This window comes from Phyllobates terribilis, unplaced genomic scaffold (genome assembly GCF_046119375.1).
Source record: "Phyllobates terribilis strain yellow unplaced genomic scaffold, ASM4611937v1 Scaffold_11__3_contigs__length_659146591, whole genome shotgun sequence".
NCBI classification, from domain to species: domain Eukaryota; kingdom Metazoa; phylum Chordata; class Amphibia; order Anura; family Dendrobatidae; genus Phyllobates; species Phyllobates terribilis.
Window position 1 is genome coordinate 596,460,404 of NW_027362771.1, and position 144,179 is coordinate 596,604,582.

Sequence of the window (144,179 nt, forward strand, 5' to 3'; positions counted from 1 at the left end):
CTTTGCTGCCTGATCCCTCCATGTCCGTGTAGATTCGGGCGCACGGGTGGCTTCCGCACTCGCCGTGCCCCTGGGACCCTCTCTGTTCTTGGAGCCTTTCCTCTGCTCCCGTCCTCTTCCAGCCTGTCCTCCTGGGCCTCTCAATTTAGGCCCGCTCCTCTCTCCTCTGAGCAGCGCTCCTACAGAGCTCCTGCTCCCACTCCTTATCCTCTCAGACTGAACTGTCTCTACCCACACTCTCTTCATCCAAGATGGTTCCCTCTTTATACTCCTACTCAAGTGATCCCCTAAACTACTTCCTCCACCCACACCCGCTACATGGTTCCCCCTCTCTCGGTTCCCCCCACTTCCAACCAGGGACAGGGCTCAGCATAAGCCAGTGCATCTTGCCCCTCCTGCTGGTCTGGAATGGTGTAGTGTTGGATGCAGGTGTTAGGGTCCTGGGCAGTACTCCCTCCTTACCTGAGAGTGGGGTACCACACCTCTGGGTGAGATGCAGTACCTCTGTGGCGACTAAACCCGCAGGGGCGCCACATAAGCATCCCTGGTGGTCTAGGTCAGGTACTGAAGTAAACATCCCTGGTGGTCTAGTATGGTCTAGGTCGGGTTTTGATGTAAGCATCCCTGGTGGTCTAGTATGGTCTAGGTCAGGTACTGAGGTAAGCATCCCTGGTGGTCTAGTATGGTCTAGGTCGGGTTTTGATGTAAGCATCCCTGGTGGTCTAGTATGGTCTAGGTCAGGTACTGAGGTAAGCATCCCTGGTGGTCTAGTATGTCCTAGGTCAGGTATAGAGGTAAGCATCTGACGCGCCCCTGGGCCTGCTGTGTCGTGCGGCATCGCGCGCACGGGGGCTTACCCGGAGCCGGATCAGATGGGGGTAGTAGTCTCGTGGCGGTGACCCGGTCCGTGCCCAGGGAGTCAAACTGAGCGGCTTAGTATAGCAGTAGATGTTAGAATGTTCGACTACGCCACCCGTTGAATGCGGCTATGAAGCCGCCGCTGCAGGACAGTCCGCTGAGGCCGGTGGTACGGATGTGCAGCGTGGATGGTATAACCCCCAACGGGAGGGGTATGGCCTCAGGGCAGCAGATGTGGATGATAGTGGTAGTGATGGTGCAGCAAGGAAGCTCAGAGACGTGTGGTGCAGTTTCAAGGCTTTTACTCACAGGTGTTGCTCCGGTCACTTTGGCCAGCAGTGACCACCCGAGCCGTGCTGCGTCCACCAGATGCGGGACTCGGCCAACCCCCAGGCAGTTCCAGAGCGTGGTCCCGAGCTCCCCTCTATTCCTTCCTACGGGCCGTCCTCACCAGGGACCCACCTTTGTCCGGCTCCCTCGGGTCTTTTGGTGGCGAAACCTTTCCCGGCTTCCCTGACCCTATGCGTGGTTTGCCTTCCTGGTGGATATGGTGAGGGGTCGCGCCAAAACTTGTCCATGACCTCCGGTTCCTGGCTAAGGATGATTAGCCTCTGCCAGTTTGGGATCCGGTACCCTTTTCTGCCAACCCTTCACCCGTCTTAGTTCACTTGTGGGATCTCAGGGTTCCCTCTGCTTGTGTCTCTGGCCTTTCTTGGTGTTCCTTTTCTCTTCTTCCTCTTTCTCTGCGCTTCAGGCCTGGCCCTGGAGCTGGGCCCAGCCGGAGCCACAGCTCCCTGTCAGCCCTCTCTGGCTGAACTCTCCCTCAGAACAGACCCTGTCTTAAGATGGTGCCCACCTCTTATACTCCCTCTGACACCTGAGCCCAGATGACTAGCACCCAATGGGCTCCTTCCTATGCCCAGAGTCCCTCCCCTGTCTGCTCCTACACTACTGGGATGTTCCTCCCCCCCTCCCACTCCAGCCAGGGACAGACGCTGTCGTACCTGCACATCTACCTAGTGGGAGTACCGTTGTTCTGTCCCCCGGAAATGGGATGAGTGTAGTGCATGCAGCTACTGAGCTCGGTCCCACAGTCCAACCTTACCCGGGAGTGGAATACCACACCTCTGGTTCGAGGTGCAATACCCCTGTAGCAGCCGAGTCCTCGGGGTGCTACATTCCCCCCTGGTAAACCACAGCACGTCCTCGGGCTGGAAAAGAGTAAAACATACCAAAACATACAAACTTTTTAAAACATACACTAACAGGTAAAACATCATAAACATTATCAGCAAATATAACATGACAGGTAACTTCTTATATATTATAATCTTAGCAGCATAAACTTTCAATATAAAACTCCTTCATATAAAACGTTCTTGTTCTTCCGGCCACGGTGCAACTTGTGACCGGGTAAAGTGCAACAGTCACTAGAGAAAAACAGTTCTTTATAAAACCAGAAGGGGGCGCTTTAGGAAGCGCAACTATTTACAGGGTATGGCCGCTCTCAGTCCTCGGCCAGTGGGGATAGGGGAATGGCTGCTCACAGTCCTCAGCCTGGTAAGGGATAGGGGCACACAGGAAACAGTCCCTTTAAACAGTTCCACACTAGTCCCAACGGGGACCATACTCTGATTAGCAGCATGTCAAGTACCCTTACGGGTAACTATTTACAGTACTTTATTTGGGCTACTTCCCTTCAGTAGCGGTGTCTTCTCCTTGGCTCCTCCTGAGGATAGTCTTCAGACCCGTCCGGGTCCTCTTGATCTTCCCCATACTGCAACTCCTCCTCCGTCAACCACTGCACGTGAAGGGCGTATGGTCCTTTGGCACACTGGTGCCGGGTGAAGGTGACCTCGTCACCCAGGTAAAGGTCACGACCACGGTGTCCCTCCGGCAGATGAGACTCGACATCCCTGCGGGTGACAAAGACGTCGCCGGGGGTTCTGTGATCCCTGATAAAGCCCCAACCGTGCTCCAGTTGGAACTTGATGACAGTCCCGGTGGCGCGGGGACCGTGGGCCGCACGGCGGTCTCGCCGGGTCCGGCTTTTCTGCTCCGCGCTCTGGACCTGCAGCCGCTCCTCGCGGATCCGCCTCTCTCGCCGTTCCCTCTGAAAGACCTCCAGCTGCTGACGGCAGCACTCCGCACGCTGGGCTGCGGCCGCCCGGGTCTCTTGGGTGAACCCCATGAGGTTTTCGCCGGTGGGGTCCCATTCGAACTGCGCCTCCTCCAACGGGAGTGGGGTTATCTTGGCGGGCGCCGGAGCCGGGATCAGGGGCTCACATAGGGGTCTTTCCTTCCGGAGTCGGAGATTGAGGTACTCCGGTGGCCACTCAAAGGGCTGCCCATCCGGGCAAGTATGTTGCGTGAACAGGTCTTCACCCAAGGGTAGCACAGTGGAGGTTGAGGGCGCGGTGGTGGTAGCGGCGCCCGGATGCACCAGGCCTTGCGACCAGGCCGGTGGCACCCTAAAGGTGAAGGGCACTGTGGAGACGGCGGCGCCCGGGGGTACTCGGCCTTGCGACCAGGCCGGTGGCGTTTCCTGCTTGGCCGCGCTCAGGGTCCAGGCGTGTGACGTCACAGGGGGCGTGGCCGAGTCCTCGGGGTGCTACACATCCCTGGTGGTCTAGTATGGTCTAGGTCAGGTACTGAGGTAAGTATCCCTGGTGGTCTAGTATGGTCTAGGTCAGGTACTGAAGTAAACATTCCTGGTGGTCTAGTATGGTCTGGGTCAGGTTTTGATGTAAGCATCACTGGTGGTCTAGTATGGTCTAGGTCAGGTACTGAGGTAAGCATCCCTGGTGGACTAGTGTGGCCTAGGTCAGGTATTGAGGTAAAAATCCCCGGTGGTCTAGTATGGTCTAGGTCAGGTTCTTTTGATGTAAGTGTGGCGCCCCTGAGGGTTCGGTCGCCACAGAGTTATTGCATCTCACCCAGATGTGTGGTATCTCACTCTCAGGTAAGGAAGGAGTATGGCTCAGGACCCTAGCACTACATCCACTACACCACATTTCCGGGGGACAGGGCGATAATGCTCCTACGGAAGAGCACAAGTGTCCCTGATCCCTGGCTGGAGTGGGGAGGAGCCACCTAGAGAGGGGGAACTATGTAGTGGATGGGTGGAGGACGTAGATCCTGGGAGCACTGTGTAGGAGGTATAAAAGGTAGGAACCATCTTGGTTCAGGAGTAGAGAGTGTGGAGACTGAGGTGAAGACAGGGAGCAGTGGCTCTGTATGAGCTCTGCTCCACAGGCGGGTCTAGTTAGGAGGCCTCAGCCTGGAAGGAGAAGAGAGGAGAGGGAGCAGGAAGGCTCCAGGAACCGAAGGGACCCCAGGGGTACGGGCCGTGCAGCAAGCCACCGGTACGCCCGCCGCTACTAGAAGAGTAGGGGGGTCAGGCCAGAGAAGGGGAACCGGGTCCCCCAACCAGCAGAGACTACAGGGCTCAACTGGGAACCGGAGGCTGCAGCACTTCAGGTACAGCAGGCCGCCGACACCAGCCACTAGGAAAGTAGCCACATAGGACCCAGGGGACGGAACACACGTCGCCCGCCAAGGCCCGAGGACACTGGACAGAAGTGCCACTAGGTGTGAGGTACAAGGAGAGAAGGCCAGAGAGGACCCACAGAAGGGGGTCCTGATAAATACTCTGGAGATACCTGAGGGTCGACTGAACCCCTCACTGCATGAACACAGGACGCCGTGGGTCTTGCACTGGCGCCTGTAACTGGAACTGCTTTGACTGTGAGTAAAGGATCTGGGACTGCACCATCTTGTCTCCGTGTTCCTTGTGACGCCAGCACTCACAGTACTAGAACGCCCTGCACAATCACCACCATCATCCAGTCACGCTGCCCTGAAGCTACACTCCTCCTGTGGGGAGTCACATCACCTTGCTGCACATACCACCAGCTTCAGCGGACTGCTCCGCAGCGGCGGTTATCAATAACCGCACTCCACAGGTGGCGTAGTCGGATATTAACATTTGTACACATAGACTACCCCTTTGGTTTGACCGCCCTGGGTCACGGACCGGGTCGCCGCCACGGTGACTACAACCCCCAGCGTCAACAAGGCCCGGCTCCGGGTACCCCCCACGGCCCAGGGGGCGCGTCATAAGCATCCCTGGTGGTCTAATTTGGTCTAGGTCAGGTACTGAAGTAAGTATCCTTGGTAGTCTAATATGGTCTATGTGACGATACAGCCTATAATCTTAATAAGCCAGACGTTTAGATTTGTTAATCCAAGAGAAATACACTATTATCTTTGTGTTGACTTGTAAATGTATGTGTATTTATGTGGCTGGTCAAGAAGAACAGACCAGTATTTGTATAACCCTGATTGTTGTCTCCTCTTTGATTCTGAAGCAATGATGTTGATTTAAAGATCCCCCTACTATACCAACTATGTAAATAGATTAGCTATTAGCTCAAACAATGAGCCCTGTGAGTAATGCCCTCCCTAACCCCTTACCTGTGAATGTGTACTTGCAAGGACAACTGTAACAATTTTAAGGGTCATGTGCTTCTGTAGCAGTCAGACTTGAGACAGAGATTGAAATTACAAGGAGAAGCTAAGTTCAGACTCTCTCTGACCATCAGCTTGGAAGGATGGCTTTAACCAAAGAGACACAGATTTCTACATGATTCCAGCCTAAGGGTATATGGCCCTGACTGGAAAGATACGGGTCTGCTCCATTGACCATCAGAGAGCCCATGGATACATTTGGGGAGACCAGGTTGGGACGATGAAGTCACCTGGCCCCATGGATATGTTGTTTGGAGTTGCCAGGAGGGACTGTCTGGTCGCCTGGAACCCATGGAGACATTTGGAGAAGCCAGATTGGGACCAACCGGTCATCTGGCCCCATGGAAACTCTCGCAGAGGCCAGGGCGGGATCCACGGGTCCCCTGGTCTTGTACCTCGATGGACTGCTAGCTTCCTAAGCTTGCCGCTACCTTCTCTCTGCGGGGGCCCACCAGAAGCGGTGGGCCACTGGTTGCCCCTGTGCTACGCTAAGTCTTTCCCACACCTGGCGTGACAGCTAGCTTTTTAAGTTTGCTGCTACCTTCTCTCTGTGGGGGCCCGCCAGAAGCGGGGGGCCACTGTTTCAGGTAGTTGGCCCTGGAAGTCCCAAAGTCGCAGCTGTTCTATCCCATGTGGGCCAGCGGAAGGGTGAGGACTGTGTAATGTGGCACCATCTTGGGTATTTGCTGGGACTGTTCTATCTGTTGATTGTCCATTTTTTGGTTCAATAAAGTATTGCCACACTGTTTTACCCTCACTCTGTGATGTCTGACTAGTATTATGCCTACGGAAGATCCCGGGTCTTCACAGTCTACGTCAGGTTTTATGTAAGCATTCCTGATGATCTAGTATGGTCTAGGTCAGGTTTTATGTAAGCAACTCTGGTGATCTAGTATGGTCTAGGTCAGGTTTTATGTAAGCATTCCTGGTGATCTAGTATGGTCTAGGTCAGGTTTTATGTAAGCAACTCTGGTGATCTAGTATGGTCTAGGTCAGGTTTTATGTAAGCATTCCTGGTGATCTAGTATGGTCTAGGTCAGGTTTTATGTAAGCAACTCTGGTGATCTAGTATGGTCTAGGTCAGGTTTTATGTAAGCATCCCTGGTGATCTAGTATGGTCTAGGTCAGGTACTGAGGTAAGCATCCCTGGTGATCTAGTATGGTCTAGGTCAGGTACTGAGGTAAGCATCCCTGGTGGTCTAGTATGGTCTAGGTCAGGTTTTATGTAAGTATCCCTGGCGGTCTAGTATGGTCTAGGTCAGGTTTTATGTAAGCATCCCTGGTGATCTAGTATGGTCTAGGTCAGGTTTTATGTAAGCATCCCTGGTGATCTAGTATGGTCTAGGTCAGGTACTGAGGTAAGCATCCCTGGTGATCTAGTATGGTCTAGGTCAGGTACTGAGGTAAACATCCCTGGTGGTCTAGAGCAACAAAGATTTAATTTCAGATTGGTTGGTAGTCCAGGGTGAGGAAATTGTTACTTTATCAAAGGTGGTCTAGAGCAGAGTAGGGCTCTTGTACATCATCCATGGTGTTCAAGAGCAGGAACTTGGGCTAGAAGGAGGGATGTACTGCCCCCTTCTGGTGACATTCATCAGGCCACCTGGTCAGCCACCCTATCTAACCCTGTTCAGTGGTAAGGTCAATGTGGCTCAGTAGAAATACACAAGGTCCAAATGTTGAGGCCATCACAGTAATAAACCTGCCTAAGGGCTTGTTCACACGCCGCTTTTTTTTCCGTTCATGTTTTTTCATGCGGAAAAAAAGACGCATCATTTCACAATAGCAGCAAAATAAATGAGATTTCCAAAATAAAAAATGTCCTTGCGTGTCTTGAGCTTCGGTATGTTTTTCTTTAACGGCAGCATGTCAATTCTTTCGGCGTTTTTACAGTGTTATTCACCCAATTAAATCACGGTATAAAGAATGCAACAAAAACACAAAAAAAAAAAAAGGATTGTGCTGAACGCTGTCAACAGACGCGCAGAAAAAATGCAGTAAAAAACACAACGTATGAACGTACCCTAAAGATGGGATTTTACATGCAAGGTTTTTTTTATCTTTCGCGGTTGCACTACAAAGGTCGGCTTGGATGGCAAATGAAGGATTGATCTTTGCCGTGACTTGTCAGTGTGTACCTCTGGACAGACACTTCTCTGCTACATTGCTGGACTCTTCTCTATAGCCAGGGACATTGCTAGCTCTGCTCTGCTCTTCACTGGGCTCTACTATCTTTCCACGACAAGCCTTCTGACATACACAACTCTGCTACTGCTACATCTCTGGACTCTGCTACATTCCTACAGTATTCTTCTAACCTACCCGACTTTGCTATATCACTGGACTCTGCCTCTCAACAGGGAGAAATAACTTATTTGATCCCTCTAGAAAAAAAAAATAATCTTCTGTTACTTATTATCATCTTCTCCCAATAAACATCACAATCTCTCAGCCTTTAGCCTTAGATGTGTCCTCACCTTTGCTCCCTTATCAAACCTCACCCTTTATCAATGTTGACCTTTAATCTTGGCTGATCCTTAGCTTCTTATCCACCACCAGTCCTTCTTAAAGACCTTGAGATCTTTCTTTGACTTGTTTATAAAGCTTTTCTCCTTTTACTACAATGTTTTCTTCCAAGTCTTAGAACAAAGATCGTACAAATTCAATAAAGATAGACTTGGTTCAGTCCTACAGATCCATTATTTTGCTGATCTTTTCTTTTTGACAACCTGTGGGCGGGACCTAAAACAAACCTGTATTACAGAGAGAGGCAGTCTATTTTATAGCAGAACCTCCTGTGATCATGTTAGAACATTATAGGTAAATGGTGTTCACCAAGCTTTAAAGGGAAGTGTATGCAGAAGAGAATGGGTTGGTATCTTCGTGGTTTGTTGACTAAAGTTGACTTAGCTACCAAACCAAGTTAGAAGTACAGTACAGACCAAAAGTTTGGACACACCTTCTCATTTAAAGATTTTTCTGTATTTTCATGACTTTGAAAATTGTACATTCACACTGAAGGCATCAAAACTATGAATTAACACATGTGGAATTATATACTTAACAAAAAAGTATGAAACAACTGAGACTATGTCTTATATTCTAGGTTCTTCAAAGTAGCCACCTTTTGCTTTGATGATTGCTTTGCACACTCTTTGCATTCTCTTGATGAGCTTCAAGAGGTAGTCACCGGAAATGGTTTTCACTTCACAGTTGTGCCCTGTCAGGTTTAATAAGTGGGATTTATTGCCTTATAAATGGGGTTGGGACCATCAGTTGTGTTGTGCAGAAGTCAGGTGGATACACAGCTGATAGTCCTACTGAATAGACTGTTAGAATTTGTATTATGGCAAGAAAAAAGCTAAGAAAAGAAAAACGAGTGGCCATCATTACTTTAAGAAATGAAGGTCAGTCAGTCCGAAAAATTGGGCATACTTTGAAAGTGTCCCCAAGTGCAGTTGCAAAAACCATCAAGCACTACAAAGAAACTGGCTCACATGAGGACCGCCCCAGGAAAGGAAGACCAAGAGTCACCTCTGCTTCTGAGGATAAGTTTGTCCGAGTCACCAGCCTCAGAAATTGCAGGTTAACAGCAGCTCAGATTAGAGACCAGTTCAATGCCACACAGAGTTCTAGCAGCAGACACATCTCTACAACAACTGTTAAGAGGAGACTTTGTGCAGCAGGCCTTCATGGTAAAATAGCTGCTAGGAAACCACTGCTAAGGACAGGCAACAAGCAGAAGAGACTTGTTTGGGCTAAAGAACACAAGGAATGGACATTAGACCAGTGGAAATCTGTGCTTTGGTCTGATGAGTCCAAATTTGAGATCTTTGGTTCCAACCACCGTGTCTTTGAGCGACGCAGAAAAGGTGAACGGATGGCTTCTACATGCCTGGTTCCCACCGTGAAGCATGGAGGAGGAGGTGTGATGGTGTGGGGGTGCTTTGCTGGTGACACTGTTGGGGATTTATTAAAAATTGAAGGCATACTGAACCAGCATGGCTATCACAGCATCTTGCAGCGGCATGCTATTCCATCCGGTTTGCGTTTAGTTGGACCATCATTTATTTTTCAACAGGACAATGACCCCAAACACACCTCCAGGCTGTGTAAGGGCTATTTGACCAAGAAGGAGAGTGATTGGGTGCTACGCCAGATGACCTGGCCTCCACAGTCACCAGACCTGAACCCAATCGAGATGGTTTGGGGTGAGCTGGACCGCAGAGTGAAGGCAAAAGGGCCAACAAGTGCTAAGCATCACTGGGAACTCCTTCAAGATTGTTGGAAGACCATTTCCGGTGACTACCTCTTGAAGTTCATCAAGAGAATGCCAAGAGTGTGCAAAGCAGTCATCAAAGCAAAAGGTGGCTACTTTGAAGAACCTAGAATATAAGACATATTTTCAGTTGTTTCACACTTTTTTGTTAAGTATATAATTCCACATGTGGTAATTCATAGTTTTGATGCCTTCAGTGTGAATGTACAATTTTCAAAGTCATGAAAATACAGAAAAATCTTTAAATGAGAAGGTGTGTCCAAACTTTTGGTCTGTACTGTAGGTCTTGACCAGGCCTCTGTCGTGTAATCATGTTGAAGAGCAAAATTGACTACCTCCTCTCTGTTTTTGGTGATTGAAGTCTTGAGATGTTTGGACTGGACCTTCAGCATGTTCCAGTCAAGGTTTGGTAAGAGCCCTACTTGTCTCAACTTAAAGCAACCTGAACTAACAAAACTGAGGTCCTCTAAGCTACCTCCAACATGACATGTCCCACTTCCATCTAATGACTCAAGAGGGTTAAAACTTTAGGAAGAGGAATTAGTTAGTAATCCAGAATCATAAAGATCATGTTATTCCCTTTTCCATGCATAGTGACTAAATCTTGAAGGAATGGAAATGAGAATAATATGATCTGGAAGAACCTTCTTAGGTTCATGTCATATATTTAGAGACTCCCTTGAGACAGAAGACTAACTGTTGACTGAAATTAATGGACCACATCTTCTGTAAATCCAATACTAATCTTGATTCTTCCATCTACCATGACTTATAAATGTAACCATTTGTGCTAAGGTTTCAGAAGAAGAGGAGCATATGCAGGAAAGAATGGATTGATATCTTTGAAGTTCATTAACCAAAGTTGACTTGGCCACCAATACTACCTGCCTTAACTTCAGGTAACCTGAACTAACAAAACTGAGGTCTTCTAAGCTACCTCCAACATGACATGTCCCATGTTCATCTGATAACTCATAAGGGTTCAAGGTTTAGGAAGAGGAGTTAGTTTGTAATCCAGAGTCATAAAGACCATGTTATTCCCTTTTCCATGCATAGTAACTAAATCTGGAAGGAACATAAATGAGAATAATATGATCTGGAAGAACCTTTTTAGATTCATAGCTTACATTTTGAGACTTCCTTTAGAAAGAAGACCAACTGTCGACGGAAATTAATGGACCACATGGTATATTTCAAATAGAGCCTGTGTATACATGTAACAGTAGCGAGCAGTGACTGGTGGTTATCAGTGGGAAGCTCAAAGTTGAGTGTGGTCCTTTTTTCTCATCATCTTAGTTTCTGACTACAGACTCGACTGAATTGCGCTGGTGGCAGACTGTGGCAAAATAATCTTCCAAGACCAAAACTGAGCTTATCGATGTCATTCCCCAGCCCTCTTCTGTAAAAACCAACCCTAATCTTCATTTTTCCATCTAATATGACTTAAAAATTTAACCATTTGTGAAAAGGTTTCAGAAGAAGAGTAGTATATGCAGGAAAGAATGGGTTGGTATCTTTGGGGTCCATTAACCAAAGTTGACTTGGCCAACAAAACCCAAAGTAGATGTAGGACTCCGAGGCTTATATGCTTTTATGTTGTGAATTCACGTTGAAAAAAAGTTGACTACCTCCTCTATGTTTTTGGTGCTAGGTGTGTAGAGGTGTCAGGACTTGACCAGCAGCATGTTCCAGTTAAAGTATGTAAAGAACAATGCCAACCTCAACTTCAATCATTGAACTGAAGCCAACTATTTTATGCACTATTAACATTTCACTAGTGATGTTCATTTATAAGCTTTTGAACACATTTTTATTGAAGATCTTGCAGTCTTGTGATGCCACCATAAAAAAGCCAGAGCAGAATTTAGTTTACATCAAGCCTTCTCCAAAAATGTAGGTCCAGGAACCCAACAATAGTCAAGGACAATTCCATCCTCCATCCAGGAACTTCTACTCAGCCCATAGCCACCGTCCTGTGTCTATATCTTATAACCATATTGGCTTGTCCTACCACTGATAAAATTAGGGCAGATAGTGCCTCAAAGTCCAAAACTCATAAAAAGAATTTCAACCAAAACGATAGTTTGTTGGGGGAAAAGTAACAAACGATTAACTTGGCCGACCAATGACAAAATCATTGCTTGGAGACCAGGTGGTGGTTTTTGACATTTCGATCCACCAAAGATTTTTCCTTTTTAAGAAGGTTCCCACATAGATCGTTGGTCCTTCGTTAGATGTCATTGAACATGTATGGATGGAATGGACGACAGTATTGGTCGATATCAACTGCAATCATCATGTGATCATTCGACGGATGTTTAATCATCACTCTACTTCATAAAGTGTACGGCCCTTTTTAAGCCACAAATAGACAATCCATAGAAGAGTGATAGTATTGGTTAATGATCACTAGCTATGACCTTACTGATACCAAAAAAGGTCATCTTTGTCTTGAGTGAGAGGTGACCACCTATGAGTAGACACTTTTTATTAAAATCAGATGAGGAAACAGTGACCCTCATGATACACCAAAAAGTTTTAGGTGGAAAACACCTTTTAAAGGGGCCGAGTCACAGGTTCAAAAGTGACTATTTTTCACTCTTAATGTATTCCCGCTGATCCCCTGAGTAATCCACTTTTTATATTTTCTAAATCCATCATACGGTTCCAGAAATATAGGCTTTTTTTATTCAGTGCTAATTTTTTGTGATATTTAAAAGGGGGTGTGGCTCACAGGGTAAAAATAAAGCACTGCCTAAAGACACGCCTCCAGAGAATCGGGGGAGCCACACCCCCTTACCATAAAAAGTAGCACGGAAAAAAAAGGCCCATATCTCTGGAACCGTATGGTGGATTTAGAAATAACAAAAAACAGAATACTCAGAAGAACAGCAGCAATAAAATAGGATAAAAACCGAATCACTTTTCACCTGATGACGAATCTTCCTTGAAGACTTACGAAAGATGGTTCTTGTCTACATTCACCATTACAAATTTTGGTTAGACGGGAAAATGACCATTAAAAAAATTATCCTTCATCATTTTTAAGATCGATAAACCTATCAAAATAGAAAACCAGATCTACATTATGCTAATTTAAAGGAATTCTCCACAAAATTAGGAAGAATTAGAATTCTCAAAGAAGCTCTCAACTGGATCACTTGAGATATTTTTGATAAACTCCTTCTTGGGATAAGAGGGTTCTAAAAAATGTTTGGCAATTAATTCCTTCAGAATGTATTGGGTCCACGAGACGGATGGGGCAAACTTTAAGGAAAAGTGATGTATAGACCTAAAATATTCCTGGCAGGAGCATTCATAGAATTGTACTTCTTCCCGGGCTTCATTTCTTACTAAGATTAGGAACGGTCTCGGACTCAATCACTCACTTTTTTGTACGGTTTTACGCTTACAAGAAAATACAGTAAAATCTCCCAGCTTGGTAGAAAGTCTATAAGAAGCTTGATTAATACCCTTATTTCTTAACCTACAGCACTGGTACAAGAAGTCTTCCTCATCTCTGTCTTTACAGTTCATCTCCATTTTAGGATTTTTCATTATTTTCTTTCGATCCAAAAAACTGAAGCGTCAGATGATTTTTAGACTGTCAGATGCGGAAAGTCCACAAGAGACCTTGTACTCGTTAAACAAATCCTTCAGTCCCTCTATGTACAGTGCGTGATACTGCTCCACTTCACTCTCTGACGGGACCGGACAGTGCGGTACTCGGATCGGTTTTCCGACTGTAGTGAAGGTGACAGGGTTAAAAAAACACAAGGGTTAATTCAAGTATATATTCTACAATATAAGAGGCAGTATTATAGTAGTTATATTCTTGTACATAGGAGCAGTATTATAGTAGTTATATTCTTGTACATACGAGTAGTATTATAGGAGTTATATTCTTGTACATAGGGGCAGTATTATAGTAGTTATATTCTTGTACATAGGGGGCAGTATTATAGTAGTTATATTCTTGTACATAGGGGCAGTATTATAGTAGTTATATCCTTGTACAAAGGGAGCAGTATTATAGTAGTTATATTCTTGTACATAGGAGCAGTATTATAGTAGTTATATTCTTGTACATAGGAGCAGTATTATAGTAGTTATATTCTTGTACATAGGGGCAGTATTATAGTAGTTATATTCTTGTACATACGAGTAGTATTATAGGAGTTATATTCTTGTACATAGGGGCAGTATTATAGTAGTTATATTCTTGTACATAGGGGGCAGTATTATAGTAGTTATATTCTTGTACATAGGGGCAGTATTATAGTAGTTATATCCTTGTACAAAGGGAGTAGTATTATAGGAGTTATATTCTTGTACATAGGGGCAGTATTATAGTAGTTATATTCTTGTACATAGGGGGCAGTATTATAGTAGTTATATTCTTGTACATAGGGGCAGTATTATAGTAGTTATATCCTTGTACAAAGGGAGCAGTATTATAGTAGTTATATTCTTGTACATAGGAGCAGTATTATAGTAGTTATATTCTTGTACATAGGGGGCAGTATTATAGTAGTTATATCCTTGTACAAAGGGAGCAGTATTATAGTCGTTATATTCTTGTACATAGGAGCAGTATTATAGTAGTTATATTCTTGTTCATAGGGGCAGTATTATAGTAGTTATATTCTTGTACATAGGAGCAGTATTATAGTAGTTATATTCTTGTACATACGAGTAGTATTATAGGAGTTATATTCTTGTACATAGGGGCAGTATTATAGTAGTTATATTCTTGTACATAGGGGGCAGTATTATAGTAGTTATATTCTTGTACATAGGGGCAGTATTATAGTAGTTATATCCTTGTACAAAGGGAGCAGTATTATAGTAGTTATATTCTTGTACATAGGAGCAGTATTATAGTAGTTATATTCTTGTACATAGGAGCAGTATTATAGTAGTTATATTCTTGTACATAGGGGCAGTATTATAGTAGTTATATTCTTGTACATACGAGTAGTATTATAGGAGTTATATTCTTGTACATAGGGGCAGTATTATAGTAGTTATATTCTTGTACATAGGGGGCAGTATTATAGTAGTTATATTCTTGTACATAGGGGCAGTATTATAGTAGTTATATCCTTGTACAAAGGGAGTAGTATTATAGGAGTTATATTCTTGTACATAGGGGCAGTATTATAGTAGTTATATTCTTGTACATAGGGGGCAGTATTATAGTAGTTATATTCTTGTACATAGGGGCAGTATTATAGTAGTTATATCCTTGTACAAAGGGAGCAGTATTATAGTAGTTATATTCTTGTACATAGGAGCAGTATTATAGTAGTTATATTCTTGTACATAGGGGGCAGTATTATAGTAGTTATATCCTTGTACAAAGGGAGCAGTATTATAGTCGTTATATTCTTGTACATAGGAGCAGTATTATAGTAGTTATATTCTTGTTCATAGGGGCAGTATTATAGTAGTTATATTCTTGTACATAGGAGCAGTATTATAGTAGTTATATTCTTGTACATAGGGGGCAGTATTATAGTAGTTATATTCTTGCACATAGGAGCAGTATTATAGTAGTTATATTCTTGTACATAAGAGTAGTATTATAGGAGTTATATTCTTGTACATAGGGGCAGTATTATAGTAGTTATATTCTTGTACATAGGGGGCAGTATTATAGTAGTTATATTCTTGTACATAGGGGCAGTATTATAGTAGTTATATCCTTGTACAAAGGGAGCAGTATTATAGTAGTTATATTCTTGTACATAGGAGTAAGTATTATAGTAGTTATATTCTTGTACATAGGGGGCAGTATTATAGTAGATATATTCTTGCACATAGGAGCAGTATTATAGTAGTTATATTCTTGTACATAGGGGGCAGTATACATAGTTACATAGTTACATAGTTACATAGTTTGTAAAGCCGAATAAAGACTTGCGTCCATCAAGTTCGACCTGTTAGTTCTGTAATTGCTAAAGTTGATCCAGAGGAGGGCAAAAACCCCAAATGATTTGGCCAATCTTCACCTGAGGAAAAATTCCCTCCCGACTCTGAAACCAGCAGTCAGAATAAATCCCTGTATCAACCTACTATTTTATTTTATTTTTAAGTATATGCTGAAATCTGCCTGGTATCTAGAAAAGCATCCAGTCCCCGCTTGAACTTGTTTAGTGAATCCGACATTACCGTCTCCTCACTCAGTGAATTCCATATTCTCACTGCTCTTACCGTAAAGAACCCCTTCCTATGCTGGTGCTGAAACCTTTTCTCTTCCAGTCTTAGTGAGTGCCCTCTTGTTACCGTAATATCCCTCCTTTTGAACAAATCCCGGGCAAGGTCTCTATACTGTCCCCTAACATATTTGTACACATTTATAATGTCCCCCCTCAACCTTCTCTTTTCCAGGCTGAATAGTCCTAGTTTTGCCAGCCTCTCTGGGTATTGCAGTCCCTCCATTCCCTTTATTAATTTTGTTGCCCTCCTTTGTACCTTTTCAAGCTCATTTATATCCTTTCTATATATTGGGGCCCATAACTGAGCACAGTATTCCAAGTGTGGTCTGACCAGAGCTTTGTACAGTGGAAGAACAATGTTCTCATTATAGTAGTTATATTCTTATACATAGGGGGCAGTATTATAGTAGTTATATTCTTGTACATAGAGGCAGTATTATAGTAGTTATATTCTTGTACATAGGGGGCAGTATTATAGTAGTTATATTCTTGTACATAGGGAGCAGTATTATAGTAGGTATATTCTTGTACATAGGGGGCAGTATTATAGTAGTTGTATTCTTGTACATAGGAGGCAGTATTATAGTAGTTATATTCTTGTACATAGGGGGCAGTATTATAGTAGTTATATTCTTGTACATAGGAGCAGTATTGTAGTAGTTATATTCTTGTACATAGGGAGCAGTATTATAGTAGTTATATTCTTGTACATAGGGGGCAGTATTATAGTAGTTATATTCTTGTACACAGGGGGCAGTATTATAGTACTTATATTCTTCTACATAGGAGGCAGTATTATAGTAATTATATTCTTGTACATAGGAGCAGTATTATAGTAGTTATATTCTTGTACATAGGAGCAGTATTATAGTAGTTATATTCTTGTACAGAGGGGGCAGTATTATAGTAGTTATATTCTTGTACATAGGGAGCAGTATTATAGTAGTTCTATTCTTGCACATAGGGGGCAGTATTATAGTAGTTATATTCTTGTACATAGGGGGCAGTATTATAGTAGTTATATTCTTGTACATAGGGGGCAGAATTATAGTTGTTATATTCTGGTACATAGGGGCCAATATTATAGTAGTTATATTCTTGTACATAGGGGGCAGTATTATAGTAGTTATATTCTTGTACATAGGAGCAGTATTATAGTAGTTATATTCTTGTACATAGGGGGCAGTATTATAGTAGTTATATTCTTGTACATAGGAGCAGTATTATAGTAGTTATATTCTTGTACATAGGAGCAGTATTATAGTAGTTATATTCTTGTACATAGGGGGCAATATTATAGTAGTTATATTCTTGTACATAGGGAGCAGTATTATAGTAGTTATATTCTTGTACATAGGGGCAGTATTATAGTAGTTATATTCTTGTACATAGGGGCAGTATTATAGTAGTTGTATTCTTGCACATAGGGAGCAGTATTATAGTAGTTATATTCTTGTACACAGGGGGCAGTATTATAGTACTTATATTCTTCTACATAGGAGGCAGTATTATAGTAATTATATTCTTGTACATAGGAGCAGTATTATAGTAGTTATATTCTTGTACATAGGAGCAGTATTATAGTAGTTATATTCTTGTACATAGGGGGCAGTATTAAAGTAGTTATATTCTTGTACATAGGGGGCAGCATTATAGTTGTTATATTCTGGTACATAGGGGCCAATATTATAGTAGTTATATTCTTGTACATAGGGGGCAGTATTATAGTAGTTATATTCTTGTACATAGGGGCAGTATTATAGTAGTTATATCCTTGTACAAAGGGAGCAGTATTATAGTAGTTATATTCTTGTACATAGGAGTAAGTATTATAGTAGTTATATTCTTGTACATAGGGGGCAGTATTATAGTAGATATATTCTTGCACATAGGAGCAGTATTATAGTAGTTATATTCTTGTACATAGGGGGCAGTATACATAGTTACATAGTTACATAGTTACATAGTTTGTAAAGCCGAATAAAGACTTGCGTCCATCAAGTTCGACCTGTTAGTTCTGTAATTGCTAAAGTTGATCCAGAGGAGGGCAAAAACCCCAAATGATTTGGCCAATCTTCACCTGAGGAAAAATTCCCTCCCGACTCTGAAACCAGCAGTCAGAATAAATCCCTGTATCAACCTACTATTTTATTTTATTTTTAAGTATATGCTGAAATCTGCCTGGTATCTAGAAAAGCATCCAGTCCCCGCTTGAACTTGTTTAGTGAATCCGACATTACCGTCTCCTCACTCAGTGAATTCCATATTCTCACTGCTCTTACCGTAAAGAACCCCTTCCTATGCTGGTGCTGAAACCTTTTCTCTTCCAGTCTTAGTGAGTGCCCTCTTGTTACCGTAATATCCCTCCTTTTGAACAAATCCCGGGCAAGGTCTCTATACTGTCCCCTAACATATTTGTACACATTTATAATGTCCCCCCTCAACCTTCTCTTTTCCAGGCTGAATAGTCCTAGTTTTGCCAGCCTCTCTGGGTATTGCAGTCCCTCCATTCCCTTTATTAATTTTGTTGCCCTCCTTTGTACCTTTTCAAGCTCATTTATATCCTTTCTATATATTGGGGCCCATAACTGAGCACAGTATTCCAAGTGTGGTCTGACCAGAGCTTTGTACAGTGGAAGAACAATGTTCTCATTATAGTAGTTATATTCTTATACATAGGGGGCAGTATTATAGTAGTTATATTCTTGTACATAGAGGCAGTATTATAGTAGTTATATTCTTGTACATAGGGGGCAGTATTATAGTAGTTATATTCTTGTACATAGGGAGCAGTATTATAGTAGGTATATTCTTGTACATAGGGGGCAGTATTATAGTAGTTGTATTCTTGTACATAGGAGGCAGTATTATAGTAGTTATATTCTTGTACATAGGGGGCAGTATTATAGTAGTTATATTCTTGTACATAGGAGCAGTATTGTAGTAGTTATATTCTTGTACATAGGGAGCAGTATTATAGTAGTTATATTCTTGTACATAGGGGGCAGTATTATAGTAGTTATATTCTTGTACACAGGGGGCAGTATTATAGTACTTATATTCTTCTACATAGGAGGCAGTATTATAGTAATTATATTCTTGTACATAGGAGCAGTATTATAGTAGTTATATTCTTGTACATAGGAGCAGTATTATAGTAGTTATATTCTTGTACAGAGGGGGCAGTATTATAGTAGTTATATTCTTGTACATAGGGAGCAGTATTATAGTAGTTCTATTCTTGCACATAGGGGGCAGTATTATAGTAGTTATATTCTTGTACATAGGGGGCAGTATTATAGTAGTTATATTCTTGTACATAGGGGGCAGAATTATAGTTGTTATATTCTGGTACATAGGGGCCAATATTATAGTAGTTATATTCTTGTACATAGGGGGCAGTATTATAGTAGTTATATTCTTGTACATAGGAGCAGTATTATAGTAGTTATATTCTTGTACATAGGGGGCAGTATTATAGTAGTTATATTCTTGTACATAGGAGCAGTATTATAGTAGTTATATTCTTGTACATAGGAGCAGTATTATAGTAGTTATATTCTTGTACATAGGGGGCAATATTATAGTAGTTATATTCTTGTACATAGGGAGCAGTATTATAGTAGTTATATTCTTGTACATAGGGGCAGTATTATAGTAGTTATATTCTTGTACATAGGGGCAGTATTATAGTAGTTGTATTCTTGCACATAGGGAGCAGTATTATAGTAGTTATATTCTTGTACACAGGGGGCAGTATTATAGTACTTATATTCTTCTACATAGGAGGCAGTATTATAGTAATTATATTCTTGTACATAGGAGCAGTATTATAGTAGTTATATTCTTGTACATAGGAGCAGTATTATAGTAGTTATATTCTTGTACATAGGGGGCAGTATTAAAGTAGTTATATTCTTGTACATAGGGGGCAGCATTATAGTTGTTATATTCTGGTACATAGGGGCCAATATTATAGTAGTTATATTCTTGTACATAGGGGGCAGTATTATAGTAGTTATATTCTTGTACATAGGGGGCAGAATTATAGTTGTTATATTCTGGTACATAGGGGCCAATATTATAGTAGTTATATTCTTGTACATAGGGGGCAGTATTATAGTAGTTATATTCTTGTACATAGGAGCAGTATTATAGTAGTTATATTCTTGTACATAGGGGGCAGTATTATAGTAGTTATATTCTTGTACATAGGAGCAGTATTATAGTAGTTATATTCTTGTACATAGGAGCAGTATTATAGTAGTTATATTCTTGTACATAGGGGGCAATATTATAGTAGTTATATTCTTGTACATAGGGAGCAGTATTATAGTAGTTATATTCTTGTACATAGGGGCAGTATTATAGTAGTTATATTCTTGTACATAGGGGCAGTATTATAGTAGTTGTATTCTTGCACATAGGGAGCAGTATTATAGTAGTTATATTCTTGTACACAGGGGGCAGTATTATAGTACTTATATTCTTCTACATAGGAGGCAGTATTATAGTAATTATATTCTTGTACATAGGAGCAGTATTATAGTAGTTATATTCTTGTACATAGGAGCAGTATTATAGTAGTTATATTCTTGTACATAGGGGGCAGTATTAAAGTAGTTATATTCTTGTACATAGGGGGCAGCATTATAGTTGTTATATTCTGGTACATAGGGGCCAATATTATAGTAGTTATATTCTTGTACATAGGGGGCAGTATTATAGTAGTTATATTCTTGTACATAGGAGCAGTATTATAGTAGTTATATTCTGGTACATAGGGAGTATTATTATAGTAGTTATATTCTTGTACATAGGGAGCAGTATTATAGTAGTTATATTCTGGTACATAGGGAGTATTATTATAGTAGTTATATTCTTGTACATAGGAGGCAGTATTATAGTAGTTATATTCTTGTACATAGGGGGCAGTATTATAGTAGTTATATTCTTGTACATAGGGAGCAGTATTATAGTAGTTATATTCTTGTACATAGGGGGCAGTATTATAGTAGTTATATTCTTGTACATAGGGGGCAGTATTATAGTAGTTATATTCTTGTACGTAGGGGGCAGAATTATAGTAGTTATAATCTTGTACATAGGGGGCAGTATTATAGTAGTTATATTCTTGTACATAGGGGCACTATTATAATAGTTATATTCTTGTACATAGGAGCAGTATTACAGTAGTTATATTCTTGTACATAGGGCCAGTATTACAGTAGTTATAATCTTGTACATAGGGGGCAGTATTATAGTAGTTACATTCTTGTACATAGGGGCAGTATTATAATAGTTATATTCTTGTACATAGGAGCAGTATTACAGTAGTTATAATCTTGTACATAGGGGCAGTATTATAGTAATTATATTCTTGTACATAGGAGCAGTATTATAGTAGTTATATTCTTGTACATAGAGGCAGCATTATAGTACTTATATTCTTGTACATAGGAGCAGTATTATAGCAGTTATATTCTTGTACATAGGAGCAGTATTATAGTAGTTATATTCTTGTACATAGGGGGCAGTATTATAGTAGTTATATTCTTGTACATAGGGAGCAGTATTATAGTAGTTATATTCTTGTACATAGGGGCAGTATTATAGTAGTTATATTCTTGTACATAGAGCAGTATTATAGTAGATATATTCTTGTACATACTGTAGGAGCAGTATTATAGTAGTTATATTCTTGTACATAGGGAGCAGTATTATAGTAGTTATATTCTTGTACATAGGGGCAGTATTATAGTAGTTATATTCCTGTACATAGGGTCAGTATAGTAGTTATATTCTTGCACATAGGAGCAGTATTATAGTAGTTATATTCTTGTACATAGGAGGCAGTATTATAGTAGTTATATTCTTGTACATAGGAACAGTATTATAGTAGTTATATTCTTGTACATAGAGCAGTATTATAGTAGTTATATTCTTGTACATAGGAGCAGTATTATAGCAGTTATATTCTTGTACATAGGAGCAGTATTCTAGTAGTTATATTCTTGTACATAGAGCAGTATTATAGTAGTTACATTCTTGTACATAGGGGCAGTATTATAATAGTTATATTCTTGTACATAGGAGCAGTATTACAGTAGTTATATTCTTGTACATAGGAGCAGTATTATAGTAATTATATTCTTGTACATAGGAGCAGTATTATAGTAGTTATATTCTTGTACATAGAGGCAGCATTATAGTACTTATATTCTTGTACATAGGAGCAGTATTATAGTAGTTATATTCTTGTACATAGGAGCAGTATTATAGTAGTTATATTCTTGTACATAGAGGCAGCATTATAGTAGTTATATTCTTGTACATAGGGAGCAGTGTTATAGTAATATTCTTGTACATAGGAGCAGTATTATAGTAGTAATATTCTTGTACATAGGGGCAGTATTATAGTAGTTATATTCTTGTACATAGGGGGCAGTATTATAGTAGTTATATTCTTGTACATAGGAGCAGTATTATAGTAGTTATATTCTTGTACATAGGAGCAGTATTATAGTAGTTATATTCTTGTACATAGGGGCAGTATTATAGTAGTTATATTCTTGCACATAGTGGGCAGTATTATAGTAGTTATATTCTTGTACATAGGAGCAGTATTATAGTAGTTATATTCTTGTACATAGGAGCAGTATTATAGTAGTTATATTCTTGTACATAGAGCAGTATTATAGTAGTTATATTCTTGTACATAGGAGCAGTATTATAGCAGTTATATTCTTGTACATAGGAGCAGTATTATAGTAGTTATATTCTTGTACATAGGGGGCAGTATTATAGTAGTTATATTCTTGTACATAGGGAGCAGTATTATAGTAGTTATATTCTTTTACATAGGGGCAGTATTATAGTAGTTATATTCTTCCACATAGGAGCAGTATTATAGTAGTTATATTCTTGTACATAGGAGCAGTATTATAGTAGTTATATTCTTGTACATAGAGCAGTATTATAGTAGTTATATTCTTGTACATAGGAGCAGTATTATAGCAGTTATATTCTTGTACATAGGAGCAGTATTATAGTAGTTATATTCTTGTACATAGGGGGCAGTATTATAGTAGTTATATTCTTGTACATAGGGAGCAGTATTATAGTAGTTATATTCTTGTACATAGGGGCAGTATTATAGTAGTTATATTCTTGTACATAGAGCAGTATTATAGTAGATATATTCTTGTACATACTGTAGGAGCAGTATTATAGTAGTTATATTCTTGTACATAGGGAGCAGTGTTATAGTAGTTATATTCTTGTACATAGGGGCAGTATTATAGTAGTTATATTCCTGTACATAGGGTCAGTATAGTAGTTATATTCTTGCACATAGGAGCAGTATTATAGTAGTTATATTCTTGTACTTAGGAGGCAGTATTATAGTAGTTATATTCTTGTACATAGGAACAGTATTATAGTAGTTATATTCTTGTACATAGAGCAGTATTATAGTAGTTATATTCTTGTACATAGGAGCAGTATTATAGCAGTTATATTCTTGTACATAGGAGCAGTATTATAGTAGTTATATTCTTGTACATAGAGCAGTATTATAGTAGTTACATTCTTGTACATAGGGGCAGTATTATAATAGTTATATTCCTGTACATAGGAGCAGTATTACAGTAGTTATATTCTTGTACATAGGAGCAGTATTATAGTAGTTATATTCCTGTCCATAGGGGCAGTATTATAGTAATTATATTCTTGTACATAGGAGCAGTATTATAGTAGTTATATTCCTGTACATAGGGGCAGTATTATAGTAGTTATATTCTTGTACATAGGAGCAGTATTATAGTAGTTATATTCTTGTACATAGGGGCAGTATTATAGTAGTTATATTCTTGTACATAGGAGCAGTATTATAGTAGTTATATTCCTGTACATAGGGGCAGTATTATAGTAGTTATATTCTTGTACATAGGAGCAGTATTATAGTAGTTATATTCCTGTACATAGGGGCAGTATTATAGTAGTTATATTCTTGTACATAGGAGCAGTATTATAGTAGTTATATTCTTGTACATAGGGGGCAGTATTATAGTAGTTATATTCCTGTACATAGGGGCAGTATTATAGTAGTTATATTCTTGTACATAGGAGCAGTATTATAGTAGTTATATTCTTGTACATAGGGGCAGTATTATAGTAGTTATATTCTTGTACATAAGGGGCAGTATTATAGTAGTTATATTCTTGTACATAGGGGCAGTATTATAGTAGTTATATTCTTGTACATAGGGGCAGTATTATAGTAGTTATATTCTTATACATAGGAGCAGTATTATAGTAGTTATATTCTTGTACATAGGGGCAGTATTATAGTAGTTATATTCTTGTACATAGGGGCAGTATTATAGTAGTTATATTCTTATACATAGGAGCAGTATTATAGTAGTTATATTCTTGTACATAGGGAGCAGTATTATAGTAGTTATATTCCTGTACATAGGGGGCAGTATTATAGTAGTTATATTCTTGTACATAAGGGGCAGTATTATAGTAGTTATATTCTTGTACATAGGGGGAAGTGTTATAGTAGTTATATTCCTGTACATAGGGGCAGTATTATAGTAGTTATATTCTTGTACATAGGGGGCAGTATTATAGTAGTTACATTCTTGTACATAAGGGGCAGTATTATAGTAGTTATATTCTTGTACATAGGGGCAGTATTATAGTAGTTATATTCTTGTACATAGGGGGCAGTATTATAGTAGTTATATTCCTGTACATAGGGGCAGTATTATAGTAGTTATATTCTTGTACATAGGAGCAGTATTATAGTAGTTATATTCTTGTACATAGGGGCAGTATTATAGTAGTTATATTCTTGTACATAAGGGCAGTATTATAGTAGTTATATTCTTGTACATAGGGGGCAGTATTATAGTAGTTATATTCTTGTACATAGGGGCAGTATTATAGTAGTTATATTCTTGTACATAGGGGCAGTATTATAGTAGTTATATTCTTATACATAGGAGCAGTATTATACTAGTTATATTCTTGTACATAGGGGCAGTATTATAGTAGTTATATTCTTGTACATAGGGGCAGTATTATAGTAGTTATATTCTTATACATAGGAGCAGTATTATAGTAGTTATATTCTTGTACATAGGGGCAGTATTATAGTAGTTATATTCTTGTACATAAGGGGCAGTATTATAGTAGTTATATTCTTGTACATAGGGGGAAGTATTATAGTAGTTATATTCCTGTACATAGGGGCAGTATTATAGTAGTTATATTCTTGTACATAGGGGGCAGTATTATAGTAGTTACATTCTTGTACATAGGGGGCAGTATTATAGTAGTTATATTCTTGTACATAAGGGGCAGTATTATAGTAGTTATATTCTTGTACATAGGGGCAGTATTATAGTAGTTATATTCTTGTACATAAGGGCAGTATTATAGTAGTTATATTCTTGTACATAGGGGCAGTATTATAGTAGTTATATTCTTGTACATAGGGGCAGTATTATAGTAGTTACATTCTTGTACATAGGGGGCAGTATTATAGTAGTTAGATTCTTGTACATAGGGGGCAGTATTATAGTAGTTACATTCTTGTACATAGGGGGCAGTATTATAGTAGTTATATTCTTGTACATAAGGGGCAGTATTATAGTAGTTATATTCTTGTACATAAGGGCAGTATTATAGTAGTTATATTCTTGTACATAGGGGGCAGTATTATAGTAGTTATATTCTTGTACATAGGGTGAAGTATTATAGTAGTTATATTCCTGTACATAGGGGCAGTATTATAGTAGCTATATTCTTGTACATAGGGGGCAGTATTATAGTAGTTACATTCTTGTACATAGGGGGCAGTATTATAGTAGTTATATTCTTGTACATAAGGGGCAGTATTATAGTAGTTATATTCTTGTACATAAGGGCAGTATTATAGTAGTTATATTCTTGTACATAGGGGGCAGTATTATAGTAGTTATATTCTTGTACATAGGGGCAGTATTATAGTAGTTATATTCTTGTACATAGGGGCAGTATTATAGTAGTTATATTCTTATACATAGGAGCAGTATTATACTAGTTATATTCTTGTACATAGGGGCAGTATTATAGTAGTTATATTCTTGTACATAGGGGCAGTATTATAGTAGTTATATTCTTATACATAGGAGCAGTATTATAGTAGTTATATTCTTGTACATAGGGGCAGTATTATAGTAGTTATATTCTTGTACATAAGGGGCAGTATTATAGTAGTTATATTCTTGTACATAGGGGGAAGTATTATAGTAGTTATATTCCTGTACATAGGGGCAGTATTATAGTAGTTATATTCTTGTACATAGGGGGCAGTATTATAGTAGTTACATTCTTGTACATAAGGGGCAGTATTATAGTAGTTATATTCTTGTACATAGGGGCAGTATTATAGTAGTTATATTCTTGTACATAAGGGCAGTATTATAGTAGTTATATTCTTGTACATAGGGGCAGTATTATAGTAGTTATATTCTTGTACATAGGGGCAGTATTATAGTAGTTACATTCTTGTACATAGGGGGCAGTATTATAGTAGTTAGATTCTTGTACATAGGGGGCAGTATTATAGTAGTTACATTCTTGTACATAGGGGGCAGTATTATAGTAGTTATATTCTTGTACATAAGGGGCAGTATTATAGTAGTTATATTCTTGTACATAAGGGCAGTATTATAGTAGTTATATTCTTGTACATAGGGGGCAGTATTATAGTAGTTATATTCTTGTACATAGGGTGAAGTATTATAGTAGTTATATTCCTGTACATAGGGGCAGTATTATAGTAGCTATATTCTTGTACATAGGGGGCAGTATTATAGTAGTTACATTCTTGTACATAGGGGGCAGTATTATAGTAGTTATATTCTTGTACATAAGGGGCAGTATTATAGTAGTTATATTCTTGTACATAAGGGCAGTATTATAGTAGTTATATTCTTGTACATAGGGGGCAGTATTATAGTAGTTATATTCTTGTACATAGGGGCAGTATTATAGTAGTTATATTCTTGTACATAGGGGCAGTATTATAGTAGTTATATTCTTATACATAGGAGCAGTATTATACTAGTTATATTCTTGTACATAGGGGCAGTATTATAGTAGTTATATTCTTGTACATAGGGGCAGTATTATAGTAGTTATATTCTTATACATAGGAGCAGTATTATAGTAGTTATATTCTTGTACATAGGGGCAGTATTATAGTAGTTATATTCTTGTACATAAGGGGCAGTATTATAGTAGTTATATTCTTGTACATAGGGGGAAGTATTATAGTAGTTATATTCCTGTACATAGGGGCAGTATTATAGTAGTTATATTCTTGTACATAGGGGGCAGTATTATAGTAGTTACATTCTTGTACATAGGGGGCAGTATTATAGTAGTTATATTCTTGTACATAAGGGGCAGTATTATAGTAGTTATATTCTTGTACATAGGGGGAAGTATTATAGTAGTTATATTCCTGTACATAGGAGCAGTATTATAGTAGTTATATTCTTGTACATAGGAGCAGTATTATACTAGTTATATTCTTGTACATAGGGGGCAGTATTATAGTAGTTATAATCTTGTACATAAGGGGCAGTATTATAGTAGTTATATTCTTGTACATAGGGGGCAGTATTATAGTAGTTATATTCTTGTACACAGGGAGCAGTATTATAGTAGTTATATTCTTGTACATAGGAGCAGTATTATAGTAGTTATATTCTTGTATATAAGGGCAGTATTATAGTAGTTATATTCTTGTACATAGGAGCAGTATTATAGCAGTTATATTCTTGTACATAGGAGCAGTATTATAGTATTTATATTCTTGTATATAAGGGCAGTATTATTGTAGTTTTAATTTTCCACATGCTCAAGGATATTAGTAAATAAGTAAAACTGATAGAATTAGTATGCATTGCTTTAAGATCATTTCGGGTAATCCCATGCCCCGCTTGCCCCCCACCTCACATATAGATCACACTCCCACTCCCTATTCATTGTGGACCCTCATTATTATGAACATGTTCTGTCCCTTTTCTCCGGTGTCTGTATATTCCATCTGTCCCCCTCTCATTATAACAGATTTTCTCCCCCCTCCGTCTCTCGCTGCCCCCTCCTTTTCCTCGGAGCCTCATCCTCTGTGTCCTCTGTGCCGTTCTCTTTGTGTTCTTCCCTTTTCTTCCCCCTTTTCTTCCTGTGCCCTCTCCTCTCCGGGCTGTGGTGCGCCCTCTCTACCCTCCTGGGTTCGGTGCCCTCTCTCCTCTCGCTCTGCCCTCTCCCCGCTCTCTGTCTCTGTCCTCTATATACAGTATCTCTGTGTTCTCAGTATCTCTGTAACCAGATGACACAGAATCTGCATCTAATGTTACCATAACCTAGAATTACACCCACTGCAGAGCGTCTCACCCAGACATAATCTACATCGGCCCACTGCAGAGCGTCTCACCCAGACATAATCTACATCGGCCCACTGCAGAGCATCTCACCCAGACATAATGTACACCGACCCACTGCAGAGCATCTCACCCAGACATAATGTACACCGACCCACTGCAGAGCATCTCACCCAAACATAATGTACACCAGTCCACTGCAGAGTATCTCACCCGGACATAATGTACACAGGCCCACTGCAGAGCATCTCACCCAGACATAATGTACATCAGTCCACTGCAGAGCATCTCACCCAGTCATAATGTACACCAGTCCACTGCAGAGCATCTCACCCAGACATAATGTACACCGGCCCACTGCAGAGCATCTCACCCAGGCATAATGTACAACTGCCCACTGCAGAGCATCTCACCCAGACATAATGTACACCGGCCCACTGCAGAGCATCTCACCCAGACATAATGTACACCGGCCCACTGCAGAGCATCTCACCCAGGCATAATGTACAACTGCCCACTGCAGAGCATCTCACCCAGACATAATGTACACCGGCCCACTGCAGAGCATCTCACCCAGGCATAATGTACAGCTGCCCACAGCAGAGCATCTCACCCAGACATAATGTACACCGGCCCACTGCAGAGCATCTCACCCAGACATAATGTACACCGGCCCACTGCAGAGCATCTCACCCAGACATAATGTACACCGGCCCACTGCAGAGCATCTCACCCAGACATAATGTACACCGGCCCACTGCAGAGCATCTCACCCAGGCATAATGTACAACTGCCCACTGCAGAGCATCTCACCCAGACATAATGTACACCGGCCCACTGCAGAGCATCTCACCCAGGCATAATGTACAACTGCCCACTGCAGAGCATCTCACCCAGACATAATGTACACCGGCCCACTGCAGAGCATCTCACCCAGGCATAATGTACAACTGCCCACAGCAGAGCATCTCACCCAGACATAATGTACACCGGCCCTCTGCAGAGCATCTCACCCAGGCATAATGTACAACTGCCCACTGCAGAGCATCTCACCCAGACAAAATGTACACCAGTCCACTGCAGAGTATCTCACCCGGACATAATGTACACCGGCCCACTGCAGAGCATCTCACCCAGACATAATGTACACCGGCCCACTGCAGAGCATCTCACCCAGGCATAATGTACAACTGCCCACTGCAGAGCATCTCACCCAGACAAAATGTACACCAGTCCACTGCAGAGTATCTCACCCGGACATAATGTACACCGGCCCACTGCAGAGCATCTCGCCCAGACATAATGTACACCAGTCCACTGCAGAGTATCTCACCCGGACATAATGTACACCGCCCCACTGCAGAGCATCTCACCCAGACATAATGTACACCGGCCCACTGCAGAGCATCTCACCCAGACATAATGTACACCAGTCCACTGCAGAGTATCTCACCCGGACATAATATACACAGGCCCACTGCAGAGCATCTCACCCAGACATAATGTACACCGGCCCACTGCAGAGCATCTCACCCAGACATAATGTACACCAGTCCACTGCAGAGTATCTCACCCGGACATAATATGCACAGGCCCAATGCAGAGCATCTCACCCAGACATAATGTACACCGGCCCACTGCAGAGCATCTCACCCACACATAATGTACACCAGTCCACTGCAGAGTATCTCACCCGGACATAATATACACAGGCCCACTGCAGAGCATCTCACCCAGACATAATGTACACCGGCCCACTGCAGAGCATCTCACCCAGACATAATGTACACCAGTCCACTGCAGAGTATCTCACCCGGACATAATATGCACAGGCCCAATGCAGAGCATCTCACCCAGACATAATGTACATCAGTCCACTGCAGAGCATCTCACCCAGTCATAATATACACCTGTCCACTGCAGAGTATCTCACCCAGACATAATGTACACCGGCCCCCTGCAGAGCATCTCACCCAGACATGTTGTACACCGGCCCACTGCAGAGCATCTCACCCAGACATAATGTACACCGGCCTACTGCAGAGCATCTCACCCAGACATAATGTACACCGGCCCACTGCAGAGCATCTCACCCAGACATTATGTACACCGGCCCACTGCAGAGCATCTCACCCAGACATGATGTACACCGGCCCTCTGCAGAGCATCTCACCCAGACATAATGTACACCGGCCCACTGCAGAGCATCTCACCAAGACATACTGTACACTGGCCCACTGCAGAGCATCTCACCCAGACATAATGTACACCGGCCCACTGCAGAGCATCTCACCCAGACATAATGTACACCGGCCCACTGCAGAGCATCTCACCCAGACATAATGTACACCGGCCCACTGCAGAGCATCTCACCCACACCTAATGTACACCAGTCCACTGCAGAGTATCTCACCCTGACATAATATACACAGGCCCAATGCAGAGCATCTCACCCAGACATAATGTACAACGGCCCACTGCAGAGCATCTCACCCAGACATAATATACACCAGTCCACTGCAGAGTATCTCACCCGGACATAATATACACAGGCCCAATGCAGAGCATCTCACCCAGACATAATGCACATCAGTCCACTGCAGAGCATCTCACCCAGTCATAATGTGCACCTGCTTACTGCAGAGCATCTCACCCAGACATAATGTACACTGGCCCACTGCAGAGCATCTCACCCAGACATGATGTACACCGGCCCACTGCAGAGCATCTCACCCAGACATAATGTACACCGGCCCACTGCAGAGCATCTCGCCCAGACATAATGTACACCGGCCCACTGCAGAGCATCTCGCCCAGACATAATGTACACCGGCCCACTGCAGAGCATCTCGCCCAGACATAATGTACACCGGCCCACTGCAGAGCATCTCACCCATACATAACATGCACTATAGCAGCTACATTGTGCAGATTATCTCCCCCATAGTCTGACCTGCTGCAGATTATCTCTCCTTGGCACTGGTGGATGATCTTTTCAGTGCTGATCGGAGAGATCTCTCCCAGACAGGGGTGAGGACATTATTGGGGGGGTGTTAGGAGTGTGCTAGTGTCAGGCAGCTCCTGAAAGGGGCTTCATATTTATCGTTGTCATGTTCTCCAATCACAGGCTGTTACTTACCCACAGAGGTCAGAGGGCGCGGGAACGGATTGAGACCCCAGCTAGCCTCCCCAAACACTGCTGTGCCTTTAAAAAGACAGGGGGCAAACCCCACATGTTTCTGGAATAGGAGCTGAAGTTTCCAACCCCAGGAACCTGGGGACAAACGCACTTGTTCATAGAGATCATTCTCACCGAAGGAATAGACAGGTACCAGGTCCGCCCTGAAAACAAGCAGAGGCATCATCAGGTGGGATCACCCATCTGCAGAAAGCAGCATCTCATCATATTAAGGGGGCTGCCCACTCCTGGGGACATTTGGGGGTTTTATTTACTGCGTGTATTTGGGACAAATAAATCATTTTTGCATTTGTGTTTCATTAAAAATCTTGCACCATTTTGCTTTTACAGACTGTTTTGTTTCCCTGCACATTCTACTTAGATGTGGCCTTATATCAGCTGAAAGGAGCCCAGAAAAAGACAGATAACAGAGTTATAAACTCACTGACGGATCCTCAGTTAACTCATTCCGCAGCCATCAGTAGAGACTATAGAAGGCAATCGTTTCATGAAACTCAATTTCTAACTTTTTAGAAAAAAAACTAAGAAAAAAATGTGGTTAGTTCTCCAAGATGTTTGGAACAACTTCCTGCCTCTAAAAACTGTGTGCAAGTGACAAGTACCGAGAAGAAGTGAGGTCTAAGGGGTAAGGTCTCTCCTTGCCCGACATGCCAGTGTAAGGAGACTTATAGGAGAGACGTTACCCCTTAGACCCCAGTCAGAGGACTCTCATACAGCCAAATCAGACCTCTTGGTTTTCACTGATGAGGGGCAAACACCCCGAAACAGGTGTCTGCAAATAGAGATTCTGATTTGACATTTATCCAAAAGTCATATGGCGAGGCTGGTTAAAGGGTCGTTATTGACTTTTAGGATTGCTATCTTCCAAAAGTTGGTGTCAGAGTTCAAGTCCTCTTCCTCTTTGCAGAGGCTATTGGCATAATGTAATTTCCCAGAGGAGCTGTCACGCACAGTGTAGGAAAGGCAAAGTGCGACACAAAGAGATGAGGGGAAGGGAGCCCAGACACTAGGGAAAGGGGGAAGTGGAGACCACCTACACTGATCTGCAATCACCCTGTCTACCCCTACTGTCCCTATATTGGTTCCTCACCAATCGCCGCACAAGAACCTATCACTGTATTTCCCTAACGCTTGGCCATAGATAGGTAAGGGGGGATGAGCGCTAGTCAATCCCCGCTGACAACTAAAGACAGCAAGGGGAGACAGACACGGGGGAAGTAGCTTAGCTAGAGTCAACTTCAGAGAGATGGCACACACATCCTCTTAGCACCAGAGAGGAAGTAAGAACTGCACTTGCTCCAAGCCGTCACAAGGGGTCATGTGAATATCCCCGGCACCTCCCTATTGCAGACTGTAAGTATTTATAAACCCAGGCAAGGGTGTTAATTAGCAAGAGGAAGGTAGCCGCTGGGTCCTAGAGTGAGACAGATCTAAGAAGGTGTCTGTAATGCCAAACGAAGAGATCTCCTGCAACCCACTGCAGATCGACTGTCTGTCACATCTGACACACCCGTGACAGGAGCATTGCATGGTCTATAGATCTACTTACACTAGCATGTCACTCTTCAAAAGGACAGACATTACCCCTTAGATCCCAGTCAGAGGCCTCTCGTATAGCCAAATCAGATCTCTTTCTTTGCACTGATAAGGGGCAAATGCCCCAAAACACATGTCTGCAAATAAAGATTCTGGTTTGGCTTTTACCTTAAGTCATGTGACAAGGCTCGTTAAAGGGTCGATATTGACTTTTAAGATTGCTACTTCAAAGAGGTGGCACTAGAGTTCAAGACCACTTCCTATTTGAAGAGGCTATTTGCATAATTTAAATTTCCAGAGGAGCATTGCATGGCCTATGAGTCTCCTTGCCCTAGCATGTCACTCTCCACAAGGAGAGACATTACCCCTTAGACCCCAGTCAGAGGTCTGTCATACAGCCAAATCAGATCTCTTTCTTTGCACTGATGAGCGGCAAATGCCCCAAAACACTTGTCTGCAAATAAAGATTCTGGTTTAGCTTTTATCCTAAGTCATATGACAAGGCTTGTTAAAGAGTCGATATTGACTTTTAATATTAGGATTGCTACTTCCAGAAGGTGGCACTAGAGTTCAACTCCTTTTCCTTTTTGAAGAGGCTATTTGCATAATTTAATTTCCCAGAGAAGCATTCTATAGCCTATAAGTCTCCTTACACTAGTATATCATGCTCGACAAAGAGAGACACTCAGAGACCTGTCATACAGCCAAATCAGGCCTCTTGCTTTGCACTGATGAAAGGTAAACACCCCGAAACATGTGTCTGCAAATTGAGATTCTGGTTTGGCTTTTACCCTAATCATGGGGCACGGCTCGTTAAAGGGTCAATATTGCTGCTTCCAGAAGGTGGTGTTAGAAGAGGCAATTTGCATATTGAATTTCCCAGAGGAGCACTACATGGCCTATAAGTCTCCTTACACTGGCATATCATCTATGTCACTCCCCACAAGGAGAAATGTTACTTGCCTAACATGCCAGAAGCTTTTTTATTTGCAGCATCTTTTCCAAACTTTTTCACAGTACCATATAAAAGAGTTGATAAAAAGAGGGATCTCGATTTGTGATCTACCGAGAATGGTTACAAAACTCTTTTCTTGCAAATTGAACAGTGTATTTCGCTCTGGAGGACCTGGCAAACTGTGTAATACTTTATTTCTCCATTGGTGGTGCTGTAGGGGAATCGAACACTTGCTGCCTGCTTTCTCCATTGCTGGAGGTCCCTGCAGCGGGAAACCATGTGATCAGTTGATCATTGAGGAATCCTGCAGACAAAAAGGGATTTCCAAAGGGGTCTACCCCTTTAATGATATTATATGTTTTTATCTATTAATTAAATTGGTGTTATTTTGGTATTTTTGGCTGTCCGCTACCCAAAACTGCATGCACTGGAATCCTTCTTCGGACCTACCCATTTTCCAAGGCGAGTCTCACGAAGCCCTTCCTGTTGCTCAGAGTCACTGTATGCTCCCCTGGACTGCTCTGCAGGGACTCGGCCGCCCCTCCGACCACGATGAAGACCGCATTTCCGGTGCCACAGCGGGACAGCAGGTATTGAAGGCTGTCTTTACTTACAGGGATAGTTCCTAGATAAGAAAAGAGAGGCGGAAGATGGAGAGTGATGGAGCCTAGAAGAGACCAAACTACTTATCAAATAACGAATGACATAGACTATAAAGTACAGTATAATGTCCACTGTGGTATATGCCAGCAGAGCCTAGAATAGTGCACAAATTACACCATGCAGCAATAGAATGGGAAAGCTCTAGATCGCCATCTGGTGTTCATTCATGGTATTATTAAGCAATTTGTCTTTTCCTGGACTGAGGTCTATGGCCCCACTATCAGTATTTGGTCAGTATTTGGTCAGTATTTTTTCTTAGGAGTGGGAGCCAAAACCAGGAGTGGGTGATAAATGCAGAATTGGTGACTTGTTTCTATTAAACCTTCTCTCTGATTGTTACTCACCTGGTTTTGGCTCTCACTCCTAAGAAAAAACTACTGACCGAATACTGATAGTGAGGCTGTGGCCTAAGGTTGTAGACCTCAGTCCAATGTCCAGGAAAAGACAAATTGCTTAATAGTACCATGAATGAACACTAGATGGCGATCTAGAGCTTTCCCATTTTATTGCTGCATGGTGTAATTTGTGCACTATTCTAGGCACTGCTGGCATATACCACAGTGGACATTATACTGTACTGATAGTGGGGTTGTGGCCTTAAAGAGTGAAGAGTGATCACCATAAGAATTCAGATTTTATTCACATAAATAAAAATACAAGTGCTCAGCACAATTCAATTAATCATGAAACACTTAATAACCCAAGAATCCCATAATGGGTAAATGCCCGACCATAAACTCCATGAAATGCTAATGTCCCCAGGCACACGATGATGGACATTTTAGGGACACCTGGATTCAGGTGAATGTATCTGCAAGACCAATGCATATAGTCCTGCCCTATATACTCTCTGAGGCTAATAATTGACGTTTTAGACACAGGCCTTGATTAGTGACTTCGGGTTATGTGCAATTTATATATTTCTTTATGACACTTTAGATTGATAAGTATATAAGTATTGGCTCTCGTTTATAATATATTAACCATAGCTTATTTGTGCAGAGTCCTAATTTTGGACACAGAGGGCGCTATTGGTCCTGTGTTTGTATTGACCATCAGAAAATGTGTGGCACATCATCGTGTGCCTGGGGACGTTAGCATTTCATGGAGTTTATGGTCGGGCATTTACCCATTATGGGATTCTTGGAATGAAATATGAATAAAATCTGAATTCTTATGGTGATCACTGCATATTAGCAGGTTTCTGTTTCTTTGGTTTGCTGTGTAATATACTGACATGCTGCAGAGAGAACCCATTTTCTGGATGGTGTCCTCCATGTTTGTGGTGTTAACTTTCAGAAAAATGCCTTGTTTGCCTTTAGCTTTTCATTCCTCTCTGTCTGTCTCTGCCTCTAGCTCCTTTCTCTCTGTGTCTGTCTCTGTCTCTAGCTCCTTTCTCTATATGTCTGTCTCTGCCTCTAGCTCCTTTCTCTCTGTGTCTGTCTCTGTCTCTAGCTCCTTTCTCTCTGTGTCTGTCTCTGCCTCTAGCTCCTTTCGCTCTCTGTCTGTCTCTGTCTCTAGCTCCTCCCCCTCTATGTCTGTCTCTGCCTCTAGCTCCTTTCTCTCTGTGTCCGTCTCTGCCTCTAGCTCCTTTCTCTCTGTCTGTCTCTGCCTCTAGCTCCTCCCTCTATGTCTGTGTCTGCCTCTAGCTCCTCCCCTCTATGTCTGTATCTGCCTCTAGCTCCTCCCCTCTATGTCTGTGTCTGCCTCTAGCTCCTCCCTCTATGTCTGTGTCTGCCTCTAGCTCCTCCCCTCTATGTCTGTATCTGCCTCTAGCTCCTCCCTCTATGTCTGTGTCTGCCTCTAGCTCCTCCCCTCTATGTCTGTGTCTGCCTCTAGCTCCTCCCCTCTATGTCTGTATCTGCCTCTAGCTCCTCCCTCTATGTCTGTGTCTGCCTCTAGCTCCTCCCCTCTATGTCTGTGTCTGCCTCTAGCTCCTCCCCTCTATGTCTGTGTCTGCCTCTAGCTCCTCCCCTCTATGTCTGTGTCTGCCTCTAGCTCCTCCCCTCTATGTCTGTATCTGCTTCTATCTCCTCCCCTCTATGCCTGTATCTGCCTCTAGCTCCTCCACCACTGTGTCCATTGGCCTCTAACTCCTTCCCCTCTATGTCTGTGTCTGTCTCTAGCCCCTCCCCCTCTGGCTCCTCTCTTCTATATATCCACCTCTAGCTCCGCCCCCTCTATGTCTGTGTCTGCCTCTAGCTCCTCCCCCTCCGGCTCCTCTCTTCTATATATCCACCTCTAGCTCCGCCCCCTCTATGTCTGTGTCTGCCTCTAGCTCCTCCCCTCTATGTCTGTGTCTGCCTCTAGCTCCTCCCCTCTATGTCTGTGTCTGCCTCTAGCTCCTCCCCTCTATGTCTGTGTCTGCCTCTAGCTCCTCCCCTCTATGTCTGTGTCTGCCTCTAGCTCCTCCCCTCTATGTCTGTATCTGCTTCTATCTCCTCCCCTCTATGCCTGTATCTGCCTCTAGCTCCTCCACCACTGTGTCCGTTGGCCTCTAACTCCTTCCCCTCTATGTCTGTGTCTGCCTCTAGCTCCTCCCCCCTCTGGCTCCTCTCTTCTATATATCCACCTCTAGCTCCGCCCCCTCTATGTCTGTGTCTGCCTCTAGCTCCTCCCCCTCCGGCTCCTCTCTTCTATATATCCACCTCTAGCTCCGCCCCCTCTATGTCTGTGTCTGCCTCTAGCTCCTCCCCCTCCGGCTCCTCTCTTCTATGTATCCACCTCTAGCTCCGCCCCCTCTATGTCTGTGTCTGCCTCTAGCTCCTCCCCTCTATGTCTGTGTCTGCCTCTAGCTCCTCCCCTCTATGTCTGTCTCTGCCTCTAGCTCCTCCCCTCTATGTCTGTGTCTGCCTCTAGCTCCTCCCCTCTGTCTGTATCTGACTCTAGCTCCTCCCCTCTATGTCTGTATCTGCCTCTAGCTCCTCCCTCTATGTCTGTGTCTGCCTCTAGCTCCTCCCCTCTATGTCTGTGTCTGCCTCTAGCTCCTCCCCTCTATGTCTGTGTCTGCCTCTAGCTCCTCCCCTCTATGTCTGTGTCTGCCTCTAGCTCCTCCCCTCTATGTCTGTATCTGCTTCTATCTCCTCCCCTCTATGCCTGTATCTGCCTCTAGCTCCTTCCCCTCTATGTCTGTGTCTGTCTCTAGCCCCTCCCCCTCTGGCTCCTCTCTTCTATATATCCACCTCTAGCTCCGCCCCCTCTATGTCTGTGTCTGCCTCTAGCTCCTCCCCCTCCGGCTCCTCTCTTCTATGTATCCACCTCTAGCTCCGCCCCCCTCTATGTCTGTGTCTGCCTCTAGCTCCTCCCCCTCCGGCTCCTCTCTTCTATGTATCCACCTCTAGCCCCGTCCCCTCTATGTCTGTATCTGCCTCTGGCCCCTCCCCCTTTGTGTCTGTGTCTGTCTCTAGCTCCTCCCCCTCTGTCTGTATCCACCTCTAGCTCCTCCCCCTACACAATTTTAATAACCTCACCTGTCCTCTCCTATCTCTTCACTGAACACAGACTTTTTATGAATTGTAAGTGAAAGCTCAGTCCTTGTGGAGAGAGGAGCGGATCTCGCTGATGAGACATATTACAGAGCTTCTCATCTACATGTGCTCTACTGATTTATGTAATAAAAATTAAAACATCGGATCCACTTTAAGAGCAAAAAAACCGTTGAAAATGCTACAAATCAGGCGGCAAAGACCAACCGGAGCCAAACAGGGCTGATAGATCGAGTTCTTGTCACCTCCAGTCTTCTCACCTGCCGACATGATATAGTCACGGTATATAGGCAACCTGAAGACCCCTGCCAGAACAGCCAGCCATGGGCGGACCCCCGGATACATCTCAGAGAAATCGGTGGCCTCTGTAGCAAAGTTACAGAAGGACGAAGCTGAGAAGATTCCATGGGGGTGACACCCCAGCACGTAGTTCCTGTCGGGACTGAGCGGAGCCGCCTGAACCAGCTGTTAGGGTACAAAACCACAAAGCGCCATAAAAGCATAAATGAGCCGATAAGTTAAAACAAAACATACTAGAAACTGCTGCCTAATCACAGGGGTGAAACCAGTGTTGGATGGGTGGATGAAGGGGTGGCCAATTTGCTCAGCCATGCCTTTGCCTAATATTGCCAGAATTGATTGGATCAAGTGTTGACTTGGGTCAACAAATTTCCCAATATATTCTGGTGTACTAGCAGAAGTGTCATGATGACCCCACCCTACATAAGAACATATGGGCAACACAGAGGGACTTCCCTGCTCAAAACCCCTTCTAGGAGTGAAGACATACTAAGAATGAGGGTCTCCATCGTTGGAGGACTCCTGACAACCATGCGTGTGTGGTCATCCATTCTATTCTCTGGTCAATGCACAAAAAATAGTGGCTGTCCATATCGGCCTTCTCTGCCATCATTGACCTGTTGGCACCAGGTCTGTATTAAGTAAAGACATTTTTACCCTCGGAAAAGTTTCAAGAATCAAGATCAAGAAACAGGAGGAATAAAAACTTAAAACTGTAAAAATGAAGACGGACGTCGTTGAATGTAGCTCAAAACACATACGGACAGAATGAAGTTCGATCTTGATTTTGGACCAACAAGAAGACCCAACTCATTGAGAAAGATAATCCTGATCAGAAGAGATGAAGGCGCAAGTGAAAGAGGAAGATCCCCAACGAGGTGGATAAAGGCAGTCACCAAAATCAAGACTGAAGGCAAGACATTCTGGAGAAGCTCCATCCATAAGGTCACCAAGAGGAGATCCCATCATGGTGGTGTGGCACCCCAGGGGTCTGGTTTCCACAGTAACAGCAATGTTATGTCTGAGAGCAGGTGGGAGGTCTCTTGGTCAGGAATCCTATGCATGCCACACCTCCTGCCCAGTCCTGGGAGGGGAAGAACTTCCCCTGTATAAACCTGGGGCTGAGGCAGGGTTAGAGAGTTCAGGGGAAGAGTTCAGCCAGGAGGGCTGACAGGGAGCTGTGGCTCCGGCTGGGCCCAGCTCCTGGGCCATGCCAGAAGTAGAGAAGAGAAGCAGCATAGGAAGAAACAACAGGAGCTCTGTGGGAGCAGTGTTACAAAGAGTCAGGGCTGGCAGCTGCAGAGCTCGCCCTGACTGAGAAGATTTCTTACCGGACCCGGAGTCCGAGGCTGTGGGGACTAACTCCTACCCAGCAGCAGAATCCGTCAGGCAGGGGATTCCAGGTCCTCTGGCCAAGAAACCTGAAGGCACGGTCACACGCATGGGACCAGCACCGCCGTCTTGGAGCGGAAGCTACTAGAAGGCCCCGAGTCACCGGCCATACGGGTGAGCACCACACGGTACACTCAGGGACGTGGGCTACTTATACTCGCTTCTAGCAAGGTAGCCAGAAGAGTATCGTTAGTTTGGGAGGCCTACAACTCCGCCTGGCCAGGGGAGATCCCATCTGCTCAAGGACTGACCAGGCCCCAACCGCTAGCCAGTACTCCGGGAGGGTCTACCTTTGTCACCAGTAAAGACCCTGAACTACACCGCATCGTCTCTGAGTGGTTCCTGCTACCCCCATCATCCACGTCGGCTACCCTGAGGCCATACCCCTCCCGTTGGGGGTTATACCATCCACGCTGCACCATCCTTCCACCGGCCTCAGCGGTCTGCCCTGCAGCGGCAGCTCCATAGCTGCATTCAATGGGTGGCGTAGTCGTCCATCATCTACCGCTGATACAGCGCCACTTAGTCTGACTCCCTGGGCACGGACCGGATCACCGCCACGAGACTACAACCCTCAAGAGATCCGGCTCCGGGTAAGCTCCCGCGTGCGCAACGCAGCGCGACACAGGCCCAGGGGCGCGTCAGTGGCACCTAATGATGATAATACTGGAAATATACCAAAATTATATGGAAAAGATTAGATTTGCTGCACGGTGTGTAATATTGAAGTTACCTTTATAGGGAAGTAATCTCTGAAATGCTTCCAGATTGTCCATTTCCTCACCCATTGTACTCTACGACCACCTGTCGGGAAAGACCATGTAGAATAGAGAAGTGCATGATATTACCAGGACTCCATCTAAGGGGCATTGTACTTCTCTTTTAGATTTAGAGATATTATTGGGATTCATAAAAGTAGATTAGCAGTAATTAACCATAGTGAGCCAAAATGTATATTGTGAATATGCTATAGATGGAAGTCTCAAACCAGAACCTTAAGGGAAACCTATCAAGAGTTTTTTGGGCCCCCAAGCTAGCACCAGTGTCATCCATGCTCTACTACTTTATATAGCAGTGTTTCTTAGCACCAGCAGAGCCTAATTTTGATTAAAAAAAGAAGTTTAAAGATGGCTCTTGACATGCAAATTACCAATCTGGTGTCAAGGAGGTGGACACCGTACCTCCAAGGTTGCTGAGTCCAAGCCTCTCTGAAATCTTGCGTGTGCACTGTTAACATATGGTGGTGCATGTGCAGTGAAGCCGGGTGCCCTTACCTTGGCTTCATCCACACACTGCATCACTGCGAATGTACCAGAACCAGCCATGGATTGCGCATGTGTAGCGCCCCGAGGGTTCGGCCGCTACAGGGGTATTGCACCTCTTCCAGAGGTGTGATATTCCACTCCCGGGTAAGGATGGAGTATGGACCAGGGCTCAGGTAGCTGCATACATCACACACACCCCATTTCCGGGGGACAGTTCAACGTTGCTCCCATTAGACACCTATGCAGGCACGACAGACCATGTCCCTGGCTGGAGTGGGGAGGGGGGAGGAAAACCCGGTGATGTAGGAGCAGGAGGGGATGGTTCCTGAGCGTAGGTAGGAGCTCAATGGTTGCTGGTCACCTGAGCTCACACACTAAGGGAAGTATAAAAGGTGGGCACCATCTTAGATCTGGGTCGATTCGAGTACAGTCAGTGGGAGGAGAAAACTGGGAGCAGAGGCTCTGTAGGAGCTCTGCTCAGAGGCAGGCCTAGAGAAAAGGTAGGAGCCTGAGAGGAGAAGGAGAAGTGGGCCTGGAGAAGAGGCCAAAGGAAGGAGGAGAAGAAGGAACAGGGAAGAAGGGGAAGAGACAGAGAAACAGAAGGGCTCAGGAACAAGAAGACAGAAGGGACCCTAAGAACCCACGAGAATACCGGGTGAAGGGTCAGGCAGATTAAGGGTGCTGGATTCCAAGTTGGTGGAGGAGAAACAACCCTCAGCCAAAGATCGGAGGTCGTGATCATTTATTGGTGCGACACCTCATCAACCCTGCTAGGAAGGCACCATATAGGACAGCGGGGAACGGGGCCCACGTTTACCCGCGCAGATCCGCGGCAGCTGGACAAAAGTTGGTCACTGGTGGGGCAGGCCAGAGAAAGGATAGAAGGGGGTCCTGTGCCATGCTCCTGAACTGCCTGGGAGTTGACCGAGCCCCTCACCTGGTAGACGCAGCACGGCTCGGGCAGTCACTACTGGTGCCGCAGTGACCCGGAGCATATGAACTGTGAGTAAAAGACATTGGACTGCAGTACGTTGTCTGTGTGCTTCTTGCTCCTCCAGCACTAACGGTACTGGGCCTCTCTTCACCATCACCCCTACCATCCACTACATTGCCCTGAGGCTACACTCCTCCCGTGGGGAGTTATACTAACTCGGCTGCACACACCATCAGCCTCAGGGGACTGCCTTGCAGCGGCGGTTCATAATAGCCGCAATCCACGGGTGGCGTAGTCGGACATTATCTACAGCACATAGCAGACTACCACTGGTCTGACCACCCTGAGCCACGGGACCGGGACGCCACTACTACTCCCAGCATTGCCCTGAAGCCCGGTCCCGAGTGCCCCACAGCCCAGGGGGCGAGTCAGCTTTGGCGTAGTCGGCAGGATTCTGACCAACCCGCCACAAACGGGTATTGCACGCCTGAAAAGAGACTGTTTCACCGTGTTAAAGATGGCGTCCGCCCCAGAAGAATGAGTGCCATAATGTGCACGCCAAAAGACCACAGGAAGCCACCTCCCATCGTGGGCCAGGTCACAGAATGGCGCCAAAGAAGGAGCCCACCCCCAACAGCCATGAGCGCGGCTGTGAAGATGTCCATCAAGGTGGGGGGGCTGCCCCTGAAAGTGATTGTCACCAAGTTGCCCTGGGACCACCCCCAATGGGGGTGGGAAGAGAATAAAACTGTGGGGCAGGGCGCGGTCTGGATCAGTCTAGACAGACCGCACCCGGGAATGGAGGAAGCATTCAGCAGCACCCATACCTTGGCCCGGAGCCTGCTGCAGGCTGAACCGCCATGCAGCCTGGCGGAGATCCTGGCGCAGCTCCCTAGAGATCCGGAGCGTGCGCAAGCTGCGCTGGAGGACCTGGATCGGAGGATGGTCCGGGCGCAGCGGGATGCGCTTACCGAGTGGAGAGAAGGACTGGCCCGGCAGGCTGGAACCCGCCAGCGGCAGGCATCACCCGCACCCCGAGTACGCCTGCCTCTGAGGACGGTGAAGGAGGAGTGAAGGCCGGAGGCGATGCCGCGGAGGGAGCCACGAGGACTGAGGCAAGTAAAGGGGACGTTACCACCCCAGGCCCAGCAGCTGCAAGCCTGCCCCAGCCTCCCATCGCAAAACCCAAAGCCCCACTCACCGCACCTGTTGCCGCGCCGTCACTGCTCCCGGCTAGGCCTCAAGCGGCGGAAGCCGCGGCCACGCCTCGCCCTGCGCCACGCCCACCGATCCCGGGCACGGTAAAAAGGGAGGCGTCACCGGCCCGGTCGCAAGGCCTGGTAAACCCGGGCGCCGTCACCCCACCAGCGCCCCCCTCCTGGACTGGGCCGCCATCGGGTACAACCAGAAGACCCCTGGCCTGGTCGCAAGGACGAGTGCCCCCGGGCGCTGCTCCCAAATCGAGGCCCTCCGCTATACCACCGCTGGGCGCGGACCTGTTTGCCCAACACACCGGTCCGGATGGAATGCCGTTAGTGTGGCCGGCCGAGCTGGTCAGCGGTCAACCATAGAAGACCCAGCCCCCGCGCGAGCCCCTGATACCTGCTCCGGAGCCCGTAGAAGTCACCCTGCCCCCACTAGAGGACGCCCAATTTGAGAGGGACCCCACTGGCGAAAACTTAATGGGGTTCACTCAGGAGACCCGGGCGGACACAGCCCGTCGTCTGGAGGCCTGCCAACAGCAGCTGGTGACCTTTGAGCGGGAACGGCGAGAGAGGCGCGTTAGGGAGGAGCGGCTTCAGGCCCGGAGTGCCAAGCAGAAAGGTAGGGCCCGTCAAGATCCCTGAGCCGCCCGCGGTCCCCGAGCCACCGGGACCGTGATAAAGTTCCAGATGGAGAATGGCTGGGGCTTTATAAGGGACCCGGAAACAGTCGGCGACGTCTTTGTGACCCGCAGGGACGTCGAAAGTCATCTACCCGAGGGACACCGTGGACGTGACCTATACCCTGGTGATGTGGTCACCTTTACCCGACACGAGGGCGCCAAAGGGCCGTACGCCCTCCATGTCCATCGGCTTACCGAGGAGGAACTGCGGCACTACGGTTGCGAGGAAAGCCAAGAGGACCCGGACGGGTCTGAAGACTATCCTGAGGAAGGTGCGCAAGGAGGACACCGCCACTGAAAAGTGGCAGCGCACAACTGTATATAGTTACCCGTCAGGGTATCAGAACTGTTTTTGGGACTGTTCCCGTTTTGAAAATGTGGTCCTCATTGGGACAAATATTGAACTGTTACCAGTTTAAAAGTTGCCCCTTATCCCCTACCTGGCTGGGGACTGAGAACAGCCACCCCCCTTCCCCTACCTGGCTGAGGACTGAGAGCAGCCATTCCCCCTTTCCAACCGGCCGAGGACTGGGAACGGCCAATCCCCTGTAAATAGTTGCGCTTCCTAAAGCGCCCCCTACTGGTTTTATAACAAGACTGTAACGTCTACCTCAGGACCGAGAGTCCCTCGCGTTTAAAAGTTTACTGAAGTTTTTGCACTTAAAAGAATATTGAATACCTGGTCACAAGTTGCAAAGAGGCCAGAGTTCAAGAATGTGTTTGAAAATGTTTTTCTTGCAAATGTTTTATGTAGAAAAAGTTTTATATGCTGCTAAATAGTAATGTGGAAGTTTTCTATAATGTTTTATGTGACAAAAGAGTTCCAGTGGCATTAGCAAAGTGTTTTATAGTAGTGTAATAAGTGAAGAAAGTGTTTCCCCTGAAGGGAATTGTACTGTGTCGTCCGTTTTCTAATGTGAAAAGTTTTGAAAAAGTTTTGCATATCCTGTACTTAATTGTTTTTGCTCTGCTCCAGCCCGAAGACGTGCTGTGCTTTACCAGGGGGGAATGTAGCGCCCCGAGGGCTTGGTCGCTACAGAGGTATTGCACCTCTGCCAGAGGTGTGATATCCCACTCCCGGGTAAGAATGGAGTATGGACCAGGGCTCAGGTAGCTTTATACATCACACACACCCCATTTCCGGGGGACAGTTCAATGGTGCTCCCATTAGACACCAATGCAGGCACGACAGACCATGTCCCTGGCTGGAGTGGGGAGGGGGGAGGAAAACCCGGTGATGTAGGAGCAGGAGGGGACGGTTCCTGAGCGTAGGTAGGAGCTCATTGGTTGCTGGTCACCTGAGCTCACACACTAAGGGAAGTATAAAAGGTGGGCACCATCTTAGATCTGGGTCGAGTCGAGTACAGTCAGTGGGAGGAGAAGACTGGGAGCAGAGGCTCTATAGGAGCTCTGCTCAGAGGCAAGCCTAGAGAAAAGGCCGGAGCCTGAGAGGAGAAGGAGAAGTGGGCCTGGAGAAGAGGCCAAAGGAAGGAGGAGAAGAAGGAACAGGAAAGAAGGGGAAGAGACAGAGAAACAGAAGGGCTCAGGAACAAGAAGACAGAAGGGACCCTAAGAGCCCATGAGAATACCGGGTGAAGGGTCAGGCAGATTAAGGGTGCTGGATCCCAAGTTGGTGGAGGAGAAACTACCCTCAGCCAAAGACCGGAGGTCGTGATCATTTATTGGTGCGACACCTCATCAAACCTGCTAGGAAGGCACCATATAGGACAGCGGGGAACGGGGCCCACGTTTACCCACGCAGATCCGCGGTAGCTGGACAAAAGTTGGTCACTGGTGAGGCAGGCCAGAGAAAGGATAGAAGGGGGTCCTGTGCCATGCTCCTGAACTGCCTGGGAGTTGACCGAGCCCCTCACCTGGTAGACGCAGCACGGCTCGGGCGGTCACTACTGGTGCCGCAGTGACCCGGAGCATATGAACTGTGAGTAAAAGACATTGGACTGCAGTACGTTGTCTGTGTGCTTCTTGCTCCTCCAGCACTAATGGTACTGGGACTCTCTTCACCATCACTCCCACCGTCCACTACATTGCCCTGAGGCTACCCTCCTCCCGTGGGGAGTTATACTAACTCGGCTGCACACACCATCAGCCTTAGGGGACTGCCTTGCAGCGGCGGTTCATAATAGCCGCAATCCACGGGTGGCGTAGTCGGACATTATCTATAGCACATAGCAGACTACCACTGGTCTGACCACCCTGAGCCACGGGACCGGGTCGCCACTGCTACTCCCAGCATTGCCCGAGTGCCCCACGGCCCAGGGGGCGAGTCACATGCACGGAATTTAACAAAAATTTGGTCTGACATGACCTGAACAATGATCACTGTTAGAACTAACAAACTTTGCTATAGAAAATACTGGAGTAGCTCAGGATGATAATAATGGTGATATAGGGGAAGGGGTCAAAAAACACCCAAGACCCATCATCCTTTAAGTATTCTTTGTTTTGCTGAGTACTGAGGCTCTGGCTCCTAGGTTCCTATCAATATTATCCCCCAGCACCTAACTTTTAACATTTGACAAAACTCTTCAAAAACTTTTGTGCCATGGTAGTATGGCATGTATTATCCCTGACGTGTCCAATTGGTCTTTCCATAATTGTAATGAGAGGGAATGTACAGGCTCTGCCATCGATCTACAGAGTACATGGACCAACCTTGTTTTTGTGACCTAGAAGGTTTTTATGGTCAGAAACTTAAAATTACAATTTCTGACTATAATGATCATATGACTGCGCCAGGTCATCCTAGGAATATGCCAAAAAATGTTTGTCTCAATGCTGGATGTGATTGAGATTGATCTGGCCCATTAAAGTTCCAGAGGATCCTCTGGTGGGCCAAGGGCTCTGACACGATGATGGACCTCAAAGGTCCAGCAGAAGACAACTCCATTTGGAGGTGTCTTTGGCACCAGTCACTTTCCTCCAGGGTCAATTTCTTATTATATGATCACATATTGGTGAACCTACAATGGCTATGCACATATTCTGTTTGTATGGCGGTTAGGTCTTCCAGAACATCCCCTCTGGTGGCCTAAGGAGGCCTAAGTCCAACACTGGATTTAGCAAAAATGTTGGAGATCCCATCGCACATTCCTATTGCTTCCTATGTTCTGTGGTGATACAAGACTGTTGCGTCCAACCAAAAAGTTTAGTGATAGTTTTAGAACACACCTGGACCTATTGGAGTGTTGATCATTTGGACCGAAAATTGGATAGGCGGTTTACGATAAAATTCTGGTCATTCTTATTGCTACAATTCCATTTTGAGGAAATGATGATCTCATTAATCTTTTTTTATTCTTTCCTAAGATTCTGACGATATTTTGTTTTACGTGAGATTTGGAAAAATTTAGTCCAGATGGTAAAGTTTAATAAGTCCGAACCTTTCACTGGAGTGTCCCAATCGATTAGTAGATAAGAGAAATACACCACAGGTATGATCCAGAAGGAGGTGAACAACAAGTACACGAGGAAGATGGTGAAAAATATCCCTGAAAGGAGACAAAACACATTTGTACAAAAATACTGTAGCATGAAAGTGTCTGTACATATAACATCTAGTGTCGAAAAAGATCCTGGAACATTGGACCACAGCTGTGAAGTATGTTGAGGTGATAGGGGCAGGGACTTGTCCTCTAATGAGATGATACAGTCCTATGTCATAATTTGAGGAGTTGGTGGAGACGTAGACTCCACAGTAGCACCGACGTTTGTAGAGATTGAGTTCGAGAAAGCATAGTAATAGGCAGAGTGAAGGCTTCTACCATATGTAATAGTTGATTATCCCTCTGAAACCAATGCCAAGAAATCATGTATTCACTCATTCAGTGGTCATGTACACACCTCACAATAACCCAGACTGTGGTCATGTCCAGTCGATTTTCCAGACTCATTGTTATAGACTATAATTTTCCTTCCACTCACCCATCAGAAGAAACGTCAACACCCACTGGAAAACGCTAATGGAAAGGACATGCTTTCTCACGGAGTCATCCATCTTGGGCCGCGTACTTGTGTCACCTGCCGATGGGAGCACAAGCCATAACATTGGTTTCCCACATTTAGGAAGATGGGTGAGACATGGATCTCAAGAATAATGATCTTCTTGCTCCATACCCCTTCCTCCTGCCCTTTAGACTATCAATGCTTTATCATTGGCATTTGTAACCCAACTTGGGCTGCCGTAGGTGAAGCCTCCAGTCAGTCTTGAACTAATATGTTCCCTTCAACCATATAAATGTATTGGAGTGAAGGGAACTGAGGGTTGTATATTTTATTTCGAAGACAGTATAAGTCTTGAGCTCTACATAGACTCAAAATCCATCCAGAGAGTTGATAGACCTGGAGAACTCTGCTGCCTACATGGATGTTACTATCGGATGAAGGACTGATTATTATTTTCGACAGTGACTGGTTCCTTGTTGGCAAATCCCTCAGATATATCAGAGCGTTTGCACTTTCATGATTAGGTTCAGTTGATAGAAGATGCTCAGAAGTAGGTAATGAGGAGCAAATGACTCAATAGCACATAATGGTGAGGAACGATGGGTTTATGAAATGAATCCATAGAGCAAAGGGTCCTATAATAAAAGCTCCCCACCTGGCACTGTTTCGTAACTCTGGTACCCTATTATAAGAAGACCTAGCGCTTCTGCTCTCTAAAAGAGTGATGAGTAACATAAGCCCTCCTTAAGTTATTCATTTTTGGATGCGTCAATGGATGTGGAAGTGTTGGGATTTCCACCAATCTGTAGAACATTCCTGAAATGATAAGTAGTTGTCTTTATTTGCTATAAAATATACAACTATTCATTGAAGGTGGAATATATGGACCAAATCAAGGGACTAATCCTCTGGGGCCTCAACAACCCAGACTTGCTTCCCAGGTCAGTGCTTTTTATCCTAAATCATAGTATATCCTTACTACTGTAAAGGCCAAAGTGGAATTGTAGGTCTTTGTAAAGTTTGCTTTGGGACTCCTCTTGAAACTCCACATGTTAGGAAGATGGGGATCCTTTGATGACTGCCAGATAGCCTAACCGGCCTAAAATAGGCGGTCTCATCTTAGATGAGAGAAGATCTTGGGTATGTGTCCTTTCCTATATGTGGCTACCATGAGAATTTAGATGGGTTCTGTGTCCCATGAATGTAAATCCAACCATCTATCACTGTCTAACAATGTAAGTCCACCTAGGACAAGCTTCTGGTGTGGCCCTCTGCGGCAATGGAAGCCTGTCTAGCCTACACTTGCCATGACAAACGTAGAGCACGTTGACCATGAAGATGAGTAGGGCATCTCATCTGCCCAGGTTCGATGGAAGCTGACAATGGCTACGGGACAATTCATTTTCCCCTTTATATATAACTTAATGATCAGATCAGTTATCTTACAATTCTTCCAATGTTCACGAGATTCACCTTGCCCAAAATTCAGCCATTATTAAATTTTTCTCTTCACCCAAGTTCATTCGTAGGGAACTTTTAAGGTATACAATGACATTCATCATCTTTAACAAGCGCATCCTAAATAGTAAATAGGTGAAATTTAAGATAAAACTAAATTAATTCTATATCATATAGGTTTGGTGGTGTTACCTGAACATGAAGAGACGCCTTTTGGTCAATGAGGGTGGGCAACCGCGTCCACCATAACCATACGCAACCGATGTCACCTACAAAGATATATAATGCACTGTATAAAGACAGGTATTACAAGTGATATCAACTGCATATAAAAAAATTACCTCTGTACAATGATTTTTATCACCTGTATGCACAGAATGCACCTGTACACAATGTACCTCTATATAAAAACATCACCTGTACACAGTGATTATCACCTGTATATACAAACATCACCTGTACACAATGTACCTGTATATACAAACATCACCTGTACACAATGTACCTGTATATACAAACATCACCTGTACACAGTGATTATCACCTGAATATACAGACATCACCTGTACACAATTATTATCACCTGTATATACAGAAATCACCTGTATACAATGATTATCACCTGTATATACAGACATCACCTTTATACAGTGATTATCACCTGTATATACAGACATCACCTTTATACAGTGATTATCACCTGTATATACTGTGACAGTAACTGGTATTATATGCGATGGGAGGTATGTGTCACCCAGAATGCTCTCCTGTGTGAACTAAGACCTACTGAATTCTGCCAGCATGTTATATGCTGGGGGTTACCTCTTTTAAAGGGTGTGGTTTTATGGGAATGACGTAGAGATGGGAGGGAAGTCATTCCCCATACCTCCACCTCAGGGTGTGGCTGAGCAAGCTTTAAATGTTCAGTCCTGTTTTTTTTTCGATGTGTTGTGTTTGGAGAAGCAAGGTCTCCAGACTGGACAGCCATAGCTCAGAGAGGAGCTGAAGGCTGGACATAACCTGTGTGGGCGAACCGCACACACACATATGGACTGTGCTATTGTTTATCTTTTGTTTTGTTGTTTGGCCAGTAAGGCTGTGCTTATTTTTGCTGGAGTTGTGACGCTATATGCCATATAATAAAGCCTACAGAGAAAACCCGGTTCCTGAGTCTACTTCCGGAAGTGGCCGAGCGAGTCGACCTACCACAGTTGGTGTGAGAGTCCGTGCAATAATCCAAGAACACGTGTACCTGCCACAGAGACTGGTGGATGTCCTGGGTGAAGGCCGCCAGCCAGCCAGAGAAGTCCGGCAGCATGGAGAAGCTCATTAAGCACCTGGTACAGAGCCAACAACAGATGCACCAACAGCACTTGCAGAGCCAGCAGCAGCACCAGCAGAAGACCAAACTGTTATTGCAACAGATCCAGTTGCAGCAAAAGGCGCAGCAGCAGCACCAGCAGGAACAGCAGCAGCAGATACAGCTTCTAGCGGACGCCATCCAGAGCAGAGCAACCGCCCCACCCCCAGGGCCGACTGATGACTCCCACATCGGGAAGGCGGTAAGACGGGCCATGCAGAAGATGACCCCCGGGATTGATGTAAAAGCATTTCTGACTGTTTTTAAGAGGGTGGCTGATCGGGAGAGACTTCCACAAGAACAGTGGGCAGAGGTTCTGGCACCATATTTGTCTGGGGAACCCCAAAAGGCATATTACGACTTGGCACTGCAGGATGCCAAGGAATACACCAAGCTAAAGACAGAGATCTTAGCACGCCTGAGAGTGAATATGGTGGTGAGAGCCCAACGAGTCCATCACTGGGCGTATGCCAGCAACAAACCCCCTCGCTCGCAGATGTTTGACCTACTGCATCTCATTCAGAAGTGGTTGCAGCCAGAGTCCTCCACTCGGACCCAAATGGTTGAGCGGGTGGTGATTGATAGATTTGTGCACTCCCTTCCCAAGCCAGTACAGACTTGGGTTGCCCAGGGCGATCCCCAGAACGCAGATGACTTCATCGGCCTGGTAGAGAGGTACCAGGTGGTTGAGAAATCCCTCAGGAAATCAGAAATAGTCACTTCTCCATACTGGGATATCCAAAAGGGGGCGGGTTCACCACGGAAGGGGTCTAGATCCACCACTGGGGGCGTCCCACTCCCACTGAAGGTGCCATAAGGACTGTTGCTAAAGATCTAGTCTGTTGGCGGTGTCACAAACCTGGACACATAGCCGCCAGGTGTCATATGTCGCTCGAGCCCATGGACTGCTGCCTAGGCAGACGGGTCTCCTATTATGCTTATGCCGCCTGTTGTGTGAACTGTCGACCCGACGAGGGGCAGCAGGCATGTGCCGTGTCTGTTAATGGGGTGATGGTGCTTGGACTGATGGATTCAGGGAGTCTAGTGACCCTAATCAGTGCCAACCTGCCCCACCAGCTGATCTCTGCCAAGACTGTGGGCGTTCGCTGCATACATGGGGACACCAAGGACTACCCTGTGGTCACAGTGACAGTGGGAACAGAATGGTGCCCAATCCCAGGAGGTCGGGGTGGTTAAGAATCTGATACATCCTGTCATATTGGGGCGTGATTTCCCGTTTTCTGGGACTTGTGGGGGAAAGGAACCGGACTGAGTCGCGTGGACAAATTCCGGGTCCCTAAGGGAATACCCCCATCGATATCTGAAGGGGATGAGTTCCCATTCTGTATCCTTGCCGGCGACGAGGACGAGACTGTGCCGAGGAGGCCGACCTCCCTGAATTAGAGGTGACAGGAGAGAACTTTGGGTCTGCTCACGTTCGGGACTTGAGCTTGAAGGGGGCATAGGAAAATGTTACTGTCTGTAATTGGGTTGCTCAAGAGCCGGGGGCAGACACCAGGTACCCACACTTCGCAGTTCAGGGGGAGTTATTGAATCGGGTGACCAAACCAAAGTGTGATGAAATAGTGGAGCAGCTATTAGTTCCAGGGCCATACCGACAGAGGGTATTAGATATGGCCCATTCACATGTTAAGGGGGGACACCTGGGGGGTCGAGAAAACTCAGGAGAGGATATTGAGGATGTTTTACTGGCCAGGGTGTTACCGGTAGATCCAGAACTATTGTAGATCCTACCCCACTTACCAGATAACCGCGCCCTCCTCCCACTTCAGTAGTTCTTTAATCCCCCTACCTGTGATAGAAATCTCCTTTGAGAGGATTGCCATGGTCCTAGTGGGGCCTATAGCCAAATCGTCCCGGGGCCACCAATACATCCTGGTGGTCATGGACTATGTGACCCGGTACCTGGAAGCAGTACCACTGAGGAACTCGTCGAGTAGGAGCATCGCCCGGGAACTTGTACATATATTTGCCAGGACCGGACTGCCAAACGAGATCCTAAAGGACCAAGGATCCCCGTTCATGAGCAAGGTAATGAAGGAACTGTGTAAAGTCCTTCAAATTACAAAGCTGCGAACCTCTGTTTACCATCCGCAGACAGACGGCCTGGTGGAGCGATTTAATAAAACCTTAAAAGCAATGCTCAAAAAGGTCATAGAGAAGGATGGCTGTGACTGGGACCACTTGCACCATTCCTGCTCTTCTTGGTAAGAGATTTCCCACAAGCATCTACAAGTTTCTCCCTGTTTGAGCCATTGTACGGACGACATCCGCAAGGGTTCCTGGATTTGGCAAGGAAACCTGGGAAGCCGAGGTTACTCCCCACCGGAACATCATAGAACATGTCACCCACATGCAGGAGAGGATGGCGAAAGAGATGCTTATCGTGAAGGCTCATCTCCTCTAAGCACAAGAGGCCCAGGCTAGGGTCTATAACCGATCAGCGAGGCAGAGACAGTTCCAGCCTAGGCATCGCGTACTGGTGCTTATTCCCACCGTCGAAAGCAAGTTCCTGGCCAAGTGGCAAGGCCCGTGTGAGGTGATGGAGAAACTCAGCGAAGTGAACTACAAAGTTCACCAGCCTGGCCGAAGAAAGCAGCACCAAGTGTACCATGTGAACTTGCTCAAGCCGTGGCGGGATCGGGAAACGCTGGGGGCTTTTTGCTTGGGAGCCAGTCTGAAAGCCAAAATTGAGGACGTCACGATAGGAGAGACTATATCGCCGGCACAGAAACAACAATGTAAGAGAGCTGCTGCAACGGAATCGTGACCTGTTCTCGGAGTTGCCAGGGCGTACGGAGGTGGTCGAGCATGACAAGCTGACGGAAACACATGTTAGGGTAAACCTCAAACCCTATAGGATTCCTGAAGCACGCCATGAGGTAATCTCAGCTGAAGTGAAGAGAATGCTGGACCTCGGCGTGATAGAGGAATCGAAGAGTGGATGGTCGAGTCCCATCGTTCTCTTGTCAAAGCACGATGGGGAGTGGAGATTTTGCAATGACTACCACAGGTTGAATGAGGTTTCCAAGTGTGACACATACCCGATGCTCCTCGTCGATGAACTCATCAAGAGGCTTGGACCTGCGAGATATATTACCACCCTCGACTTGACGAAGGGCTAATGGCAGATCCCCATGTCCCAGAGGGCCAAGGAGAAAACAGCTTTCTCAACACCTGATGGGTGCTTCCAGTACACCCGAATGCCTTTCGGACTGCAGGGGGCCCCAGCCACCTTCCAGAGGGCCATGGATCAGATCCTCAGCCCACATAAGAAGTATGCCGCAGCCTACCTTGATGACATTGTCATTTTTAGCCCAGACTGAACTAGTCATCTGCCAAAGGTACAGGCGATTCTGGATTCTCTAAGGAAGGCAAGATTTACGATGAATGAAAATGTGCCATTGGGAAGGAGGAGGCCAAGTACTTAGGCTACATCGTCGGGAGAGGCGAAATTAAGCCACAGGTCAATAAGATCGAGGCAATTCAGAACTGGCCGCAACGGCTCTCCAAGAAGCAGGTGAGAACATTTCTTGGAATCGTGGGATATTACCGGCGGTTTATCCCAAATTTTGCTATGTTTGCTGCACCACTGACTGACCTTCTGAAAGGCACAAAAATCAACGATGGCAAAATGGACCAATGAAACCGAGTTGGCATTCCAACAGCTGAAGCTGCACTGTGTAAGTGACGCACCCCCTGGGCTATGTTCAAGGGATACCCGGAGCCGGATCTCGATGGGGGTAGTAGTCCTTGTGGCGGTGACCCGGTCCGTGCCCAGGGTGTCAAACTAAGTGGCAGTCTATGGCAGTAGATGTTAACTTGGATGTCGACTACGCCACCCGTTGAGTGCGGCTTTGCAGCCGCCGCTGCAGAACAGTCCGCTGAGGCCGGTGGTATGGGTGCAGCGATGATGGTATAACCCCCAACGGGAGGGGTATGGCCTCAGGGCAGCAGGTGAAGATGATGGGGGTTGTGACGGTCAGTAAGAAGAGTCAGAGTCAGGAGATGCAGTTTCAGGGTTTTTACTCACGGTTGTTCTCTCAGTCACTCTGGCCTTGAGTGACCACCCGAGCCGTGCTGCGTCCACCAGGTCCTGGACTCGGCTAACCCCCAGGCAGTTCTGGAGCGTGGTCCTGAGCTCCCTTCTCTCTCTCTGTCTCTGGCCGTTCCCACCAGGGATCCACCTTTGGCCGGCTCCCTCGGGTCTCTTGGTGGTCAAACCTCCTCTGGGTTCCCTGACCCTATGCTTGGTGTGCCTTTCTGGTGGATTTGGTGAGGGTCGTGGCAAATCTTGACCACGACCTCCGGTTCCTGGCTGCGGATAAGTGGCCTCCACCAGTTCGGGTTCCGGTACCCGTGTCCGCCAACCCTTCACCCTTTCTGGTCTGTTTCTGGGTTCTTGGGGTTCCCTCTGTCTTTCTCTCTGGGTCCTTCTTTCTCCTCTCTCCTCTGCAGGCTTGGCTCTGGAGCTGGGCCCAGCCGGAGCCACAGCTCCCTGTCAGCCCTCCTGGCTGAACTCTTCTGCTCTGCTCCTCAGGCTAAAAAGACCCTGTCCTAAGATGGTGCCCACCTTATATACTCCCTCTATGTGTGAGCCCAGGTGACTAGCACCCAATGAGCTCCTAGCTTTACCCAGACTACTCCCCCTATCTGCCCCTACACTACTGGGATGTTCCACCCCCCTCCCACTCCAGCCAGGGACAGACGCTGTCGTACCTGCACATATACTTGGTGGGAGTACCGTAGTTCTGTCCTCCGGAAATGGGATGTATGTAGTGCATGCAGCCTACTGAGCTCAGTCCCACACTCCATCCTTACCCGGGAGTGGAATACCACACCTCTGGAGTGAGGTGCAATACCCCTGTAGCAGCCGAATCCTCAGGGTGCTACATTCCCCCCTGGTAAATCACAGCACGTCCTCGGGCTGCAAAAGAGCAAAAACATAAAACATACAAGCTTTTTAAAGTGCACTACATATAAAATATATAAACAGTAACCTTCAATCATCCCTTTATGGGAGGTACTTCTCTTTTAAAATGTTACGGACACATCATAAAATAATATTAACTCTTTCATCATAATAAAACTTTTCATATACAACATTTTTGACCTCTGGCCACTTGTGCAAATTGTGACCAGGTAAGTGCCACAGTCTCTGGTAGAAAAAACAGTTTCCTATAAAACCGGTAGGGGGCACTTTAGGAAGCGCAACTATTTACAAGGGATATGGCCGCTCTCAGTCCTCGGCCAGTGGGGAAAAGGGGATGGCTGCTCACAGTCCTCAGCCTGTGGGGAGATGGGACACACTGGAACAGTTCACTGGTCCCAACGGGGACTATAATGGTAACAGTTATTGTACCTTCACGGGTAACTATTTACAGTGCTCCTACTGTACATCAGTGGCGACGTCCTCCTGCTCCTTCCTCCGTGTACCCTTCAGACCCGTCCGGGTCCTCTTGCTCCTCCTGACACCTCAGCTCTTCCTCTGTCAGTCGGTGTACATGAAGGGCATAGGGTCCTTTGGCACATTGGTGCCGGGTGAAGGTGACCTCATCACCCAGGTAAAGGTCACGACCTCTGTGTCCCTCCGGTAGGTGGGACTCGACATCTCTTCTGGTCACGAAGACGTCGCCGGGGGTGTGATGATCTCTGATGAAGCCCCAACCGTGCTGCAGTTGGAATTTGATTACAGTCCTGGTGGCACGGGGACCGTGGGCTGCACGGGGGTTCCTTCAGGTCCGGCTCTTTTGTTCTGCACTCTTTACTTGCAGCCGCTCCTCGCGGACCCGTCTCTCTCTCCGTTCTCGCTCAAAGACTTCCAACTGCTGGCGGCAGCACTCCGCACGCTCAGTTGCAGCCGCCCGGGTCTCTTGAGTGAACCCGATGAGGTCTCCTCCTGCGGGGTCCCACTCAAACTGCGCCTCCTCTAACGAGAGCGGGGTCATCTTGATGGGCGCCGGAACCGGGATTAGGGGCTCATCCAGGGGTCTTTCTTTCCGGAGTCGGGGATGGTGGTACTCCGGTGGCCACGCAAAGGGCTGCCCATCCGGGCAAGTGTGTTGGGCAAGCAAGTCTTCACCCAGGTGCGGCACAGTGGAAGTTGAGGGCGCGGTGGTAGCAGCGGCGCCCGGGATCACTAGGCCTTACGACCAGGCTTGGGGTACCCTGAAGGTAAAGGGCACCGTGAAGACGGCGGCGCCCGGGGGCACTCGGCCTTGCGACCAGGCCAGTGGCGTCTCCTGCTTGGCCGCACTCAGGGTTGAGGCGCGTAACGTCACAGGGGGCGTGGTCGCGGCTCCTGCTTGGGGCCTAGTCTGGAGCGGTAGCGGTGCGGCAACGGGCACGATCGGTGGGATTTCGGGCTCTGCGACGGGGAGCGGGGGTAGACTTACGGTGGCTGGGCTTGGGGTAGTGACGTCCCCTTTACTTGCCTCCGTCTCTTCAGCTCCCTCTGCGGCGTCGTCTCCGGCCTCCGTCCCTTCTGCATCCTCTTCAGGGGCAGGCGTGCTCCTCGTTGTGGGTGGTGTGCTCCGCTGGCGGGTTCCAGCCTGCTGGGCCATCTCCCTGCTCCACTCCATCAGCGTTTCTCGCTGCACCTGGGCCATCCTCCGTGCGAGGCCCTCCAGCGCGGTCTGTGCACACTCCTGGTCTCGGGGGAGCTGTGCCAGGATCTCCACCAGGTCTTGTGGAGTGGTAGCTTGCATCAGGCTCCTGACCACAGGGTCGGTGCTGCCTGCGTCTCCCTCCATCTCCGGGTACGGCTCCTCCAGACTTCTCCAAGCTGCTCCCATCTTCTCTCTTTTGTTCTGTCTCCGCCCCCATTGAGGGCGGTCCTGGGGCAACTTGGTGATTGACAGCTCCAGGGGCAGTTCTCTCACACTGATGGACATCGCTAGCATCGCAGCCTCCGCTGGTGGGGGCGGTCTTCGTTTTTGGCGCCATTCTTGGTCCTGGCCCACGATGGGAGGTGGCCTCTTGCCACCCTCTGGCACGCCCATAATGGCGTCGGCTCTGCCAGGGCGGGAAATCTTCTCAGATGGCGGGAACCGCTTCCCAATGGCGGGAAACACTGCAAATGGCGGGAAAAGACTGCAGATGACGGGCAAATGGCGGGAACCGATCCGAGATGGCGTCCGATGGCGGGGACCCTCCGGAACCGGCGGGAGACTTCTTTTTGAGGTAAATGCGAACTTTTCTTCAGGCACGCAGTACCCGATGGTTGCGGGCACGTGATCCTGCCGACTACGCCAAAGTTGACGCACCCCCTGGGCTATGTTCAAGGGATACCCGGAGCCGGATCTCGATGGGGGTAGTAGTCTTTGTGGCAATGACCCGGTCCGTGCCCAGGGTGTCAAACTAAGTGGCAGTCTATGGCAGTAGATGTTAACTTGGATGTCGACTACGCCACCCGTTGAGTGCGGCTTTGCAGCCGCCGCTGCAGAACAGTCCGCTGAGGCCGGTGGTATGGGTGCAGCGATGATGGTATAACCCCCAACGGGAGGGGTATGGCCTCAGGGCAGCAGGTGAAGATGATGGGGGTTGTGACGGTCAGTAAGAAGAGTCAGAGTCAGGAGATGCAGTTTCAGGGTTTTTACTCACGGTTGTTCTCTCAGTCACTCTGGCCTTGAGTGACCACCCGAGCCGTGCTGCGTCCACCAGGTCCTGGACTCGGCTAACCCCCAGGCAGTTCTGGAGCGTGGTCCTGAGCTCCCTTCTCTCTCTCTGTCTCTGGCCGTTCCCACCAGGGATCCACCTTTGGCCGGCTCCCTCGGGTCTCTTGGTGGTCAAACCTCCTCTGGGTTCCCTGACCCTATGCTTGGTGTGCCTTTCTGGTGGATTTGGTGAGGGTCGTGGCAAATCTTGACCACGACCTCCGGTTCCTGGCTGCGGATAAGTGGCCTCCACCAGTTCGGGTTCCGGTACCCGTGTCCGCCAACCCTTCACCCTTTCTGGTCTGTTTCTGGGTTCTTGGGGTTCCCTCTGTCTTTCTCTCTGGGTCCTTCTTTCTCCTCTCTCCTCTGCAGGCTTGGCTCTGGAGCTGGGCCCAGCCGGAGCCACAGCTCCCTGTCAGCCCTCCTGGCTGAACTCTTCTGCTCTGCTCCTCAGGCTAAAAAGACCCTGTCCTAAGATGGTGCCCACCTTATATACTCCCTCTATGTGTGAGCCCAGGTGACTAGCACCCAATGAGCTCCTAGCTTTACCCAGACTACTCCCCCTATCTGCCCCTACACTACTGGGATGTTCCACCCCCCTCCCACTCCAGCCAGGGACAGACGCTGTCGTACCTGCACATATACTTGGTGGGAGTACCGTAGTTCTGTCCCCCGGAAATGGGATGTATGTAGTGCATGCAGCCTACTGAGCTCAGTCCCACACTCCATCCTTACCCGGGAGTGGAATACCACACCTCTGGAGTGAGGTGCAATACCCCTGTAGCAGCTGAATCCTCAGGGTGCTACATAAGCAGCCGGTCCTGGCCGCACCAGACTTTACTAAAGAGTTTGTGCTCCAGACAGACACCTCAGAAGTTCGCCTAGGAGCCGTGCTGTCACAGGAGATAAATGGGGAAGAGCATCCCATCCTGTATAGGAGCCGGAAGCTCTCGTCCTGTGAGAAAAATTATGCCATTGTGGACATAGAATGCTTAGCCATAAAATGGGCCATAGACACACTAAGCTATTACCTACTTGGCAGAAAGTTTAAATTGATGTCAGACCATGCCACTTTGAGATGGTTGAGGGAAAAGAAGGGGAAGAATGCCAGAGTAACTAGGTGGTTCTTGGGTCTCCAAGACTTTAATTTTCACGTCGAGCATAGACCCGGGAAGTTACACGCTAATGCTGATGCCCTCTCCAAAATTCCCTGCTTGGTGTCTGAAGGTGTCCAAACACCGGGCTTTGTGCAGAGGGGGGGGGGGGGGACGTGACAGAGTTACTGGTATTATATGCGAGGGGAGGTATGTGTCACTCAGGATGCTCTCCAGTGTGAACTGAGACCTACTGAATTTCTGCCAGAATGTTATATGCTGGGGGTTACCTCTTTTAAAGGGTGAGGTTTTATGGGAATGACGTAGAGATGGGAGGGAAGTCAGTCCCCATACCTCCACCTCAGGGTGTGGCTGAGCAAGTTTAAATGTTCAGTCCTGTTTTTTTTTCTCTGTGTTGTGTTTGGAGAGGCAAGGTCTCCAGACTGGACAGCCATAGCTCAGGAAGGAGCTGGAGGCTGGACATAACCTGTGTGGGCGAACCGCTTACACATATGGACTGTGCTATCGTTTATCTTTTGTTTTGTTGTTTTGCCAGTAAGGCTGTGCTTATTTTTGCTGGAGTTGCAGGGCTTTATGCCATACAGTAAAGCCTGCAGAGAAAATCCGGTTCCTGAGTCGACTTCCGAAAGTAGCGGAGCGAGTCGACTTTCCACAATACACACATCACCTGTACACAGTGATTATCACCTGTATATACAGACATCACCTGTATACAATGATTATCACCTGTATATGCAGACATGACCTGTATACAGTGACTATTACCTGTATATAAAGACATGACCTGTATACGGTGATTATCACCTATATATACAGAAGTCACCTGTATACAGTGATTATCACCTGTATATACAGATGTCACCTGTATACAGTGACTATTACCTGTATATAAAGACATGACCTGTATACAGTGATTATCACCTGTATATACAGATGTCACCTGTATACAGTGACTATTACCTGTATATAAAGACATGACCTGTATACAGTGATTATCACCTGTATATACAGAAGTCACCTGTATACAGTGATTATCACCTGTATATACAGAAGTCACCTGTATACAGTGATTATCAGCTGTATATACAGATGTCACCTGTATACAGTGATTATAACTTGTATATACAAACGTCACCTGTACACAGTGATTATCACCTGCATATACAGACATCACCTGTATACAATGATTATCACCTGTATATGCAGACATCACCATTACACAGTGATTGTCACCTGCATATACAGACATCACCTGTATACAGTGATTATCACCTGTATATACAGACATTACCTGTATACAGTGATTCTCACCGGTATATACAGACATCACCTGTACACAGTGATTCTCACCTGTATATACAGACATCACCTGTATACAGTGATTATCACCTGTATATACAGACATCACCTGTATACTGTGATTATCACCTGTATATACAGACATCACCTGTATACAATGATTATCACCTGTATATACAGACATCACCTGTACACAGTGATTATCACCTGTATATACAGACATCACCTGTATACTGTGATTATCACCGGTATATACAGACATCACCTGTACACAGTGATTCTCACCTGTATATACAGACGTCACCTGTATACAGTGATTATCACCTGTATATACAGACATCACCTGTATACAATGATTATCACCTGTATATACAGACATCACCTGTACACAGTGATTCTCACCTGTATATACAGACGTCACCTGTATACAGTGATTATCACCTGTATATACAGACATCACCTGTATACAATGATTATCACCTGTATATATAGACATCACCTGTACACAGTGATTATCACCTGCATATACAGACATCACCTGTATACAATGATTATCACCTATATATACAGATGTCACCTGTACACAGTGATTATCACCTGTATATACAGACGTCACCTGTATACAGTGATTATTACCAGTATATACAGACATCACCATTACACAGTGATTGTCACCTGTATATACAGACATCACCTGTATACAGTGATTATCACCTGTATATACAGACATCACCTGTATACAGTGATTATCACCTGTATATACAGACATTACCTGTATACAGTGATTCTCACCGGTATATACAGACATCACCTGTACACAGTGATTATCACATGTATATACAGACATCACCTGTACACAGTGATTATCACCTGTATATACAAACATCACCTGTGCACAGTGATTATCACCTGTATATACAGACGTCACCTGTATACAATGATTATCACCTGTATATACAGACATCACCTGTGCACAGTGATTATCACCTGTATATACAGACGTCACCTGTACACAGTGATTATTACCTGTATATACAGACATCACCATTACACAGTGATTGTCACCTGTATATACAGACATCACCTGTATACAGTGATTATCACCTGTATATGCAAACATCACCTGTACACAGTGATTATCACATGTATATACAGACATCACCTGTATACAATGATTATCACCTGTATATACAGACGTCACCTGTACACAGTGATTATTACCTGTATATACAGACATCACCATTACACAGTGATTGTCACCTGTATATACAGACATCACCTGTATACAGTGATTATCACCTGTATATACAAACATCACCTGTATATACAGACATCACCTGTATACAGTGATTATCACCTGTATATACAGACATCACCTGTATACAGTGATTCTCACCTGTATATATAGGCGTCACCTGTATACAGTGATTATCACCTGTATATACAGACATCACCTGTATACAGTGATTATCACCTGTATATACAGACATCACCTGTACACAGTGATTCTCACCTGTATATACAGACATCACCTGCACACAGTGATTATCACCTGTATATACAGACGTCACCTGTACACAGTGATTATCACCTGTATATACAGACATCACCTATATACAGTGATTATTACCTGTATATACAGACATCACCTGTATACAGTGATTATTACCTGTATATACAGACATCACCTGCACACAGTGATCATCACCTGTATATACAGACATCACCTGTACACAGTGATTATTACCTGTATATACAGACATCACCATTACACAGTGATTGTCACCTGTATATACAGACATCACCTGCATACAGTGATTATCACCTGTATATACAGACATCACCTGTATACAGTGATTATCACCTGTATATACAAACATCACCTGTATATACAGACATCACCTGTATACAGTGATTATCACCTGTATATACAGACATCACCTGTATACAGTGATTCTCACCTGTATATATAGGCGTCACCTGTATACAGTGATTATCACCTGTATATACAGACATCACCTGTATACAGTGATTATCACCTGTATATACAGACATCACCTGTACACAGTGATTCTCACCTGTATATACAGACATCACCTGTATACAGTGATTATTACCTGTATATACAGACATCACCTGCACACAGTGATTATCACCTGTATATACAGACGTCACCTGTACACAGTGATTATCACCTGTATATACAGACATCACCTGTATACAGTGATTATTACCTGTATATACAGACATCACCTGTATACAGTGATTATTACCTGTATATACAGACATCACCTGCACACAGTGATTATCACCTGTATATACAGACATCACCTGTACACAGTGATTATTACCTGTATATACAGACGTCACCTGTATACAGTGATTATCACCTGTATATACAGACATCACCTGTACACAGTGATTTTTACCTGTGTATACAGACGTCACCTGTATACAGTGATTATCACCTGTATATACAGACATCAACTGTACACAGTGATTGTCACCTGTATATACAGACGTCACCTGTATACAGTGATTATCACCTGTATATACAGACGTCACCTGTATACAGTGATTATCACCTGTATATACAGACATCACCTGTACACAGTGATTGTCACCTGTATATACAGACATCACCTGTACAAAGTGATTATCACCTGTATATACAGACATCTCCTGTACGCAGTGACTATCACCTTTATATACAGACATCACCTGTACAAAGTGATTATCACCTGTATATACAGACATCATCTGTACACAGTGATTATCACCTGTATATACAGACATCTCCTGTACGCAGTGATTATCACCTGTATATACAGACATCTCCTGTACGCAGTGATTCTCACCTGTATATACAGACATCACCTGTACACAGTGATTGTCACCTGTATATACAGACGTCACCTGTATACAGTGATTATCACCTGTATATACAGACATCACCTGTACACAGTGATTATCACCTGTATATACAGACATCACCTGTACACAGTGATTATCACCTGTATATACAGACATCACCTGTACACAGTGATTATCACCTGTATATACAGACATCACCTGTATATACAGACATCACCTGTACATACAGACATCACCTGTACACAGTGATTATCACCTGTATATACAGACATCACCTGTACACAGTGATTATCACCTGTATATACAGACGTCGCCTTCTCCTCTCACCTGTATATACAGACATCACCTGTACACAGTGATTATCACCTGTATATACAGACATCACCTGTATATACAGACATCACCTGTACATACAGATATCACCTGTACACAGTGATTATCACCTGTATATACAGACATCACCTGTACACAGTGATTATCACCTGTATATGCAGACATCAGCTGTATACAGTGATTATTACCTGTATATACAGACATCACCATTACACAGTGATTATCACCTGTATATACAGACATCACCTGTACACAGTGATTATCACCTGTATATACAGACATCACCTGTACACAGTGATTATCACCTGTATATACAGACGTCGCCTTCTCCTCTCACCTGTATATACAGACATCACCTGTACACAGTGATTATCACCTGTATATACAGACATCACCTGTATACAATGATTATCACCTGTATATACAGACATCACCTGTACACAGTGATTATCACCTGTATATACAGACATCGCCGTCTCCTCTCACCTGTATATACAGACATCACCTGTACACAGTGACTATCACCTGTATATACAGACATCACCTGTATACAATGATTATCACCTGTATATACAGACATCACCTGTACACAGTGACTATCACCTGTACATACAGACATCACCTGTACACAGTGATTATCACCTGTATATACAGACATCACCTGTACACAGTGATTATCACCTGTATATACAGACATCACCTGTACACAGTGATTATCACCTGTATATACAGACGTCGCCTTCTCCTCTCACCTGTATATACAGACATCACCTGTACACAGTGATTATCACCTGTATATACAGACATCACCTGTACACAGTGATTATCACCTGTATATACAGACATCACCTGTACACAGTGATTATCACCTGTATATACAGACGTCGCCTTCTCCTCTCACCTGTATATACAGACATCACCTGTACACAGTGATTATCACCTGTATATACAGACATCACCTGTATACAATGATTATCACCTGTATATACAGACATCACCTGTACACAGTGATTATCACCTGTATATACAGACATCGCCTGTATACAATGATTATCACCTGTATATACAGACATCACCTGTACACAGTGATTATCACCTGTATATACAGACATCGCCGTCTCCTCTCACCTGTATATACAGACATCACCTGTACACAGTGACTATCACCTGTATATACAGACATCACCTGTATACAATGATTATCACCTGTATATACAGACATCACCTGTACACAGTGATTATCACCTGTATATACAGACATCGCCGTCTCCTCTCACCTGTATATACAGACATCACCTGTACACAGTGACTATCACCTGTATATACAGACATCACCTGTACACAGTGATTATCACCTGTATATACAGACATCACCATTACACAGTGACTATCACCTGTATATACAGACATCACCGTCTCCTCTCACCTGTATATACAGACATCACCTGTACACAGTGACTATCACCTGTATATATAGACATCACCTGTACACAGTGACTATCACCTGTATATACAGACATCACCTGTACACAGTGATTATCACCTGTATATACAGACATCGCCGTCTCCTCTCACCTGTATATACAGACATCACCTGTATATACAGACGTCGCCTCTCACCTGTATATACAGACATCACCTGTACACAGTGACTATCACCTGTATATACAGACATCACCTGTACACAGTGACTATCACCTGTATATACAGACATCACCTGTACACAGTGACTATCACCTGTATATACAGACATCACCTGTACACAGTGACTATCACCTGTATATACAGACATCACCTGTACACAGTGATTATCACCTGTATATACAGACATCGCCGTCTCCTCTCACCTGTATATACAGACATCACCTGTATATACAGACGTCGCCTCTCACCTGTATATACAGACATCACCTGTACACAGTGACTATCACCTGTATATACAGACATCACCTGTACACAGTGACTATCACCTGTATATACAGACATCACCTGTACACTGTGATTATCACCTGTATATACAGACATCGCCGTCTCCTCTCACCTGTATATACAGACATCACCTGTATATACAGACGTCGCCTCTCACCTGTATATACAGACATCACCTGTACACAGTGACTATCACCTGTATATACAGACATCACCTGTACACAGTGACTATCACCTGTATATACAGACATCACCTGTACACAGTGACTATCACCTGTATATACAGACATCACCTGTACACAGTGACTATCACCTGTATATACAGACATCACCTGTACACAGTGACTATCACCTGTATATACAGACATCACCTGTACACAGTGACTATCACCTGTATATACAGACATCACCTGTACACAGTGATTCTCACCTGTATATACAGACATCAGCTGTATACAGTGATTATCACCTGTATATACAGACATCACCTGTACACAGTGACTATCACCTGTATATACAGACATCACCTGTACACTGTGATTATCACCTGTATATACAGACATCGCCGTCTCCTCTCACCTGTATATACAGACATCACCTGTATATACAGACGTCGCCTCTCACCTGTATATACAGACATCACCTGTACACAGTGACTATCAACTGTATATACAGACATCACCTGTACACAGTGACTATCACCTGTATATACAGACATCACCTGTACACAGTGACTATCACCTGTATATACAGACATCACCTGTACACAGTGACTATCACCTGTATATACAGACATCACCTGTACACAGTGACTATCACCTGTATATACAGACATCACCTGTATACAATGATTATCACCTGTATATACAGACATCACCTGTACACAGTGACTATCACCTGTATATACAGACATCACCTGTATACAATGATTATCACCTGTATATACAGACATCACCTGTACACAGTGACTATCACCTGTATATACAGACATCACCTGTACACAGTGACTATCACCTGTATATACAGACATCACCTGTACACAGTGACTATCACCTGTATATACAGACATCACCTGTATACAATGATTATCACCTGTATATACAGACATCACCTGTACACAGTGACTATCACCTGTATATACAGACATCACCTGTACACAGTGATTATCACCTGTATATACAGACATCACCTGTATACAATGATTATCACCTGTATATACAGACATCACCTGTATACAGTGACTATCACCTGTATATACAGACATCACCTGTACACAGTGACTATCACCTGTATATACAGACATCACCTGTACACAGTGACTATCACCTGTATATACAGACATCACCTGTACACAGTGATTATCACCTGTATATACAGACATCGCCGTCTCCTCTCACCTGTATATACAGAGATCACCTGTATATACAGACGTCGCCTCTCACCTGTATATACAGACATCACCTGTACACAGTGACTATCACCTGTATATACAGACATCACCTGTACACAGTGACTATCACCTGTATATACAGACATCACCTGTACACAGTGATTATCACCTGTATATACAGACATCGCCGTCTCCTCTCACCTGTATATACAGAGATCACCTGTATATACAGACGTCGCCTCTCACCTGTATATACAGACATCACCTGTACACAGTGACTATCACCTGTATATACAGACATCACCTGTACACAGTGATTATCACCTGTATATACAGACATCGCCGTCTCCTCTCACCTGTATATACAGAGATCACCTGTATATACAGACGTCGCCTCTCACCTGGGTGCAGGTCGCCCCGTCCTCTCCGTATCTCACCTGTGCCGGTGTCAGCGCCCCCGGTGCTCTGCGGCGTGCATGGCGTGGCGCGGTGCAGCACGGAGTGTGTATTGCGCCCTGCGGTGTCAGCGTCTCATTATCTGATGCTCTGAACTTTGCTCTTGTTTCACTAATGCATTACAAGGACTGTGCCGGGGACACACGCAGACTTAACCCTTAGGTTACCACAACCATAGACATCTATACGTCCTGCATTTAACTCATTATCTGCCAAAGACCCTCAATGTTGGCCACGATTGCTTATAGACCGCTGCTGCTAATCATACATGCACAATGTGTGACCCAGAGGATCTGTTGCCGCCATTTCACACTAGATTGTAAATTTAAAGGGACGCTACTATTTCTCTCGGTTTGCTGTGTGTTTGCATACACTCTATATTTCTCTGTTATCAGCTGTGTCATTTTATGTAGCGACTGCTCACTTTTGTGATTTGACCATTTTTAGGGTCAGCGGCCCTTTAAGACCCAGGTAGTATTGGAGCTGTCTTTTATCTCTATGGCTGCAGCTTCTTCCTTGCGGCACAATTTTAGGTTTTCTATGGTTTTGAGGGCTGCACTTTTGAACTCTGCCCCACACACGTCTCATATAATCTTTGGCGGTGTATTGTACCAGCAGATACCGCAGGAAACCAGCGCAGGGTCCTAAATCCTGCAAACGCAGGCGGAATGGATTGCTGTTTCCATTACTATTCTCACAGTGCTATTTGTGCGTTGTATAGCGGCACTATTTAAATATTGGTTTTAAGCATCTTTTACTTAAACATTGCTTTTATGCAGTGTATGGCGGTATTATTTTTTACTGTTTTTAGTATTATATAGCTACTGCTTTCTGTGCATTGTTTGGCAGCACTATTTGATGATGGTCATTTAGCATTTTTTACTTAGATGGTGCTTTTGTGCATCGTATGGCGGTATTATTTGTTTACTGTTTTTAGCATTATTTAGATACAGCTATTTGTGTATTATATGGTGGCACTATTTAATGATTGTTTTTTTTTTACTTAGACAGTGCTTTTGTGCAGTGTATGGCGGTATTTGTTTTTAGTATTATTTGTGCAGTGGATGGCGGTATTTTTGGTTGACTGTTTCTCGGTGTTATTTTGTACTGTACTATTTTTTCTATTATTTGGAAATAGCTCTTTGTGCATTGTTTGGTGGTATTTTATGATGACATTTCTTTAGCATTATTTGGTTAGTGCTACTCGTGCACTGCATGGTAGTGTTATTTTGTTATTGCTTTTCAGTATTATTTGGACAGTGCTCTGTTGCATTATTTGGCGGTATTTTATGATTACAGTTTAGCATTATTTGGTTAGTGCTATCTGCGCATTGTATGGCAGCATTATTCTATCATTGTTATTTAGTATTATTTGGACAGTGCTGTGAGTGCATTATGATGCGCTATTATTTCATGACTGTTTTTAGTATTATTTATAGAATACGCTTGTGAATTGTGTAACGGTATTTTTTTTATTACTGTTAAGTATTATTTGTACAGTGTTACTTGTGTATCATATGGTGGTATTTACTTACTGTTTTCTAGCATTATTTGGACAATGCTTTTTGTGCAGTGTATGGCGCCATTATTATTGTTTTTAGCATTATTTTGACAGTGTTATTAATTCATTATACGGTGGTAAAATTAATTTTTTACTATTCTACTGTCCTAATAATGCATGGTATTACAGTATTATTTAATTACTATTTTGGTATTCTTTGTACAGTGTTACTTGTGCATCATATGGTGGCATTATTTACTTGCTGTTTTCTAGCATTATTTGGATGGTGTTTTTTTGCAGTGTATGGCAGTATTATTTATTGTTTTTAGTAATATTTTGACAGTGTTATTAATTCATTATAGGAAGGTAAAATGTGTTTAATATTTTTTATTAATATTTAGACAGTGCCATTTATGCATTGCATTACGGTATTATTTAATTACTGTTTTGGTATTTGCACAGTGCTACTTGTCTATCATAGCTGTTATTAAGCACAAAATTGTATTCCTTAAGCCAAGGCTCCACTATCAGTATTTGGTCAGTATTCGGTCAGTATTCTTTCTCAGGAGTCGGAGCCAAAACCAGGAGTGGGTGATAAATGCAGAATTGGTGACTTGTTTCTATTATACCTTTTCTTTGATTGTTCCTCACCTGGTTTTGGCTTCCACTCCTAAGAAAAAATAGTGACCGAATACTGATAGTGTGACCGTGGCCTTACTAGGAACCTGTGTCTGCTTATCTTGGCTCAGGCAATAGCTTGAGCCGAGATAAGTAGAAATCCCAGTGTGATCCCAAGGAGGCCAGAAACCTGCTGTAGAGGAGAAGGACTATCATTTCTTCCTGTCTCTCAATGCTTATCTGGTCCACGTGCTATTTATAATGCTGCTCTCCTCCTATGTGGCAAAGTAACCTTTGGGCCCTCCGATGCAGGGCTCGGGTGTGACTGCTTCTTCTGTGCTGGCTCTTCCCCAGACAGAAAAAAAAAAAAGCTAAATCTTTTTGTTTTTCCTTTTTTTTCTACAGAAAGTTAACTCAAAAAGTTTTAAAAATGTATTCAACTTTTTTGTTTTTGTTTTAAGCCTGAGATAAAAACTCGTGCCATAGTCGCAATGGGCATTGCGGGTGCCAATGAATGTACTGCAAAAATCGTCCTTGTGACACCAAGTCTGAGTTTCCATTGATTTGAGTCCTTTCCTATCTCACCTCCTGCACTTTGTATTTTGCAGCCGTCCTTCCTCATTGTCCTTCCCATTGATCGATTCTTACCTCTGGCCCCAGATTACATGGAGGAAAATTTGCCCTTATGCAATGATTAAAGGGGCATTCACACTAAAAGAGTTTCAGAGTTACACAATAACTTTCCAGAGGGCTCAGGCTGCCGATCACCCGATGGACGAGCAAAACGCTCATCGTTCTCGACAGCGCATCGTCATGTGTAAACAGTGCTCGTGCTGCCGAGAACAGTGGCGTCCATTGCACGCTGAATTATCTAAGAGATCGTTCAGAGCAGACTGCCTGTGTAAATGGGTCATTACCCGACCGGTAGATATTTACCGATCGGCGATCATTTCGTGACGCAATCTGGTTAATGTAAACAGACCCTTAAGCTATGTTCACACGTTGCATTTTTGTTGCATTCTTTTCTGCAGGTAAAACCTGCTTTCTTGGCAGTAAAGAAGCTGCTTAAAAAAAGCAGGTTTTGCTGCGTTTTTCGTTGCTTTGTTGCTGTGTCTTTTGCTGCGTTTTTTAGGATCCTAAAGTTCAGCTTTGCTTCCACCACAGAAGCATGAACACAGGTCACCAATGCAAGACATATGGGAAACCATAAAACCATTTTTGGAAAAATGGACAATTTAATCAAATTATTTAGTGGAAAAAGATTTTAATGCCTAAAAAAAAATAGTGACTATTCTGAACAAAAAAATTCATACCAGTTAATGAAAAAAATACACAATTACAAATGTAACAGCGGGGGGAGATGAATTGGTCAGGAATAGTTTACCTAAGACAATGGCAGAGCATGGAGTTTGTAGGACATTGTTTACTTTCACACTTTGGTTAGCCACAGGCATTGTTCAATTTCACACCTTGGTTGGCCAATGTTTACTTTGTACACATCACTGATTTAATTAAACTGCCCTAATCCTAATTAAATTGTACTAATCCTAACAGCCATTCTCAGGTGAGGAGACCAAGACATTATGGTTTAAACTTGGTAAAATCACAAAAATAAATGTGTTTCACATACTGCTGTACCTGCTTTTTTTCATTAAAAATGCAGCAAAACTTGATACCTGCATCTTTGCGGAAAGAAGTGACATTCTGCGGTTTTCAAAAAACGCAGCAGTTTTTCAATTCAGTCAGGAAAAAAAAAACAATGTGTGTGCATGAGATTTCTGAAATCTCCTAGCTTTTGCTGGTACTTTAAAATGCAGCTTAAAATGAGCATAAAAGAAAAGCAGCAAAAATGCAACATGTGAACATAGCCTAAATGTTATGACAAATATAAAACTAAAAAGAACTGCAACAAAAAAAAGAAACAAAAAAAAAATCACAAACACATCTGACAATAGCTTCTTTGACACTTTATTTTCATCACCACTGAAAAATATCAATTTTTTTTTTTTTTATTTACAAGAATTAAGTAAGAAAAAAATAAAAAAAATGTTTATTCTTCTTTAGTAGATTTTTTTTGGACCCCCTCGGGTGTTCTGATGCCAATAATACTTCAGCCCCACCTTGAGGTACACTCCTGGGCAGATTTAATTAATTTCGTTAGCAGATGCTATTGTACCAGAATGTGTGGGCGATGGCTAGTGGCCAGAGGGGCACCACAAACAGTCAATAAGTGAATCTCACATGTATCTAATTAACCCAAATCAGGCATAGTATCAGTTAAAAGTTTGGACACCCCTATTCATTCAATGGTTTTCCTTGTTCTTATAGGAATGTGCACATTGTAGATTCAGACTGAAGGCAGAAAAACCACAAAGACGTAAAGAAACTCAAACCTGAACATGTGTTATACCTTAGATTCCTCACAGTGCCCCCCATTTACTCTGATGACAGCTTTACACCCACTTGTCATTCTCTCCATCAGCTTCATCAGGAATGGCTTCCAACAGTCGTGAAGGAGTCCCCAGAGGTGCTGAATATTTGTTGGCTGCTTTGCCTTCAGGCAGCGTCCAGCTCATCCCAAACCACCTCACTTGGATTTAGGTCGGGTAACTGTGTGTCCCATGTCCTCCGGGGCAGTCTCCATCCCTCTCATTCTTGGCCCCTCACCATTACATGTCCTGGAGGTGTTTTGGGTCAATGTCCTCTTGCAACACAAATGATGGTCCCACTAAGTGCAAACCAGATGGGATGGTCGTTGCAGAATGCTGTGTCTGTGCATTATTTATGAGGGCTGTTGTCTGAGGTGGTTATGTCAATTTGTGGTTTCTGAGGCTAGTAATCGATGAACTTATCCTCTGCAGCAGAGTTAGTTCTTGGTCTTCCTTTCCTGATACTGGGCCTCATAAAGACCAGTTTCATCATAATAATTGATGATTTTCATGACTGCCCTTGCTTGTGGATACCTTTAAGGTTCTAGCCATTTTCTGGATCGACTGACCTCCATGTCTTAAAGTAAAGATGGACTCTCATTTCTTTTTACTTTGTTGAGTTGTTCTTGCCATATTCAGGCTTAGAACAGTTGTGAAATAGGGCTCAGGACTGTATGGATCTGTGTACCCAACACTGCCTCTGCCAAACACACCTGAAGGTCACTAACACTTTCTGAAGGCCGTTGATTCCACAAATTAACTCTTGACAAGGCATACCTGTCCATTTGAGGCTATTCCAGGTGAGACCTGATGAAGCTGTTGAGAGGAAGTAATGGGGAGGGGGTGTAAAGCTGACATCAGACTAAAAGGGGTACTGTGAGTAATCTAAGGTATATCACATATTCTGGCTTGTTTCACCTGTGTTTTTAACTCCTTGTTTCCATGTTTGTTTTTTCGTCGTTTTGCTGCCTTCAACCTAAATTTACAATGTGTACATTCCAAAAAGAATAAGAAAAACCATGGCATGAAATGGAGTGTCCAAACTTTTGACTGACACTGTATGTAATGGACATAGTGTCCCAAGTGTCATGGTATAATGGTAGGAGGCACATGACCTTAAAAGCTTAAAAAGGCACAGATCTTGCAAAGTCCACCCCTGGGACTGGCAACCACACCAGCCCTAGTGTGTTCATTGTATGTGATTGACCATGACTACATTTCTTGAGAGACTTCTAGGTAAAAATTGTTGAATTCTAGACAAAAATGGTTGAGAGACTTCTAGACGAAAGGTCTTGACAAGCTCAGAGGAGAGGTCTTGAGAGACTTCTCAATGAAAGTTTGAGTTCTTGAGAGACTTCTAGATGAAAGGTCTTGGCAAGTTCACATGAGAGGTCTTGAGGGACTTCTAGATGAGAGTTTTTCAGTTCTAGAGAAGTGTTCTTGAGAAACTTCTAGACGAGAGATCTTGACAAGCTCAAAGGAGAGGTCTTGAGAGACTTCTAGACAAGAGTTCTTGAGAAACTTATGAATGAGAGGTCTTCAGAAACTCAGAGGATAGGTCTTGAGAGACTTCTATGTGAAAATTCTTGAGTTCTACACAAAAGTTCTTGAGAGATTTCTAGACGAGAGTCTTCGAGAGAGAATTTGAAATAAGAGCTCTTGGGCTCCAGACAAGAGTTCTTGAGTTATAGACCTTCATAATCTTAACTGAAGAACGGTCTTCTTCTAGAGCAGTAGACATTGGAATCTTCCAATTATCTCCCCTTCGTAGATTCACTCAGTAATATGTATGCATCGACTCGTGATCTTCATTGCTGTTTCAGAGGAGCACGAGTTGACGATCTTCTTCAATTCCGTATTTTATCTTGTGGGTCTCAAAAAGTTCCTTCAGCTTCTCTACATAGAGAGCATGGAGGGACACAATGTCCTCGGGAGAAGGAGATGGGTTCTTCACTACCGGGATAGGAGGCCCCACTGAAAGAGAGAAAAGTGAAGAGGAGATATAGAGCAGAGCTACAAATACTAATAGCTGGAGAATAAACCACAAGCTAAATCAAGCTACCCTGTTACACTGTGTCATAAAAAATATTAAACTCTTAAGCCCCTAGAGAGGGGGAATTCACCCCCCTCCCTCCTCCCCTCCCACACAGAGCTGTAGTACAAGACAAGAACTAGCAATCTAAGCTACCTGTATGTAAAATGGCACAGTAGACATAGGGAAGTGACAAATCCTAATTAAAATGCAGGAAGTCCTTTTGAAGCCCAGGTGACTGAAAGAAGATGTCTTTTGTGAGAAAGACTGAGATTTAGAATGGACAGGTAATTATACAAAAGGTCTTTTCAAATAATAGGGACATGTGTTTACACATAGATAATAAAGTGAAAGAAGCTTTGTCTGATAGGAAATGTTATGTTTTTAAAATAGATGTCTGTCTCCAAAAGCAAATTATAAATATTGAAGTTTGTATAGATCCGATAGTGATGGAACATATAATTTCAGCTTCAGGATGAATCGGGGAAGAAGATGCATGTTTTCTCCTAACTGTAACCCCTGCCTATAAGCCCCAGATAAATAGTGACCAGATATCTGGCACCAGCCATATCATGTTTGTTCACTGGTTAATCGTAAAATCCCGATAAAAAATATGGCGGCGATCTCGGACATCTGCGATCATCATGAGTGAAGTTATCGCATAATTTGAGATTTAATAAAATCTTGAAGGGCTAAGGACATCCCACAACCCAGCCCACATGAAGTCATCACGGGGAGTGAGTGGGTTTAACTCAGGTGCCGATAAAAAAAATCAAAGCAAATTATGATCTATGTTCAATGCTGAGGAAGATATATGTCAGTGTAGGCTTGATCCCATCAACCAGACGTTTTCAATCGGATTGCTAGCTGTTGGCATAGTAAGTTTCTTTTCTTTTATCTGTTTAATTTTATGTAACTGTATATTCTGTATTGTTTTGTCCCCCTTGTAAAATATTTTCTATATTTTTTATAAACACTGCCTATCGCCCTGGATTAAATCTAAAATTTAATAGTTATGTTCCTTTTATTCTGTAACCCGTACCCCGAAGCCATACGCTACCAGAAATCAAGCGTCCAGTCTGTGTATAAAAAAACGATTAGTGGTGGCAGCTAATAATCTTTCTTGGGTTATCATCGAGTTCGCAGTGACCGTATCGGGGGTACATACATATATTCCATGCTTTAGAATCGGAGGTATATACAGTACAGACCAAAAGTTTGGACACACCTTCTCATTTAAAGATTTCTCTGTATTTTCATGACTATGAAAATTGTACATTCACACTGAAGGCATCAAAACTATGAATTAACACATGTGGAATTATATACTTAACAAAAAAGTGTGAAACAACTGAAAATATGTCTTATATTCTAGGTTCTTCACAGTAGCCACCTTTTGCTTTGATGACTGCTGATAGTCCTACTGAATAGACTGTTAGCTGCTTTTTTCTTGCCATAATACAAATTCTAAGTAAAGAAAAACGAGTGGCCATCATTACTTTAAGAAATGAAGGTCAGTCAGTCCGAAAAATTGGGCAAACTTTGAAAGTGTCCCCAAGTGCAGTTGCAAAAACCATCAAGCGCTGCAAAGAAACTGGCTCACATGAGGACCGCCCCAGGAAAGGAAGACCAAGAGTCACCTCTGCTTCTGAGGATAAGTTTATCCGAGTCACCAGCCTCAGAAATCGCAGGTTAACAGCAGCTCAGATTAGAGACCTGGTCAATGCCACACAGAGTTCTAGCAGCAGACACATCTCTACAACAGCTGTTAAGAGGAGACTTTGTGCAGCAGGCCTTCATGGTAAAATAGCTGCTAAGAAACCACTGCTAAGGACAGGCAACAAGCAGAAGAGACTTGTTTGGGCTAAAGAACACAAGGAATGGACATTAGACCAGTGGAAATCTGTGCTTTGGTCTGATGAGTCCAAATTTGAGATCTTTGGTTCCAACCATCGTGTCTTTGTGCGACGCAGAAAAGGTGAACGGATGGACACTACATGCCTGGTTCCCACCGTGAAGCATGGAGGAGGAGGTGTGATGGTGTGGGGGTGCTTTGCTGGTGACACTGTTGGGGATTTATTCAAAATTGAAGGCATACTGAACCAGCATGGCTACCACAGCATCTTGCAGCGGCATGCTATTCCATCCGGTTTGCGTTTAGTTGGACCATCATTTATTTTTCAACAGGACAATGACCCCAAACACGTCTCCAGGCTGTGTAAGGGCTATCTGACCAAGAAGGAGAGTGATGGGGGGCTACGCCAGATGACCTGGCCTCCACAGTCACCAGACCTGAACCCAATCGAGATGGTTTGGGGTGAGCTGGACCGCAGAGTGAAGGCAAAAGGGCCAACAAGTGCTAAGCATCTCTGGGAACTCCTTCAAGATTGTTGGAAGACCATTTCCGGTGACTACCTCTTGAAGCTCATCAAGAGAATGCCAAGAGTGTGCAAAGCAGTCATCAAAGCAAAAGGTGGGTACTTTGAAGAACCTAGAATATAAGACATATTTTCAGTTGTTTCACACTTTTTTGTTAAGTATATAATTCCACATGTGTTAATTCATAGTTTTGATGCCTTCAGTGTGAATGTACAATTTTCATAGTCATGAAAATACAGAAAAATCTTTAAATGAGAAGGTGTGTCCAAACTTTTGGTCTGTACTGTATACCATACGCTCACTGTTAGTTTCCCGATAACCAGCCTATTAGTGGAAACAGCCTGCGATCTTCTCATTAGTCATCGGTCAATCGCATAATTGTACAGAAGATAGGGGGCAGCAGAGATCTGTTTGTTCCAAAGATAACAGCAGGTGGGTTGAGAGACAACCACCCTGGCTGTGATCTTTGACAAATAGGTGGTAGCGGTGGGATTCTGCGTGATCTCTCCAGTGTTATCTTTGAAACACAGAGCAACAACTCTCATAAGATCCATGTTAGGAGGGCAGGCGGAGATTGCAAGCCGGCCAGGTCCTTATAATAAAAAACACAACTTCTGTAAAAGTACAACTCCCAGCTTGGCTTCATGAATAACCAGAGGATAGTGGGACAATGGTTCTATGAGCAAGATATGTAAAAATGTGCTGCCATAAGGGCCTTCAGATAAATACTGTGAGGCCATATGTGCCTATACACTCTGCAGACTGGACCCAAAAATAAATCCAAACACCCAAACGGACCCTAAAATTGGTCAGACCACAGACCAAGCCCCAAAATCAATTCCGACCCCAAGAACAGAACCCATAATTTACCATGAAGTCTGGGCTCTGAATTCAATTTTAGGGTTTGTTTGGGGTCTGAACTTATTTAAGCGTCTGTAGACTCTTTTTTTTCTGGTTGGGGTCTACACAGTGTATTGGACACATATGGCAGAACAGTATTTATCTCATGAGGCACATATGGCATTACATATGGCATAACGGTATTTCACTGGAACACATAACGGAACAGTATACCTGGTGCATTTTATTGTTGGAGCCCATATTGCGGAACAGTATTTATTTATGGGGTATCTATAGTAGCATAGCATTTGCCTGGGGCACATAGTGGATCAATATTTCTGGGGCACATATGGCAGCACAGTAGTTATCTCTCGGAATATGTAGTTATACGGTATTTTTTAGGGCATATATGGCAGCATAGTACTTATATCTGCGGCTCAGTATAATTCGGGGGCACATATGGTGGCACATTCATTTCTGGGTACACGTGCCAGTGAGACAATTAAAGAGTCCCAAAAATACCATGCTGACAGTTTCCCGAACAACATACTTTGGATCTCTGAGGTTCTAGAGCAGTGATGGGTTCTGGTTCCCAGGACAAGATCTCATTGATAACTGGGCCTTTTCCGGTAAGGAGATGTAAAGGTGCCGCTTACCCACTGTATAGACCGGTCTCCTGTGGGGAAGTAGCCCCAAGCTGTACTGAAACACCCCTCGCCCATGGAACAGGGGTATCGCAAGTCCCATAATTTTTTGCAGCTTTTCCTGGGTGCTTCGCAACAGAGACCCCCGAGGATTGCTGACCTGATAGTAGAGATTGTTCTCTCCGAAAGATAAAACCGGAACCAGGTGAGCCCTGTATAAAAAAAAAAATGAGGGATATGAGTACCCAAAGCACAAGGACGCCCCTGTGGGGTAATGACCGCGGTATCTCACCCATGGGTCAAGGCAAGCTTAATGAAGCCGGTTCTCTTCAGGATTTGTAGGGTCAGTTCTCCAGGTTTCGCATCTAGAGCTTCAGGAGGACCCCCAACTGCTATGACCAGAGCTTGCCCACCACTCTTCTTAGAGAGGAGGTAAGAGGCGCTTCTCTTGTCAGAGGACACGAGACCTAAAAAGTTGATGAGATGTAGAAAAACAACCTCAAAATACAGTGAAGAGAGAGAAAGGTATGGAGGAGATGAGATGGACGGGGATGGGAGGCAGATATGGGATGAGGTGATTGGGGGCTGCGGATGACTGCCATTCTCTACTTACTCCCACTCATGATATACTCCCGAAAAAACGGCACCCTGAACCAGGCTGGCAGCATGAGGAGATGTGGAGTGAGACCCGGGAACAGACTGGAGAATCCCGTTCCCTCAGTGCAAAAATTTCCAAAAGCTCCAACCACAAGAACCCCATGAGGGTGGAATCCAAAGATATAATTGTGACCAGGGTCGAGAGGGGCCGTCCGGACCAGCTGTAAGACAGTCCGCAGAGAGGGAAGTCAGACAAATGCTAGTTATTCCTTGTATATGAAGTATTATCAGCATTTCACATGTCCGAGCAGCAGTCTGTGCTCCAGAGCAGCTCTTCCTACAGAAACTGGTGACATTTGTAATGCTATTGAGGTTGTGTTTTGTCACATGGTCACTAAATGCTCATACATGTGACTACAGGGGCCACCCTGATATCTCCACCATAAGGTACAGTGGCATGTAAAATTTTAGGCACCCCTGGTCAAAATTAGTGTTATTATGAACAGTTAAGCAAGTTGAAGATGACATGATTTCTAAATGGCCTAAAGTTAAAGACGACACATTTCCTTTGTGTTTAGGCAAAAAATATATATATATATTTGTCACTCACAGCGTAGGAAAGACAAAGTGTGACACGAAGGGATGAGGGGAAGGGAGCCCAGACACTAGGGAAAGGGGGAAGTGGAGACCTCCTAGGCTGATCTACAATCACCCTATCTACCCCTACCGTCCCTATATTGGTTCCTCACCAATTGCCGCACAAGAACCTATCCCTGTATTTCCTTAGCACTTGACCCTAGATAGGGAAGGGAAGGGGATGAGCCCTAGTCGATCCACACTGATAACTGAAGACAGCAAGGGGAGACAGACACGGGGGAAGTAGCTTAGCTTGAGTCGACTTCAGAGAGATGGCACACATGTCCTCTTAGCACCAGAGAGGAAGTAAGAACTGCACTTGCTCCAAGCCGTCACAAGGGGTCATGTGAATATCACTGGCGCCTCTCTATTACAGACTGAAAGTATTTAAACACCCAGACCAGGGTGTTAATTAGCAAGAGGAAGGTAGCCGCTGGGTGCTAGAGTGAGACAAATTTAAGAAAGGTGTCTGGAATGCCAAACGAAGAGATCTCCTGCAACCAACTGCAGGGCGACTGTCTGTCACATCTGACACACCCGTAACAATATTGTCATTTTTTACATTTTAAAACTGACAAAAAAGAAAAATGGGCCAATGCAAAAGTTTGGACACCTTTGGAGATTTGTGTGCTCAGGTAAGCAGGAGAAGGCTATAAGAAGGTAACAAAGCATTTTCAAGTTGCCCTTTCCTCCGTTTGAAATGTAATTAAGATATGACAGTTACCAGGAACAGTGGAGGTCAAGATAAGGTCTGGAATACCAAGCAACATTTCAGTGAAAGCTGCTTGTAGGATTGCTAGAGAGGCAAATCAGAACTCCTGCTTGACTGCAAAAGACCTTCAGAAAGATTTAGCAGACTGCGGAGTTGTGGTACATTGTTCTACTGTTCAGAGACACTTGCACAAATATGCCCTTCATGGAAGAGTCATCAGAACAAACCTCTCCTGCGTCCTCACCATAAAATTCAGCAACAGAAGTATGCAAAAGAACATCTAAACAAGCCTGGTTCATTTTGGAAACAAGTCCTGTGGACCAATGAGGTTAAAATAGAAGTATTTGGCCACAATGATCAAAGATATGTGTGGAGAACAAAGGGCACAGAATTTCAGGAAAAGAACATCTCCCCAACCATTAAGCATGGTGGTGGATCAATCATGCTTTGGGGTTGTGTTACAGCCAATGGCAAGGGGAACATTTCACGGGTAGAGGAAAGAATGGATTCAATGAAATTTCAACAAATTCTTGATGCAAACATAACACCATCTGTAAAAAAATGAAAATGAAAAGAGGATGGCTTCTACAAATGGATAATGATCCTAAGCACACATCAAAATCCACAATAGACGACATCAAAAGGCACAAGCTGAAGGTTTTACAATGGCCCTCACAGTCCTCTGATCTGAACATCATTGAAAATCTGTGGCTAGACCTCAAAAGTAGCAGAGCATGCAAGACGGCCCAGGAATCTCACAGAACTGGAAGAATTCTCCAAGGAAGAATCGATGAAAATCCCTCAAACAGGAATTGAAAGTTTCTTGTCTGGCTACAAAAAGCGTTTACAAGCTGTGATACTGTCAAAAGGGGGCACTACTAGGTACTGACCATGCAGCGTGCACAAACTTTTGCATTGACCCATTTTCCTTTTTGTAATTTTTAAAATGTAAAAAATGACTATAAAATATATATATATATATCTACTATATAATTGTCTTATCCTGTCTGTCTGTCTGTCCAGGAAATCCCGCGTCGCTCATTGGTCCGGCAGCGGCCAATCAGCGCCGCGGGATTTCAGAAAAAAGATGGCGGACTTAGCGGGTCATCTGCGGGACGGAGCTCAGCGGCGTTGCAGCCGGGAGATGAGCGCCGCGAGGCGCTCATCTCCCAGCCGGTACCAGCAGAAGGACCCCGTCCGCTGGAACCATCTGCGGGACGGAGATGCAGCTGGGAGATGAGCGGCGCGAGGCGCTCATGTCCCGGCCGGCAGCAGCGGAAGGACCGCCGGCGTCGCTGACATCCATGCGGAAGGGAGGACCGGGGAGCGGCGCTGCCTGTGCGGATACTTCCGCTGCGAGAACCCGGGACATGAGTGGGCGCTCGCAGCAGAAGTATCCCGACCTGCAGCGCCGCTCCACGGTCTTCCCTTCACACACTAGCCGCTGATGTCCCCACAGTATCCGCATGGTGTTACAAAGATCCGAACATTTGTGTTAAAAATCGCTGACTGGTCGCTGGCGGTGCCCGCGACCAATCACCGATTTGGGCGCCAAATTTAAATATCGGCCGCGACCAATCACCGATCTTGGCTCCACATTTAAACAACGCTGTACTGATTGGTCGTGGCCGCTATTTAAATGTGACGCCCAAATCGCGGTCGCGACTAATCAGCGATTAGGGAGCAGTGAATATTCATTCTCCTTAATAGCGGCACACAGTGTATCCGAGTGTGGCTCCTGCTGCCGGGCGATCACGTGTGCCCGCTATTAAAGGGCATGAATATTCACCCCCTCCCCACGCTCATGCGAGTGGAGAGGGGTGAATATTCATGCCCTTTAATAGCGGGCACACGCGATCTCCCGGCAGCAGCAGGAGTCGCGCTGCGGCTACACTGTGTGCTGCTATTAAGGAGCATGAAGTCACTGCTCCCCGCGCACACAGTCCCAGTGACTTTTCCAGCAGCTTATCTCACCTTGTGAGCTGCACATGGCAGTGACGTCATATGCAGCTCACATGACGAGATCAGTCCGGGCAGACAGGACGCAGCGCTGGAGGAGAGAGAAGGAAGGTGAGTAGGAGTGTTATTTTTTTTATGTGCAGCGTGATGGGGATTAGGGCGACCATACATACCAGGATAAGGATGAGGGGTGTCATGCATACCAGGATGGAGGGGTACCATGCATACCAGGATGGAGGGGTACCATGCATACCAGGATGGAGGGGTACCATGTATACCAGGATGGGGGCCACGTATAATAGGAAGGGGGGCATATATTCCAGGATAGGGGATATTAACGGAATTGGGGGACATTACCTCTATACCAGTGTCAGCAGCAGACCCCCTCCCGCATAACAGTGCATCGTAACCACATTTTTTGCTTACATTTTTTTTCTATTTTCGACCTCTAAAATCTAGGTGAGGCTTATAGTCCGAAAAATGCGGTATATAGTGTATGTGTGTGTGTGTGTGTGTGTGTGTGTGTGTGTGTGTGTGTGTGTGTGTGTGTGTATATATATATATATATATATATATATATATATATATATATATATATATATATATATATGTATATATATTTTATATATAATTTTTTTTTTTTGCCTAAAATACAAAAGGAAATGTGTCATCTGTAACTTTAGGCCTTTTAGAGATCATTTCATCTTCAGCTTGCTTAATTGATCAAAATAACAGTAATTTTGACCATTATCTATCTATTATCTATCTATTTTCTATTATCTATCATCTATTATCTAGTATCTATCTATCATCTATCTATCATCTATCTATCATCTATCTATCATCTATCTATTATCTATTATCTATCTATCTATTATCTATTTTCTATTATCTATCTATCTATTATCTATTTATCATCTATCTATTATCTATCTACACTCCCTGACAGAAGTTATGTCACTTATCCATGTTATGTATATAAAAGCTTATAACCTGACGCTAAATTCATCCATTGGTTTTATAAATTACTCTTTTGAAAGCTGAAACCCTCCCAAATTTGGTTTAGGTTAAGAAAATAAATTGTCATCAATGCTGAAATATTGATCATTTAATGAACACAGAATGGTCAGATTTTTGGCAAGACAAAAGTTTTGTCGCCCACAGAAAGTAATGTGATATTCAAACAAATAATTATGTTAAAATGCAAATATATGTTGCATAACTTTGGTGAATGAAGTTGTGGTGCTATTAGAGCCATATTTAATATTTTGTGTGACTTCCATGAGCTTGAAGGACGGCATCCATGCGGTTCAACAATGATTCATACAATTTATTAATGAAGTCATCAGGAATAGCAGAGAATGGCGTCTTACATGCCTCCCAGAGGTCATCTAGATTCTTTGGTTTTGTCTTCCAAGCTTCCTCTTTCATCCTACCCCAAACCTGCTCAATGATGTTCATGTCTGGTGACTGGGCTGGCCAGTCCTTGAGCACCGGGATCTTTTTTGCCTGGAGGAACTTTGTTGTAGAGATGGATGGATGAGATGGAGCACCATCCTGCTGGAATGTAAGAGGTCGCTAATACTTCTTGATATTTTAGGCTATTGATATTGCCTTCCACCTTGCAAATGTTTTGCACACCCCTATACTGAATGTAACCCCAGACCATGATCTTTCCACCACCAAATGTAAGTGTTTTCTGGGTGTATTTTGGATCCATACGGGCTCCAGTAGGTCTCCTGCAGTATTTGCGGCGGCTGTGGTGTAATTCTACTGAAGATTCATCAGAGAAATCCACCTTCTGCCACTTTTCCAGCGTCCATCTGTTCAGCAGGCTGTGGGACTTTGCAAATGCCACACGGTTTTTTATTTGCCTTTTGTTTAGTGTTGGCTTCTGGGCACTGATTCGACCATGGAGGCCATTTCGAGACAGAATCCTACAAACTGTTCTAGTTGACACAGGGACTTGAGGTGACCAGGCCTGTTGGAGCTCTGCTGCAGTGGAAGAGGGGCTTGCTTTGGATTTTCTAACCAACAAACGTTCCTCCTGAGCAGTTGTCTTGCGGGGTCTGCCGGACCTGGGCTTGTTAAACACATCTCCACTCTCTTCAAATCTTTTTTTAATTCTTTGTACTTGGCTCTGAATCACATTAAAGGTGCCAGCCACCTCTGCAGTGGATCTGGTCTTCAGCCTCTTGATAATCAAGGCTTTGGTCTCGGGGTGGATTTTTGGCATGTTGCAGTTAAAGTGAAGGTCTGGGGTGCTGGGTTTCTTTTTATACACACACCCACTAGTTAACCGATCCTTTACTGAGCACTGGTGAGGATGTAAACTAGGATTGGGTGCATTATATGACCAGACGACAAAACTTTTGTCTTGCCAAAATCTGACCATTCTGTGTTCAGTAAATGATCAATATTTCAGCATTGATGCCAATTTATTTTCTTAACCTAAACCAAATTTGGGAGGGTTTCAGCTTTCAAAAGAGTAATTTATAAAACCAATGGATGAATTTAACGTCAGGTTATAAGCTTTTATTTACATTACATGGATAAGCGACATAACTTCTGTCAGGGAGTGTATTATCTATTATCTATCATCGATTTATCTATTATCTATCTATTATCTATCTATCTGTTATCTATCTATTATCTATCTATCTATCTATTATCTATCTATCTATCTGTTATCTATCTATTATCTATCTATCTATCTATTATCTATCATTGACTGCTACCCAGACACCATGGAATAATATCCGCAGATCTATGTCGCTTTGTTCCTACTCACTTTGATAGGGAAGTAATTGGCAAAATACTTCCACACAGTCCAGCTCCGCACCCACTCGGACCTCCGGCCACCGGTGGATGGGGTGTCCCAGTCTATGTACAGCCATGCAGAGTAGAGGACGGCCAGGGCCCAGTATTGGGAGCAGACCAGGAGGACATAGAGGACCAGACAGCACTGCGCTGCAAGCAGGAGAGAAGACATAAGAGGCACTCACCGCATCCACAATACTTATACAGTGTAAAGGAGAACCCCCCAGGGCCCCATTATTGAACTGCACATGACTGGAGGAGAGCACCTGCTGCAGATCGTGGGAATGGTACTTTACCAGCACTCCATGTGGGCAGGAGGGGTACTGCAAGCAAAAAGAGAGATCTCAGAAGGGTGAGAGAGAGATGAGGAGGACTGATGAAAACAGGATGAAAAAGAAAGAGAAGAAAAATAGTGACGAGAGAGAAAAAATGATGGCAGAAACTGAGAGATGTGGGAAAGAAATGTGAGAAAGAAAACTGAGGACGAGAGAGAAAGAGAGACCGATGGTAATGAGAGAGAAAGTGAGAGATGAGCGAGAGAGAAAGTGAGAGATGAGCGAGACAGACAAGAGAAGGATGAACGAGAGAAATTGTAGAGGATAGGATGAGACGGAGAAAGATGGAAGAAAGAGAGAGAAGTGAGGACAAGACACAGTGAGACTGATGGAGGGATAGAAGAGAGACACAAAGTAGAGAGATAGAAAGAGAGGGATTGGATAGAGATGAGAGCAAGGAACGAAAGCAAGGAAAAAGAAGAAAAAGGGAAACAATTGAGAGATTGAAAGTGAGATAGAAAGAAAAGAGTGAGACAGAGAAAGATGGTGCAGAGGTGAAGAAAAGAGAGTAAGAGGGATAGAGATCTCATACCTTTCCAACCACACATTTAGCGTCTCCCACTCCCACACTACCTCCTCATCCCATCCTCTCTCTGTTGGAGTCCTTCAAGGCTCTGTCCTTCAAACCGCACATCCAAGCTCTCACCACCTCCTGTCGCCTCCAGCTCAAATATTTTTCCAGAATCCGTCCTTTCCTCAACCCTCAATCTACTAAACTGCTCTTGCATGCCCTCATCATCTCCCGCCTCGACTACTGCAACATCCTCCTCTGTGGCCTTCCTGCTAACACCCTCTTCAGTCCATCCTTAACTCTGCTGTGCGACTTGTTCATCTCTCGCCTTGCTACTCCTCTGCTCCCCCCTCTGCAAATCCCTTCACTGGCTCCCATTCCCCCAGCGTATCCAGTTCAAACTACTAACACTGACCTACAAAGCCATCCATAACCTTTCTCCTCCGTACATCTCTGAACTAATCTCCCGATATATTCCCTCACGTAACCTCCGGTCCTCCCAAGATCTCCTTCTCTCCTCCACACTTTTTCGTTCCTCACCCAATCGCCTTCAAGACTTCTTCAGAATATCCCCCATCCTATGGAATTCTGTGCCTCAACACGTCTGATTATCTGCCACATTCGGATCCTTCAGACACAACATGAAAACCCATCTCTTCAAGAACGCTACAGCCTGCCATGACCCCACTGCCTCCTCACCTCAAAACCACTGGAGCTGCTGCCTCACCAACACCAGACCGGCGCCTCACCACCAGAGCTCTGCAACCCCCCAACCCACTGTCTCCTTCTCCACCATCCTGTAGAATGTAAGCCCACAAGGGCAGGGTCCTCCTCCCTCTGTACCAGTCTATCATTGTTAGTTCATTTACTGTACTGATATCTGTATTTTGTATGTAACCCCTCCTCATGTACAGCAGCATGGAATCAATGGCGCTATATAAATATATAATAATAATAATAATAGAGAGGAGAGAAAGAGAGGGATAGAGATGAGAAAGAGAAAAAGAGGGATAGAAGAGAGGCAAAGAGATGAAAGAGAAGAGAGGGATAGAGATGAGAGAGGGATAGAGATGAGAGAGGGATAGAGATGAGAGAGGGATAGAGATGAGAGAGGGATAGAGATGAGAGAGAAAGAGAGGGATAGAGATGAGAGGGATAGAGATGAGAGAGAAAGACAGGGATAGAGATGAGAGAGAAAGAGGGATAGAGATGAGAGAGATAGAGAGGGATAGAGAGGAGAGGGATAGAGAGGAGAGAGATAGAGAGTGAGAGAGATAGAGAAGAGAGAGAAAGAGAGGGATAGAGAAGAGAGAGAAGACAGGGATAGAGATGAGAGAGGGATAGAGATGAGAGAGAAGACAGGGATAGAGATGAGAGAGAAGACAGGGATAGAGATGAGAGAGGGATAAAGATGAGAGAGGGATAGAGATGAGAGAGGGATAGAGATGAGAGAGGGATAGAGATGAGAGATTGATAGAGATGAGAGAGGGATAGAGATGAGAGAGGGATAGAGATGAGAGAGGGATAGAGATGAGAGAGGGATAGAGATGAGAGAGAAAGAGAGGGATAGAGATGAGAGGGATAGAGATGAGAGGGATAGAGATGAGAGAGAAAGACAGGGATAGAGATGAGAGAGAAAGAGGGATAGAGATGAGAGAGATAGAGAGGGATAGAGAGGAGAGAGATAGAGAGTGAGAGAGATAGAGAAGAGAGAGAAAGAGAGGGATAGAGAAGACAGAGAAGACAGGGATAGAGATGAGAGAGAAGAGAGGGATAGAGATGAGAGAGGGATAAAGATGAGAGGAAAGAGAAGAGAGTGATCGAGATGAGAAAGAGAAAAAAGGATGGCAATGAGAAAGAGAGGTATAGAGAAAAGCGAGAGAGAGGGATAGAGGAGAGGAAAATTGATGTGAGAGAGATATGAAAGAGAAAGAGAGGGATAGAGATGAGAGAGTAAGAAAGATGAAAGAGAGAAGAGAGCGTCCGCTGTGGTCGGTGGCGCTGTCATTGAGGCTGTCTATAGCCGCAGTATGTCTGGTGTTATAGGAGGATGGGCTGTCCTGATGACCAGGTTGGGCCTTGTGTCACTATCGTACCTATAGTACCTATCAGCTCTCTAAATGGACGTTAGATAGTTTTGGAACCACAATGCATTGCTCTCTTACCAGCGTGCGCCCATCAGTGCAGACTCTCCTCAGATCCGAATGGAGAATTGTGAATGCAGCTCTGGATGTGACTAGAGCACAATACAGGGATGAGCAGAGGAGCAGTATAATGGAGAACTCACCCAGAGCCAGGAAGGAGAAGGTCCACTGCAGCACCGCCGCCGTTTGCAGCCTCCTGTCCAGGGGAACATGCAGAGGAGCAAACTGGATCCACATGGTGACGAGGCCACAGGAGGCAACCAGGGAGGTGGCAGAGAGGACGAGCAGTCTCATCCCGCCAGTATATAGCTGTGCACCACTCCCCGGGGGCCCCATCTGAGACACAAGGGCCAAAGGCAGCAAGGTCACCTCCTGCGACAGCACCGCCGCCTTGGCTGCAGCCACCAGTCAGGGTTTGAGAAATGATTGGCACAAGATATAAAGAAGGACATAAGGCAGAGCCAACGGAGGGATAAGTGCAGACAGAAAGTATGTAAGAGATTGCACAGCCTCACAAGGAAGAAAGTGGCAGAAAAGGTCATGAAATAATGTGTACAGGAAAATTCTCCTAATCCGGACCTCTCAATCCAGCATGGAACCATACAGGGTGGATGTGGCAAAATTCCCAACAAAATGAGTGCTAATTCCGCAAATTAAAATTTACAGCCCTCGCCCCATCCACAACCCATTTTCCACCCCACTTTTTGCCTAAAAATTAAAACTTTCCAGAGGTGATAACCAAGAAGCTTTGGTGGCTCGAAGGAGAGTTGCTGCTTTCCTTTTTTCAGGAGCCGCCCGGATGGTGCAGGGGACGCGGGAAGTATGTATTGTATGTGGGACTCACCAATAATATGGTGTGTGAGGGTAGAGAGCCACCTTTTTTTAAAAAACTTTAACTAGTACTTAGAAACCATCAGCAAGCAGGATAGCTGCTGGCTGTTCTGCATTTTCTTAGTATGTGTCGTTGCTTGGACATGAAGTCCTATAATGGCCATGGGTTCGAAAGGCCCATTAATACCCAGTAGAAGTAATTGGTATCTAGTAGAAATGAGCAAAACAATTAAATGCAAATTAAATTTGGTTGAATTTTTGGGAATCCGATCAATTTGCACAAATCGCCTAAAATGGCCTCCATTTTACAGATTGCAGAAGATTGCATCTGCGAGAAAAGGCCCACTTGAGGTCGTGTGCAGCTGGAAGAGCTCCCCTGTAAAGCCTCACAGCCATTACATCACATGGTATGGCATAGCCAATCAGGAGGGACTATGAAAGCCTGTATAAAAGCTGAAGCAGGGAATGCAGCAGCCGGTTTAATGGTATTATGATGTTCCTATGTTAATGGCCTGAACAGTCCAAACATTGACATAAGTTATACTAAAATCTGTCAGCAGCACTGGCCTTCTTGCTTATGGTTTCTATAGACCATTTTTTTACAACGTCAAAGTAAAAACGTCAACAAAGAAAACAGTAATGGAAAATGGGAATGAAAAAAAAAATAGAAAAACCGAGTAACGGTGGAGGTTTTCTTTTTTTTTTTTTAGTACAACCCAAATTTCACATAAATCCAGCTGCCCCCAAATATACATGTGACAAAAAAACACAAAGGTGGGAAAGAGAATGAGACAGATGGGGGCAGGGAGTGATGTTACAGTGGGGTCCAGTGATGGAAAAGTAGAATTCTCCAGGTGAGATGATAAGGATCCTAAAATGCAAGATCAGTAATTAAGATCTACATGATACAGTATATTACATGCTTCTATACACAGTCACGGGTGATGTTGGTTATTATTGGGGTGGGGGGGGGGGTGGTAAACTGTAAATAGAACACCCCTATCTTCTTTTCTCACTTTTTCTCCCAGTGATCCACAGGATCAAAGAACCGTTTCCAGACTTTGAAGAAGCAGCTCTCTCTCCCCTCTCGCAGCAAGCACTCTCAGAGAAAGCTGAATCACAATTGCATAATTCTGTCCTGCCAATCCTCTTCTATTTTTTTTTTTCACAATTTACAAGGGGCGTAGGGGGAGCCCCTCAAAAAGTTGGTGTTGCTACTTCAATCCCATCATGTCTTAGGAGGAAGCCCACGTATCCATGTATCCTCCTCAACATTATAGGAACTTTCTCTAATGCCAAGATGGATGGTGAACGTGGATTTATTAATACCAGAATTTTTTTATATTCTTTTGTGTTTTGCACTCTACATGTCTTTTTTTTTTTTTGCATAATTCAGCCTCAGAGAGGCATCTCTCATCATGCCACCCGAGGTCAGGTCAACAGGAAAGGCTTGTGCCAGCCTAATACATTCAATCAGCCGTGACTGGCATGTAGCCTAGTACCCTGCATTGTGTGTGATGGGTGCATATGAGAAGAGGATGGCATATAGGCATACACAAACACATACCTGGCTAAACCCAAGCCCCGTTGTGGATTTTGGAGGATATGTCCGGAAAAACAACCAGTATCAGGAAATGTTTAACCAGTTAGGGTCATCTTTTTCAAGAGATCTGCTACCAAAGTATCAAATATGTCAATGTGTAGTATCTGTTTCTGCAGTCAGGAGGTAACTATTCTGGAGATATCTATTGTGGATCACTAATGGCTATTGGAGGTTCAATGCTCCCACTAATTCCGGGTTTGACCAGAAGTTGCAATGCTTGATTCCATTCATCAGTGATCGAGAGTGAACACCACCAGCGGTAATATCTCAGGAAGTGACTACTCTGAACCATCAATGAAAAGTTGGCACCCACTGGAGGTCCAGTGCTCCCACTAGACCCTGCCATAGCCAGTAGATGATCCATTCATCGATGATCCAGAGTAGTCATGAACAGAATGATTTTTCTGAAGGTCATTATTCTAGATCACCAATGAGAGGTTGGCATCCACTAGAGGACCACTGCTCCCAATATACCCTGGTATGGCCAGTAGATGTTCCATTCATTGATGATCCAGTGTAGTCACCACCAGCATGATTTTTACAGAGGTCACCACTCTGGATCACCAATGAAAAATTAGCAGCTGTAATGCACACGCCCAAGCTGAGCAGCGTGTGCGTGTGATTCCACTGGACCGTGCCGGAGAGTGAATGCCTGGAGGGGCGTAACTAGGTATTCACCCAATCCGACCAGGGTCGCACGACGGCATACGACGCCAGTGCACCAAGGAGGAACCGAGCAGAGGGACCAGGTGCTACTCCAGGACAGACCCCGGACACGGCTGTTGACCCACACAGGGGAATACAGGAACAGACAGGTTAGGCTGGCACACAGACTGGTGGGTATAGGCAGGCACGACTGGTATGCAGGCAGGCGGGTATGCAGGCAGGGGGGTACAGGCAAGCACGGCTAGAGTGCAGACAGGAAGGCACTAGCAGGTAGGAACACAGGCGGGATAGGACCCAGTACACACTGGGACTCTGGAACAGAACCACAGATGTGGCGGACAAACACAGCAGAGTGAGGCCGCCCAGAGAGGTGAGCGAGAGCAGGGCAGGACGAGACCGCCTGGAGCGGTGAGCGAGAGCAGAGCAGGACGAGATCGCCCGGAGCGGTGAGCGAGAGCAGAGCAGGACGAGACCGCCCGGAGTGGTGAGCGAGAGCAGAGCAGGACGAGACCGCCCGGAGCGGTGAGCGAGAGCAGAGCAGGACGAGACCGCCCGGAGCGGTGAGCGAGAGCAGAGCAGGACGAGACCGCCCGGAGCGGTGAGCGAGAGCAGAGCAGGACGAGACCGCCCGGAGCGGTGGGCGAGAGCAGAGCAGGACGAGACCGCCCGGAGCGGTGGGCGAGAGCAGAGCAGGACGAGACCGCCCGGAGCGGTGGGCGAGAGCAGAGCAGGACGAGACCGCCCGGAGCGGTGAGCGAGAGCAGAGCAGGACGAGACCGCCCGGAGCGGTGAGCAAGAGCAGAGCAGGACGAGACCGCCCGGAGCGGTGAGCAAGAGCAGAGCAGGACGAGACCGCCTGGAGCGGTGAGTAAGAGCAGAGCAGGACGAGACCGCCTGGAGCGGTGAGCAAGAGCAGAGCAGGACGAGACCGCCTGGAGCGGTGAGCAAGAGCAGAGCAGGACGAGGCCGCCTGGAGCGGTGAGCAAGAGCTGAGCAGGACGAGGCTGCCTGGAGCGGTGAGCGAGAGCGGAGCAGGACGAGGCCGCCTGGAGCGGTGAGCGAGAGCGGAGCAGGACGAGGCCGCCTGGAGCGGTGAGCGAGAGCAGAGCAGGACGAAGCCGCCTGGAGCGGTGAGCGAGAGCGGAGCAGGACGAGGCCGCCTGGAGCGGTGAGCGAGAGCGGAGCAGGACGAGGCCGCCTGGAGCGGTGAGCGAGAGCGGAGCAGGACGAAGCCGCCTGGAGCGGTGAGCGAGAGCAGAGCAGGACGAGGCCGCCTGGAGCGGTGAGCGAGAGCGGAGCAGGACGAGGCCGCCTGGAGCGGTGAGCGAGAGCGGAGCAGGACGAAGCCGCCTGGAGCGGTGAGCGAGAGCAGAGCAGGACGAGGCCGCCTGGAGCGGTGAGCGAGAGCAGAGCAGGACGAGGCCGCCTGGAGCGGTGAGCGAGAGCAGAGCAGGACGAAGCCGCCTGGAGCGGTGAGCGAGAGCAGAGCAGGACGAAGCCGCCTGGAGCGGTGAGCGAGAGCAGAGCAAGACGAGGCCGCCTGGAGCGGTGAGCGAGAGCAGAGCAGGACGAGGCCGCCTGGAGCGGTGAGCGAGAGCAGAGCAGGACGAAGCCGCCTGGAGCGGTGAGCGAGAGCAGAGCAGGACGAAGCCGCCTGGAGCGGTGAGCGAGAGCAGAGCAAGACGAGGCCACCTGGAGCGGTGAGCGAGAGCAGAGCAGGACGAGACCGCCTGGAGCGGTGAGCGAGAGCAGAGCAGGACGAGACCGCCAGGAGCGGTGAGCGAGAGCAGAGCAGGACAAGACCGCCAGGAGCGGTGAGCGAGAGCAGAGCAGGACGAGGCCGCCAGGAGCGGTGAGCAAGAACAGAGCAGGACGAGGCCGCCTGGAGCGGTGAGCAAGAGCAGAGCAGGACGAGGCCGCCTGGAGCGGTGAGCAAGAGCAGAGCAGGACGAGGCCGCCTGGAGCGGTGAGCAAAGGGTCAGAGCTGAGCGAGACTGCCGGAGCAGTGAGCAAGGAGTCAGAGCGGAGCAAGGCTGCCGGAGCAGCGAGCAAAAGGGTCAGAGTGGAGCAAGGCTGCCGGAGCAGTGAGCAAAAGGGTCAGAGCGGAGCAAGGCTGCCGGAGCAGTGAGCCAGGCAGAGCAGGCTAGAACCGCCAGAGCGGTGAGCAAGGCAGAGCAGGGGGGACAGGGCTCAGTTCACACGGAACAGACAAGAAGGGAAAGGCAGAGCCAGATACCCACAGGGTACTTGCAGTGAAGTAGCGAGTGGACCACAAACTCACAAACGGGAGTACAGAGACAACAAGCAGGAGTTAGGTACGAGTTCAGACTCTGCAGAAAAAGGAAAGGAACGGACATAGAGAAAAAACAGGTAAAAGATAGGAGAGAGTTCAGACTGGAACTGAGTGTAAGGAGGAGACCGACACTGCAGCGGGATACAGGAGCGGGTCTGTGAATACGGCCCCCAGAGAGGCGGGACGAACAGGCAAGGAGCGTGTTCAGACAGGACAGACAAGATACAGGAGCGGGTCTAGGTAATCGGCCCCTAGAAGGCGGGAGGAACAGGCTAGGAGCGTGTTCAGACAGGCCTGGAAATACAGCCTCCAGGATAGGCAGACAAGAGAACACAGAACGGGACCTGGCACCTTCAGAGTGAAAGCACACACTGAATGAAACACAATGCTCAGGCAGGGATTGATTGGGGCAGCTGGGTTAAATACCAGGTGACAGACAGCAATAGGCTGAGGACGCACAAGGGGTGTGACCCACAGCAGGTACAAAAAGCAGGAAGTGATCGGGCGCCGCCCTTAAGCAGCAGAAACAGAAGCAAACAGACAGCATGGAGGGAAGCCAGGCTAGCAGACTGGACTGGAGATCAAGTGCGCGCTCTTGCACAGTGGGAGATGGACCACTATGCAAGGACGCCGCCAGGTATGTTACAGCAGCCATTGAAGGTCCAGTGCTCCCAATAGTCCCAGGCAGAGTTGGCATTACAGGAAGACAAACTGCATAAGTGCCCAGGATCCCCATCCCCAACGGGGCCCCCTTCAAGGTGCTATAATTCTGCAGGGTTAGTAGGCCAGTTAGTCCCTTGGCTGCCAATCTCAACAAACAGAAACTGCACTGATAATGGTTGTCCTTTATTATTAGTACCATTCCTAAGGTTAAAAGGGTAGAAGGATCTTTTGTGACATCATGGTCAAATAACCAAAGGACTTTAATCCTGTAAAGTGTGGAGGAACTGAAGAGGAGGAGAGACGGGTGATGCCTCTACACTGACCCTGTGTATATACCATAGATTGTATACATCATGTATGTGTATTTAGTGTAAATTGTGTGTATATAGTATAGATTGTGCGCATATAGTGTAAATTATGAATATATAGTTTAAATTGTGTGTGTATATAGTGTCGATTGTGTTTATAGTGTAGATTGTTTATAGGTAGCATATATATTCTGTGTATATAGTACAGATTGTATATAGTGTAAATTGTGTGTATAGTATATACTGTATATAGTGCCAATTGTTTGTTTAAAGTGTACATTTTGTATAGTGTAAATTGTGTGATTATTGTGGAAATTATGGCCATATACTTTAGGTTGTGTATTGTGTAAATCAAATTATCTGCATGTAGTGTAAATGGTGTATTCATAGTATTGACTGTATGTGGTGTAAACTGTATATATACGGTGTATATATATATGCTGCCTATATATATATATATATATATATATATATATATATATATACACTGCTCAAAAAATAAAGGGAACACTTAAACAACAGAATTTAAGTCCAAGTAAATCAAACTTCTGTGAAATCAAACTGTCCACTTAGGAAGCAACACTGATTGACAATCAATTTCACATGCTGTTGTGCAAATGGAATAGACAATAGATGGAAATTATTGGCAATTATCAAGACACCCTCAATAAAGGAGCAGTTCTGCAGGTGGGGACCACAGACCACATCTCAGTATCAATGCTTTCACGCTGATGTTTTGGTCACTTTTGAATGTTGGTTGTGCTTTCACACCCGTGGTAGCATGAGACGGACTCTACAACCCACAGAAGTTGCTCAGGTAGTGCAGCTCATCCAGGATGGCACATCAATGCGAGCTGTGGCAAGAAGGTTTGCTGTGTCTGTCAGCGTAGTGTCCAGAGGCTGGAGGCGCTACCAGGAGACAGGCCAGTACACCAGGAGACATGGAGGGGGCCGTAGGAGCAGGACCGCTACCTCCGCCTTTGTGCAAGGAGGAACAGGAGGAGCACTGCCAGAGCCCTGCAAAATGACCTCCAGCAGGCCACAAATGTGCATGTGTCTGCACAAACGGTTAGAAACCGACTCCATGAGGGTGGTATGAGGGCCCGACGTCCACAGATGGGGGTTGTGCTCACAGCCCAACACCGTGCAGGACGCTTGGCATTTGCCACAGAACACCAGGATTGGCAAAGTCCCCACTGGCGCCCTGTGCTCTTCACAGATGAAAGTCCGTTTCCAAACCCATTGCCGTGGGTGACTGCACCACTGTTTCTCTCTGAGGTGCATCAGAAGCTTTGCCTTCTTGGGCTGTGTTCAGGTCACACAGGCCAGTATTGCAGAGCCTCCTACTACTACAGCTTGCAAACACAAAACTGACACACCCAAACCTCTGCTGCAGGTTTTTAAATGAAAACCGTGGACATGAGCCACATGCAAGACCCGGGCTGAAGAGAGTGAACCGCCCCACTGCCATCCTGTAGTTCACTCCAAAAATAAAAGCCCATGCCGGGTTTTCTTAAATCCGACTTGGTCAAATAGCTTGAACAAGTCCAAACTTACTTTTATTTTGCACTGCAACCACAGCTGTGTCTGTGATTGCAATGCACTCCAGTGGGTTCAATAGTTCTCTATGCGCATCCTAGGGGATACATACCGACCCTCGCATATAATTCCCCTCACTGGCTCACAATGCCTATATTTTTCTCACTTCACTTCACCAACTTAGACTATTTAGTGCTGATGCATCACACACAAAGTGGATTACAAAAATATTTAAACACGAGTTGTAATGTAACAAAATAGGTAAAAAGCCAAGGGGGCAAATAGATTCGCTAGCCACTTTATATATATATATATATATATATATTCGGCAGGTGTGAAAGTAATGATGCAAAGTAAGAATGCTTTCAAAAATAGAAGTGTTAATAGTTTAATATCATATTTTATGAGGTGGGTGTAATGTGTTTGTGTTAGTGATTGTTCTTTCCCCATCAATATTTGTCTGCCAGTGTGAACAGTACTGTAAAAGCCCAACGATCAACATTGCATAATGTCGATCGGCGCTCAATGAATGGCCTGAAATTGGCTGTTTAAATGAACTCTGAATGGTTGTGTTTGATGGCGAAACACCTTAACTTTAAGGAAGCTTTTAGTTGGACATTGAAGAGGTAGCAGTTTTGGGTTGTTTGAAGACCACACAAGGGTTCAGGGTTGGTGATAGTGATGGAGTTTGGAAGATACTGGAGAAGCAGGAGTCCCCAATCTATGACTTTCACATGAACAGAAGTTGGCTCTTGAAATTAGGACTTTAACCTCTGAACTACCCTAAACCATCAGGGATGTAACCAAAAAGCGTCTTCATTGCTTTAGCTCACACAATCTGACTCCATTGTTAGTGGTTTGAGTTTGGTTAAAAAAAAAGAAAACATTTTGGAGGCTCCCACCTATGATGTCCATATGCCTAAAGTGGGCAAATGAACTAAAGTTGTAGTTCTGAGACAACTATTTCAACCCTTCCACTACCCTAGACGACCAGCAAAGTAACTATGAACTTCTCTAAGACCTTAGATCACAAGGGATGTCACCATTACCATGCTCACCGTTGATGGTGGTGATGAGCTATGGAAGGAACTAGAGAAGATGATAAACCATGTTGGAAGATCATATGAGATGTCCTCCTTGACAAAGTACAAACGCTAGATTGACACCCACCTGTGATGGGACTTGTCGCCACATTGACCAGAGTCCCGTTACCCCTCCTGCTGGTTATAGGAAGAGGACTATGGATCATCACCCCACAGATGTAAAGGGCGCTGTCCTCGGGAGTCACATAATCAATAGTCAGGAGGCTACTTCCTGATAAATCAGTTTTGAGGGACACCCGAGGGTCACCCAGATGTGTTATGATGTTCTCGTTGGTCCCCTCTGTATTCATAAACTCATAGATGTTGACATCCTTCCAAGACCACAAGAAGGAGGCCGCAGATGGAGGAGACACAGGATGGATAAAAGAGCATCGAAGAACAACCGGCTCTCCTTCATACACATGGACAGATTCTGGCCACTGAAAGACCATCCAGGATGACACCGATCCTGAGAGAAGATGATCAACTGTGAATGAAAAAGCTTGTAAATCTGCATATCTATCGAGCACAGGTCATATCACAATTTACAAGATAATACAGAAGCTGCCCAGGTCATACCAGCTGTACATGTATAATTATATACAGAAGATGCCCAGGTTATACCAGCTGTACATGTATAATTATATACAGGAGATGCCAAGGTTATACCAGCTGTACATATATAATTATATACAGGAGCTGCCCAGGTTATACCAGCTGTACATGTATAATTATATACAGAAGATGCCCAGGTTATACCAGCTGTACATATATAATTATATACAGGAGATGCCCAGGTTAAACCAGCTGTACGTATATAATTATATACAGGAGATACCCAGGTTATACCAGCTGTACATATATAATTATATACAAGAGACACCCAGGTTATACCAGCTGTACATATATAATTATATACAGGAGATGCCCAGGTTATATCAGCTGTACATATATAATTATATACAGAAGATGCCCAGGTTATACCAGCTGTAAATATATAATTATATACAGGAGATGCCCAGGTTATACCAGCTGTACATATATAATTATATACAGGAGATGCCCAGGTTATACCGGCCGTACATATATAATTATATACTGGAGATGCCCAGGTTATACCAGCTGTACATATATAATTATATACAGAAGATGCCCATGTTATACCAGCTGTACATATATAATTATATACAGGAGATACCCAGGTTATACCAGCTGTACATATATAATTATATACAGAAGATACCCAGGTTATACCAGCTGTACATATATAATTAAATACAGGAGATGCCCAGGTTATACCGTCTGTACATATATAATTATATACAGAATATACCAGGCTATACCAGCTGTTCATATATAATTATATACAGAATATACCCAGGTTATACCAGCTGTACATATATAATTATATACAGAATATACCCAGGTTATACCAGCTGTACATATATAATTATATACAAAAGATACCCAGGTTATACCAGCTGTACATATATAATTAATTATTTACAGGAGATGCCCAGGTTATACCAGCTGTCCATATATAATTATATACAGGAGATGCACAGGTTATACCAGCTGTAGATATATAATTATATACAAGAGATACCCAGGTTATACCAGCTGTACATATATAATTAATTATATACAGGAGATGCCCAGGTTATACCAGCTGTACATATATAATTATGCACAGGAGCTGCCCAGGTTATACCAGCTGTACATATATATTTATATACAGAAAATACCCAGGTTACACCAGCTGAATATATATAATTATATACAGGAGCTGCCCAGGTTATACCAGCTGTACATATATAATTATATACAGGAGATGCCCAGGTCTTACCAGCTGTACATATATAATTATATACAGGAGATGCCCAGGTTTTTCCAGCTGTACATATATAATTATATACAGGAGATGCCCAGGTTATACCAGCTGTACATATAGAATTATATACAGGAGATGCCCAGGTTTTACCAGCTGTACATATAGAATTATATACAGGAGATGCCCAGGTTTTACCAGCTGTACATATAGAATTATATACAGGAGATGCTCAGGTTATACCAGCCGTACATATATAATTATATACTGGAGATGCCCAGGTTATACCAGCTGTACATATATAATTATATACAGAAGATGCCCATGTTATACCAGCTGTACATATATAATTATATACAGGAGATACGCAGGTTATACCAGCTGTACATATATAATTATATACAGAAGATACCCAGGTTATACCAGCTGTACATATATAATTATATACAGGAGATGCCCAGGTTATACCGGCCGTACATATATAATAATTATATACTGAAGATGCCCAGGTTATACCAGCTGTACATATATAATTATATACAGAAGATGCCCATGTTATACCAGCTGTACATATATAATTATATACAGGAGATACCCAGGTTATACCAGCTGTACATATATAATTATATACAGAATATACCAGGCTATACCAGCTGTACATATATAATTATATACAGAAGATACCCAGGTTATACCAGCTGTACATATATAATTATATACAGGAGATGCTCATGCTATACAAGCTGTACATATATAATTATATACAGAAGATATCCAGGTTATACCAGCTGTACATATATAATTATATACAGAAGATACCCAGGTTATACCAGCTGTACATATATAATTAAATACAGGAGATGCCCAGGTTATACCGGCTGTACATATATAATTATATACAGAATATACCAGGCTATACCAGCTGTACATATATAATTATATACAGAATATAATCAGGTTATACCAGCTGTACATATATAATTATATACAGAATATACCCAGGTTATACCAGCTGTGCATATATAATTATATACAAAAGATACCCAGGTTATACCGGCTGTACATATATAATTAATTATTTACAGGAGATGCCCAGGTTATACCAGCTGTCCATATATAATTATATACAGGAGATGCACAGGTTATGCCAGATGTAGATATATAATTATATACAGGAGATACCCAGGTTATATCAGCTGTACATATATAATTATGCACAGGAGCTGCCCAGGTTATACCAGCTGTACATATATATTTATATACAGAAGATACCTAGGTTACACCAGCTGTATATATATAATTATATACAGGAGCTGCCCCGGTTATACCAGCTGTACGTATATAATTATATACAGGAGATGCCCAGGTTATACCAGCTGTACATATATAATTATACACAGGAGATGCCCAGGTTATACCAGCTGTACATATATAATTATATACAGGAGATACCCAGGTTATACCAGCTGTACATATACAATTATACACAGGAGCTGCAAAGGTTATACCAGCTGTACATATATAATTATACACAGGAGCTGTCCAGGTTATACCAGCTGTACATATAGAATTATATACAGGAGATGCCCAGGTTATACCAGCTGTACATATAGAATTATATACAGGAGATGCCCAGGTTATACCAGCTGTACATATATAATTAAACACAGGAGCTGCCCAGGTTATACCAGCTGTACATATATAATTATACACAGGAGCTGCCCAGGTTATACCAGCTGTACATATATAATTATACACAGGAGCTGCCCTGGTTATACCAGCTGTACATATATAATTATACACAGGAGCTGCCCAGGTTATACCAGCTGTACATATATAATTATACACAGGAGCTGCCCAGGTTATACCAGCTGTACATATATAATTATACACAGGAGCTGCCCAGGTTATACCAGCTGTACACATATAATTATACACAGGAGATACCCAGGTTATACCAGCTGTAGATATATAATTATACACAGGAGCTGCCCAGGTTATACCAGCTGTACATATATAATTATACACAGGAGCTGCCCAGGTTATACCAGCTGTACATATATAATTATACACAGGAGATGCCCAGGTTATACCAGCTGTATATATATAATTATACACAGGAGATGCCCAGGTTATACCAGCTGTACATATATAATTATACACAGGAGCTGCCCAGGTTATACCAGCTGTACATATATAATTACATACAGGAGCTGCCCAGGTTATACCAGCTGTACATATATAATTATACACAGGAGCTGCCCTGGTTATACCAGCTGTACATATATAATTATACACAGGAGCTGCCCAGGTTATACCAGCTGTACATATATAATTACATACAGGAGCTGCCCAGGTTATACCAGCTGTACATATATAATTATACACAGGAGCTGCCCTGGTTATACCAGCTGTACATATATAATTATACACAGGAGCTGCCCAGGTTATACCAGCTGTACATATATAATTATACACAGGAGCTGCCCAGGTTATACCAGCTGTACATATATAATTATACACAGGAGCTGCCCAGGTTATACCAGCTGTACACATATAATTATACACAGGAGATACCCAGGTTATACCAGCTGTACATATATAATTATACACAGGAGCTGCCCAGGTTATACCAGCTGTACATATATAATTATACACAGGAGCTGCCCAGGTTATACCAGCTGTACATATATAATTATACACAGGAGATGCCCAGGTTATACCAGCTGTACATATATAATTATACACAGGAGATGCCCAGGTTATACCAGCTGTACATATATAATTATACACAGGAGCTGCCCAGGTTATACCAGCTGTACATATAGAATTATACACAGGAGCTGCCCAGGTTATACCAGCTGTACATATATAATTATACACAGGAGATGCCCAGGTTATACCAGCTGTACATATATAATTATACACAGGAGATGCCCAGGTTATACCAGCTGTACATATATAATTATACACAGGAGCTGCCCAGGTTATACCAGCTGTACATATAGAATTATACACAGGAGATGCCCAGGTTATACCAGCTGTACATATATAATTATACACAGGAGCTGCCCAGGTTATACCAGCTGTACATATATAATTATATACAGAAGATACCCAGGTTATACCAGCTGTACATATATAATTATATACAGGAGATGCCCAGGTTATACCAGCTGTACATATATAATTATATACAGAAGATACCCAGGTTATACCAGCTGTACATATATAATTATACACAGGAGATGCCCAGGTTATTCCAGCTGTACATATATAATTATACACAGGAGATGCCCAGGTTATACCAGCTGTACATATATAATTATATACAGAAGATACCCAGGTTATACCAGCTGTACATATATAATTATATACAGGAGATGCCCAGGTTATACCAGCTGTACATATATAATTATATACAGAAGATACCCAGGTTATACCAGCTGTACATATATAATTATACACAGGAGATGCCCAGGTTATACCAGCTGTACATATATAATTATACACAGGAGATGCCCAGGTTATACCAGCTGTACATATATAATTATACACAGGAGATGCCCAGGTTATACCAGCTGTACATATATAATTATACACAGGAGATGCCCAGGTTATACCAGCTGTACATATATAATTATACACAGGAGATGCCCAGGTTATACCAGCTGTACATATATAATTATACACAGGAGATGCCCAGGTTATACCAGCTGTACATATATAATTATACACAGGAGATGCCCAGGTTATACCAGCTGTACATATATAATTATACACAGGAGATGCCCAGGTTATACCAGCTGTACATATATAATTATACACAGGAGCTGCCCAGGTTATACCAGCTGTACATATAGAATTATACACAGGAGATGCCCAGGTTATACCAGCTGTACATATATAATTATACACAGGAGCTGCCCAGGTTATACCAGCTGTACATATATAATTATATACAGAAGATACCCAGGTTATACCAGCTGTACATATAGAATTATATACAGGAGATGCCCAGGTTATACCAGCTGTACATATATAATTATATACAGAAGATACCCAGGTTATACCAGCTGTACATATATAATTATACACAGGAGATGCCCAGGTTATTCCAGCTGTACATATATAATTATACACAGGAGATGCCCAGGTTATACCAGCTGTACATATATAATTATATACAGAAGATACCCAGGTTATACCAGCTGTACATATATAATTATATACAGGAGATGCCCAGGTTATACCAGCTGTACATATATAATTATATACAGAAGATACCCAGGTTATACCAGCTGTACATATATAATTATACACAGGAGATGCCCAGGTTATACCAGCTGTACATATATAATTATACACAGGAGATGCCCAGGTTATACCAGCTGTACATATATAATTATACACAGGAGATGCCCAGGTTATACCAGCTGTACATATATAATTATACACAGGAGATGCCCAGGTTATACCAGCTGTACATATATAATTATACACAGGAGATGCCCAGGTTATACCAGCTGTACATATATAATTATACACAGGAGGTTTGTTCACCTGAGAGAAGAAATGATATAACCCAGGTATTCCGCATGATCTGATAGTACAGAAGCCCAGAAACAATCTCCAGCCACATAAAGTTTTTGAGGTCATCAGACTCCTCCCCACAGGGCAATACAACAGTCCCCGTAATTAGGAAATATGGACCCCCACCTCCGCAGCCCACATGATCACACCTTGAAGATTCTAGGTCAGCTTGTGCTTGTTTGTGAAATGCCCGAGGTTGATTAAAGCTTATGTTAGAGCAGGCATCAGCTTGTGTGTCATCATCTACAGGAAGGAGACTAGATATCTCTGTGCGGTTTAGCATTGCTACATTCTTTTTAGTATTACTTCTTGTTTCACCACAACTTATTGGTGTCATGAACTCCGTTTCATCACCCCGTTTACATTTCCAAACCTCCAGTTACATCTCCAGGCTCTTTTCTTCGTCTGCTTTTCAACCCAGATTATTGCTTATGTTAGGGGCAGACACAGACAGGAGAGGGCCCCTGTGCAAGGGCCCATCATAGTCCAATAGCTCCTCATAATGCACAAGGGCCCCCTTTTATCTTGAGTCCTTGTGTGGCTGCACAGGTTGCCCCAATGATATGTTCGCCCCTGGCTTATTTATCTTCCTACCCTTCCAGCCCGCACAGTATTTCATTGCCCACCTAGATCCGCTCTTTCTTCTGTATCTGCAGGCAAGACATTGCCACCATGCTCAGCCATATTGGAATTATGCAGCTTAGTCACCCAGTCACCCACCTGGATACATGCCTGCACAGGCCCTGCTCTCTCTGATTATCTTGGTTCCATCATTTTCCTACTTATTCCTCATTTGAAGCTTCTCGTCTACCTAAGGTGGACCTTGAAGCTCATAAATCCCCATAGAAAATCCATAACAGGGCCCCCAATCTACAATTAAAAAGAGGGATGAAGTTCTTTATCTGACCTCATATCATTTCTATGGGCCCCTGGTCTAGAAAAACTGTTAACAATCAAGCGTTTTTGGAAAACATTTTTCTGCCAGTCTTTTTTGAGGGTGGGAACTGAGTTTGGAGGAAAGGGAATGAGAGGATGGTTGTACAGAGGCTTGACCTGTACTTTCAATACTCTATCTTAAAGTTGCCGAGTATACTCTAACCGAATAGCAGTCATGAAACGTAATATTAGGAAACGTGCAGTCTACAATCTAATAGTGATTTTTGTTATGCATGGTGAAGAGAACTGTATATGGGGCATCTATTTAGGTTAATCTCCTTCAAAGGTTGAATTCTTCTTTCAAAGATACGCATGTTCTTCTTTGTACTGAATTTTTGCTTCCTAGATGTTAAATTTTGCAATCTGATAAATAGTCTACATTAAAAATGTCCAACCATTTTCGATCTGTAGAGTTTGTGTAACTGCTGCACATAACTGGCTGCGCTGCTGATCAATCTGTGTAACTCCTTCACATAACTGGCTGTGCTGCTGATCAATCTGTGTAACTACTTCACATAACTGGCTGCGCTGCTGATCAATCTGTGTAACTCCTCCACATAACAGGCTGCACTGCTGTTCAATCTTTGTAACTCCTTCACTTAACTGGGTATACTGCTATTCAATCCGTGTAACTTCTTCACATAACTGGCTGTGCTGCTGATCAATCTGTGTAACTCCTTCACATAACTGGCTGCGCTGCTGTTCAATCTTTGTAACTCCTTCACTTAACTGGGCATACTGCTATTCAATCTGTGTAACTCCTCCACATAACTGGCTGTGCTGCTGATCAATCTGTGTAACTACTTCACATAACTGGCTGCGCTGCTGTTCAATCTGTGTAACTCCTTCACTTAACTGGCTATACTGCTATTCAATCTGTGTAACTCCTTCACATAACTGGCTGTGCTGCTGATCAATCTGTGTAACTCCTTCACATAACTGGCTGCGCTGCTGTTCAATCATTGTAACTCCTTCACTTAACTGGCTATACTGCTATTCAATCTGTGTAACTCCTTCACATAACTGGCTGTGCTGCTGATCAATCTGTGTAACTCTTTCACATAACTGGCTGTGCTGCTGATCAATCTGTGTAACTCCTTCACATAACTGGCTGTGCTGCTGTTCAATCATTGTAACTCCTTCACTTAACTGGCTATACTGCTATTCAATCTGTGTAACTCCTTCACATAACTGGCTGTGCTGCTGATCAATCTGTGTAACTCCTTCACATAACTGGCTGTGCTGCTGCTCAATCTGTGTAACTCCTTCACATAACTGGCTGCGCTGCTGTTCAATCTGTGTAACTCCTTCACTTAACTGGCTATACTGCTATTCAATCTGTGTAACTCCTTCACATAACTGGCTGTGCTGCTGATCAATCTGTGTAACTCCTTCACATAACTGGCTGTGCTGCTGATCAATCTGTGTAACTCCTTCACATAACTGGCTGCGCTGCTGTTCAATCATTGTAACTCCTTCACTTAACTGGCTATACTGCTATTCAATCTGTGTAACTCCTTCACATAACTGGCTGTGACGCTGTTCAATCTGTGTAACTAATTCACATAACTAACTGTGCTGCTGTTTAATCTGTGTAACTCCTTCACATAACGGGCTGTGTTGCTGTACAATCTGTGTGACTCCTTCACATAACTGGCTGTGCTGCTGTTCAATCTGTGTAACTCCTTCACATAACTGGCTGCGCTGCTGTTCAATCATTGTAACTCCTTCACTTAACTGGCTATACTGCTATTCAATCTGTGTAACTCCTTCACATAACTGGCTGTGCTGCTGATCAATCTGTGTAACTCTTTCACATAACTGGCTGTGCTGCTGATCAATCTGTGTAACTCCTTCACATAACTGGCTGCGCTGCTGTTCAATCATTGTAACTCCTTCACTTAACTGGCTATACTGCTATTCAATCTGTGTAACTCCTTCACATAACTGGCTGTGACGCTGTTCAATCTGTGTAACTAATTCACATAACTAACTGTGCTGCTGTTTAATCTGTGTAACTCCTTCACATAACGGGCTGTGTTGCTGTACAATCTGTGTGACTCCTTCACATAACTGGCTGTGCTGCTGTTCAATCTGTGTAACTCCTTCACATAACTGGCTGCGCTGCTGTTCAATCATTGTAACTCCTTCACTTAACTGGCTATACTGCTTTCAATCTGTGTAACTCCTTCACATAACTGGTTGTGCTGCTGATCAATCTGTGTAACTCCTTCACATAACTGGCTGCGCTGCTGTTCAATCTTTGTAACTCCTACACTTAACTGGGTATACTGCTATTCAATCTGTGTAACTCCTTCACATAACTGGCTGTGCTGCTGATCAATCTGTGTAACTCCTTCACATAACTGGCTGTGCTGCTGATCAATCTGTGTAACTCCTTCACATAACTGGCTGCGCTGCTGTTCAATCATTGTAACTCCTTCACTTAACTGGCTATACTGCTATTCAATCTGTGTAACTCCTTCACATAACTGGCTGTGCTGCTGATCAATCTGTGTAACTCCTTCACATAACTGGCTGTGCTGCTGCTCAATCTGTGTAACTCCTTCACATAACTGGCTGCGCTGCTGTTCAATCTGTGTAACTCCTTCACTTAACTGGCTATACTGCTATTCAATCTGTGTAACTCCTTCACATAACTGGCTGTGCTGCTGATCAATCTGTGTAACTCCTTCACATAACTGGCTGTGCTGCTGATCAATCTGTGTAACTCCTTCACATAACTGGCTGCGCTGCTGTTCAATCATTGTAACTCCTTCACTTAACTGGCTATACTGCTATTCAATCTGTGTAACTCCTTCACATAACTGGCTGTGACGCTGTTCAATCTGTGTAACTAATTCACATAACTAACTGTGCTGCTGTTTAATCTGTGTAACTCCTTCACATAACGGGCTGTGTTGCTGTACAATCTGTGTGACTCCTTCACATAACTGGCTGTGCTGCTGTTCAATCTGTGTAACTAATTCACATAACTGGCTGTGCTGCTGATCAATCTGTGTAACTCCTTCACATAACTGGCTGTGCTGCTGATCAATCTGTGTAACTCCTTCACATAACTGGCTGTGCTGCTGATCAATCTGTGTAACTCCTTCACATAGCTGGCTGCGCTGCTGTTCAATCATTGTAACTCCTTCACTTAACTGGCTATACTGCTATTCAATCTGTGTAACTCCTTCACATAACTGGCTGTGACGCTGTTCAATCTGTGTAACTAATTCACATAACTAACTGTGCTGCTGTTTAATCTGTGTAACTCCTTCACATAACGGGCTGTGTTGCTGTACAATCTGTGTGACTCCTTCACATAACTGGCTATGCTGCTGTTCAATCTGTGTAACTCTTTTATATGCAGTACTGTGGGAAAGATCTAGGTAGGAGTGGAAATTCTGCAAAGTTAGAATGTTTTCAAAACTAGAAGTGTTAACAGTTTACTTTTATCAATTAACAAAATGCAAAGTAAATGAACAAAAGAGAAGTTTAAATTCCTTCAGTATTTGATGTGATCACTCTTTGCCTTCATCAGTTTTTCTAGATACCTTGCACACAGATTCTGGAGGAACTCGGCAGTAGGTTGTTCTAAACATCCTGGAGACTAGAACCCAGATCTTCTGTGGATGAGGCTTGTGCAGATCCTTCTGTCTCTTCATGTAATCCCAGACAGACTGGATGATGTTGATATCTCTTGACCTTGTTTCCATGTCATAGTTATGGTCTTTTGGCCCCAATTCTTCCATGAAGACCACTTCTGGCCAGACTTCTCCGAACAGTAGATAGGTGTAGCTGGGTCCCGCTGGTTGCTTCCAGTTCTGAGCTGATGGCACTGCTGGACATCTTCCGATTTGAAGGGAAGTAAGCCTTATGTGTCTTTCTAAGTTTCCTTGGCCTGCCAATGCATCTACAGTTTTCAAGGTTGCCCATATCTTTGGACTTCTTTTAAAAATCTTGAACACCACGTCTTGAAAGTTCAGTCTGTTTTCTTTGCCTGGGACAGACTTTGCTGATGCAGTATAACCACCTTGTGTCTTATTGCTGTGCTCAGTCTTGCCATGGTTTATGATCTGTGACATGAAACTGTCTTCCACAACCTCACTTTTGTAGCTGAGTTTTGCTGTTCCTCACCCAGTTTTAAGCCTCCCACACATCAGTTTCTGTTTCAGTTAATGACAGTGTTTCAACCTACATATGCAAATAATGATCATTATCACCTTTTTGGTAAAAGTGATTTCTCATACGCCGGACTATAATTCTACAAAATCAGCATGAAATAAGGAGCAAATTACATATCGATTGTGTAGAAAAAATCAAAATGGAGGAGTGAAGATTGTAGCAGTATTTATACTTGCAGTAAGCACTAATAGATGTAAAAAGCTTTTTTTTTTCTCTTGCGAAATGTGTTCGTAATTATATGTAAGTAACATTCAGGAATGACTCACAGGAATACATCAGAGCGTAAGATTACAAATCATCATGATTAAAAATAAATTCTGGTTGAGACACACAAAGGAAAGAAAATCACTGGAGCACAAAATAAAAAAGAACTAAACTGAATATTTTTTACTATGAACTGGTATAATTATAATATAGCTCTCAATCTACAATGCCAGTTAAAAGTTTGGACTCTCCTATTCATGCAATGGTTTTCCTTGTTCTTATTGGAATGTGCACATTGTAGATTCAGACTGAAGGCAGCAAAATCAAAAAGGATCATACAGTGCCTACAAGTAGTATTCAACCCCCTGCAGATTTAGCTGGTTTGATAATATGCAAATAAGTTAGAGCCTTCAAACTGCAAACGAGAGTAGGTTTTATGAACAGAAGCATAAATCTTACAAACCGAAAAGTTATGTTGCTCAGTTGAATTTTATTAAATTTTAAACATAAAAGTGTGGGTCAATTATTATACAACCCCTATGTTTAATATTTTGTGGAATAACCCTTGTTGTCAATTACAGCTAATAATCGTCTTTTATAAGACCTGATCAGGCCGGCACAGGTCTGTGGAGTTATCTTGGCCCACTCCTCCATGCAGATCTTCTCCAAGTTATCTAGGTTCTTTGGGTGTCTCATGTGGACTTTATTCTTGAGCTCCTTCCACAAGTTTTCAATTGGGTTAAGGTCAGGAGACTGACTAGGCCACTCCAACACCTTGACTTTTTCCCTATTGAACCACGCCTTGGTTTTCTTGGCTGTGTGCTTTGGGTCGTTGTCTTGTTGGAAGATGAAATTACGACCCATCTTAAGATCCTTGATGGAGGAGCGGAGGTTCTTGGCCAAAATCTCCAGGTAGGCCGTGCTATCCATCTTCCCATGGATGCGGACCAGATGGCCAGGCCCCTTGGCAGAGAAACAGCCCCACAGCATGATGCTGCCACCACCATGCTTGACTGTAGGGATGGTATTCTTGGGGTCGTATGCAGTGCCATCCAGTCTCCAAACGTCACGTGTGTGGTTGGCACCAAAGATCTCGATCTTGGTCTCATCAGACCATAGAACCTTGAACCAGTCTGTCTCAGAGTCCTCCAAGTGATCATGAGCAAACTGTAGACGAGCCTTGACATGACGCTTTGAAAGTAAAGGTACCTTACGGGCTCGTCTGGAACGGAGACCATTGCGGTGGAGTACGTTACTTATGGTATTGACTGAAACCAATGTCCCCACTGCCATGAGATCTTCCCGGAGCTCCTTCCTTGTTGTCCTTGGGTTAGCCTTGACTCTTCGGACAAGCCTGGCCTCGGCACGGGAGGACACTTTCAAAGGCTGTCCTGGCCGTGGAAGGCTAACAGTAGTTCCATAAGCCTTCCACTTACGGATGATGCTCCCAACAGTGGAGACAGGTAGGCCCAACTCCTTGGAAAGGGTTTTGTACCCCTTGCCAGCCTTGTGACCCTCCACGATCTTGTCTCTGATGGCCTTGGAATGCTCCTTTGTCTTTCCCATGTTGACCATGTCTGAGTGCTGTTCACAAGTTTGGGGAGGGTCTTAAATAGTCAGAAAAGGCTGGCAAAAGAGATCTTTAATCCACACATGTGAAGCTCATTATTCTTGGTGCCTGAACTACTTCTTAATACTTTAGGGGGACCAAACAGAATTCTTGTGGTTTGAGGGGTTGAATAATAAATTACACTCTGAATTAACTTTTAACGTTTTAAAAAAAAAAAACAACAAAATTTGCTGCAGTGCATTTCCCACTTCCAGGCTGATCTACAGTACAAATGTCACAATGCCAAGTTAATTCCGCATGTGTCAACCAGCTAAATCTGCAGGGGGTTGAATACTACTTGTAGGCACTGTATATGGAAGCAAGACATAAAGAAACACGAGTGAAACAAACCAGAATACGTGTTACCCGCCATTACTCTGATTACAGCTTTACACCCCTTGGCATTATCTCCAGCAGCTTCATCAGGTCGTCACATGGAATGATTTCCAGTGAACAGGTCGCCTCGTCTTCTGTGGAATCATCAGGAAGTGTACGAGATCATCAGGTATGTTTTGCAGTGTCAGTACACAGCTCCATACAGTGCTGAGCCCTATTCCACAACTGTTCCAAGCCAAAATAAAGCAAGAACCACTCAACTAAGTAAAGAAAGATGATAGTCCACCTTTACTTTAAAATATGGAAGCCAGTCAATTAGAAAAATTGCTAGAACCTTGTAGGTACAATCATGAAAACCATTAATAGCTATGATGAAACTGGTTCTCATGGGGACCACCCCAGGAAAGTAAGACCAAGAATTGCCTCTGCTGCAGAGGATAAGTTCATCAAATACCAGTTTCAAAAAACACAAATTGACAGCACGGCAGATAACAGCCCTCTTAAATGCACAAACATCAAGTAGCAGAGTCATCTCAACATCAACTGTCCAGAGGGGATCGCAAGAAGCGACATTTTTGGTTAAATTGCTGCAAAGACGCCACTAATGTGACTTGTTTTGGCCAAAACAAGGACTGTACATTAGATCAGTGGAAATCTGTACTGTGCTCTGATGAGACAAAAATTTAGATTTCTGGTACCAACAGCCATGTCTTACTGAGACACAGAAAAGGAGAGCGAATGGTTCCTACATGTGTGGTTCCCACTGTGAATCATGGACGTGGAGGTGTGATGGTGGGGGGGGTGGGGGTCTTTCTGATGACTCTTGATTTATTCCAAATTCAAAGCACACTTGCCCAGCATGGTGACCACAGCGACTACATATCATCCCATATGATCTGCACTTAACACCATCATTTGTGTTGCAACAGGACAATGACCAAAAACTTCTCTCTGGGCTATATCGAGGCTATGTGACTAAGAAAGAAAGGGATGGAGGCTGCGTCAGATAATATGGTTTTCACAATCACCCGACTTTAACGCAAAGTAGATGGTCTGGGGTGAGTTGGGAAGACAAAGCAGCCAACAATTTGCCAGCATCTCCTGGAAAGCATTCAAGTCTGTTGCTAGCCATTCCAGTTGACGACCTGATGAAGCTGCTAGAGAGAATGGCAAGGGGGTCTAAAATTATCATTAAAGTAAAAGTATTACTCAGCTGCCCACGGAAGTAGACACAGGTACGCTGTCTCTTTAAATCTCTTGTTGGTTTAAAAGAATGTGGAATAAACCAACATTGAGTCCATGAAAATAAACACAGTCCTTTGGGCAAAATGGGAAAACAAACAAAACAACATGGTCACGCACAACAAAGTCCTTGTGTTAGCAGGTATCCGCCTGCTCAGAGTTTAGCAACTTCACATGGTTCAGGTCAGCACAGAACACACATCTCCTGTCTGGAGTTAGCCTCTCCACATACACTGAACACCTAATGCCTCAGCAGGCCTTGTATTTAAACCTCAGACCACACCCTGAGGTGGAGATATGGTGAATGACCTCCCACCCTTCACAATGGTAATTCACAAAAGCCACTCCCTTTTAAAATGGAGGTTTAACTCCTCTCAGCAAATAACATGCTGTAGCAAATTTCATGGTTTCAATTCACGGCAGATCATAGCCTCCATGAAACTTATCTTCCCTCTATCACTTTACCAGTGACTTTGTCACATATCTCCCCCCTGTTCCCAAAGCTGGGGGTTTTGACACCTTCACTGATTAAGCAGGGAAGTCCTGGAATGCAAGAAACCACCTAGTTACCCGGACATTCTTCCCCTGCCTTTCCCTCATCCATCTCAGGGGTGCATGATCTGATACTAGCCTGAACTTTTGGCCTAACAGATAGTATCTCAGGGTGTCAACTGTCCACTTGACAGCCAAGCACTCTTTTTCTACAATGGAGTAGTTCTTCTCACAGGCAGAGAGTTTCCTGCTTAGATACAGGATGGGATGTTCTTCCCCGTTCACTTCTTGGGACAACACAGCTCTCAACCTGACCTCCGAGGCATCTTTGACATGCAGAAGTAGTGCTGTTGCTTCAAAAGCATCCAGCAACTGTTACAAATAACACAAGCACAGGAGAGAGGAAGTGTTGTGTTTCAGAAGCACCCAGCAACTAGAGAGGTTAACACTAACACAGGAGACAGGGAGTGTTTTAGCAGAGCCCCAGGGGGATTGTGGGGAACTTGTTATTGTAGTCTGGCTGAAGCCGAATAGAAAGGTGGTGTGTTATCTGGATCTGACACAAGGCAACTGAACAGGATTCAGATCAGGAGAGAAACTAAGCACAGGTCAGATAAACTCCCTGAACTAACAGTGCAGAGTATTATTGGGCAGGAAGATAAGGACTGTAAGGAATTGTGTCACAGGGATCATCTCCCTCATCAAACCCTGCCCCTCTCCATCTCCATGCAGGATAAAGAATGATGTGTACTGTTGTGTCCTTGTGAAGGAAAAGCCTGTGGTTGTGTATGCATAGAAGTGTGCTGCTCTGAGATCTAATCTATGCTGAATTATGCTACTGAAGAGACTGTAATACTGTGCCTTGTGAAGAAACTACTGTATTGTTACTGGGGCCAGATGCTCAAGAAACTCAGACTGTACTGTAATGAAGATTGTTGCTGTAATATCCCTGAATTGCACTGGCCGTGCTTCAGATTAAATTCCACTGTTAAACTGTTGAAAAAGACTCTTGTAAAATGTGTCTGGTCAGCAATTGAATCTATCGTGTGCCTGAGAGAAGCTGCAGCCTATTGCCGCCCTGAGTAATGGTTCCCCCAGGATTCCAAAGAATTCATGAAACCCGTCTCGCCCTATCTGAACCTAGCTGTGTACGTGTAACACACCCATCTAGACCACAAACTCCTTATTGAATTCAGGAGCAATCAAGACCAGCCGCTTACACAGGGCGAGCTTTAATTCCTGGAACGCACCCTCCACTTCAGCTAACCATTTGGCCATCGTCATCTTCATCCCTTTAAGAAGGTCGGTCAGGGGTGCAGCTATCATGGCGAAATTCAGGATAAATCGCCGATAGTACCCCACAATTCCCAGAAACGCCCTAAGCTGTTTCTTGGAGGCTGGTTGTAGACCACTTTGGATTGCCTCCTTATTCACTTGCGACGATGGAGCCCAAGTATTTCGCCTCTGCTTTTCCCATGGCGCACGTCTTTGGGTTTACTGTAAACCCAGCCTTCCTCAGAGCATCAAGTATGGCCTGGACCTTCGGCAGGTGACATTCCAAATCCAGGCTGAAGATCACAATATCATCCAGGTAAGCTGCGGCATACTTTTTGAGCGGGGCTAGGATCTGGTCCATGGCCCTCTGGAAGGTAGCTGGGGCTTCCTACAGACCGAACGACATCCTGGTATACTGAAAGCTCCCGTCAGGAGTAGAGAAAGCCGTCTTCTCCTTGGCACTTGGGGACAGGTGAATTTGTCAATACCCTTTCATTAGGTCCAGGGTGGTGATATATCTGGCTGACCCTAGCCTCTCAATGAGCTAATCGACGCAAGGCAATGGATACGCATCGAATTTTGACACCTCATTCAGCTTCCTGTAGTCATTACAGAATCGCCATTCACCATCTGGCATCGGCACCAGGACAATGGGGCTGGACCAACCGCTCTTTGACTGCTCGATGATGCCCAGGCTCAACATTCTCCTCACCTCTTTGAAGATCACCTCGCGGCGGGCTTCAGGAATCCAATATGGCCTTTGATTCACCCTCACATGTGGCTCCGTCAAGATTTCATGCTCGACCACCTGCATACAACCTGGCAGCTCTGAAAACAGGTCCCAGTTCCGCTAAAGCAGATCTCCGCACTGTTGCTTCTGGGCCAGTGACATTGTCTCTGCCACTGTGACATCCTCAACTCGGGCTTCAGGATGGGCCTCCAGGCACATAGCTTCCACTGGCTCCCTGTCTCACCAAGGTTTGAGCAGGTTAATGTGGTACGGCTTTCTTCTTCCTGATTGGTGGACCTTGTAGTTGACATCACTCAACTTTTCAACCACCTCATATGGCCCTTGCCACTTGGCCATGAATTTACTCTCCACCATGGGGATCAACACCAACACCCGGTCTCCTGTGCTAAAATGTCTCAGCCTCGCCGACCGATTGTAGACCCTTGCCTGGGTCTCTTGTGCTTGAAGGAGGCTTACCTTTACAATTGGCATCACCCTCGCGATCTGGTCTTGCATTTTGGCCACATGCTCGATGAGGCTCCGGTAGGGTGTTACCTCGGCTTCCCAGGTCTCCTTAGTAATGTCCAAAAGTCCTCGAGGGTGTTGTTCATAAAGCGACTCGAAGGATGAGAACCCCATAGAGGCCTGGGGAACCTCCTAATGGAAAACAGCAGGTATGGCAGTAGGCAGTCCCAGTTTCGGCCATCCTTCTTCATGACCTTCTTAAGCATAGACTTCAGGGTCTTGTTGAACCTCTCTACTAGGTCGTCCGTCTACAGATGGTAGGCAGACGTCCAGAGTTGGGTAATCTGCAGAGCTTTACACAACTCCCTCATCACTTTTGACATGAAAGGAGTTCCTTGATCCGTCAACATCTCCTTTGGCAGGCCAGTTCGGGAGAAGATATGGACTAGTTCTCACGCTATACTCCGGGCAGAGGAGTTTCTCAGTGGTACCGCCTCCGGGTACCGTATTGTGTAGTCAGCACCACAAGGATATATTGGTGACCCGTGGCGGACTTAACTAAGGGCCCTACAAGGTCCATAGCAATTTGGTCAAACGAGACCTCTATAATGGGTAACGGGACTATGGGACTACAGAAGTGGGATACAAGAGCAGTCAACTGACACGTAGGACAGGACCGACAATAGTTAACCACCTACTGGTGACACCCAGGCCAGTAAGGTCTTTGAAGGACCCACTCTTGGGTTTTGTCTACGCCAAGGTGCTCACCCAAGACATGAGAATGAGCTACATCTAGTACCCTATGCCTACAGGGTCCTGGTACCAACAGCTGCTCTAACACTTCTCTCTGTTTTGTGACCCGATATAGCAAATCCTCATTAACTGAAAAATAAGGAAACCTGGTGACAGCCCCCGGCTCTTGGGCAACCCCATTTATCACAGTCACATTGTCCCATGCCCCTTTTAATATAAGATCCTCCATTTGAGCAGCCCCAAAATTCCCCTCAGACACTCCCAACTCGGGAATCTCAGCCTCTTGGGTCTCGGTCTTATCCTCGATGCCAGCAAGGACACACAGGGAGAATTCATTTGCCTCCGACTGTGATGAGGATTCAACATGGTGGAACCATCTCTTGTCTGTGTCACATGGTATGCCTGCTTTCTGCCATAAGTCCCAGAACAGGCTAAAGTCCCGCCCTATTATTATCAGGTGTAGCAGGACCTCAAACACCCGACTTCATGGGACTCAGCCCCACAGTTAGTTTTTAATGTCACTCGGGCGTCCTTGACATCTCCATGGATACAGCGGACGCCCACGTACTTCCCTAGGATCAACTGGTGGGGAAGTGTGGCTTTTACCAGGGTCACCAAACTTCCTGAGTCCAGGAGTCCCGACACTAACACTCAATTTATGGTCACGGGACATGATTGTGGCCCCTCACAGGCCTGATAGTCCACACTGCTGGTGAGGTAGGCATAGTATGAACAGTGTCTTCCTATGCTGCTCGGAGGACATAGAACATCGGGCGGCTATGTGTCCAGGACTGTGATACCTCCAGCAGATCAAGTCTTTCCCAGCGGCTTTTGACAGATCTTCACTCAGCGACCCCCTTGGGACCTCGGACCTCCCTAATGGTGTCTCTAATACGCCTCTTTTGGGACTCGGGCTCCCTCTGGTTTCCCCAGTAAAGGGATGCAGCACCTCGTGGCTTGCTTAGGGACCTCTCAACCACCTAGTACCTTTCTACAAGTCTGACCAGGTCGTCCACATTCCAGGGGTCTCCCTGCGCAACTCAGGTCTGCACCAGCCTAGGTAGGGAGTGCACAAATCTGTCCATGACAACCTGCTTGATCATCTGGGCTGGAGTGGAGGACTCGGGCTGCTGCCACTTCTGTACAAGATGCAGAAGGTCAAACATTTGGGAGCGATGGGGTTTATCACCACAATAAGCCCAGTGGTGAATCCTTTGGGCTCTGACTGACATAGTCACTCCAGCACATGCCAGTATTTTAACATATTCCTAGGCATCTCATAATAAGCTTTCTGGGGCGCAACAGTCAGATAGGGGGCAAGCACCTCCGACCACTGCTCCCGTGGTAGCTTTTCCCGCTCTGTCACCCTCTCAAACACAGTCAAAAATGCCTCCACATCATCACCTGGGGTCATTTTTTGCATGTCTCGTCTTACTGCTTTCCGGATGTACAATTCATCACCTGGAGTTTGGGGAGGGGCTGCCGGCCTCGCACGAACTGCCTATGCGAGCAATTCCATCTGCTGCTGTTGCTGTTGGAGCTGGTCTTGTTGCTGCTGCTGCTGTTGATGGATCTGTTGCAATAGCAGCTTGCTTGTCTCCTGCTGAGTTTTCACCAGGTGCTTGATCAGGTCCTCCATGTTGTTTGTCATCCTTTCCTGGGGATCTTGCCCGCACTTCTACTGCCACCTGTGGTAGATCGCTCACTCAGCTGCACACGGAGGTAGACACAGGTACGCTGTCTCTTTAAATCTCTTGTTGGTTTATTAAAATGTGGCATAAAACAACATTGAGTCCATGAAAGTAAACACAGCCCTTTGGGGCGAAACGAGAAGACAAACAAAACAACAAAGTCCTTGTGTTAGCAGGGATCTACCTGCTCAGAGTTTAGCAACTCCACATGATTCAGGTCAGCACAGAACATTCATCTCCTGTCTGAAGTTAGCCTCTCCACATACAGTACAGACCAAAAGTTTGGACACACCTTCTCATTTAAAGATTTTTCTTCATTTTCATGACTATGAAAATTGTACATTCAGACTGAAGGCATCAAAACTATGAATTAACACATGTGGAATTATATACTTAACAAAAAAGTGTGAAACAACTGAAAATATGTCTTATATTCTAAGTTCTTCAAAGTAGCCACCTTTTGCTTTGATGACTGCTTTGCACACTCTTGGCATTCTCTTGATGAGCTTCAACAGGTAGTCACCAGAAATGGTCTTCACTTCACAGGTGTGCCCTGTCAGGTTTAATAAGTGGGATTTCTTGCCTTATAAATGGGGTTGGGACCATCAGTTGTGTTGTGCAGAAGTCAGGTGGATACACAGCTGATAGTCCTACTGAATAGACTGTTAGAATTTATATTATGGCAAGAAAAAAGCAGCTAATTAAAGAAAGTGGCCATCATTACTTTAAGAAATGAAGGTCAGTCAGTGCGAAAAATTGGGCAAACTTTGAAAGTCGCTACAAAGAAACTGGATCACATGAGAACCGCCCCCGGAAAGGAAGACCAAGAGTCACCTCTGCTTCTGAGCATAAGTTTATCCGAGTCACCAGCCTCAGAAATCGCAGGTTAACAGCAGCTCAGATTAGAGACCAGGTCAATGCCACACAGAGTTCTAGCAGCAGACACATCTCTACAACAACTGTTCAGAGGAGACTTTGTGCAGCAGGCCTTCATGGTAAAATAGCTGCTAGGAAACCACTGCTAAGGACAGGCAACAAGCAGAAGAGACTTGTTTGGGCTAAAGAACACAAGGAATGGACATTAGACCAGTGGAAATCTGTGCTTTGGTCTGATGAGTCCAAATTTGAGATCTTTGGTTCCAACCACCGTGTCTTTGTGCGACGCAGAAAAGGTGAACGGTTAATGTTGATGATTATGGCTTACAGCCAATGAAAACACAAAAGTCATAATCTCAGTAAATTAGAATAATTAACAAAAAACACCTGCAAAGGATTCCTATGCGTTTAAAAAGGTCCCTTAGTCTGTTTCAGTAGGCTCCACAATCATGGGGAAGACTGCTGACTTGACAGATGTCCAGAAGGCAGTCATTGACACACTCCACAAGGAGGGTAAACCACAAAAGGTCATTGCTAAAGAAGCTGGCTGTTCACAGAGTGCTGTGTCCAAGCATATTAATGGAAAGTTGAGTGGAAGGAAAAAGTGTGGTAGAAAAAGGTGCACAAGCAAAGGGGATAACCGCAGCCTTGAAAGGATTGTTAAGAAAAGGCCATTCAAAAATTTGAGGGAGATTCACAAGGAGTGGACTGCTGCTGGAGTCATTGCTTCTGTGTGTAATGACTCTATATAATAGATCCCTCTGTGTGTAATGACTCTATATAATAGATCCCTCTGTGTGTAATGACTCTATATAGTAGATCCCTCTGTGTGTAATGACTCTATATAATAGATCCCTCTGTGTGTAATGACTCTATATAGTAGATCCCTCTGTGTGTAATGACTCTATATAATAGATCGCTCTGTGTGTAATGACTCTATATAATAGATCCCTCTGTGTGTAATGACTCTATATAATAGATCCCTCTGCGTGTAATGACTCTATATAATAGATCTCTCTGTGTGTAATGACTCTAAATAATAGATCCCTCTGTGTGTAATGACTCTATATAATAGATCCCTCTGTGTGTAATGACTCTATACAATAGATCCCTCTGTGTGTAATGACTCTGTATAATAGATCCCTCTCTGTGTAATGACTCTGTATAATAGATCCCTCTGTGTGTAATGACTCTATATAATAGATCCCTCTCTGTGTAATGACTCTGTATAATAGATCCCTCTCTGTGTAATGACTCTATATAATAGATCCCTCTGTGTGTAATGACTCTATATAATAGATCACTCTGTGTGTAATGACTCCATATAATAGACCCCTCTGTGTGTAATGACTCTATATAATAGATCCCTCTGTGTGTAATGACTCTATATAATAGATCCCTCTTTGTGTAATGACTCTATATAATAGATCCCTCTGTGTGTAATGACTATATAATAGATCCGTCTGTGTGTAATGACTCTATATAATAGATCCCTCTGTGTGTAATGACTCTATATAATAGATCCCTCTGTGTGTAATGACTCTATATAATAGATCCCTCTTTGTGTAATGACTCTATATAATAGATCCCTCTGTGTGTAATGACTATATAATAGATCCCTCTGTGTGTAATGACTCTATATAATAGATCCCTCTGTGTGTAATGACTTTATATAATAGATCCTCTGTGTGTAATGACTCTATATAATAGATCCTCTGTGTGTAATGACTCTATATAATAGATCCCTCTGTGTGTAATGACTCTATATAATAGATCCCTCTGTGTAATGACTCTATATAATAGATCACTCTGTGTGTAATGACTCTATATAATAGATCCCTCTGTTTGTAATGACTCTATGTAATAGATTCCTCTGTGTGTAATGACTCTATATAATAGATCACTCTGTGTAATGACTCTATATAATAGATCACTCTGTGTAATGACTCTATATAATAGATCCCTCTGTGTGTACTGACTCTATATAATATAGGAGTTTCACTTTTTGTATTGAAGAACTGAAATTGATGATTTTCTAATTTAGTGAGAAGCACCTTTATCTTCCCTCTATCACTTTACCAGTTTTGTCACAACTACTTGTCTACATATGTGAACCTCCATGGCTTTGCTGCCTTCAGTCTGATTCTACAATGTGCACATTCCAAAAGGAACAAGGAAAACATTGCATTAACATTTGTGTCCAAAATTTTGACTTCTACTGTACACAAATGTAACTACTATAATACTGCCCCTATGTACAAGAATATAACTACTATAATACTGCCCCTATGTACAAGAATATAACTACTATAATACTGCCCCCTATGTACAAGAATATAACTACTATAATACTGCTCCTATGTACAAGAATATAACTACTATAATACAGCACCCTATGTACAAGAATATAACTACTATAATACTGCCCCCTATGTACAAGAATATAACTACTATAATACTGCCCCTATGTACAAGAATATAACTACTATAATACTGCTCCTATGTACAAGAATATAACCACTATAATACTGCCCCCTATGTACAAGAATATAACTACTATAATACTGCCCCCTATGTACAAGAATATAACTACTATAATACTGCCCCCTATGTACAAGAATATAACTACTATAATACTGCTCCTATGTACAAGAATATAACTACTATAATACTGCTCCTATGTACAAGAATATAACTACTATAATACTGCCTCCTATGTACAAGAATATAACTACTATAATACTGCCCCCTATGTACTAGAATATAACTACTATAATACTGCCCCCTATGTACAAGAATATAACTACTATAATACTGCTCCTATGTACAAGAATATAACTACTATAATACTGCTCCTATGTACAAGAATATAACTACTATAATACTGCCTCCTATGTACAAGAATATAACTACTATAATACTGCCCCCTATGTACTAGAATATAACTACTATAATACTGCTCCTATGTACTAGAATATACTACTATAATACTGCCCCCTATGTACTAGAATATAACTACTATAATACTGCCCTATGTATAAGAATATAACTGCTATAATACTGCCTCCTATGTACAAGAATATAACTACTATAATACTGCCCCCTATGTACAAGAATATAACTACTATAATACTGCCTCCTATGTACAAGAATATAACTACTATAATACTGCCCCTATGTACTAGAATATAACTACTATAATACTGCCCCCTATGTACACGAATATAACTACTATAATACTGCCCCCTATGTACAAGAATATAACTACTATAATACAGCCCCCTATGTACAAGAATATAACTACTATAATACTGACCCCTATGTACAAGAATATAACTACTATAATACTGCCCCTATGTACAAGAATATAACTACTATAATACTGCTCCTATGTACAAGAATATAACTACTATAATACTGCCCCATATGTACAAGAATATTATTACTATAATACTGCCCCCCCATGTACTAGAATATAACTACTGTAATACTGCACCTATGTACAAGAATATAACTACTATAATACTGCCCCTATGTACAAGAATATAACTACTATAATACTGCCCCCTATGTACAAGAATATAACTACTATAATACTGCCCCATATGTACAAGAATATAATTACTATAATACTGCCCCCCCATGTACTAGAATATAACTACTGTAATACTGCACCTATGTACAAGAATATAACTACTATAATACTGCCCCTATGTACAAGAATATAACTACTATAATACTGCTCCTATGTACAAGAATATAACTACTATAATACTGCTCCTATGTACAAGAATATAACTACTATAATACTGTCCCTATGTACAAGAATATAACTACTATAATACTGCCCCTTATGTACAAGAATATAACTGCTATAATACTGCTCCTATGTACAAGAATATAACTGCTATAATACTGCCCCCTATGTACAAGAATATAACTACTATAATACAGCCCCCTATGTACAAGAATATAACTGCAATAATACTGCTCCTATGTACAAGAATATAACTGCTATAATACTGCTCCTATGTACAAGAATATAACTACTATAATACTGCCCTCTATGTACCAGAATATAACTACTATAATACTGCCCCCTATGTACAAGAATATAACTACTGTAATACGGCCCCTATGTACAAGAATATAACTACTATAATACTGCTCCTATGTACAAGAATATAACTACTATAATACTGCTCCTATGTACAAGAATATAACTACTATAATACTGCTCCTATGTACAAGAATATAACTACTATAATACTACTCCTATGTACAAGAATATATCTACTATAATACTACCCCCTATGTACAAGAATATAACTACTATAATACTGCCCCCTATGTACAAGAATATAACTACTATAATACTGCCGCCTATGTACAGGAATATAACTACTATAATACTGCTCTTATGTACAAGAATATAACTACTATAATACTGCTCCTATGTACAAGAATATAACTACTATAATACTGCTCCTATGTACAAGAATATATCTACTATAATACTACCCCCTATGTACAAGAATATAACTACTATAATACTGCTCCTATGTACAAGAATATAACTACTATAATACCGCCCCCTATGTACTAGAATATAACTACTATAATACTGCCTCCTATGTACAAGAATATAACTCCTATAATACTGCTCCTATGTACAAGAATATAACTACTATAATACTGCCTCCTATGTACAAGAATATAACTACTATAATACTGCTCCTATGTACAAGAATATAACTACTATAATACAGCCCCCTATGTACAATAATATAACTACTATAATACTGCCCCCTATGTACAAGAATATAACTACTATAATACTGCCCCTATGTACAAGAATATAACTACTATAATACTGCTCCTATGTACAAGAATATAACCACTATAATACTGCCCCCTATGTACAAGAATATAACTACTATAATACTGCCCCCTATGTACAAGAATATAACTACTATAATACTGCCCCCTATGTACAAGAATATAACTACTATAATACTGCTCCTATGTACAAGAATATAACTACTATAATACTGCTCCTATGTACAAGAATATAACTACTATAATACTGCCTCCTATGTACAAGAATATAACTACTATAATACTGCCCCCTATGTACTAGAATATAACTACTATAATACTGCCCCCTATGTACAAGAATATAACTACTATAATACTGCTCCTATGTACAAGAATATAACTACTATAATACTGCTCCTATGTACAAGAATATAACTACTATAATACTGCCTCCTATGTACAAGAATATAACTACTATAATACTGCCCCCTATGTACTAGAATATAACTACTATAATACTGCTCCTATGTACTAGAATATAACTACTATAATACTGCCCCCTATGTACTAGAATATAACTACTATAATACTGCCCTATGTATAAGAATATAACTGCTATAATACTGCCTCCTATGTACAAGAATATAACTACTATAATACTGCCCCCTATGTACAAGAATATAACTACTATAATACTGCCTCCTATGTACAAGAATATAACTACTATAATACTGCCCCTATGTACTAGAATATAACTACTATAATACTGCCCCCTATGTACACGAATATAACTACTATAATACTGCCCCCTATGTACAAGAATATAACTACTATAATACAGCCCCCTATGTACAAGAATATAACTACTATAATACTGACCCCTATGTACAAGAATATAACTACTATAATACTGCCCCTATGTACAAGAATATAACTACTATAATACTGCTCCTATGTACAAGAATATAACTACTATAATACTGCCCCATATGTACAAGAATATAATTACTATAATACTGCCCCCCCATGTACTAGAATATAACTACTGTAATACTGCACCTATGTACAAGAATATAACTACTATAATACTGCCCCTATGTACAAGAATATAACTACTATAATACTGCCCCCTATGTACAAGAATATAACTACTATAATACTGCCCCATATGTACAAGAATATAATTACTATAATACTGCCCCCCCATGTACTAGAATATAACTACTATAATACTGCTCCTATGTACAAGAATATAACTGCTATAATACTGCTCCTATGTACAAGAATATAACTACTATAATACTGCTCCTATGTACAAGAATATAACTACTATAATACTGCCCCCTATGTACAAGAATATAACTACTATAATACTGCTCCTATGTACAAGAATATAACTACTATAATACTGCTCCTATGTACCAGAATATAACTACTATAATACTACTTGTATATGCAAGAATATAACTACTATAATACTGCCCCTATGTACAAAAATATAACTACTATAATACTGCTCCTATGTACAAGAATATAACTACTATAATACTGCTCCTATGTACAAGAATATAACTACTATAATACTGCTCCTATGTACAAGAATATAACTACTATAATACTGCTCCTATGTACAAGAATATAACTACTATAATACTGCTCCTATGTACAAGAATATAACTACTATAATACTGCTCCTATGTACAAGAATATATCTACTATAATACTACCCCCTATGTACAAGAATATAACTACTATAATACTGCCCCCTATGTACAAGAATATAACTACTATAATACAGCCCCCTATGTACAAGAATATAACTGCAATAATACTGCTCCTATGTACAAGAATATAACTGCTATAATACTGCTCCTATGTACAAGAATATAACTACTATAATACTGCCCTCTATGTACCAGAATATAACTACTATAATACTGCCCCCTATGTACAAGAATATAACTACTGTAATACGGCCCCTATGTACAAGAATATAACTACTATAATACTGCTCCTATGTACAAGAATATAACCACTATAATACTGCTCCTATGTACAAGAATATAACTGCTATAATACTGCTCCTATGTACAAGAATATAACTACTATAATACTGCTCCTATGTACAAGAATATATCTACTATAATACTACCCCCTATGTACAAGAATATAACTACTATAATACTGCCCCCTATGTACAAGAATATAACTACTATAATACTGCCGCCTATGTACAGGAATATAACTACTATAATACTGCTCTTATGTACAAGAATATAACTACTATAATACTGCTCCTATGTACAAGAATATAACTACTATAATACTGCTCCTATGTACAAGAATATATCTACTATAATACTACCCCCTATGTACAAGAATATAACTACTATAATACTGCTCCTATGTACAAGAATATAACTACTATAATACTACCCCCTATGTACAAGAATATAACTACTATAATACTGCCCCCTATGTACAAGAATATAACTACTATAATACTGCCGCCTATGTACAGGAATATAACTACTATAATACTGCTCTTATGTACAAGAATATAACTACTATAATACTGCTCCTATGTATAAGAATATAACTACTATAATACAGCCCCCTATGTACAAGAATATAACTACTATAATACTGCTCCTATGTACAAGAATATAACTGCTATAATACTGCTCCTATGTACAAGAATATAACTACTATAATACTGCTCCTATGTACAGGAATATAACTACTATAATACTGTCCCCTATGTACAAGAATATAACTACTATAATACTGCCCCCTATGTACAAGAATATAACTACTATAATACTGCTCCTATGTACAAGAATATAACTACTATAATACTGCTCCTATGTACCAGAATATAACTACTATAATACTGCTTGTATATGCAAGAATATAACTACTATAATACTGCCCCTATGTACAAAAATATAACTACTATAATACTGCTCCTATGTACAAGAATATAACTACTATAATACTGCTCCTATGTACAAGAATATAACTACTATAATACTGCTCCTATGTACAAGAATATAACTACTATAATACTGCTCCTATGTACAAGAATATAACTACTATAATACTGCTCCTATGTACAAGAATATAACTACTATAATACTGCTCCTATGTACAAGAATATATCTACTATAATACTACCCCCTATGTACAAGAATATAACTACTATAATACTGCCCCCTATGTACAAGAATATAACTACTATAATACTGCCGCCTATGTACAAGAATATAACTACTATAATACTGCCCCTATGTACAAGAATATAACTACTATAATACTGCCCCCTATGTACAAGAATATAACTACTATAATACTGCCGCCTATGTACAAGAATATAACTACTATAATACTGCCCCTATGTACAAGAATATAACTACTATAATACTGCCCCCTATGTACAAGAATATAACTACTATAATACTGCCGCCTATGTACAAGAATATAACTACTATAATACTGCCCCTATGTACAAGAATATAACTACTATAATACCGCCGCCTATGTACAAGAATATAACTACTATAATACTGCCCCTATGTACAAGAATATAACTACTATAATACTGCCGCCTATGTACAAGAATATAACTACTATAATACTGCCGCCTATGTACAGGAATATAACTACTATAATACTGCTCTTATGTACAAGAATATAACTACTTTAATACTGCTCCTATGTACAAGAATATAACTACTATAATACTTGCTCCTATGTACAAGAATATGTCTACTATAATACTGCCCCTATGTACAAGAATATAACTACTATAATACTGCCCCCTATGTACAAGAATATAACTACTATAATACTGCCTCCTATGTACAAGAATATAACTACTATAATACTGCATTCTATGTGCAAGAATATAACTACTATAATACTGCCCCCTATGTACAAAAATATAACTACTATAATACTGCCCCCTATGTACAGGAATATAACTACTATAATACTGCTTGTATATACAAGAATATGACTACTATAATACTGCTCCTATGTACAAAAATATAACTACTATAATACTTGCTCCTATGTACAAGAATATATCTACTATAATACTGCCCCTATGTACAAGAATATAACTACTATAATACTGCCCCCTATGTACAAGAATATAACTACTATAATACTGCCTCCTATGTACAAGAATATAACTACTATAATACTGCCCTCTATGTGCAAGAATATAACTACTATAATACTGCCCCTATATACAAAAATATAACTACTATAATACTGCCCCCTATGTACCAGAATATAACTACTATAATACTGCTTGTATATACAAAAATATAACTACTATAATACTGCCGCCTATGTACAAGAATATAACTACTATAATACTGCCCCTATGTACAAGAATATAACTACTATAATACTGCCGCCTATGTACAGGAATATAACTACTATAATACTGCTCTTATGTACAAGAATATAACTACTTTAATACTGCTCCTATGTACAAGAATATAACTACTATAATACTTGCTCCTATGTACAAGAATATATCTACTATAATACTGCCCCTATGTACAAGAATATAACTACTATAATACTGCCCCCTATGTACAAGAATATAACTACTATAATACTGCCTCCTATGTACAAGAATATAACTACTATAATACTGCCCTCTATGTGCAAGAATATAACTACTATAATACTGTCCCCTATGTACAAGAATATAACTACTATAATACTGCCCCCTATGTACAAGAATATAACTACTATAATACTGCTCCTATGTACAAGAATATAACTACTATAATACTGCTCCTATGTACCAGAATATAACTACTATAATACTGCTTGTATATGCAAGAATATAACTACTATAATACTGCCCCTATGTACAAAAATATAACTACTATAATACTGCTCCTATGTACAAGAATATAACTACTATAATACTGCTCCTATGTACAAGAATATAACTACTATAATACTGCTCCTATGTACAAGAATATAACTACTATAATACTGCTCCTATGTACAAGAATATAACTACTATAATACTGCCTCCTATGTACAAGAATATAACTACTATAATACTGCCCTCTATGTGCAAGAATATAACTACTATAATACTGCCCCCTATGTACAAAAATATAACTACTATAATACTGCCCCCTATGTACCAGAATATAACTACTATAATACTGCTTGTATATACAAAAATATAACTACTATAATACTGCCGCCTATGTACAAGAATATAACTACTATAATACTGCCCCTATGTACAAGAATATAACTACTATAATACTGCCGCCTATGTACAAGAATATAACTATAATACTGCCCCTATGTACAAGAATATAACTACTTTAATACTGCTCCTATGTACAAGAATATAACTACTATAATACTTGCTCCTATGTACAAGAATATAACTACTATAATACTGCCCCTATGTACAAGAATATAACTACTATAATACTGCTCCTATGTACAAGAATATAACTACTATAATACAGCCCCCTATGTACAAGAATATAACTACTTTAATACTGCTCCTATGTACAAGAATATAACTACTATAATACTTGCTCCTATGTACAAGAATATAACTACTATAATACTGCTCCTATGTACAAGAATATAACTACTATAATACTGCCCCTATGTACAAGAATATAACTACTATAATACTGCTCCTATGTACAAGAATATAACTACTATAATACTGCTCCTATGTACAAGAATATAACTACTATAATACTGCCCCTATGTACAAGTATATAACTACTATAATACTGCCTCCTATGTACAAGAATATAACTACTATAATACTGCCCCCTATGTACAAGAATATAACTACTATAATACTGCCCCCTGTGTACAAGAATATATCTACTATAATACTGCCCCCTGTGTACAAGAATATGACTACTATAATACTGCTTGTATATACAAGAATATACCTGTAATAATACACTTTTATGTTACTGATTTTTCCTTTGTTGTTAGTGGATCTCTGGTCTGGATCTGACATTTGCACATTTTCACCAGTTTGTTCGGTTATTTCTTGGTCTCCTTTTCCTTTTTGTTTTTCCCATGTCCATTTGAGTGAAAATAACCGTTTAGCTGCGGCTTTGTCAGGGTCAGTGGAAGATCATCTACATTATAATGTGTCAAATCCATGGTAATCCTCATATGATGGAGCTCGTCCATCAGCTCCTGCCCTTGGGATAATCAGCAGACAAACAGCATACTTTAGGATCGATGTCAGGCAGCAGATCTGGGTCCTGTCCTGTAAGCTGTGCTGCATCTGTGATCTGCGCAAGAGAAGGTGACATCTGGAAGCTTTATGTGACTGCAGAAAAAGAGCGGGTACTTATCGGGGTCCCTCATATTACCCACATATGCCCCATCAATAAATAATTGACCCTCACTGAAACACGAATCAGTGTATACTAATGAATAATAGAGTCATACAGCGACCAAATAATACCTCTATACAAGGAATAAAAAGTACCTCCAGACTAAAAATAAATATTACGACTATATAGTGAAATAATACCACTAAATAATACCGCTAAATAATACCACTATATAGTGAAATAATATTGCTAACTAATATCATTATATAGTAAATAATACCGCTAAATAATACTACTTTATAGCAAATAGAACAGCTAAATAATACCACTATATATTAAATAATACCGCTAAATAATACTGCTAAATAATAACACTATACAAGGAATAAAAAGTACCTCCAAACTAAAACCAAATATTACCACTGTATAGTAAATAATACAGCTAAATAATACCACTATATAGTAAATAATACCGCTAAATAATACTGCTAAATAATATCACTATATAGTAAATAGTGCTAAATAAAACCGCTAAATAAAACCACTATATAGTGAAATAATACTGCTAACTAATATCATTACATAGTAAATAATACCGCTAAATAATGCCGCTAAATAATACTACTATATAGCAAATAGAACAGCTAAATAATACCACTATATAGTAAATAATACCGCTAAATAATACTGGTAAATAATATCACTATATAGTAAATAATATCACTAAATAATACTGCTAAATAATATCACTATATAGTAAATAGTGCTAAATAAAACCGCTAAATACCACTATATAGTGAAATAATACTGCTAACTAATATCATTACATAGTAAATAATACCGCTAAATAATACTACTATATAGCAAATAGAACAGCTAAATAATACCACTATATAGTAAATAATGCCGCTAAATAATACTGCTAAGTAATACCACTATACAAGGAATAAAAAGTACCTCCAAACTAAAACCAAATATTACCACTATATAGTAAAATAATACTGCTAAATAATACCGCTAAATAATACCACTATATAGTAAATTTCACTAAATAATACCACTATATAGTAAATACCACTAAATTATCCCGCTATATAGCACATAATGCTGCTAAATAATACCACTATATAGTAAATAGTACCGCTCAATATATACTTTGACTGAATGTTTCCACCATACAGTAACCAACTAATGACACTACATGGTACTTGAATAAAGCAACGAAACAGTGACCAATGCTATCTTTATAAATTGCCTGAAAAAAAAACACCAAACCATGACCACATATCATTTCTACATAATGGTAGAATAATACCACAATACTATGACCAGATATTACCACCAAAAAATGACTGAAACACACCAATAAAAATAATACCACTGCATAGTGTCTTAATAGCACCACCATATCATGAATAATAATAATAATAATATTACCTCTACTTGGTATCTTAGTAAGACCACCATATCATGACCAAATAACAACACTATAAGTAAAGGTAAAACAGAATCTTATTACTACAAAGTAAGGTAAAAAAACAGTCAAAAATGTCACAGTTAAATCAATCATGAATAACCCCACCATGTCATGACCAAATAATACCACCACACTGTGCCTGAACAATACTAATCCAAAAGAAAAAGTGTCTCTCAGCAAATGATTCATTGTTTTATTTTCAAGAAATGCGTCATAAAAATTAATTGAGCAGGAATGGAAGGTGCAAAAAAAATGACAATAACCGTTTCGCCTTGTGTAACACTTCCTCTAGCCTCACACCTAGTCCCTGAAGAAGTGTTACACAGCGCGAAACGGCCATCACAAGTTTTCCGCACCTCCTCATTTATAGGCCACGTTCAGCATTTGGTCAGTATTTCACATCAGTATTTGTAAGTCGAAACCTGGAGTTCACATTGATCGTGGCCATATGATGAGCATCTAGAAAGTAAAGTACTGAATCGTTTCGGTGACACATTTTCTTTTGAATTACTATATCTGAACCTGTATTTTTTGAAGTACAATCAACTCTGACCTCGGTGTGGTTTACTTATACTGGATTAGGAAGGAACAGTGGAATAATGCTGTTTTTTTTCTGCTTTTGGGACTGATTTTTTAGAGCGCCTGAATATAACTGCCATATCATGAATAAATATTACTAACACGTGTTGCCTGTATTACACCACTATACTATGTCCGGGTATAATCTCCATACAGTACCTGCATGAAACAATCAAACTATGACCAGGTATTAACACTGCACAGAGCCAGAATAATACCGCAATCTCATGATTACATACCACTACTTATTAGGTGGTTAAAAACATCACCTTGTCAGATACCACTGTTGTTTTCTCAAGCCTGAATAGCACAGCTATATTAAGATCAAATAATACCACAAAATAGTGACAAAATAATATCACAATCCAATGACTGCCAGTGACTGAAAAACACCACCATACCATGACCAAATAATACCACTACATGGTGCCTACATAGCACCACTATCAAATAATACCGCTGCTTATTAGGTGAAAGCATCACCTTATACTGGCCAGATACCACTGTTTTCTCGTGTCTGAAAGCACCGTCATATTATTACCTAATAATACCACAACACAGTGCCAAAATAATATCTCAATACTGTGACCATATAGTACTACCAAACAGTGAGTGAAAAACATCACCATACTATGACCAAATAATACCACTATATGGTGCCTAAATAGCACCACTATCAAATAATACCATATCGTGTTATATCGTGACTAAATAACACAGTCATATGATTACCAAATAATACCACTATATAGTGCCTTAATAAGAGCACCAAATTATAACCAAGTGATGGCCCTACATATTAAGTGAAAAAACCCGCACCACATCTTAACCAGATAGCACCGTTATATCATGCATGAATAGCACGGCCATAATATTAGCAAATAATACCACTACATGGTGTCTAAATAGCACCACTATCAAATAATACCACTACATGGTCCATACATAGCACCACTATCAAATAATACTACTACATGGTGCATACATAGCACCACTATCAAATAATACCACTACATGGTGCATACATAGCACCACTATCAAATAATACCACTACATGGTGCATACATAGCACCACTATCAAATAATACTACTACATGGTGCATACATAGCACCACTATCAAATAATACCACTACATGGTGCATACATAGCACCACTATCAAATAATACCACTACATGGTGCATACATAGCACCACTATCAAATAATACTACTACATGGTGCATACATAGCACCACTATCAAATAATACCACTACATGGTGCATACATAGCACCACTATCAAATAATACCGCTGCTTATTAGGTAACAAATATCATAACATGATGAGATACCATTGTTATATAGTGTGACTAAATAACACCGCCATATCATGACCAAATAATACAACTGCATGGTGCCTTAATAAGAGCACCAAGTGATAACACAACATATTAAGTAAAAACCCTCTCCACATCCTGGTCAGATACTACCGTTGTGCACAAATAGCACTGACTTTTTATTACCAAATAATACCACAATGTAGTGGTAATAATATAACAATCCAATAACCACATCGTACCACCAAACATGGACGGAAAAACACCATCATCCCAAGACCAAATAATACCACCACACAATACCTGAATAAAATGATTCTAATTGACCACATGAGGACGCAAAAAAGTGAATGAATAATACCGCCATACAGTCGCTATATAGCGGTCAAGTACATTATGTGTGTGCCCCCTCCTCATCCTCCTCTCTCCTTGTGTCTGGCAGTCATACATTACAACACAGCATCTCTGACACCAAATCATGGCGAAATAATGAACGTGATAAAGAGGGAGAGGAGGAGAGGAGAGGGGAGGGGAGAGGAGGAATGCAGAGAAGAGAGAGGAGAGACGAGGAGGGGAGAGGAGAGAAGTGGAGGGAAGAGGAGAGAAGTGGAGGGAAGAGGAGAGAAGCGGAGGGGAGAGGAGAGAAGCGGAGGAGAGGAGAGAAGTGGAGGAGAGGAGAGATGCGGAGGGGAGAGGAGAGAAGCGGAGGAGAGGAGAGAAGCGGAGGGGAGAGGAGAGAAGCAGAGGGGAGAGGAGAGAAGCAGAGGGGAGAGGAGAGAAGCAGAGGGGAGAGGAGAGCAGCGTCGGGGAGAGGAGAGCAGCGTCGGGGAGAGGAGAGCAGCGTCGCGGAGAGGAGAGCAGCGTCGGGGAGAGGAGAGCAGCGTCGGGGAGAGGAGAGAAGCGTCGGGGAGAGGAGAGCAGCGTCGCGGAGAGGAGAGAAGCGGAGAGGAGAGAAGCGGAGGAGAGAAGCGGAGGAGAGGAGAGAAGCGGAGAGGAGAGAAGAGGAGAGGAGGGAAGGGGAGGAGAGAGGAGAGACGCGGAGGGGAGAGGAGAGAAGCGGAGGGGAGAAGAGAGAAGTGGAGGAGAGGAGAGAAGCGGAGGGAAGAGGAGAGAAGCGGAGGGAAGAGGAGAGAAGCGGAGGGGAGAGGAGAGAAGCGGAGGGGAGAGGAGAGAAGCGGAGGGGAGAGGAGAGAAGCGGAGGAGAGGAGAGAAGCGGAGGGGAGAGAAGTGGAGGGAAGAGGAGAGAAGCGGAGGGGAGAGGAGAGAAGCGGAGGAGAGGAGAGAAGTGGAGGAGAGGAGAGAAGCGGAGGGGAGAGGAGAGAAGCGGAGGGGAGAGGAGAGAAGCGGAGGGGAGAGAAGTGGAGGGAAGAGGAGAGAAGCGGAGGGGAGAGGAGAGAAGCGGAGGAGAGGAGAGAAGTGGAGGAGAGGAGAGAAGCGGAGGGGAGAGGAGAGAAGCAGAGGGGAGAGGAGAGAAGCAGAGGGGAGAGGAGAGAAGCAGAGGGGAGAGGAGAGAAGCAGAGGGGAGAGGAGAGAAGCGGAGGGGAGAGGAGAGAAGCGGAGGGGAGAGGAGAGAAGCGGAGGGGAGAGGAGAGAAGCAGAGGGGAGAGGAGAGAAGCAGAGGGGAGAGGAGAGAAGCAGAGGGGAGAGGAGAGCAGCGTCGGGGAGAGGAGAGCAGCGTCGGGGAGAGGAGAGATGAGGAGGGGAGAGGAGAGAAGCGGAGAGAAGAGAAGCGGAGAGGAGAGAAGCGGAGGAGAGGAGAGAAGCGGAGAGGAGAGAAGAGGAGAGGAGGGAAGGGGAGGAGAGAGGAGAGACGCGGAGGGGAGAGGAGAGAAGCGGAGGGGAGAAGAGAGAAGTGGAGGAGAGGAGAGAAGCGGAGGGAAGAGGAGAGAAGCGGAGGGAAGAGGAGAGAAGCGGAGGGAAGAGGAGAGAAGCGGAGGAGAAGAGAGAAGCGGAGGGAAGAGGAGAGAAGCGGAGGGGAGAGGAGAGAAGCGGAGGAGAGGAGAGAAGCGGAGGGGAGAGAAGTGGAGGAGAGGAGAGAAGCGGAGGGGAGAGGAGAGAAGCAGAGGGGAGAGGAGAGAAGCAGAGGGGAGAGGAGAGAAGCAGAGGGGAGAGGAGAGCAGCGTCGGGGAGAGGAGAGATGCGGAGGGGAGACGAGAGATGAGGAGGGGAGAGGAGAGAAGCAGAGGAGAGGAGAGAAGCGGAGGAGAGGAGAGAAGCGGAGAGGAGAGAAGAGGAGAGGAGGGAAGCGGAGGAGAGAGGAGAGACGCGGAGGGGAGAGGAGAGAAGAGGAGAGGAGAGAAGCGGACGGGTGAGGAGAGAAGCGGAGGGGGAGGAGAGAAGCGGAGGAGAGGAGGAGAGCAGAGGGGAGGAGAGCGGAGGGGAGGAGAGAAGCGGAGGAGAGGAGGAGAGCAGAGGGGAGGAGAGCGGAGGGGAGAGGAGAGACGCAGAGAGGAGAGAAGCGGAGGAGAGGGGACAGACGTGGAGGGGAGAGGACAGACGTGGAGGAGAGCGGAGGGGAGAGGAGAGGAGAGATGCGGAGAGGAGAGATGCGGAGGGGAGAGGAAAGGAGAGAAGCGGAGGGGAGAGGACAGACGTGGAGGGGAGAGGACAGACGTGGAGGAGAGCGGAGGGGAGAGGAGAGGAGAGAAGCGGAGGGGAGAGGAGAGAAGCGGAGGAGAGGAGAGATGTGGAGGGGAGAGGAGAGGAGCGGAGGGGAGAGGAGAGAAGCGGAGGGGAGAGGAGAGAAGCGGAGGGGAGAGGAGAGAAGCGGAGGGGAGAGGAGAGAAGCAGAGGAGAGGAGAGAAGCGGAGGAGACGAGAGATGCGGAGGGGAGAGGAGAGAAGCAGAGGGGAGAGGAGAGAAGCAGAGGAGAGGAGAGAAGCAGAGGAGAGGAGAGAAGCGGAGGAGAGAGTAGAGACGCGGAGGGGAGAGGAGAGAAGCGGAGGGGAGAGGAGAGAAGCGGAGGAGAGGAGAGAAGTGGACGGGAGAAGAGAGAAGCAGAGGGGAGAGGAGAGAAGCGGAGGGTAGAGGAGAGAAGCAGAGGAGAGGAGAGGAGAGGAGCGGAGGGGAGAGGAGGGGAGGGGGGAGGAGGGTGCAGTGAGAGCAAAGTTAAATAGGGAGGAAGTGATGAAGCCAAGATGCAAAAAATAGCAGTCAGCGTGGGTGAGAGCTCGGCACACGTGCTGCTTATACATTGCCGCTGTGACGAGCTCCGGCCTACAGATGTGTCACATCAAATAATGGAGATAGCACAATCAGGTTACATGGGACTGCAGGCGAGATCACAGAGCACAAACATCACTCAGAACAAAGTCAGCTCAGCTACATCTTATATGGAGACTAACATCAAATGTGATATATATATATAATCTGATCACAGACTGCACGGCCAACATATCACTGTTATTATGGGGCACTGTGGATATCACTGTTATTATGGGAGCACTGTGGATATCACTGTTATTATGGGAGCACTGTGGATGTCACTGTTATTATGGGGCACTGTGGATATCACTGTTATTATGGGGGCACTGTGGATGTCACTGTTATTATGGAGCACTGTGGATATCACTGTTATTATGGGAGCACTGTGGATGTCGCTGTTATTATGGGAGCACTGTGGATATCACTGTTATTATGGGAGCACTGTGGATGTCGCTGTTATTATGGGAGCACTGTGGATATCGCTGTTATTATGGGAGCACTGTGGATGTCACTGTTATTATGGGAGCACTGTGGATGTCACTGTTATTATGGGAGCACTGTGGATGTCACTGTTATTATGGGAGCACTGTGGATGTCGCTGTTATTATGGGAGCACTGTGGATGTCACTGTTATTATGGGAGCACTGTGGATGTCACTGTTATTATGGGGGCACTGTGGATGTCGCTGTTATTATGGGAGCACTGTGGATATCGCTGTTATTATGGGAGCACTGTGGATGTCACTGTTATTATGGGAGCACTGTGGATGTCACTGTTATTATGGGAGCACTGTGGATGTCACTGTTATTATGGGAGCACTGTGGATATCACTGTTATTATGGGAGCACTGTGGATGTCACTGTTATTATGGGAGCACTGTGGATATCACTGTTATTATGGGAGCACTGTGGATATCACTGTTATTATGGGAGCACTGTGGATATCACTGTTATTATGGGAGCACTGTGGATGTCACTGTTATTATGGGGCACTGTGGATATCACTGTTATTATGGGAGCACTGTGGATATCGCTGTTATTATGGGAGCACTGTGGATGTCACTGTTATTATGGGAGCACTGTGGATATCACTGTTATTATGGGAGCACTGTGGATGTCGCTGTTATTATGGGAGCACTGTGGATATCGCTGTTATTATGGGAGCACTGTGGATATCACTGTTATTATGGGGGCACTGTGGATATCACTGTTATTATGGGAGCACTGTGGATGTCACTGTTATTATGGGGGCACTGTGGATGTCGCTGTTATTATGGGGGCACTGTGGATGTCGCTGTTATTATGGGGGCACTGTGGATATCACTGTTATTATGGGAGCACTGTGGATATCACTGTTATTATGGGGGCACTGTGGATGTCACTGTTATTATGGGGGCACTGTGGATATCACTGTTATTATGGGAGCACTGTGGATGTCGCTGTTATTATGGGAGCACTGTGGATGTCACTGTTATTATGGGGGCACTGTGGATGTCACTGTTATTATGGGGGCACTGTGGATGTCACTGTTATTATGGGAGCACTGTGGATATCGCTGTTATTATGGGGGCACTGTGGATATCACTGTTATTATGGGAGCACTGTGGATATCGCTGTTATTATGGGGGCACTGTGGATATCACTGTTATTATGGGGGCACTGTGGATGTCACTGTTATTATGGGGGCACTGTGGATGTCGCTGTTATTATGGGAGCACTGTGGATGTCGCTGTTATTATGGGGGCACTGTGGATATCACTGTTATTATGGGAGCACTGTGGATATCACTGTTATTATGGGGGCACTGGGGATGTCACTGTTATTATGGGAGCACTGTGGATGTCACTGTTATTATGGGAGCACTGTGGATATCGCTGTTATTATGGGGGCACTGTGGATATCGCTGTTATTATGGGGGCACTGTGGATATCACTGTTATTATGGGAGCACTGTGGATATCACTGTTATTATGGGAGCACTGTGGATATCACTGTTATTATGGGGGCACTGTGGATGTCACTGTTATTATGGGGGCACTGTGGATGTCACTGTTATTATGGGAGCACTGTGGATATCGCTGTTATTATGGGGGCACTGTGGATATCACTGTTATTATGGGAGCACTGTGGATATCACTGTTATTATGGGAGCACTCTGGATGTCACTGTTATTATGGGGCACTGTGGATGTCGCTGTTATTATGGGGGCACTGTGGATGTCGCTGTTATTATGGGAGCACTGTGGATGTCACTGTTATTATGGGAGCACTGTGGATATCACTGTTATTATGGGAGCACTGTGGATATCACTGTTATTATGGGAGCACTGTGGATGTCACTGTTATTATGGGAGCACTGTGGATATCGCTGTTATTATGGGGGCACTGTGGATATCACTGTTATTATGGGGGCACTGTGGATATCACTGTTATTATGGGGGCACTGTGGATATCACTGTTATTATGGGGGCACTGTGGATATCACTGTTATTATGGAGGCACTGTGGATGTCACTGTTATTATGGGAGCACTGTGGATGTCACTGTTATTATGGGAGCACTGTGGATGTCGCTGTTATTATGGGAGCACTGTGGATATCACTGTTATTATGGGGGCACTGTGGATATCACTGTTATTATGGGAGCACTGTGGATATCACTGTTATTATGGGAGCACTGTGGATGTCACTGTTATTATGGGAGCACTGTGGATATCACTGTTATTATGGAGCACTGTGGATGTCACTGTTATTATGGGAGCACTGTGGATGTCACTGTTATTATGGGAGCACTGTGGATGTCACTGTTATTATGGGAGCACTGTGGATGTCACTGTTATTATGGGGGCACTGTGGATGTCGCTGTTATTATGGGAGCACTGTGGATATCACTGTTATTATGGGAGCACTGTGGATATCACTGTTATTATGGGAGCACTGTGGATATCACTGTTATTATGGGGGCACTGTGGATGTCACTGTTATTATGGGGGCACTGTGGATGTCACTGTTATTATGGGAGCACTGTGGATATCACTGTTATTATGGGAGCACTGTGGATATCACTGTTATTATGGAGCACTGTGGATGTCGCTGTTATTATGGGAGCACTGTGGATGTCACTGTTATTATGGGGGCACTGTGGATATCACTGTTATTATGGGAGCACTGTGGATATCACTGTTATTATGGGAGCACTGTGGATGTCGCTGTTATTATGGGGGCACTGTGGATGTCGCTGTTATTATGGGAGCACTGTGGATATCACTGTTATTATGGGAGCACTGTGGATATCACTGTTATTATGGGGGCACTGTGGATGTCACTGTTATTATGGGAGCACTGTGGATATCACTGTTATTATGGAGCACTGTGGATGTCACTGTTATTATGGGGCACTGTGGATGTCACTGTTATTATGGGAGCACTGTGGATATCACTGTTATTATGGGAGCACTGTGGATATCACTGTTATTATGGGGGCACTGTGGATGTCACTGTTATGGGAGCACTGTGGATATCACTGTTATTATGGAGCACTGTGGATGTCACTGTTATTATGGGAGCACTGTGGATATCACTGTTATTATGGGAGCACTGTGGATATCACTGTTATTATGGGAGCACTGTGGATGTCACTGTTATTATGGGAGCACTGTGGATATCACTGTTATTATGGGAGCACTGTGGATATCACTGTTATTATGGGAGCACTGTGGATATCACTGTTATTATGGGAGCACTGTGGATATCACTGTTATTATGGGAGCACTGTGGATATCACTGTTATTATGGGGGCACTGTGGATATCACTGTTATTATGGGAGCACTGTGGATATCACTGTTATTATGGGAGCACTGTGGATATCACTGTTATTATGGGGCACTGTGGATATCACTGTTATTATGGGGGCACTGTGGATGTCACTGTTATTATGGGAGCACTGTGGATGTCACTGTTATTATGGGAGCACTGTGGATGTCACTGTTATTATGGGGGCACTGTGGATGTCACTGTTATTATGGGAGCACTGTGGATATCACTGTTATTATGGGAGCACTGTGGATATCACTGTTATTATGGGAGCACTGTGGATATCACTGTTATTATGGGAGCACTGTGGATATCACTGTTATTATGGGAGCACTGTGGATATCACTGTTATTATGGGAGCACTGTGGATGTCACTGTTATTATGGGAGCACTGTGGATGTCACTGTTATTATGGGAGCACTGTGGATGTCACTGTTATTATGGGAGCACTGTGGATATCACTGTTATTATGGGAGCACTGTGGATGTCACTGTTATTATGGGAGCACTGTGGATATCACTGTTATTATGGGAGCACTGTGGATGTCACTGTTATTATGGGAGCACTGTGGATGTCACTGTTATTATGGGAGCACTGTGGATATCACTGTTATTATGGGAGCACTGTGGATGTCACTGTTATTATGGGGGCACTGTGGATATCACTGTTATTATGGGAGCACTGTGGATATCACTGTTATTATGGGAGCACTGTGGATATCACTGTTATTATGGGAGCACTGTGGATATCACTGTTATTATGGGAGCACTGTGGATGTCACTGTTATTATGGGGGCACTGTGGATATCACTGTTATTATGGGAGCACTGTGGATATCACTGTTATTATGGGAGCACTGTGGATATCACTGTTATTATGGGAGCACTGTGGATGTCACTGTTATTATGGGAGCACTGTGGATATCACTGTTATTATGGGAGCACTGTGGATGTCACTGTTATTATGGGGGCACTGTGGATATCACTGTTATTATGGGAGCACTGTGGATATCACTGTTATTATGGGAGCACTGTGGATATCACTGTTATTATGGGAGCACTGTGGATGTCACTGTTATTATGGGAGCACTGTGGATATCACTGTTATTATGGGGGCACTGTGGATGTCACTGTTATTATGGGAGCACTGTGGATATCACTGTTATTATGGGAGCACTGTGGATATCACTGTTATTATGGGAGCACTGTGGATATCACTGTTATTATGGGAGCACTGTGGATGTCACTGTTATTATGGGAGCACTGTGGATGTCACTGTTATTATGGGAGCACTGTGGATGTCACTGTTATTATGGGAGCACTGTGGATGTCACTGTTATTATGGGAGCACTGTGGATATCACTGTTATTATGGGAGCACTGTGGATATCACTGTTATTATGGGAGCACTGTGGATGTCGCTGTTATTATGGGAGCACTGTGGATATCACTGTTATTATGGGAGCACTGTGGATGTCACTGTTATTATGGGGACACTGTGGATGTCACTGTTATTATGGGGGCACTGTGGATGTCACTGTTATTATGGGAGCACTGTGGATATCACTGTTATTATGGGGACACTGTGGATATCACTGTTATTATGGAGCACTGTGGATGTCACTGTTATTATGGGAGCACTGTGGATGTCACTGTTATTATGGGAGCACTGTGGATATCACTGTTATTATGGGGGCACTGTGGATGTCACTGTTATTATGGGAGCACTGTGGATATCGCTGTTATTATGGGGGCACTGTGGATGTCACTGTTATTATGGGGCACTGTGGATGTCACTGTTATTATGGGGACACTGTGGATGTCACTGTTATTATGGGGGCACTGTGGATGTCACTGTTATTATGGGAGCACTGTGGATATCACTGTTATTATGGGGACACTGTGGATGTCACTGTTATTATGGAGCACTGTGGATGTCACTGTTATTATGGGAGCACTGTGGATGTCACTGTTATTATGGGAGCACTGTGGATATCACTGTTATTATGGGGGCACTGTGGATGTCACTGTTATTATGGAGCACTGTGGATGTCACTGTTATTATGGGGGCACTGTGGATGTCACTGTTATTATGGAGCACTGTGGATGTCACTGTTATTATGGAGCACTGTGGATATCACTGTTATTATGGGAGCACTGTGGATGTCACTGTTATTATGGGAGCACTGTGGATGTCACTGTTATTATGGGGGCACTGTGGATGTCACTGTTATTATGGGAGCACTGTGGATATCACTGTTATTATGGGAGCACTATGGATGTCACTGTTATTATGGAGCACTGTGGATGTCACTGTTATTATGGGGGCACTGTGGATGTCACTGTTATTATGGGGGCACTGTGGATGTCACTGTTATTATGGAGCACTGTGGATGTCACTGTTATTATGGAGCACTGTGGATGTCACTGTTATTATGGGGGCACTGTGGATGTCACTGTTATTATGGAGCACTGTGGATGTCACTGTTATTATGGGAGCACTGTGGATATCACTTATTATGGGAGCACTGTGGATATCACTGTTATTATGGGGGCACTGTGGATATCGCTGTTATTATGGGAGCACTGTGGATATCACTTATTATGGGAGCACTGTGGATATCACTGTTATTATGGGGGCACTGTGGATATCGCTGTTATTATGGGAGCACTGTGGATATCACTGTTATTATGGGAGCACTGTGGATATCACTGTTATTATGGGAGCACTGTGGATGTCACTGTTATTATGGGAGCACTGTGGATATCACTGTTATTATGGGGGCACTGTGGATGTCACTGTTATTATGGGGGCACTGTGGATGTCACTGTTATTATGGGAGCACTGTGGATATCACTGTTATTATGGGGGCACTGTGGATGTCACTGTTATTATGGGGGCACTGTGGATATCACTGTTATTATGGGAGCACTGTGGATGTCACTGTTATTATGGGGACACTGTGGATATCACTGTTATTATGGGAGCACTGTGGATGTCGCTGTTATTATGGGGGCACTGTGGATATCACTGTTATTATGGGGGCACTGTGGATGTCGCTGTTATTATGGGGGCACTGTGGATATCACTGTTATTATGGGAGCACTGTGGATGTCACTGTTATTATGGGGGCACTGTGGATGTCACTGTTATTATGGGAGCACTGTGGATGTCGCTGTTATTATGGGAGCACTGTGGATGTCACTGTTATTATGGGGACACTGTGGATATCACTGTTATTATGGGAGCACTGTGGATGTCACTGTTATTATGGGGGCACTGTGGATGTCACTGTTATTATGGGAGCACTGTGGATATCACTGTTATTATGGGAGCACTGTGGATGTCACTGTTATTATGGGGGCACTGTGGATATCACTGTTATTATGGGGGCACTGTGGATGTCACTGTTATTATGGGGGCACTGTGGATGTCACTGTTATTATGGGAGCACTGTGGATATCACTGTTATTATGGGAGCACTGTGGATGTCACTGTTATTATGGGGACACTGTGGATATCACTGTTATTATGGGGACACTGTGGATATCACTGTTATTATGGGAGCACTGTGGATATCACTGTTATTATGGGGCACTGTGGATGTCACTGTTATTATGGGAGCACTGTGGATGTCACTGTTATTATGGGAGCACTGTGGATGTCACTGTTATTATGGGGGCACTGTGGATATCACTGTTATTATGGGAGCACTGTGGATGTCGCTGTTATTATGGGAGCACTGTGGATATCACTGTTATTATGGGAGCACTGTGGATATCACTGTTATTATGGGGGCACTGTGGATGTCACTGTTATTATGGGGGCACTGTGGATATCACTGTTATTATGGGGGCACTGTGGATGTCACTGTTATTATGGGAGCACTGTGGATGTCACTGTTATTATGGGAGCACTGTGGATATCACTGTTATTATGGGGCACTGTGGATGTCACTGTTATTATGGGAGCACTGTGGATATCACTGTTATTATGGGAGCACTGTGGATGTCACTGTTATTATGGGGACACTGTGGATATCACTGTTATTATGGGGACACTGTGGATATCACTGTTATTATGGGAGCACTGTGGATATCACTGTTATTATGGGGCACTGTGGATGTCACTGTTATTATGGGAGCACTGTGGATGTCACTGTTATTATGGGAGCACTGTGGATGTCACTGTTATTATGGGGGCACTGTGGATATCACTGTTATTATGGGAGCACTGTGGATGTCGCTGTTATTATGGGAGCACTGTGGATATCACTGTTATTATGGGAGCACTGTGGATATCACTGTTATTATGGGGGCACTGTGGATGTCGCTGTTATTATGGGAGCACTGTGGATATCACTGTTATTATGGGAGCACTGTGGATGTCACTGTTATTATGGGGGCACTGTGGATATCACTGTTATTATGGGGGCACTGTGGATGTCACTGTT

General features: G+C 43.6%; 2 protein-coding genes across 4 annotated transcripts; both read right to left on the reverse strand.

Annotated features, from left to right (window-relative positions):
- Positions 1-12,138: 12,138 nt before the first annotated feature.
- LOC141167078 (diacylglycerol O-acyltransferase 2-like) lies at positions 12,139-67,930 on the reverse strand. Of its 3 annotated transcripts, none has more exons than XM_073654420.1 (9): positions 67,780-67,930; positions 49,559-49,635; positions 47,888-47,983; positions 47,347-47,454; positions 40,595-40,665; positions 38,430-38,634; positions 34,472-34,646; positions 31,645-31,673; positions 12,139-13,410 (listed from the first exon to the last, which is right to left on the reverse strand). In XM_073654420.1, the coding sequence occupies exons 3-9, from the start codon at positions 47,958-47,960 to the stop codon at positions 13,256-13,258; spliced, it is 816 nt and encodes a 271-aa protein (XP_073510521.1). In that variant the 5' UTR covers positions 47,961-47,983; positions 49,559-49,635; positions 67,780-67,930; the 3' UTR covers positions 12,139-13,255. The 3 variants fall into 3 exon arrangements, with proteins under 3 accessions (XP_073510521.1, XP_073510519.1, XP_073510520.1); XM_073654418.1 differs by having other exon boundaries at positions 31,471-31,673; positions 67,780-67,929; XM_073654419.1 differs by having other exon boundaries at positions 31,471-31,673; positions 67,744-67,882.
- Positions 67,931-71,869: 3,939 nt separating this feature from the next.
- Positions 71,870-103,603, reverse strand: LOC141167081 (2-acylglycerol O-acyltransferase 2-B-like). Its single transcript, XM_073654421.1, has 8 exons — positions 103,511-103,603; positions 97,029-97,409; positions 88,099-89,657; positions 84,937-85,115; positions 78,855-79,059; positions 78,534-78,708; positions 78,254-78,453; positions 71,870-74,320 (listed from the first exon to the last, which is right to left on the reverse strand). The coding sequence occupies exons 3-8, from the start codon at positions 88,289-88,291 to the stop codon at positions 74,166-74,168; spliced, it is 1,107 nt and encodes a 368-aa protein (XP_073510522.1). The 5' UTR covers positions 88,292-89,657; positions 97,029-97,409; positions 103,511-103,603; the 3' UTR covers positions 71,870-74,165.
- Positions 103,604-144,179: the final 40,576 nt, after the last annotated feature.

Coding starts and splice junctions, on each gene's coding strand:
- LOC141167081 (XM_073654421.1), bottom strand. CDS start 88,291: ATGGGGCCCCCGGGGAGTGGTGCACAGCTATATACTGGCGGGATGAGA. Junction 78,709..78,854: donor GGAGTATATCATGAGTGGGA/GTAAGTAGAGAA, acceptor TCAACTTTTTAG/GTCTCGTGTCCTCTGACAAG. Junction 74,321..78,253: donor GAGACCGGTCTATACAGTGG/GTAAGCGGCACC, acceptor TCTCTCTTTCAG/TGGGGCCTCCTATCCCGGTA.
- LOC141167078 (XM_073654418.1), bottom strand. CDS start 47,960: ATGGATGACTCCGTGAGAAAGCATGTCCTTTCCATTAGCGTTTTCCAG. Junction 47,455..47,887: donor GTTGACGTTTCTTCTGATGG/GTGAGTGGAAGG, acceptor GTCTCCTTTCAG/GGATATTTTTCACCATCTTC. Junction 40,666..47,346: donor TTGGGACACTCCAGTGAAAG/GTTCGGACTTAT, acceptor CTTTCCCGACAG/GTGGTCGTAGAGTACAATGG.